At 43.5% G+C, this 135,000-nt stretch overlaps 3 protein-coding genes across 3 annotated transcripts in view; 1 reads left to right on the forward strand and 2 right to left on the reverse strand.

Annotated features, from left to right (window-relative positions):
- Positions 1–41,780: 41,780 nt before the first annotated feature.
- LOC115155378 (neurexophilin-2-like) lies at positions 41,781–94,947 on the reverse strand. The gene is made up of 3 exons (XM_029701941.1): positions 94,729–94,947; positions 94,322–94,461; positions 41,781–42,798 (listed from the first exon to the last, which is right to left on the reverse strand). The coding sequence occupies exons 2-3, from the start codon at positions 94,364–94,366 to the stop codon at positions 42,007–42,009; spliced, it is 837 nt and encodes a 278-aa protein (XP_029557801.1). The 5' UTR covers positions 94,367–94,461; positions 94,729–94,947; the 3' UTR covers positions 41,781–42,006.
- Positions 94,948–109,522: 14,575 nt separating this feature from the next.
- On the forward strand, positions 109,523–111,691 carry LOC115155379 (uncharacterized). The gene is made up of 11 exons (XM_029701942.1): positions 109,523–109,720; positions 110,041–110,121; positions 110,526–110,690; positions 110,729–110,809; positions 110,849–110,929; positions 110,969–111,010; positions 111,050–111,091; positions 111,248–111,289; positions 111,326–111,409; positions 111,448–111,489; positions 111,572–111,691. The coding sequence occupies exons 1-11, from the start codon at positions 109,558–109,560 to the stop codon at positions 111,685–111,687; spliced, it is 939 nt and encodes a 312-aa protein (XP_029557802.1). The 5' UTR covers positions 109,523–109,557; the 3' UTR covers positions 111,688–111,691.
- A 2,223-nt stretch (positions 111,692–113,914) lies between these two features.
- Positions 113,915–135,000, reverse strand: part of dip2a (disco-interacting protein 2 homolog A) — a 289,945-nt gene continuing 268,859 nt past the window's right edge. The window contains exons 33-37 of the mRNA XM_029701943.1: positions 123,776–123,833; positions 122,719–122,793; positions 120,772–120,946; positions 116,114–116,237; positions 113,915–114,249 (exon numbers count right to left, since the gene is read on the reverse strand). Of these exons, the coding sequence (XP_029557803.1) occupies positions 113,997–114,249; positions 116,114–116,237; positions 120,772–120,946; positions 122,719–122,793; positions 123,776–123,833 (685 nt within the window). The 3' untranslated portion in view covers positions 113,915–113,996. The remainder of the gene's footprint in view (positions 114,250–116,113; positions 116,238–120,771; positions 120,947–122,718; positions 122,794–123,775; positions 123,834–135,000) is intronic.

Here is a 135,000-nt window from a genome sequence, read left to right on the forward strand (position 1 = left end):
GACTGAGCTGTGGTTCCAGTATGTTAGAGGACAGCGCTGTGGTCCAGTAGTTTATAGAGGACAGAGCTGTGGTCCAGTATGTTTATAGGACAGAGCTGTGGTCCAGTACTGTTTTAGAGCTACAGAGCTGTGGTCCATATGTTATAGAGCAGAGCTGTGGTCCAGTATGATTATAGAGGACAGAGCTGTGTTCAGTGTGATTAGAGGACAGAGCTGTGGTCCAGTATGTTTATAGAGGACAGAGCTGTGGTCCAGTATGTTTATAGAGACAGAGCGTGGTCCAGTATTTTATAGAGGACAGAGCTGTGGTCCAGTATGATTATAGAGGCAGAGCTGTGGTCCTATGATTATAGGACAGCGCTGTGGTCCAGTATGATTATAGAGGACAGAGCTGTGGTCCAGTATGTTAAGAGGACAGCGCTGTGGTCCAGTATGTTTATAGAGGACAGAGCTGTGGTCCAGTATGTTTATAGAGACAGAGCTGTGGTCCGTATGTTTATAGAGGACGAGCTGTGGTCCAGTATGTTTATAAGGACACAGCTTTGGTCCAGTATGTTTAGAGACAGAGCTGTGGTCCATTGTGTTTATGAGGACAGCGCTGTTGTCCGTATGTTTATAGAGGACGAGCTGTGGTCCAGTATGTTTAGAGAGACAGAGCATGGTCCAGTAGTTTATAGAGGACAGAGCTGTGGTCCAGTATGTTTGTAGAGGACAGAGCTGTGGTCCAATATGTTTTATCGAGGACAGAGCTGTGGTCCAGTATGTTTATAGAGGACAGAGCTGTGGTCCAGTATGATTATAAAGACAGCGCTGTGGTCCAGTAGTTTATAGAGGACAAGCTGTGGTCCTTTATGTTATAGAGGACAGAGCTGTGGTCCGTATGATTATAAGGACAGCGCTGTGGTCCAGCATGTTTATAGGGACAGAGCTGTGGTCCAGTTGTTAGAGGACAGCGCTGTGGTCCAGTATGTTTATAGAGGACAGAGCTGGGTCCAGTATGTTTGTGAGAGACAGAGCTGTGGTCATATGTTTGTAGAGGACAGCGCTGTGGTCCATCTGTTTAGAGGACGAGCTGTGGTCCAGTATGATTATAAGGACAGCGCTGTGGTCCAGTATGTTTATAGAGGACAGAGCTGTGGTCCGTATGTTATAGAGACAGAGCTGTGGTCCAGTATTATTATGGAGGACAGCGCTGTGGTACAGACATGATATAGAGGACAGAGCTGTGGTCCAGTAGTTATAGAGGACAGAGCTGTAGTCCAGTATGTTAATAGAGGACAACGCTGTGGTCCAGTATGTTTATAGAGGACAGAGCTGTGGTCCAGTATGTTTTAGAGGACAGAGCTGTGGTCCAGTCTGTTTATAGAGGCAGCGCTCTGGTCCAGTATGTTTATAGAGGACAGAGCTGTGGTCCAGATGATTATAGAGGACAGCCTGTGGTCCATATGATTATAGAGGACTGAGCTTTGGTCCAGTATGTTAATATAGGACAGCGCTGTGGTCCAGTATGTTTATAGAGGACAGAAGCTGTGGTCCGTATGTTTATAGAGGACAGAGCTGTGGTCTAGTATGTTTATAGAGGACAGAGCTGTGGTCCCAGTATGTTTATAGAGGACAGAGCTGTGGTCCAGTATGATTATAGATGACAGAGCTGTGTTCCAGTTGTGATTATAGAGGACAGAGCTGTGGTCCAGTATGTTTATAGAGGACAGAGCTGTGGTCCAGTATGTTTAAGAGAAGAGCTGGTCAGTATGTTTATAGAGGACAAGCTGTGGTCCAGTATGATTATAGAGGTCAGAGCTGTGGTCCAGTATATTATAGAGGACAGCGCTGTGGTCAGTATGATTTATAGAGGACAGAGCTGTGGTCCAGTATGTTAAGAGGACAGCGCTTGTGGTCCAGTATTTTATAGAGCAGAGCTGTGGTCCAGTATGTTTATAGAGGACAGAGCTGTGGTCCAGTATGTTTATAGAGGACAGAGCTGGTCCGTATGTTTATAAAGGACACAGCTTTGGTCCAGTATGTTTAGAGGACAGAGCTGTGGTCCATTGTGTTTATAGAGGACAGCGCTGTGTCCAGTATGTTTATAGAGGACAGAGCTTGGTCCAGTATGTTTTATAGAGGACAGAGCAGTGGTCCAGTATGTTTATAGAGGACAGAGCTGTGGTCCAGTAGTTGTAGAGGACAGAGCTGTGGTCCAATATGTTTATAGAGGACAGAGCTGTGGTCCAGTATGTTTATAGAGGACAGAGCTCTGTCCAGTATGATTATAAAGGACAGCGCTGTGGTCCAGTATGTTTTATAGAGGACAGAGCTGGTCCTTTATGTTAATAGAGGACAGAGCTGTGGTCCAGTATGAATTATAAAAGGACAGCGCTGTGGTCCAGCATGTTTATAGAGGACAGAGCTGTGGTCCGTATGTTTATAGAGGACAGCGCTGTGGTCCAGTATGTTTTAGAGGACAGAGCTGTGGTCCAGTATGTTTAGAGGACAGAGCTGTGGTCCATATGTTTGTATAGGACAGCGCTGTGGTCCAGTTGTTTATAGAGGACAGAGCTGTGTCCAGTATATATAAGGACAGCGCTGTGGTCCAGTATGTTTATAGAGACACACTGTGGTCCAGTATGTTAATAGAGGACAGAGCTGTGGTCCAGTATTATTATGGAGGACAGCGCTGTGGTCCAGAATGATTATAGAGGACAGAGCTGTGGTCCAGTATGTTTATAGAGGACAGAGCTGTAGTCCAGTATGTTAATAGAGGACACGCTGTGGTCCGTATGTTATAGAGGACAGAGCTGTGGTCCAGTATGTTTATAGAGGACGAGCTGTGGTCCAGTATGTTTAGAGGACAGAGCTGTGGTCCAGATGTTTATAGAGGACAGAGCTGTGTCCAGTATTTTATAGAGGACAGAGCTGTGGTCCAGTATGTTTATAGAGGACAGAGCTGTGGTCCATATGATTATAGAGGACAGAGCTGTGGTCCGTATGGTTATAGGGACAGAGCTGTGTCCAGTATGTTTATGAGGACAGAGCTGTGGTCCAGTATGTTATAGAGGACAGAGCTGTGGTCCAGTATGTTTATAGAGGACAGAGCTGTGGTCCAGTATGTTTATAGAGGACAGAGCTGTGGTCCAGTATGTTTATAGAGGACAGAGCTGTGGTCCAGTATGTTTATAGAGGACAGAGCTGTGGTCCAGTATGTTTTATAGAGGACAGAGCTGTGGTCCAGTATGTTTTAGAGGACAGAGCTGTGGTCCAGTATGTTATAGAGGAAGCGCTTGGTTCCCGTATGTTTAAGAGGACAGAGCTGTGGTCCAGTATGTTTAAGAGGACGAGCTGTGGACCAGTATGTTATAGAGGACAGAGCTGTGGTCAGTATGTTTATAGAGGACAGCGCTGTGGTCCAGTATGTTATCGAGGACAGAGCTGTGGTCCAGTATGTTTGTAGAGGACAGAGCTGTGGTCCAGTATGTTTATAGAGGACAGAGCTGTGGTCCAGTATGTTTATAGAGGACAGAGCTGTGGTCCAGTATGTTTGTAGAGGACAGAGCTGTGGTCCAGTATGTTTATAGAGGACAGAGCTGTGGTCCAGTATGTTTATAGAGGACAGAGCTGGGTCCAGTATGGTTTATAGAGGACAGAGCTGTGGTCCAGTATGTTTATAGAGGACAGCGCTCTGGTCCAGTATGTTTATAGAGGACAGAGCTGTGGTCCAGTATGATTATAGAGGACAGCGCTGTGGTCCAGTATGATTATAGAGGACTGAGCTGTGGTCCAGTATGTTAATAGAGGACAGCGCTGTGGTCCAGTATGTTTATAGAGGACAGAGCTGTGGTCCAGTATGTTTATAGAGGACAGAGCTGTGGTCTAGTATGTTTATAGAGGACAGAGCTGTGGTCCAGTATGTTTATAGAGGACAGAGCTGTGGTCCAGTATGATTATAGAGGACAGAGCTGTGTTCCAGTGTGATTATAGAGGACAGAGCTGTGGTCCAGTATGTTTATAGAGGACAGAGCTGTGGTCCAGTATGTTTATAGAGAACAGAGCTGTGGTCCAGTATGTTTATAGAGGACAGAGCTGTGGTCCAGTATGATTATAGAGGTCAGAGCTGTGGTCCAGTATGATTATAGAGGACAGCGCTGTGGTCCAGTATGATTATAGAGGACAGAGCTGTGGTCCAGTATGTTAAGAGGACAGCGCTGTGGTCCAGTATGTTTATAGAGGACAGAGCTGTGGTCCAGTATGTTTATAGAGGACAGAGCTGTGGTCCAGTATGTTTATAGAGGACAGAGCTGTGGTCCAGTATGTTTATAAAGGACACAGCTTTGGTCCAGTATGTTTATAGAGGACAGAGCTGTGGTCCATTGTGTTTATAGAGGACAGCGCTGTGGTCCAGTATGTTTATAGAGGACAGAGCTGTGGTCCAGTATGTTTGTAGAGGACAGAGCTGTGGTCCAGTATGTTTATAGAGGACAGAGCTGTGGTCCAGTATGTTTATAGAGGACAGAGCAGTGGTCCAGTATGTTTGTAGAGGACAGAGCTGTGGTCCAGTATGTTTGTAGAGGACAGAGCTGTGGTCCAGTATGTTTGTAGAGGACAGCGCTGTGGTCCAGTATGTTTATAGAGGACAGAGCTGTGGTCCAGTATGTTTATAGAGGACAGAGCTGTGGTCCAGTATGTTTATAGAGGACAGAGCTGTGGTCCAGCATGTTTATAGAGGACAGAGCTGTGGTCTAGTATGTTTATAGAGGACAGAGCTGTGGTCCAGTATGTTTATAGAGGACAGAGCTGTGGTCCAGTATGATTATAGAGGACAGAGCTGTGGTCCAGTATGTTTATAGAGGACAGAGCTGTGGTCCAGTATGATTATAGAGGACAGCGCTGTGGTCCAGTATGTTTATAGAGGACAGAGCTGTGGCCCAGTATGTTTATAGAGGACAGAGCTGTGGTCCAGTATGATTATAGAGGACAGAGCTGTGGTCCAGTATGATTATAGAGGACAGAGCTGTGGTCCAGTATGTTATAGAGGACAGAGCTGTGGTCCATTGTGTTTATAGAGGACAGCGCTGTGGTCCAGTATGTTTATAGAGGACAGAGCTGTGGTCCAGTATGTTTGTAGAGGACAGAGCTGTGGTCCAGTTTGTTTATAGAGGACAGAGCTGTGGTCCCGTATGTTTATAGAGGACAGAGCTGTGGTCCAGTATGTTTGTAGAGGACAGAGCTGCGGTCCAGTATGTTTGTAGAGGACAGAGCTGTGGTCCAGTATGTTTGTAGAGGACAGCGCTGTGGTCCAGTATGTTTATAGAGGACAGAGCTGTGGTCCAGAATGATTATAGAGGACAGCGCTGTGGTCCAGTATTTTTATAGAGGACAGAGCTGTGGTCCAGTATGTTTATAGAGGACAGAGCTGTGGTCCAGTATGTTTGTAGAGGACAGAGCTGTGGTCCAGTATGTTTGTAGAGGACAGAGCTGTGGTCCAGTATGTTTGTAGAGGACAGAGCTGTGGTCCAGTATGTTTGTAGAGGACAGAGCTGTGGTCCAGTACGTTTGTAGAGGACAGCGCTGTGGTCCAGTATGTTTATAGAGGACAGAGCTGTGGTCCAGTATGATTATAGAGGACAGCGCTGTGGTCCAGTATGTTTATAGAGGACAGAGCTGTGGTCCAGTATGTTTATAGAGGACAGAGCTGTGGTCCAGTATGTTTATAGAGGACAGAGCTGTGGTCCAGTATGTTTATAGAGGACAGAGCTGTGGTCCAGTATGTTTATAGAGGACAGCGCTGTGGTCCAGTATGATTATAGAGGACTGAGCTGTGGTCCAGTATGTGTATAGAGGACAGAGCTGTGGTCCAGTATGTTTATAGAGGACAGAGCTGTGGTCCAGTATGATTATAGAGGACAGAGCTGTTGTCCAGTATGTTTATAGAGGACAGTGCTGTGGTCCAGTATGATTATAGAGGACAGAGCTGTGGTCCAGTATGTTTTTAGAGGACAGAGCTGTGGTCCAGTATGTTTGTAGAGGACAGAGCTGTGGTCCAGTATGTTTATAGAGGACAGAGCTGTGGTCCAGTATGTTTGTAGAGGACAACGCTGTGGTCCAGTATGTTTATAGAGGACAGAGCTGTGGTCCAGTATGTTTATAGAGGACAGAGCTGTGGTCCAGTATGTTTATAAAGGACACAGCTTTGGTCCAGTATGTTTATAGAGGACAGAGCTGTGGTCCAGTATGATTATAGAGGACAGAGCTGTGGTCCAGTATGATTATAGAGGACAGAGCTGTGGTCCAGTATGTTTATAGAGGACAGAGCTGTGGTCCATTATGTTTATAGAGGACAGCGCTGTGGTCCAGTATGTTTGTAGAGGACAGAGCTGTGGTCCAGTATGTTTATAGAGGACAGAGCTGTGGTCCAGTATGTTTGTAGAGGACAGCGCTGTGGTCCAGTATGTTAATAGAGGACAGAGCTGTGGTCCAGTATGTTTATAGAGGACAGAGCTGTGGTCCAGTATGTTTATAGAGGACAGAGCTGTGGTCCAGTATGTTTATAGAGGACAGAGCTGTGGTCCAGTATGATTATAGAGGACAGAGCTGTGGTCCAGTATGTTTATAGAGGACAGAGCTGTGGCCCAGTATGTTTATAGAGGACAGAGCTGTGGTCCAGTATGTTTATAGAGGACAGCGCTGTGGTCCAGTATGTTTATAGAGGACAGAGCTGTGGTCCAGTATGTTTGTAGAGGACAGAGCTGTGGTCCAATATGTTTATAGAGGACAGAGCTGTGGTCCAGTATGTTTATAGAGGACAGAGCTGTGGTCCAGTATGATTATAAAGGACAGCGCTGTGGTCCAGTATGTTTATAGAGGACAGAGCTGTGGTCCAGTATGTTAATAGAGGACAGAGCTGTGGTCCAGTATGATTATAAAGGACAGCGCTGTGGTCCAGCATGTTTATAGAGGACAGAGCTGTGGTCCAGTACGTTTATAGAGGACAGAGCTGTGGTCCAGTATGTTTATAGAGGACAGAGCTGTGGTCCAGTATGATTATAGAGGACAGAGCTGTGGTCCAGTATGTTTATAGAGGACAGCGCTGTGGTCCAGTATGTTTATCGAGGACAGAGCTGTGGTCCAGTATGTTTATAGAGGACAGAGCTGTGGTCCAGTATGTTTATAGAGGACAGCGCTCTGGTCCAGTATGTTTATAGAGGACAGAGCTGTGGTCCAGTATGATTATAGAGGACAGCGCTGTGGTCCAGTATGATTATAGAGGACTGAGCTGTGGTCCAGTATGTTAATAGAGGACAGCGCTGTGGTCCAGTATGTTTATAGAGGACAGAGCTGTGGTCCAGTATGTTTATAGAGGACAGAGCTGTGGTCTAGTATGTTTATAGAGGACAGAGCTGTGGTCCAGTATGTTTATAGAGGACAGAGCTGTGGTCCAGTATGATTATAGAGGTCAGAGCTGTGGTCCAGTATGATTATAGAGGACAGCGCTGTGGTCCAGTATGATTATAGAGGACAGAGCTGTGGTCCAGTATGTTAAGAGGACAGCGCTGTGGTCCAGTATGTTTATAGAGGACAGAGCTGTGGTCCAGTATGTTTATAGAGGACAGAGCAGTGGTCCAGTATGTTTATAAAGGACACAGCTTTGGTCCAGTATGTTTATAGAGGACAGAGCTGTGGTCCATTGTGTTTATAGAGGACAGTGCTGTGGTCCAGTATGTTTATAGAGGACAGAGCTGTGGTCCAGTATGTTTATAGAGGACAGAGCTGTGGTCCAGCATGTTTATAGAGGACAGAGCTGTGGTCCAGTATGATTATAGAGGACAGCGCTGTGGTCCAGTATGTTTATAGAGGACAGAGCTGTGGCCCAGTATGTTTATAGAGGACAGAGCTGTGGTCCAGTATGATTATAGAGGACAGAGCTGTGGTCCAGTATGATTATAGAGGACAGAGCTGTGGTCCAGTATGTTTATAGAGGACAGAGCTGTGGTCCATTGTGTTTATAGAGGACAGCACTGTGGTCCAGTATGTTTATAGAGGACAGAGCTGTGGTCCAGTATGTTTGTAGAGGACAGAGCTGTGGTCCAGTATGTTTATAGAGGACAGAGCTGTGGTCCAGTATGTTTATAGAGGACAGAGCTGTGGTCCAGTATGTTTGTAGAGGACAGAGCTGTGGTCCAGTATGTTTGTAGAGGACAGAGCTGTGGTCCAGTATGTTTGTAGAGGACAGCGCTGTGGTCCAGTATGTTTATAGAGGACAGAGCTGTGGTCCAGTATGATTATAGAGGACAGCGCTGTGGTCCAGTATGATTATAGAGGACAGAGCTGTGGTCCAGTATGTTTATAGAGGACAGAGCTGTGGTCCAGTATGTTTATAGAGGACAGAGCTGTGGTCCAGTATGTTTATAGAGGACAGAGCTGTGGTCCAGTATGTTTATAGAGGACAGCGCTGTGGTCCAGTATGATTATAGAGGACTGAGCTGTGGTCCAGTATGTGTATAGAGGACAGAGCTGTGGTCCAGTATGTTTATAGAGGACAGAGCTGTGGTCCAGTATGTTTATAGAGGACAGAGCTGTTGTCCAGTATGTTTATAGAGGACAGCGCTGTGGTCCAGTATGATTATAGAGGACAGAGCTGTGGTCCAGTATGTTTGTAGAGGACAGAGCTGTGGTCCAGTATGTTTGTAGAGGACAGAGCTGTGGTCCAGTATGTTTATAGAGGACAGAGCTGTGGTCCAGTATGTTTGTAGAGGACAACGCTGTGGTCCAGTATGTTTATAGAGGACAGAGCTGTGGTCCAGTATGTTTATAGAGGACAGAGCTGTGGTCCAGTATGTTTATAAAGGACACAGCTTTGGTCCAGTATGTTTATAGAGGACAGAGCTGTGGTCCAGTATGATTATAGAGGACAGAGCTGTGGTCCAGTATGATTATAGAGGACAGAGCTGTGGTCCAGTATGTTTATAGAGGACAGAGCTGTGGTCCATTATATTTATAGAGGACAGGGCTGTGGTCCAGTATGTTTGTAGAGGACAGAGCTGTGGTCCAGTATGTTTATAGAGGACAGAGCTGTGGTCCAGTATGTTTGTAGAGGACAGCGCTGTGGTCCAGTATGTTAATAGAGGACAGAGCTGTGGTCCAGTATGTTTATAGAGGACAGAGCTGTGGTCCAGTATGTTTATAGAGGACAGAGCTGTGGTCCAGTATGTTTATAGAGGACAGAGCTGTGGTCCAGTATGATTATAGAGGACAGAGCTGTGGTCCAGTATGTTAATAGAGGACAGAGCTGTGGTCCAGTATGATTATAGAGGACAGCGCTGTGGTCCAGTATGTTTATAGAGGACAGAGCTGTGGCCCAGTATGTTTATAGAGGACAGAGCTGTGGTCCAGTATGTTTATAGAGGACAGCGCTGTGGTCCAGTATGTTTATAGAGGACAGAGCTGTGGTCCAGTATGTTTGTAGAGGACAGAGCTGTGGTCCAATATGTTTATAGAGGACAGAGCTGTGGTCCAGTATGTTTATAGAGGACAGAGCTGTGGTCCAGTATGATTATAAAGGACAGCGCTGTGGTCCAGTATGTTTATAGAGGACAGAGCTGTGGTCCAGTATGTTAATAGAGGACAGAGCTGTGGTCCAGTATGATTATAAAGGACAGCGCTGTGGTCCAGCATGTTTATAGAGGACAGAGCTGTGGTCCAGTATGTTTATAGAGGACAGAGCTGTGGTCCAGTATGTTTATAGAGGACAGAGCTGTGGTCCAGTATGATTATAGAGGACAGAGCTGTGGTCCAGTATGTTTATAGAGGACAGAGCTGTGGTCCAGTATGATTATAGAGGACAGAGCTGTGGACCAGTATGTTTATAGAGGACAGAGCTGTGGTCCAGTATGTTTATAGAGGACAGAGCTGTGGACCAGTATGTTTATAGAGGACAGAGTTGTGGTCCAGTATGTTTATAGAGGACAGAGCTGTGGTCCAGTATGTTTATAGAGGACAGCGCTGTGGTCCAGTATGTTTATCGAGGACAGAGCTGTGGTCCAGTATGTTTGTAGAGGACAGAGCTGTGGTCCAGTATGTTTATAGAGGACAGAGCTGTGGTCCAGTATGTTTATAGAGGACAGAGCTGTGGTCCAGTATGTTTGTAGAGGACAGAGCTGTGGTCCAGTATGTTTATAGAGGACAGAGCTGTGGTCCAGTATGTTTATAGAGGACAGAGCTGTGGTCCAGTATGATTATAGAGGACAGAGCTGTGGTCCAGTATGTTTATAGAGGACAGCGCTCTGGTCCAGTATGTTTATAGAGGACAGAGCTGTGGTCCATTATGATTATAGAGGACAGAGCTGTGGTCCAGTATGATTATAGAGGACTGAGCTGTGGTCCAGTATGTTTATAGAGGACAGAGCTGTGGTCCAGTATGATTATAGAGGACAGAGCTGTGGTCCAGTATGTTATAGAGGACAGAGCTGTGGTCCAGTATGATTATAGAGGACAGCGCTGTGGTCCAGTATGTTTATAGAGGACAGAGCTGTGGCCCAGTATGTTTATAGAGGACAGAGCTGTGGTCCAGTATGTTTATTGAGGACAGCGCTGTGGTCCAGTATGTTTATAGAGGACAGAGCTTTGGTCCAGTATGTTTGTAGAGGACAGAGCTGTGGTCCAATATGTTTATAGAGGACAGCGCTGTGGTCCAGTATGTTTATAGAGGACAGAGCTGTGGTCCAGTATGTTTGTAGAGGACAGAGCTGTGGTACAGTATGTTTATAGAGGACAGAGCTGTGGTCCAGTATGATTATAAAGGACAGCGCTGTGGTCCAGTATGTTTATAGAGGACAGAGCTGTGGTCCAGTATGTTAATAGAGGACAGAGCTGTGGTCCAGTATTATTATGGAGGACAGCGCTGTGGTCCAGAATGATTATAGAGGACAGAGCTGTGGTCCAGTATGATTATAAAGGACAGCGCTGTGGTCCAGTATGTTTATAGAGGACAGAGCTGTGGTCCAGTATGTTAATAGAGGACAGAGCTGTGGTCCAGTATTATTATGGAGGACAGCGCTGTGGTCCAGAATGATTATAGAGGACAGAGCTGTGGTCCAGTATGTTTATAGAGGACAGAGCTGTGGTCCAGTATGTTAATAGAGGACAACGCTGTGGTCCAGTATGTTTATAGAGGACAGAGCTGTGGTCCAGTATGTTTATAGAGGACAGAGCTGTGGTCCAGTATGTTTATAGAGGACAGAGCTGTGGTCCAGTATGTTAATAGAGGACAGAGCTGTGGTCCAGTATGTTTATAGAGGACAGAGCTGTGGTCCAGTATGATTATAGAGGACAGAGCTGTGGTCCAGTATGTTTATAGAGGACAGAGCTGTGGTCCAGTATGTTTATAGAGGACAGAGCTGTGGTCCAGTATGTTTATAGAGGCCAGAGCTGTGGTCCAGTATGTTTATAGAGGACAGAGCTGTGGTCCAGTATGTTTATAGAGGACAGAGCTGTGGTCCAGTATGTTTATAGAGGACAGAGCTGTGGTCCAGTATGTTTGTAGAGGACAGAGCTGTGGTCCAGTATGTTTATAGAGGACAGAGCTGTGGTCCAGTATGTTTATAGAGGACAGAGCTGTGGTCCAGTATGTTTATAGAGGACAGAGCTGTGGACCAGTATGTTTATAGAGGACAGAGCTGTGGTCCAGTATGTTTATAGAGGACAGAGCTGTGGTCCAGTATGTTTATAGAGGACAGCGCTGTGGTCCAGTATGTTTATCGAGGACAGAGCTGTGGTCCAGTATGTTTGTAGAGGACAGAGCTGTGGTCCAGTATGTTTATAGAGGACAGAGCTGTGGTCCAGTATGTTTATAGAGGACAGAGCTGTGGTCCAGTATGTTTGTAGAGGACAGAGCTGTGGTCCAGTATGTTTATAGAGGACAGAGCTGTGGTCCAGTATGTTTATAGAGGACAGAGCTGTGGTCCAGTATGATTATAGAGGACAGAGCTGTGGTCCAGTATGTTTATAGAGGACAGCGCTCTGGTCCAGTATGTTTATAGAGGACAGAGCTGTGGTCCAGTATGATTATAGAGGACAGCGCTGTGGTCCAGTATGATTATAGAGGACTGAGCTGTGGTCCAGTATGTTTATAGAGGACAGAGCTGTGGTCCAGTATGATTATAGAGGACAGAGCTGTGGTCCAGTATGTTTATAGAGGACAGAGCTGTGGTCCAGTATGATTATAGAGGACAGCGCTGTGGTCCAGTATGTTTATAGAGGACAGAGCTGTGGCCCAGTATGTTTATAGAGGACAGAGCTGTGGTCCAGTATGTTTATTGAGGACAGCGCTGTGGTCCAGTATGTTTATAGAGGACAGAGCTGTGGTCCAGTATGTTTGTAGAGGACAGAGCTGTGGTCCAATATGTTTATAGAGGACAGCGCTGTGGTCCAGTATGTTTATAGAGGACAGAGCTGTGGTCCAGTATGATTATAAAGGACAGCGCTGTGGTCCAGTATGTTTATAGAGGACAGAGCTGTGGTCCAGTATGTTAATAGAGGACAGAGCTGTGTTCCAGTATTATTATGGAGGACAGCGCTGTGGTCCAGAATGATTATAGAGGACAGAGCTGTGGTCCAGTATGTTTATAGAGGACAGCGCTGTGGTCCAGAATGATTATAGAGGACAGAGCTGTGGTCCAGTATGTTTATAGAGGACAGAGCTGTGGTCCAGTATGTTAATAGAGGACAACGCTGTGGTCCAGTATGTTTATAGAGGACAGAGCTGTGGTCCAGTATGTTTATAGAGGACAGAGCTGTGGTCCAGTATGTTTATAGAGGACAGAGCTGTGGTCCAGTATGTTTATAGAGGACAGAGCTGTGGTCCAGTATGTTAATAGAGGACAGAGCTGTGGTCCAGTATGTTTATAGAGGACAGAGCTGTGGTCCAGTATGATTATAGAGGACAGAGCTGTGGTCCAGTATGTTTATAGAGGACAGAGCTGTGGTCCAGTATGTTTATAGAGGACAGAGCTGTGGTCTAGTATGTTTATAGAGGACAGAGCTGTGGTCCAGTATGTTTATAGAGGACAGAGCTGTGGTCCAGTATGATTATAGAGGACAGAGCTGTGTTCCAGTGTGATTATAGAGGACAGAGCTGTGGTCCAGTATGTTTATAGAGGACAGAGCTGTGGTCCAGTATGTTTATAGAGGACAGAGCTGTGGTCCAGTATGTTTATAGAGGACAGAGCTGTGGTCCAGTATGATTATAGAGGACAGAGCTGTGGTCCAGTATGATTATAGAGGACAGCGCTGTGGTCCAGTATGATTATAGAGGACAGAGCTGTGGTCCAGTATGTTAAGAGGACAGCGCTGTGGTCCAGTATGTTTATAGAGGACAGAGCTGTGGTCCAGTATGTTTATAGAGGACAGAGCTGTGGTCCAGTATGTTTATAAAGGACACAGCTTTGGTCCAGTATGTTTATAGAGGACAGAGCTGTGGTCCATTGTGTTTATAGAGGACAGCGCTGTGGTCCAGTATGTTTATAGAGGACAGAGCTGTGGTCCAGTATGTTTATAGAGGACAGAGCTGTGGTCCAGTATGTTTATAGAGGACAGAGCTGTGGTCCAGTATGTTTATAGAGGACAGAGCAGTGGTCCAGTATGTTTGTAGAGGACAGAGCTGTGGTCCAGTATGTTTGTAGAGGACAGAGCTGTGGTCCAGTATGTTTGTAGAGGACAGCGCTGTGGTCCAGTATGTTTATAGAGGACAGAGCTGTGGTCCAGTATGTTTATAGAGGACAGAGCTGTGGTCCAGTATGTTTATAGAGGACAGAGCTGTGATCCAGCATGTTTAAAGAGGACAGAGCTGTGGTCTAGTATGTTTATAGAGGACAGAGCTGTGGTCCAGTATGTTTATAGAGGACAGAGCTGTGGTCCAGTATGATTATAGAGGACAGAGCTGTGGTCCAGTATGTTTATAGAGGACAGAGCTGTGGTCCAGCATGATTATAGAGGACAGCGCTGTGGTCCAGTATGTTTATAGAGGACAGAGCTGTGGCCCAGTATGTTTATAGAGGACAGAGCTGTGGTCCAGTATGATTATAGAGGACACAGCTGTGGTCCAGTATGATTATAGAGGACAGAGCTGTGGTCCAGTATGTTTATAGAGGACAGAGCTGTGGTCCATTGTGTTTATAGAGGACAGCGCTGTGGTCCAGTATGTTTATAGAGGACAGAGCTGTGGTCCAGTATGTTTGTAGAGGACAGAGCTGTGGTCCAGTATGTTTATAGAGGACAGAGCTGTGGTCCAGTATGTTTATAGAGGACAGAGCTGTGGTCCAGTATGTTTGTAGAGGACAGAGCTGTGGTCCAGTATGTTTGTAGAGGACAGAGCTGTGGTCCAGTATGTTTGTAGAGGACAGCGCTGTGGTCCAGTATGTTTATAGAGGACAGAGCTGTGGTCCAGTATGTTTATAGAGGACAGAGCTGTGGTCCAGAATGTTTATAGAGGACAGAGCTGTGGTCCAGCATGTTTATAGAGGACAGAGCTGTGGTCCAGTATGTTTATAGAGGACAGAGCTGTGGTCCAGTATGTTTATAGAGGACAGAGCTGTGGTCCAGTATGATTATAGAGGACAGAGCTGTTGTCCAGTATGTTTATAGAGGACAGAGCTGTGGTCCAGTATGATTATAGAGGACAGCGCTGTGTTCCAGTATGTTTATAGAGGACAGAGCTGTGGCCCAGTATGATTATAGAGGACAGAGCTGTGGTCCAGTATGATTATAGAGGACAGAGCTGTGGTCCAGTATGTTTATAGAGGACAGAGCTGTGGTCCATTGTGTTTATAGAGGACAGCGCTGTGGTCCAGTATGTTTATAGAGGACAGAGCTGTGGTCCAGTATGTTTGTAGAGGACAGAGCTGTGGTCCAGTATGTTTATAGAGGACAGAGCTGTGGTCCAGTATGTTTGTAGAGGACAGAGCTGTGGTCCAGTATGTTTGTAGAGGACAGAGCTGTGGTCCAGTATGTTTGTAGAGGACAGCGCTGTGGTCCAGTATGTTTATAGAGGACAGAGCTGTGGTCCAGTATGTTTATAGAGGACAGAGCTGTGGTCCAGTATGTTTATAGAGGACAGAGCTGTGGTCCAGCATGTTTATAGAGGACAGAGCTGTGGTCCAGTATGTTTATAGAGGACAGAGCTGTGGTCCAGTATGTTTATAGAGGACAGAGCTGTGGTCCAGTATGATTATAGAGGACAGAGCTGTTGTCCAGTATGTTTATAGAGGACAGAGCTGTGGTCCAGTATGATTATAGAGGACAGCGCTGTGTTCCAGTATGTTTATAGAGGACAGAGCTGTGGCCCAGTATGTTTATAGAGGACAGAGCTGTGGTCCAGTATGTTTATAGAGGACAGCGCTGTGGTCCAGTATGTTTATAGAGGGCAGAGCTGTGGTCCAGTATGTTTGTAGAGGACAGAGCTGTGGTCCAGTATGTTTATAGAGGACAGAGCTGTGGTCCAGTATGTTTATAGAGGACAGAGCTGTGGTCCAGTATGATTATAGAGGACAGAGCTGTGGTCCAGTATGTTTATAGAGGACAGCGCTGTGGTCCAGTATGTTTATAGAGGACAGAGCTGTGGTCCAGTATGATTATAGAGGACAGCGCTGTGGTCCAGTATGATTATAGAGGACAGAGCTGTGGTCCAGTATGTTAATAGAGGACAGCGCTGTGGTCCAGTATGTTTATAGAGGACAGAGCTGTGGTCCAGTATGTTTATAGAGGACAGAGCTGTGGTCCAGTATGTTTATAGAGGACAACGCTGTGGTCCAGTATATTTATAGAGGACAGAGCTGTGGTCCAGTATGTTTATAGAGGACAGAGCTGTGGTCCAGTATGTTTATAGAGGACAGAGCTGTGGTCCAGTATGTTTATAGAGGACAGAGCTGTGGTCCAGTATGTTTATAGAGGACAGCGCTGTGGTCCAGTATGATTATAGAGGACTGAGCTGTGGTCCAGTATGTGTATAGAGGACAGAGCTGTGGTCCAGTATGTTTATAGAGGACAGAGCTGTGGTCCAGTATGTTTATAGAGGACAGAGACGTTGTCCAGTATGTTTATAGAGGACAGCGCTGTGGTCCAGTATGATTATAGAGGACAGAGCTGTGGTCCAGTATGTTTGTAGAGGACAGAGCTGTGGTCCAGTATGTTTGTAGAGGACAGAGCTGTGGTCCAGTATGTTTGTAGAGGACAGAGCTGTGGTCCAGTATGTTTGTAGAGGACAGAGCTATGGTCCAGTATGTTTATAGAGGACAGAGCTTTGGTCCAGTATGTTTGTTATGTCCTCCCGGCCTCCTCCTCTGTGTTTGTGTTTTTATTTGCAGATTGGGGACAGGTGGAGCTGATTGGGTCGTTAAGGTAACAAGTTGCACCTGGGTTTGGGATCAACTAGGTGATAAAAGGTCCTAATGCCCAGTCGTCCGTCCGTCCGTCTCAAGCACCATTTTGTTTTTTGTTCTGGTTGGTGTTCTGTTTGATTAGGTGGTTGGTGTTCTGGTTGTGTTCTGGTTGGTGTTCTGGTTGGTGTTCTGGTTGTGTTCTGGTTGTGTTCTGGTTGGTGTTCTGTTTGTTGTTCTGGTTATGTTCTGGTTGTGTTCTGGTTGTGTTCTGGTTGATGTTCTGGTTGGTGTTCTGGTTGATTAGGTGGTTGGTGTTCTGGTTGTGTTCTGGTTGATGTTCTGGTTGGTGTTCTGGTTGATTAGGTGCACCTTCAACACTTACACACATTTTACCTTCATCCATACATCTCCATTACACCCCTCACATGCCTACTGTCGCACTTCACAGGTTAGTTTTATACTTAGTTATTTCAGAAATATGTTTGTTACTCCTTAACTGCCGATGTGTGGACTCCCCTGTTTGTCCCCATCTAGAGCCAGGTTGTGACAAGGGGGCTCGTCTGGGATTCTTGCCTTGGCTATTTTGACGTTATCCTTAGTATACATGGTATATGGTCATTTGTTAGCGCGGTTTGCTTAGTTCTGCTATTGTCCCAGAAGCCTGTATGGCCATTTGTATGCGCTATTGTATATTGGGAGTTACATGTTGACTTTTTGTAGTTGTGTGTTTAATCACACTTCAATTGGTTTAGAGAAATCACCTTCTAAGGTATCGGTTTGATGACTTGTTTATTTATTACCTGTTTTGATTTGGTGCATCAGTGGAGAGAAGATTAAGTTTATTTTCCTGTACTGTCTAGAGACACTCTGTTCTGTTCCCTGTTGGGTCATCGGATTATGAAGGTGACATGTCTTTGCCATGTATGACAGTGAGAAGTTTTGAGTCAGACATGACTCGTTGCCCAGAGCTATGGTCTTTCCCCCTGTTAGGTATAGCGGTGTGTTCCTGCTGGGAGCACGTTGTGCGTTGTTTGTTATTTTTGTGTGGTGATAGCGGTCAGAGCCGTTGTCTCGGGAGCACAGCCGTGGTTTGGCGTTGGTTACCAGCGAGCTGGTTCCTCCTTCGTGCCAGCGTGCTCTAGTGCATCAATACTCGCCGTAAAGGCATCGAAGACTAGGGTTAAGTTTAACAATAGGATTTGGGGAAACTCAAGTAATACTCATCTGTTTTTGCACTGTTAAGTCAGCTATGTACTTTTTGTTATGTAGTCGATTTGCTCATTAGGGCAGTTCAAAGTTTGGGCTACTAATCTGTTCATTTGGTTGTAGCATTATGGCGTCAATTGAGGATTTTGTCCTATGCTCCTTCTGAAGAGTTGCTTATGCAGTTTACAGAGGAACAGCTGTTGGAGTTGAGTGAGTATTATCATGTTAGGATTAGTGACACGTCTCAAGGATACAGTGCGGTGTATTCTGTCAGTTAATTTGCTTTCAGTTGGTATTTTGAAGGCAGAATTGAGTGAACCTAGTCCAGCTGTATTGGATGTACCAATTGTGTCTAGCGCTGGTTTGACATTCAAGCAGAAAAAGGAGTTAATTTTATTGCAGCTAAATCGTGACAAAGATCTGGAAAGGTTGAAACAGTAAAAATAACTTCATTTGGAAAGGTTGAAGCAGGATATGGCACAAGCTAAACTGCGGTTGCAACATCAGCAGTTAGAACTTGTCAGTGAAGGCAAGCTTTCAGGTGAATGTCATTTTGAGAATGACTACTCAAGCTCCCCAATGGGACGCTCTTCCCTTGGTTGTTCTCCGCCTCTTGATGTTGCTGGTAATCTCTGGTTGTTGCCTAAATTTACTGAAAAGGTTCCTGATCTATTTTCTTTGTTATTTGAACGTGTAGCAGACTCTCGGGCTTGGCCTGATGCAGACGGACTTTGACGCTACTGTGTGTTTTGACCGGTAGGACTCAGGAGACTTACTCATCTCTTAGCGCTACAGATAGTGACGTTTGCGTAAAGGTTAAAACTGCTGCCCTGCATGCTTACGAGTGCATCTCTGAAGTGTATCGACGGTGTTTCAGAACATTGAAGAAAGGTGAAACAGTCCCATGTTGAGTTAAGGGATTTGTTAACTCAGTTCAATCGTTGGTGTACTGCGTCAGCAGTCGCAAGTTTTCAAATCAAATCAAAAATCAAATCAAATGTATTTATATAGCCCTTCTTACATCAGCTGATATCTCAAAGTGCTGTACAGAAACCCAGCCTAAAACCCCAAACAGCAAGCAATGCAGGTGTAGAAGCATGGTGGCTAGGAAAAACTCCCTAGAAAGTCCAAAACCTTAGGAAGAAACCTAGAGAGGAACCAGGCTATGAGGGGTGTCCAGTCCTCTTCTGGCTGTGCCGGGTGGAGATTATAACAGCACATGGCCTAGATGTTCAAATGTTCATAAATGACCAGCATGGTCAAATAATAATAATCATAGTAGTTGTCGAGGGTGCAACAAGTCAGCAACACAAGAGTAAGTGTCAGTTGGCTTTTTCATAGCCGATCTTTGAGAGTATCTCTACCGCTCCTGCTGTCTCTAGAGAGTTGAAAACAGCAGGTCTTGGACAGGTAGCACGTCCGGTGAACAGGTCAGGGTTCCATAGCCGCAGGCAGAACATTTGGAACTGGAGCAGCAGCACGGCCAGGTGGACTGGGGACAGCAAGGAGTCATCATGCCAGGTAGTCCTGAGGCATGGTCCTAGGGCTCAGGTCCTCTGAGAGAGAGAGAGAAAGAGAGAATTAGAGAGCATATTTAAGTTCACACAGGACACCGGATAAGACAAGAGAAATACTCCAGATGTGACAGACTGACCCTAGCCCCCCGACACATAAACTACTGCAGCATAAATACTGGAGGCTGAGACAGGAGGGGTCAGGAGACACTGGTTGTCCTCGAACAATTTAAAGAATCTGTCCCTGATTGTCTTGCTACCTATATAAAGGAACATAAAGTCCTTACTGCATCTGAAGCTGCTGTTTTGGCAAATAAGTACGTACTGACCCACAAAGGCAGTTTTGGAGGGTCCTGTATGCGAGATCGGGGGCAGAGGAACAGTTCAAGTGGATTTCGGTCAGCATATTCCTTTGGTGCTGGTAATGACGCATTTACATCTCGATCCGAACGTGGTTCATGTGGACAGAATGATGTAAGTGAAATCTGTAATTATTGTCAAGGTAAGGCCACTTGAAGAAAGAATGTCCTGTCCTTGGTAAAAAAAAGGTCAGCAGATTGGCCAGCACAAATGTAAAACCTGTTGCGTTAGCTGGGCCTGTTCCACATGTTAATCCTGTTGCGCAAGCTCAAGAATTGTCCAATCCTTTTAGTATTGATTATTGGTGGGGGAGTCAGTTAGCCTAGTGGTTAGAGTGTTGAACTAGTAACCGAAAGGTTGCAAGATCAAATCCCCGAGCCGACAAGGTTAAAATCTGTCATTCTGACCTGAACAAGGCAGTTAACTCACTGTTCCTAGGCCATCATTGTAAATAAGAATTTGTTCTTAACTGACTTGCCCAGTTCAATAGGTTGGTCAACAAGCTTACTAGTTAAATAAAGGTTAAATAAAAAAATGTGCCCTTTGTCACAGAGGGTTATGTTTCACTATTGGGAAGTGATGTGCCAGTAAAGATTCTGCGAGACACTGGTGCCTCTGAATCGTTTGTTTTGGAGTCTTTTCTGCCTGTTCTGGAGACAGATACAGGAACCAGTGTCCTGATTCAAGGGATGGGTTTGAATACATTGTCTGTGACCTTGCATAAAATTGAATTTATATCTGACTTAGGGCAAGGTGAGGTTTCTTTTGGGGTGAGTCCCTTTCTGCCCGTTGACGGTGTTCATGTGATTTTGGGTAACATCTTAGCTGGTAGTCGTGTCTGGCATAATGTACCTCCTCTGGTGGTTTCTCATACCCCATCCCATGTAGGGATTATCGATGAAAACGTACAGAGATTCCCCAGAGGTATTCTCTGCATGCGCTGTGACTCGTGCTATGAGCCGTGCTGACACTACAGTCAAAACGGAACTTACACAACACATAACCGAACAGTTTGATAATCCATTAAATAATTTATCTATGTCTATATCCTGTATATCTCGTGATGGAGCAGTCCACTGATCCTAAGTACTTCCGGTTGAGGAGGTAAGGAGTGCTGCCCAGGGTTACTACATTCAAGATCAGTTGTTGATGAGAAAATGGATGCCTCACAGCAAAAGTTTTGTGGGTGATGCTATTGTGGGTGATGCTATTGTTCATGACGTTTCTGGTCACTTAGGGGTTAGTAAAAACTAGGCTTGAATTGTGCTTAAATTTTATTGGCCTCGTTTAAAGAAAGACATTTCCGTTTACATTCAAACATGCCATGTATGTCAGCTGACTGGGAAGGCTAATCAGCTGTTGAGGCCAGTCCCGCTGCAACCTACTACTGTTACAGGCCAGCCATTTGATTATTGATTGTGTTGGACCCTTACCCCGTTCTAAAGCTGGTAGCACCTACATGTTAACTGTCAGGCTATGAGATATCTTGCAGCCTATCCACTTCGCAACATTACCACTAAATCTGTTGTGAAGGCTTTGTCTCAGTTCTTCTACATTTTTGGAATACCTAAGGTGATACAGAGCCATCAAGGTTCCAACTTCGCACAGATTTGCACAAGTCTTGCAACAATTGCGTATAAGATTATGTGGCTGTTTATAGTGACACTTGGGAGCGACATCTGGTGCGGATACGGACTCTGTTTGAGTGTTTGGCTGAGGCCTGTCTCACTGAGGCCTGTCTCAAAACTTAACCAAATATGAGTTAGCCCAGGCAACAGTGACCTACCTCGGCAGAGTGGTCGGGTCGTGTTCTCCCGGTGCGGGCTAAAGTGGCCGCTATCAATCTGTTTCCACCGCCCGCCACCAAGAAGGAGCGGCAAAGCTTCCTAGGTATGGTTGGGTATTATCGGGCGTTTTGCTGCAACTTCTCCATGGTTGTAGCACCTCTGACTGATCTGTTGAAGAAGAGGGCTGATTTTAATCTGGTCTTCCTGCTGTCCGAGTGCTTTTGAAAATGTAAAACTGCTTCTTAGCTCTGACCCTGTGTCGGCTGCCCCACGATTGGAACAGCCTTTCAGCCTATATGTGGATGCCAGTAATGTGAGGGCAGGTGCTGTGTTGCTTCAAGCAGATGAAGGAGATGGGAAACATCCTGTTAGCTATTTCTCCTGAAAGTTTAACAGCTATCAGTTCAATTATTCAGTGGGGGGAGAAGGAGGCCCTTAATCTGGGCGTTGCAGCATTTTGAGGTATGTGGGGTTGTGTGTGGTCCCTATTGTGGTTTACACTGACCACAACCCCCTTACTTTCCTGCACACCATGCGTTTGCCCAAATTGCAGGATTATGTGCTGGTGTTTGTTCCTGCAGGCATTCAATTTGGATGTACGACATGTGAAAGGGGTGGATAATGTGCTTTCCCATGTACCGACGTAGTCGATCTTCAGATTCCCTTTGTTGCGTTTTTCCTTTCTGGTTGGTGGTCTGTACAGGGTTTATTTTGTCCTTGCTCTGGCTTCAGCTCTCCTGTCGCTCGGTCTATTTCTTCCTCTTAAATTGCTGCTTCCAGGTACCATGGTTGCTGAGGTTGTATGGGGTCAGGTGATTTGGTTGGGTTGGTACCATGGGCATCCGGTGGGCCTCTTAGTTTATGGTTTATATAGTATTTTGTGACTGAACCTTTAATAGTTAGGGTTTTTGACTAGTTGTATTTGTGTGGTTGTGGGTTTTGTTTTCAGGTCCCTGATTTTTATGGGAGGGAGTGTTACACCCCCTCTCGCTCTCCCAGCCTCCTGTTTGTTTTTATTTGCAGATTGGAGACAGGTGGAGCTGATTGGTTCGTTAAGGTGACAAGGTAGAAGCCACCGGAGAGGGAGACAGAACCGAGGACCAAAACGCAGGTCCTTCCAGATCCGATCTTGATTGGGAAGCTACTAAGGAAGAAGGTGCCAGAACCTCTGGATCCATGGCGGCAAAGCTGTTTCTGGTCTGTGTCAGTTCAGGGCTCAACATCTCCAGCCATGGAGACCCCCGTTACCAGAGGACGCCTTCTTCGACTTCCACGGCGAGTGACGTACCTCAATGGCTGGTTGGGTCGAGAACAGCTCCGTTCTTCAGGGAAGGAGGAGACCCCTTCGGGGATGGAACACTGCCGAGCACCGGCCAGTCGGCTGTGGAGAGCTGACACGGCGGCAAAACTTCCACCTGACCAGAGCGGCGTCCGGCTACTGGGGTGGAAAATAAGTAAAAAGTAGGTGGGCTTGGGTTCCCAAGCAGCTTATGTAGGTTTGCTACTTGCTTGTGAAGAGTAGCTACTTCGCTCCTGTAGTCCTCCGCAAGCAAGCAGTTGCTACATTGAAAGTCAGCGTGGTCCACATTGTCCCGGAACAAAGCAAAGTGTAAACAGCTCCTGCAACGCTGGAAACGGTCAATAGCGGCCTCCATTTGAGACAGCCTAGCTGGCTCGGCAATCTGGGCTTTCGCGTCTCTCCCCCTAAACGGAATCTGGCAGGATCCCGGGACAGATAGCAGCGCTCACAGCATTTAGCCCAACAGAGCCGCAGGATTTCAAAATAAAATAAAAGTATATAAAAACACTGTCAACTTTTAAACTGAGGTCTTTAGTTCAGGTTTCATCGTTCGACAACGTTCAACAACAAACATGCTTGATAATGTATGTGATATAAACAGAGGTATATTTTCTGTGTGATTTAAATATTGACTGAAGCCTTTTCTTGAGTGGGCAGCTTGATGAAAGCCAAACTGTAACCAGTGCCTGCAACCTGGTTCAGGTTATCAGTCAACCTACCAGGGTAGTTACAAACAACACAGGAATGAAATCATCATCAACATGTATAGATCACATCTTTACTAATGCAGCAGAAATTTGCTTGAAAGCAGTATCCAGATCACAATATAGTATAGTATAGTGATCACAATATAGTAGCCCTATCGACGAAAACCAAAGTTCCAAAGGCTGGGCCTAATATAGTGTATAAGAGGTCATACATGAAGTTTTGTAGTGATTCCTATGTTGTTGATGTAAAGAATATCTGTTGGTCCGTGGTGTGTAAGTAGGCGCAAACAGACACTGCAATTGACACTTATGAAATTGCTTATTCCAGTTGCTAATAAGCACGAATTCATTAAGAAAATGAGGAATTGTATGGTTGAGAAAAGAATGGCAAGTAAGTCTGGCTGCACAACCGATTGGCAAACTAAGTGCCAATGAGAATACTACCTCAACTGGTCGGGCCAATTGAGCCAATCATTTATTGCCTACCTCCCTACTCTTGCACACACTGTACATAGATTTTTCTATTTTTCTTTTGTGTTATTGACTGTACGTTTGTTTATGTGTAACTTGTAAATGAGAACTTGTTCTCAACTGGCCTACCTGGTTAAATAAAAGTGAAATAAATAAATGGTCAAAACATATTGATACAACAGTAGCTAAGATTGGGAGAAGTCTGTCTATAATAAAGCACTGCTCTACCTTCTTAACAGCACTATCAACAAGGCAGGTCCTACAGGCCCTAGTTTCTACCTTCTTAACAACACTGTCAACAAGGCAGGTCCTACAGGCCCTAGTTTCTACCTTCTTAACAACACTATCAACAAGGCAGGTCCTACAGGCCCTAGTTTCTACCGTCTTAACAACACTATCAACAAGGCAGGTCCTACAGGCCCTAGTTTCTACCTTCTTAACAACACTATCAACAAGGCAGGTCCTACAGGCCCTAGTTTCTACCTTCTTAACAACACTATCAACAAGGCAGGTCCTACAGGCCCTAGTTTCTACCTTCTTAACAACACTATCAACAAGGCAGGTCCTACAGGCCCTAGTTTCTACCTTCTTCACAACACTATCAACAAGGCAGGTCCTACAGGCCCTAGTTTCTACCTTCTTAACAACACTATCAACAAGGCAGGTCCTACAGGCCCTAGTTTTGTCGCACCTGGACTACTGTTCAGTCATGTGGTCAGGTGCCACAAAAAAGGACTTAGGAAAATTGCAATTGGTTCAGAACAGGGCAGCACGGCTGGCCCTTGGATGTACACAGAGAGCTAATATTAATAATATGCATGTCAATCTCTCCTGGCTCAAAGTGGAGAAGAGATTGACTTCATCACTACTTGTATTTATGAGAGGTATTGACATGTTGAATGCACTGAGCTGTCTGAACTACTGGCACACAGCTCAGACACCCATACATACCCCACAAGACATGCCACCAGAGGTCTCTTCACAGTCCCCCAAGTCCAGAACAGACTATGGGAGGAGCACAGTACTACATAGATCCATGACTACATGGAACTCTATTCCACATCAGGTAACTGACGCAAGCAGTAAAATTAGATTAAATAAACATCTTATGGAACAGTGGGGACTGTGAAGCAACACAAACACACACGATAGCATACGCACTATACACACACTTTCACGTGGATTTTCTAATGTATATAAACTCAGAAAAAGAGAAATGTCCCTTTTTCAGGACCCTGTCTTTCAAAGATAATTAGTAAAAATCTAAATAACTTCATAGATCTCCATTGTAAAGGGTTTAAATACTGTTTCCCATGCTTGTTCAATGAACCATAAACAATTAATGAACATGCACCTGTGGAACAGTTGTTAAGACACTAACAGGTTACAGACGGTAGGCAATTAAGGTCACAGTTATGAAAACTTAGGACACTAAAGAGGCCTTTCTACTGACTCTACTGAAATACACCAAAAGAAAGATGCCCAGGGTCCCTGCTCATCTGTGTGAACGTGCCTTAGGCATGCTGCAAGGAGGCATGAGGACTGCAGATGTGGTCAGGGCAATAAATTGCAATGTCCGTACTGTGAGACGCCTAAGACAGCGCTACAGGGAGACAGGGCGGACAGCTGATTGTCCTTCCAGTGGCAGACCACGTGTAACAACATCTGCACAGGATCGGTACATCCGAACATCACACCTGCGGGATAGGTACATAACAATACTTATGTTCATACAAATATTTACACATGTTAAGTTTGCTGAAAATAAACACTGTTGACAGTGAGAGGACGTTTCTTTGTTTGCTGAGTTTATGTGATAGTGGTGGAGTACGGGCCTGAGGGCACACAGTCAATGTACTGTAATGTCTTTAAAATTGTATAAACTGCCTTAATTTTTCTGGACCCCAGGAAGAGTAGTTGCTGCCTTGGCCGCAGCTTATGGGGATCCGTAATAAATACAAATACACAATGCCATGCCATAGATGTCTCAAATTTTGAGGGAGGGTGCAATTGGCATGCTGACTACAGGAATGTCCAACAGCTGTTGCCAGATAATTGTATGTTAATTTCTCTACCATAAGCCGCCTACAAAGTTGTTTTAGAGAATTTGGCAGTACATCTAACCAGCCCCACGGGTCTAACCGTGCCAGATCAGGACCTCCACATCCGGCTTCTACACCAACGGGATCGTCTGAGGAAGGGGGGTGCTGAAGAGTATTTCTGTCCGTAATAAAGCCATTTTGTGTAGAAATACGAATTCTGATTGGCTGGGCCTGGCTCCCCAGTGGGTGGACCTACGCCCTCCCAGGTTCCTGCCCAGTCATGTGAAATCCTGCCCAGTCCTTCACGGCGTAGTGTGTTACCAATTGTTTTCTTGGTGACTATGGTCCCAGCTGCCTTGAGATCATTGACAAGATCCTCCCGTGTAGTTCTGGGCTGATTCCTCACCGTTCTCATGATCATTGCAACTCCACGAGGTGAGATCTTGCATGGAGCCCCAGGCCGAGGGATATTGACAGTTCTTTTGTGTTTCTTCCATTTGCGAATAATCGCACCAAATGTTGTCACCTTCTCACCAAGCTGCTTGGCGATGGTCTTTGTTACGAATCCCTTTTGGCCCTGCAGTCTAGGGGGGATGGATACGAGACCCGTAACATAAATCATGCAAATTATAATCGTGACAAGTAACAGTGAGAACAAAAACCACAGACAACTTAAATTTACCGTCAAACTCTAAAGGTTTATTGCTAAACACACGGTAATGGGGTGTGAGAAAAGGGGCTGAGCTGGACCCAAGCAAAGAAACAATAATCCAAAACACCCCTAAACTAGACTAGCCTACCTCAATAACAGCTAGCTAACTAACCAAAAATACAGTGGGTGGTCCGCCCAGTTCTAACTAGGGTACTTAGACAAAGTATTCCTACGGGTAATGTATGCCCATGGGCGACTTGTCTTGGTACCCCCTTTTCCCACCAAACAAACAAACAGTCAAACAACAAAACAATACTCACAGGATAACCGGACAAATTTTTACATTTACATTTTAGTCATTTAGCAGACACTCTTATCCAAAGCAACTTACAGTAGTGAATGCATACATTTCATACATTTTTTTTCTCTGTACTGGCCCCCTGTGGGAATCGAATCAAACCCACAACCCTGGCGTTGCAAACACCATGCTCTACCAACTGAGCTACATGCCACAAATGTGACATGTAGTTGCAAAAACAAAAGAGATCAATACAGAGAGAGAGAGAGAGAGAGAGAGAGAGAGAGAGAGAGAGAGAGAGAGAGAGAGAGAGAGAGAGAGAGAGAGAGAGAGAGAGAGAGAGAGAGAGAGAGAGAGAGAGAGAGAGAGAGAGAGAGAGAGAGAGAGAGAGAGAGAGAGAGAGAGAGAGATAGATAGATAGATAGATAGATAGATAGATAGATAGATAGATAGATAGATAGATAGATAGATAGAGCTGGGGACACAGAGAGAGAATGAGTTACAGAATGAGTTACAGAGAGATTGATCTGGGGAGAAAACAACTGACTGGGTTTTTAAACCAAGGAAAAGGGGATGTGATTGGTTGAGGGAAAAGAAGCAGGTGTCTGCTGTTTGGAGACTGATTGGTGAGTGATGATTGTCACCTGTGAGGAGGAGAAGGAGAGAAAAGAAATACACATACAGGATACCTGTATCCGTAACAGTCTTGTAGCCCATTCCAGCCAGGTCTACAATCTTGTCCCTGACATCCTTGGAGAGCTCTTTGGTCTTGGCCATGGTGAAGAGTTTGGAATCTGATTGATTGATTGCTTCTGTGGTCAGGTAACAAACTGAGATTAGGAGCACTCCCTTTAAGAGTGTGCTCCTAATCTCAGCTCGTTACCTGTATAAAAGACACCTGGGAGCCAGAAATCTTTCTGATTGAGAGGGGGTCAAATACTTATTTCCCTCATTAAAATGCAAATCAATTTATAACATTTTTGACATGCGTTTTTCTCTATATTTTTGTTGTTATTCTGTTTCTCACTGTTCAAATTAACCTAACATTAAAATGATAGACTGATCATTTCTTTGTCAGTGGGCAAACATACAAAATCAGCAGGGGATCAAATACTTTTTCCCCCCACTGTACATATGGACAATACCAAAATAAATTATCTAATGACTCTGCCGCCTCACAGCAAAATCTGCAGAGCTGGGAAGATTGTATCCCCCATATATATAACATTATATTGGTTGCAAGAATGTTGTATAGTAATTTACATTGAAAAATGTGAAGTTTTGAATCTGGCTTTGTTTTGCGTATCAATTCATAAACCATGTGCCATGGAATGGGTACATCGAAAATCTCTTCCCGACTATTTTGCAATTTCTATGGCACAGCTGTCAGTTTTTTGGTCCTTAAATGAAATTGGTATATGTTTTTATTTATCACACTTTTCTTTAACCATTTATGTTCTTTAATGCAGGGCTGACACAAGTTCCTTACTTTTCTCCCCTTCTACTTGCCACTTCCATTTTTGTGGTAATGCTGCAATTAGTTGGCTGTAATTTTGGGTAGAGCAGACATTTCCATATGTCTGTTAGCTGCATGTGTGACTTAACTCCACCAGTCCTATTTATGATATCATTCACAAAAATTATACCTTTTTTAAAAATTTCTTCGAAAAATAAGTTTTTTTTATCGATTAGTATATTTGAGTTTAACCACAATATTTGTTGTATTATTTGTTCTGTCTTTTCAGGTGGATTAAACTGAAATTGCAACCAACTTTCTAAGGCTTGTTTAAAAAATAACGATATTTTGGAGATTATTTCCTTTTCAAACAACCGAAAGTGAGCGGTGTAATCTGAATAAAGGGAAAAAGGACATTCTTGAACATAGGATGAGACATTCCTACCAATTTAACTAGAGAAGCAGTTTGGATTTAAGTATAACTTTTGTATGACTGATGCCTTTCGTGAGAGGTCTAACGCTTTAATATTTAATCATTTCGGCCCTCCGAATTCATATTCAGTATATAAATAAGCCCTTTTAATTTTGTTTGGCTTGCCATTCCAAATAAAATTGAATATTTTTTGTTCATATAATTTAAAAAGCAGGTCACTAGGTGTAGGCAAAACCATAAGCAAATAGATAAACTGTGATATGATTAAAGAGTTAATCAGAGTGATTTTTCCACAAATAGACAGGTATTTTCCTTTCCATGGTAGCAAGATCTTATCTATTTTTGCTAACTTTCTATAAAACTGTATTGGAGTGAGATCATTTCTTTCTTTCAGAATCTGTATACTGAGTATGTCCACATCCCCGTCAGACCGTTTAATTGGTAAACTACACGGAAATGTGAAATTTTACAATACGTAATATCATAACCACTTATCATAATTTGGTTTCAATCCAGAGAGGAGAGCAAAAGTATCTAGATCCTCTATGAGGCTGTGGAGAGATTCTAATTGTGGTTTTAAAAGAAAACATGAATCATCAGCGTACAATGATACCTTTGTTTTTAAGTCATTAATATTATTGTTGGATCTGATTTTAATTGCTAACATTTCGATGGCAATAATAAATAGATATGCCGATAGTGGACAACCTTGTTTTACCCCTCTAGATTGTTTAAACATTTCTGAGATGTAGCCATTATTTACTATTTTACACCTAGGGTTACTATACATCATTTTAACCCATTTTAAAAGAGATTCCCCAAAATTGAAATATTCTAGGCATTTATATATAAACTCCAGTCGTACTTTATCAAAAGCCTTTTCAAACTCAGCTAGGAAAACCAGGCCTGGTGTCCCCGATATTTCATAGTGTTCTATTGTTTCCAGTACTTGTCTTATATTATCTCCAATGTATCGTCCATGTAAAAAACATGTCTGATTAGGATGAATAATATCTGACAATACTTTTTTAATTCTATCCGCCAAGCATTTAGCTAGGATTTTTGCATCACAACACTGAAGTGTAAGAGGCCTGCATTTTTTTAATGGACTGGATCTTTATATATACCACTTAGGTCCTGTTTCAGTAGTAATGATATCAGACCTTCTTGTTGCGTGTCCGATAATCTACCATTTATTTATGAGTGGTTAAAACATGCTAATAATGGTCCTCTAAGTGAATCAAAAAAGGTTTGGTATACTTCCACTGGTATGCCATCCAGCCGTGGAGTTTTCCCAGCCTTAAAGGGTTTAATTGCATCAAGAAGTTCCTCCTCTGTAATTTGTCCATCACATGAGTCTTTCTGTACAGATGTTAATTTTACATTATTAATAGAAAAAAATCCATACACTTAACTTCGGTTAGTGGAGGAGACTGAAAGAAAAACATATTCTTAAAGTACTTTACTTCCTCTTTCAAAATATCATTAGGTGAATCATGCGTGACCCCATCATTTGTAACAAGTTTCAATAAAAAAAAATTGGTAGCATTTCTATATTGAAGATTGAAAAATAATTTGGTGCATTTTTCCCCCATATTCCACCCAGTGCGCTTTATTTTTATAATATATTACACTGGATCTTTCTTGAATAAGTTCCTCCATTTCTTTTTGTTTTTCCTCTAACTTATTCTGTGCCTCTACGGTACCGTTTTTTATTGCTATCTAACTGTACTGTTAGTCCTTCCATTTCCTTTGTTAATATGGACTCTTTTGATCTAAATTGCTTTTGTTTTATAGATGAGAATGAGTACTGAATAGCATGGCCTCTAAAGGCACATTTAAAAGTGTCCCATACAATAAGGGGATCTGCTGTACCTATGTTATGTCTGAAAAAGTTAGTTATAAATTCTTCTGTCCTAGTTCTAAACAATTTATCATCTAGTAGGCTTTGATTACATTTCCAATATCCTCGCCCACGTGGAAATTCTGTAAGAGTAATATATATGCCAATTACAGTTGAAGTCGGAAGTTTACATACACTTAGGTTGGAGTCATTAAAACTCATTTTTTATCCACTCCACAAATTTCTTGTTAAACTATAGTTTTGGCAAGTCAGTTAGGACATCTACTTTGTGCATGACACAAGTAATTTTTCCAACAATTGTTTACAGACAGATTATTTCACTTATAATTCACTGTATCACAATTCCAGTGGGTCAGAAGTTTACATAAACTAAATTGACTGTGCCTTTAAACAGTTTGGAAAATTCCAGAAAATGATGTCATGGCTTTAGAAGCTTCTGATAGGCTAATTGACGTCATTTGAGTCAATTGGAGGTGTACCTGTGGATGTATTTCAAGGCCTACCTTCAAACGCACTGCCTCTTTGCCTAACATCATGGGAAAATGAAAAGAAATCAGCCAAGACCTCAGAAAAAAAATTGTAGACCTCCACAAGTCTGGTTCAACCTTGGGAGCAATTTCCAAATGCCTGAAGGTATCACGTTCATCTGTACAAACAATAGTACGCAAGTATAAACACCATGGGACCATGCAGCCGTCATACCGCTCAGGAAGGAGACGCGTTCTGTCTTCTAGAGATTAACGTACTTTGGTGCGAAAATTGCAAATCAATCCCAGAACAACAGCAAAGGACCTTGTGAAGATGCTGGAGGGAACAGGTACAAAAGTATCTATATCCACAGTAAAACGAGTCCTATATCGACATAACTTGAAAGGCTGCTCAGCCAGGAAGAAGCCACTGCTCCAAAACTGACATAAAAAAGCCAGACTACGGTTTGCAACTGCACATAGGGACAAAGATCGTACTTTTTGGAGAAATGTCCTCTAGTTTGATGAAACAAAAATAGAACTGTTTAGCCATAATGACCATTATGTTTGGAGGAAAAAGGGGGCGGCTTGCAAGCCGAAGAACACCATCCCAACCGTGAAGCACGGGGGTGGCAGCATCATGTTGTGGGGATGCTTTGCTGCAGGAGGGACTGGTGCACTTCACAAAATAGATGGCATCACGAGGATGGAAAATTATATGGATATATTGAAGCAACATCCCAAGACATCAGTCAGGAAGTTAAAGCTTGGTCGCAAATGGGTCTTCCAAATGGACAATGACACCAAGCAAACTTCCAAAGTTGTGGCAAAATGGCTTAAGGACAACAAAGTCAAGGTACTGGAGTGGCCATGACAAAGCCCTGACCTCAATCCCATAGACAAATTATGGGCAGACCTGAAAACGTGTGTGTGAGCAAGGAGGCCTACAAATCTGACTCAGTTACACCAGCTCTGTCAGAAGTATTGAGACACAATTCTATTTATCAAAATATATCTTTGTAAATGTACCATTAAAAAGTAACATGATGATTGAGTGTCTATAGAGCTGTACCATATTTGCATTGCTACTAAGTAAACCTCCAATTGGTCCCCACTATTCCACCCGCTAAAAGCCTTCCTCATCCCTAGTTGGGTTGTCATCCCAATGCCCGGCAGACCACCCCCGACCCCCCGTATCCCAGGGCCCTGAACAGACTGGGATCCATCCTGGGAAAAGAGCCATTTACAGAACAGAAGTAGATCAACCACCAAATGCATTTCCATCGCCCTCACCTCCATTTGTATTATATATAGCAATCCAAATATATATATATATATATATATTCTAAAAATCCTGTTTCTTGTTTTCCATAATTAGCTATTATTATTTGTAGTAATGTAGGCAATTTATGCAAAGGATTTTACCTCTCACCAGTCTCGCCATTACCAAAATTACATTATTGCAAGCAATTATTATATTAGCAAACAATTATTGTGAATCATCCTATATTGTCCCTATCATCTTTTACTCCTGTGGGATACGAACATTCACCCATACACTCATACACACTCAACCCTTCCCCCCACACACTCATACACACTCAACCCTTCCCCCCACACACTCATACACACTCAACCCTTCCCCCCACACACTCATACACACTCAAACCTTCCCCCCACACACTCATACACACTCAACCCTTCCCCCCACACACTCATACACACTCAACCCTTCCCCCCACACACTCATACACACTCAACCCTTCCCCCCCACACACTCATACACACTCAACCCTTCCCCCCACACACTCATACACACTCTACCCTTCCCCCCACACTCATACACACTCAAGCCTTCCCCCCACACACTCATACACACTCAAACCTTCCCCCCACACACTCATACACACACAAACCTTCCCCCCACACACTCAACCCTTCCCCCCACACATTCATACACACTCAACCCTTCCCCCACACACACTCACACACACTCAACCCTTCCCCCCCACACACTCATACACACTCAACCCTTCCCCCCCACACACTCATACACACTCAAACCTCTTTCCCCCCACACAACCAAAGGCCCACATTCTCAACAGTTGCACCATCCCAGAGCCCAACTCAAGAAAGGTCTTGATTTACAAATGCATATACTGTTGCAGCTGTATAAGAAGGCCTGAAAGACCGTGCAGAAAAAATGGGCAGAAATTGAGAGATTTTATTAACCATTGTCACATCCTAGATGATGGAGGTCAGATGTACCCCTTTCCCCTGAAACACCCACAACACGGTCCCCCCTATTGACCATATTCCCAAGCATCTCCATGCAGTCAGACCTTTGATTTTGTGCCACCAGGGCTACAATAATATACCCCCTCTCTGAATGTCTGAGTGTGACCCCCTCCCCATGGGTTACTGCAGCTAATGTTGCCAGCACTGCCACTGCCTGGGTGGGGGGGCACCCCACCGGAATCCCCACCGGCTAGGTACAAGGTCGTCAAGGTTCTCATTAGCAGCTTTGAGAATTTCCTTGTGTAGTACGCTCTCCATTTAGGGGGCTTTGGCTTTGCAGGACCAACCCTGCCAAGCAGGCTCAGAATCTAGAGGGGGCAGTGCTGCTCTAGGTCTCTGACCGCATTTTGGCTGCATACAGACAGACCGCTTACAGCAGGTCCATAAAACAGATAGGGACTTCTCCTTAGTATCTGGGTCATTCAGGTGGGTGTCTAGGGTATAGGGTTGTGGACCGTTCCATCAATATAGGATCATAAATAAATAAATTAGATATATCATTTATTTAAAAAATGTAGTTCCCCATGATAGAACAATAAATACATTTAATGTATAATTTATTTTGAAACTGTTCCACCATGATAGGACAATAAATAATAAATAAGACGTATAATTCATTATAAAGTATATCCATCATCTGAACAACATTGAAAGCTCTCTCACCCCCCCCCCCCCCCCCCCCCCCTGCTCACAGCAATACATTGGATCTGGGATATGCAACCATTTCCTTTCTCACTCAATGCCACAAAACAACCACACACACCACACCATCCACACATACTGTGCCTTCTGTTTACTGAGTTTATCTCCACCATGTCGAATTACTGCTTTTGAGTTCCAATTAGTTATATTTGAACATGAATAGAAAAGCTATATTTTTTATTGTATTGCTACAATCCATAACCGGGCTAGAATTGTGTTCATTATTTTCCTCGTCTATGAGAACTTTGTAATTGTTTTAATAGCCATGGAGTCTTTATGTCTCTGAACTGGTTATCAATATATAGTTTATCAACGACGAGAGCTACTCCTTTCCCTTTTCATCTATTTTCCTTGAAAATTGGATTCAGAACTTTACGCCGTTCTGCAATTTCCTTTGGGAACTGGTCATTCATGCCAATTTGGGTCACAGCAAGGCTTTTAACCATTATTTTATCTTTAAAGGAAGGAAATTTGGCAACGATTGGGCATTCATACCTCTGCCCTCTCTGTCCAAAGCGGTGTACACGATCGAGTTGGATTTTGTCGATAGCTTGGCGTGGAATCTGAAGCGCTGTGAGGAGGAACTCTCTAACTACAGATTCAGGAACTTCTCCTTCTTTCTCTTGGATACCTGTAAGGACCAGATTCTCTCTCATGGATCTAGTCTGTATGTCCAGTAAGGCTTCTCACAGAATGATGTTCTCCTTTTTAAGTTCATTAACTTCGGTTTCTATCTTATTGACTGTCCCTTATAGCTTGTTTGTATCTTTCTCCAATGTAGCAGCTTTTTCATCACTCATCTCGAGGCCTTCAGCTCTTTTATATCCTTACTGACTAATTCAAGTATACCCAGTTGGTCATTTATTGATTTGAACAGATTTGTGTTGTTATCCAGATTGAAGGTTACCACCAACCAGATTATGTAGTGCTAATATTTAGTCTAACCTATCAATATTGAATATTACGTTTTTATAACTACTGGCTCCAGTGTGTTGGCTGCGCAGTGTGTTGGCTACAGTGTGTTGGCTGCGCAGTGTGTTGGCTGCGCAGTGTGGTGGCTGCGCAGTGTGTTGGCTGCGCAGTGTGTTGGCTGCGCAGTGTGGTGGCTGCGCAGTGTGTTGGCTGCGCAGTGTGGTGGCTGCGCAGTGTGGTGGCTGCGCAGTGTGGTGGCTGTGTGGTGTGGTGGCTGCGCAGTGTGGTGGCAGTGTGGTGGCTGCGCAGTGTGGTGGCTGCGCAGTGTGGTGGCTGTGTGGTGTGGTGGCTGCGCAGTGTGGTGGCAGTGTGGTGGCTGCGCAGTGTGGTGGCTGCGCAGTGTGGTGGCTGCGCAGTGTGGTGGCTGTGCTGTCTGAGTGGAATCAGATGGGAGAGAGGGTTCCTGAAAGGGAGCTACAATGTATGGAGTTCATCACACCTTTCTTCTGGACACCTATTTATAGCAAATAAAATAAAACATACAAATGCATATTGTAGAAACATATACCATTGCTAGAAATCGTCATAGTTTACAGTAAGCAGAAAATAACCAATTCCACGTGCCAAGTTCATGTTTAATGTCATAAAAACCTAAATAGATTTTAACGTATGTAATTTTAATAAAATAATCCCTTAAAGTAAATATTTAACATTTGACTTACACTATGCACATAAAATATACCCTATTTTCTATCTTACATAACAATAACTAGAAACAAGATGAAGCAAGCAAAAAATAAATAATAGCTTAATAATGTCATCTCCGCAATAAATAACAATGAACATGTGACTATGTCTACTTGATATTGCTGCCAACCACAAACTAAGGAACAATTCATATCTATATTTAAGGAAAATAAAAAGAAATGGACATAATTTATTTTTAGGCCATATGTAAACACATATATGTTGTATCTTTACTGAGACAGACAAATATAGAGCACACTTTGCATTGCACAAAGGATTAGAACTAAAATATTAACATAGATTAAGTTACATTTAGTTTGCTCATTATAATACAGTTCTTGTAAAGGACAGCACTATGTTCCTACAGGGTGGACAGAACTATGGCCCAGTATGTTTATAAAGGACAGAACTATGTTCCTATAGGGAGGACAGAACAATGGCACAGTATGTTTATAAAGGACAGAACTATGGCCCAGTATGTTTATAAAGGACAGAACTATGGCCCAGTATGTTTATAAAGGACAGAACTATGTTCCTATAGGGAGGACAAAACAATGAGAACATGAGAATCCTAATGCTCTGATTCTTCCCATTCTAAACATTTGTTATAAAACAAAACACTATGTTGTAGAGTTGCCTTTAGTTTTGGACATTTGGGAACATAGAATCCCAGAGCCTTTATCCTTCTGCCTAGGAGGAGGCAGTCTAGTGTGTGAAGAGGAAAAGCAACATTAATGCAGCAGACAGAGTACCGTCTGTCTTTATTATTGTCAGTGTTTTGAGAGTTTGGGGAAATAACTCCCAAGGGCATGTGTGTCCTTAAGAGCAGAAATGTAACATCAGGACTACCCCACACACCTCCTGTCATATCTCACAATATCTCCAGTTTATCTCCATGATCACTGGCATGTTATCATTCCAGAAAATAAGTATTTTAACTTGGAGTGTTTAGTTTCCTCCGTCACAGAGTAAATGATCATTCCCCTCTCTAACAAATGTTAATGGAGTACATTAGCGTGTCTAGTTTGAGAAACAGATGCCTCACAAGTCCTCAACTGGCAGCTTCATTAAATAGTACCCGCAAAACACCAGTCTCAACGTCAACAGTGAAGAGGCGACTCCGGGATGCTGGCCTTCTAGGCAGAGTTCCTCTGTCCAGTGTCTGTGTTCTTTTGCCCATGTTAATATTTTATTTACCAGTCTGAGATACGGCTTTTTCTTTGCAACTCTGCCGAGAAGGCCAGGATCCCGGAGTCGCCTCTTCACTGTTGACACTGGTGTCTTGTGGGTACTATTTAATGAAGCTGCCAGTTGAGGACTTATTAGGCGTCTGTTTCTCAAACTAGACACTCTGGTGTACTTGTCCTCTTGCTCAGTTGTGCACCGGGGCCTCCCACTCCTCTTTCTTTTCTGGTTAGAGACAGTTTGTGCTGTTCTGTGAAGGGAGTAGGAAACAGCGTTGTACGAGATCTTCAGTTTCTTGGCAATTTCTTACATGGAATAGCCTTCATTTCTCAGAACAAGAATAGACTGACGAGTTTCAGAAGAAAGTGCTTTGTTTCAAGCCATATTGAGCCTCTAATCGAACCCACAAATGCTGATGCTCCAGATACTCAACTAGTCTAAAGATGGCCAGTTTTATTGCTTCTTTAATCAGCAGGACAGTTTTCAGCTGTGCTAACATAATTGCAAACGGGTTTTCTAATGATCAATTAGCCTTTTAAAATTATAAACTTGGATTAGCTAACACAACGTGCCATTGGAACACAGGAGTGATGGTTGCTGATAATGGGCCTCTGTTCCATTAACAATCTGCCGTTTCCAGCTACAATAGTCATTTACAACATTAACAATGTCTACACTGTATTTCTGATCAATTTGATGTTATTTTAATGGACAAAAAAATTGCTTTTCTTTCATAAACAAGGACATTTCTACGTGACCCAAACTTTGAACTGTAGTGTATATAACAGGAGTTATATAATAACTGCTGTTGTTATACCTCTCCTTTAACTCCTGTTGTTATATATCTGTCCTGTATCTTCTATTGTTATCAGACACCTCTCCTTTAACTCCTGTTGTTATACATCTGTCCTGTATCTTCTATTGTTATCAGACACCTCTCCTTTAACTCCCGTTGTTATATATCTGTCCTGTATCTTCTATTATTATCAGACACCTCTCCTATAACTCCTGTTGTTATACATCTGTCCTGTATCTTCTATTGTTATCAGACACCTCTCCTTTAACTCCCGTTGTTATATATCTGTCCTGTATCTTCTATTGTTAGACACCTCTCCTTTAACTCCTGTTGTTATATATCTGTCCTATATCTTCTATTGTTATCAGACACCTCTCCTTTAATTCCTGTTGTTATACATCTGTCCTGTATCTTCTATTGTTATCAGACACCTCTCCTTTAACTCCTGTTGTTATACATCGTCCTGTATCTTCTATTGTTATCAGACACCTCTCCTTTAACTCCTGTTGTTATATATCTGTCCTGTATCTTCTATTGTTATCAGACACCTCTCCTTTAACTCCTGTTGTTATACATCTGTCCTGTATCTTCTATTGTTATCAGACACCTCTCCTATAACTCCTGTTGTTATACATCTGTCCTGTATCTTCTATTGTTATCAGACACCTCTCCTTTAACTCCTGTTGTTATATACAGTTGAAGTCGGAAGTTTACATACACTTAGGTTGGAGTCATTATAGCTTGTTTTTCAACCACTCCACAAATTTCTTGTTAACAAACTATACATTTTACATTTTAGTCATTTAGCAGACGCTCTTATCCAGAGCGACTTACAGTAGTGAATGCATACATTTCATACATTTTTTTTGTACTGGTCCACCGTGGGAATTGAACCCACAACCCTGGCGTTACAAACACCATGCTCTACCAACTGAGCCACACGGGACATGTGGCAAGTCGGTAAGGACATCTACTTTGTGCATGACAAGTAATTTTTCCAACAATTGTTTACAGACAGATTATTTCACTTATCATTCACTGTATCACAATTCCAGTGGGTCAGAAGTTTACATACACTAAGTTGACTGTGCCTTTAAACAGCTTGGAAAATTCCAGAAAATGATGTCATGGCTTTAGAAGCTTCTGATAGGCTAATTGACATAATTTGAGTAAATTGGATGTGTACCTGTGGATGTATTTCAAGGCCCACCTTCAAACTCAGTGCCTCTTTGCTTAACATCATGGGGAAAAAAAATAAAAATCAGCCAAGACCTCCCCCCCCAAAATTGTAGACCTCCACAAGTCTGGTTCATCCTTGTGAACAATCTCCAAACGCCTGAAGGTACCACGTTCATCTGTACAAACAATAGTATGCAAGTATAAACACCATGGGACCACGCAGCCGTCATACCGCTCAGGAAGGAGACGTGTTCTGTCTCCTAGAGATGAACGTACTTTGGTGCGAAAATTGCAAATCAATCCCAGAACAACAGCAAAGGACCTTGTGAAGATGCTGGAGGAAACAGGTACAAAAGTATCTATATCCACAGTAAAACGAGTCCTATATCGACATAACCTGAAAGGCCGCTCGGCCAAGGAAGAAGCCACTGCTCCAAAACCGCCATAAAAAAGCCAGACTACGGTTTGCAACTGCATATGGGGACAAAGATCATACATTTTGGAGAAATGTCCTCTGGTCTGATGAAACAAAAATAGAACTGTTTGGCCATAATGACCATTGTTATGTTAGGAGGAAAAAGGGGGAGATTTGCAAGCCGAAGAACACCATCCCAACCGTGAAGCACGGGGGTGGCAGCATCATGTTGTGGGGGTGCTTTGCTGCAGGAGGGACTGGTGCTCTTCACAAAATAGATGGCATCATGAGGGTGACAATTATGTGGATATATTGAAGCAACATCTCAAGACATCAGTCAGGAAGTTAAAGCTTGGTCGCAAATGGGTCTTCCAAATGGACAATGACCCCAAGCATACTTCCAAAGTTGTGGCAAAATGGCTTTAGGACAACAAAGTCAAGGTATTGGAGTGGCCGTCAATCCTATAGAAAATGTGTGGGCAGAACTGAAAAAGTGTGTGCGAGCAAGGAGGCCTACAAACCTGACTCAGTTACACCAGCTCTGTCAGGAGGAATGGGCCAATATTCACCCAACTTATTGTGGGAAGCTTGTGGAAGGCTACCCGAAACGTTTGACCCAAGTTAAACAATTTAAAGGCAAAGCTACCAAATACTAATTGAGTGTATGTAAACTTCTGACCCACTGGGAATGTGATGAAAGAAATGAAAGCTGAAATAAATCATTTTCTCTACTATTATTCTGACATTTCACATTCTTAAAATAAAGTGGTGACCTAACTGACCTAAGACAGGGAATTTTTACTTGGAGTAAATGTCAGGAATTGTGAAAAACTGAGTTGAAATGTATTTGGCTAAGGTGTATGTAAACTTCTGACTTTAACTGTATATGTGACCAATACAATGTGTTTTGAGAAGTGATTTGATGTTAACATTGTTGTACAGGTCTGCAGGGTGTCATGTAGTAGTGAGAGTCTATGGTCTACCCCAATACCACACATCTGGACTGTTCTAATGGACTGGGATTTACTGAGAACACATTGTGGTGATGATGAGGAGGAACAGAAGGATTGGTTAGGCCAATCGAACCAGAATTGGTCATATTGTAGTCAAACTAAGGGAATGGTCGCCCAGGGTAGGCCATATTGTGGTCAAACGAACAGAACGGTCGGCCAGGGTTGGTCATATTGTATTCAAACTAAGAGAATGGTCGACCAGGGTAGGCCATATTGTGGTCAAACTAACAGACTGGTTGGCCATATTGTGGTCAAACAAACAGAACGGTCGGCCAGGGTTGGTCACATTGTGGTCAAACTAACAGACCAGTCGGCCCCAACGGTCAGCGGTCAACCGGAACAGAACCAGGGTTGGTTATAAACTTTTTTTTAATTAAAAGAACAGTCGAACAGGGTTGGTCATACTTTGGTCAAACTAACTCTAAGGGAGATCCAGGTACATGCTACAGACGGGATCAGCCAGTGGAGGAGTAGGGAGTGGCATTATGGTAGTTGTAGTCCGGGCAGACCTTCAGCCAGTAGAGGAGTAGGGAGTGGCATTATGGTAGTTGTAGTCCGGGCAGACCTTCAGCCAGTAGAGGAGTAGGGAGTGGCATTATGGTAGTTGTAGTCCGGGCAGACCTTCAGCCAGTAGAGGAGTAGGGAGTGTCACTATGGTAGTTGTAGTCCAGCAGAACTTCAGCCAGTGGAGGAGTAGGGAGTGTCACTATGCTAGTTGTAGTCCGGCAGACCTTCAGCCAGTAGAGGAGTAGGGAGTGTCATTATGGTAGTTGTAATCCGGCAGACCTTCAGCCAGTGGAGGAGTAGGGAGTGTCATTATGGTAGTTGTAGTCCGGCAGACCTTCAGCCAGTAGAGGAGTAGGGAGTGTCATTATGGTAGTTGTAGTCCGGCAGACCTTCAGCCAGTAGAGGAGTAGGGAGTGTCACTATGCTAGTTGTAGTCCGGGCAGACCTTCAGCCAGTGGAGGAGTAGGGAGTGTCATTATGGTAGTTGTAGTCCGGCAGACCTTCAGCCAGTAGAGGAGTAGGGAGTGTCATTATGGTAGTTGTAGTCCGGCAGACCTTCAGCCAGTAGAGGAGTAGGGAGTGTCACTATGCTAGTTGTAGTCCGGGCAGACCTTCAGCCAGTGGAGGAGTAGGGAGTGTCATTATGGTAGTTGTAGTCCGGCAGACCTTCAGCCAGTAGAGGAGTAGGGAGTGTCACTATGCTAGTTGTAGTCCGGCAGACCTTCAGCCAGTAGAGGAGTAGGGAGTGTCATTATGGTAGTTGTAGTCCGGCAGACCTTCAGCCAGTAGAGGAGTAGGGAGTGTCATTATGGTAGTTGTAGTCCGGCAGACCTTCAGCCAGTAGAGGAGTAGGGAGTGTCATTATGGTAGTTGTAGTCCGGCAGACCTTCAGCCAGTAGAGGAGTAGGGAGTGTCACTATGCTAGTTGTAGTCCGGGCAGACCTTCAGCCAGTGGAGGAGTAGGGAGTGTCATTATGGTAGTTGTAGTCCGGCAGACCTTCAGCCAGTAGAGGAGTAGGGAGTGTCACTATGCTAGTTGTAGTCCGGCAGACCTTCAGCCAGTGGAGGAGTAGGGAGTATCACTATGGTAGTTGTAGTCCGGGCAGACCTTCAGCCAGTGGAGGAGTAGGGAGTATCACTATGGTAGTTGTAGTCCGGCAGACCTTCAGCCAGTAGAGGAGTAGGGAGTGTCATTATGGTAGTTGTAGTCCGGCAGACCTTCAGCCAGTAGAGGAGTAGGGAGTGTCACTATGGTAGTTGTAGTCCGGCAGACCTTCAGCCAGTAGAGGAGTAGGGAGTGTCATTATGGTAGTTGTAGTCCGGGCAGACCTTCAGCCAGTGGAGGAGTAGGGAGTATCACTATGGTAGTTGTAGTCCGGGCAGACCTTCTGCACCAGTTTGTAGTCCACGCTGTAGAAGGCGATGTAGATGCAGATGACTTTAAAGGGCTTAGAGCAGAGCCAGGAGACGTGACTCTGTGTCTGTTCCTGGTAACACACCTTGGAGGAGTCGAAGCTGCACAGAGCCGTCTTCTTGTTGCGGTCCGTCTTCTCATACTCGATACGACAGTTGAACGCATTAGAGTCTTTGGTCTCCAGTGTGGAATGCTGAGTCATCTCAAACTCCACCACTTTAGACGGCGGAACCAGACTCACCGACACGTTCCCCAGGCCAGTGGAGTTATGGCGGAAGTAGACACTGAACGTTCCGTTACCGTGGTCCACGATCTTCCCGGTGATCAGCAGGTTGAGTTTGACAGTCTTAATGTTGGAATGGAAGTCTCCCCAGCCAAACATCTTCTTAAACTTGCCTGTCTTGATGATGGGTCGTCGCTTGGTTCTGGCCTGGCTGGCCTGAACATCTGTCTGGTTGGATAACCAATCCCAGAAGTCTTCCATGTTCTCTAGGTATGTCATGTCCCTGATGTGGTTGTGTTTAAGGCTGGGGGTCCCGACGGTCCCGGGGGCTCCAGGGACCCCCCTAGCGAACAGCCTCAGGGGCTTGAGGACTCTGGGATTGGCCCCGGCTCCACTGGGGGAGAACGCCTCCTCATGGTCCCCCTCCCCCCACTCTATCAGCACTGTCTCTGCTGCTGTTTGCTGTTTGGCTTTCCTGCACCACACCTACAGAGAAACCAAGAAAAAGACACATGGAGGGAAAGGTTAGAGGACATGAACTGTACCATATTATTCCAAACAGCATAGTAACTGGATTCAAACAGATGTAGGATCTTAATTTGATCACTCTTTTGTTGCTGAGAATTTTCCTGAAGAGCAGGAAATGCAAACATTTTGTGTATTTGAGTTTTAAAAAGGATTCAAAAGTTTGTAATTTCCACTTTGAAATTTCAGACTTGATTTGCCCTAATGAAAAATGTATCAACCCTTACAAAAATGTCCCTTAATTATAATGCACATAATAATTCACATTCTGTGGCTGCATAATTATGTTCCTGCTGTAGCAAACTGGCTCAAATTAAGATCTTATATCTGTATGTGCAAAATAATATTCAATTTCAAATAATGAAAATAGAGACCTACTATAAGTGACAACAACGTGGTTTGGAGGTGTGGCTATGCGAAGCTACGTTATGAGTAATCTCTCGTGAAACAATAGAATCTGTCAGGCTGAATGGGGCGTGTAGGATACAAGGAGCAGTAGTTCCTGTGTTATTTAGACAAATCAAGATTTAGCAGGTGTTAACATCTTTACATATTTAGGAAGAGAAGGGGACATTCGGCCCATAACTTGAAAAGAGGGAGGGTGGACTCCTCATTCCGGTTTTGCTCTTCATTCTAGCATTTTTTGACCTCTTAACATGTCCTGTATGTATGGACCCAGAACATAAAGCCCCGTGAAATCTTTTTAAATATATGTTTAAATCATCACTAATATATCTGTGTGTTTATATATATGTTTATATATATTCTTATTATTTATTTCCCTGAGCCTTTGGTCATTGAAATGTTGATCATGTGGTCGTTAGGAAACACTTACACAAAAAGGGCATTATCATGATCACAATTTCAGAGAGTTATTTTGACCTCAGTGTGGAAATATCCTTTAAAAAAATACAGCAAATCACGTTTTTAACTCCACTGCCCCTTTAATCGAGCAGCTGACCAATTACGTGAAACTTTAGTTCTGAGCGTCAGTATCATCAAGATGGCGCCGACAGAGAGGGCTGCCTTGCTTCTAATCCTTAGGAAACTTTGCAGTATTTCGTTTTTTAGGTATTATTTCTTACATTGTTAGACCAGAAAATCTTAAGTGTTATTACATACAGCCGGGAAGAACTATTGGATATCAGAGCAACGTCAACTTACCAGCAGTACAACCAGGAATAAGACTTTCCCGAAGCGTATCCTTTGTCCGAACCACCCAGGGCATTTGAACTGATTCCAGAGGCTGACCCAAAACAACGCTGCCGGAGAAGAGGAAGACGGACCGGTCTTCTGGTCAGACTTCAGAGGCTCGCACACCACCCACCGCTTCCGAGTATATTACTCACTAATGTCCAGTCTCTAGATAACAAGGTCGATGTAATCAGGGCAAGGGTTACTTTCCAGAGAGACATCAGGGATTGTAACATACTCTGTTTCACGGAAACATGGCTCTCTCGGTATGTATATGCTGTCGGAGTTGGTACAGCCACCTATATTCTTTGTGCATCGCGCCGACAGGAATAAACATCTCTCCGGGAAGAAGAAGGGCGGGGTGTATGTTTCATGATTAACGACTCATGGTGTAATTGTAACAACATACAGGAACTCAAGTCCTTCTGTTCACCTGACCAAGAATTCCTCACAATCAAAATCCGACCGTATTATCGTCCAAGATAATTCTCTTCGGTTATTGTCACAGCCGTGTATATCCCCCCTCAAGCTGATACCACGACGGCCCTCAAGGAACTTCACTGGACTTTATGCAAACTGGAAACCATATATCCTGAGGCTGCATTTATTGTAGCTGGGGATTTTAACAAGGCAAATTTGAGAACAAGGCTACCTAAATTCTATCAGCATATCAACTGTAGCACTTGCGCTGGAAAAACACTGGATCACTGCTACTCTAACTTCCGCGATGCATACAAGGTCCTCCCCCACCCTCCTTTCGGCATATCTGACCACGACTCCATTTTGCTCCTCCCTTCCTATAAGCAGAACATCAAACAGAAAGTAGCCGTGCTAAGGACTATTCAACTTTTGCTGATCAATCGGAATCCACGCTTCAAGATTGCTTTGATCACTCAGACTGAGACATGTTCCGGGTAGCCTCAGAGAATAATATTGATGTATATGCTGATTCGATGAGTGAGTTTATGGGGAAGTGTATAGGAGATGTTGTGACTACTGTGACCATTAAAACCTACCCTAACTAGAAACCGTGGATTGATGGCGGCATTTGCACAAAACTGAAAGCGTGAACCACCTCATTTAACCATGGAAAGGTGACTGGGAATATGGTTGAATACAAACAGTGTAGTTATTCGCTTCGCAAGGCAATCAAAGAAGCAAAATGTCAGTATAGAGACAAAGTGGAGTCACAATTCAACGGCTCACACACGAGAAATATGTGGCAGGGTCTACAGACAATCACGGACTACAAAAGGAAAACCAGCCACATCACGGACACGGACATCTTGCTTCCAAACAAACTAAACACCTTCTTTGCCCGCTTTGAGGATAATACAGTGCCACCGATGCGGCCCACTACCAATGACTGTGGGCTCTCCTTCTCCGTGGCCAACGTGAGTAAGACATTTAAACATGTTAACCCCCACAAGGCTGCTGGCCCAGATGGCATCCCTAGCCACGTCCTCAGAGCATGCGCAGAACAGCTGGCTGAAGTGTTTACGGACATATTCAATCTCTCCCTATCCAAGTCTACTGTCTCCACATGCTTCAAGATGGCCACCATTGTTCCTGTACCCAAGAATGCAAAGGTAACTGAACTAAATGACTATCGCCCCGTAGCACTCACTTCTGTCATCATGAAGTGCTTTGAGAGACTAGTCAAGGATCATATCACCTCCACCTTACCTGTCAGTTTTAAGTTCCTCTGCGTACACATCACATCCACCCACACAAACAGCCATCACTAACACAGAGAGGCTGCTGCCTACATACAGACTTGAAATCATTGGCCACTTTAATAAATTGATCACTAGTCACTTTAATAATGTTTACATATTTTGCATTACTCATCTCATATGTATTGTGGCAAAGAAGGGGGTCGAGTGATAAATGGCAGATATGTGAGGGCAGAACTAATAAACGGGCTCTGCCCGATCACTAAAATGGCCACCCCGATCAGAACTACAGATCACAAAATGGCCGACTGCCAAAACTACAATTCCCAGAAGCAAGGGGAACCCTCAGAAGGTGGAGCCGACCCACAGATAAAAGGTCAAGAAAAAACAGGAAGAGGGAGAGAGAGCGGGAAGGATCTATGAACCATAGAGAGAGAGACATTCTACATTGGCTGGATTTACCGTGTACGAGCTGGACTGTTTTGGACTTACCTGTTGGCGTTTAGACCTGGACCTACCGAGAACCAGATTTGTGTACCGAACCCTGCTATCCTTGACCTTACCTGCGGCCTGGGTGGACCAGGACAGAGAAACAAACATACAGGTACTGTCATGTTCGAAAGAACTTTAATTCTGGGCTGACTTTGGTGACAGTTTCTCACTTAATTTGTGACAAACGCTCCTAGCTTTGAAGAGGTTTGCCACACGTGGTGGAGAATGTGGGCACTGGATTAACCATACCGCTGGTTAGGTAGAAAAAAAAAAAAAAGTTAGCACTCCAAAGGGGAGTCAGGTTTTTTTTTTTTTTTTTTGGTTTTTTTGTGGCTTTGTTTGGTTAGGACCGTTTTTTCAGGAAAATGAGTATGGAGGGAGCCATACAGGCCCTGTTACAAGCGGTGGCCGCCCAACAAGAGGCAACTAGAGCTCAACAAATAGCTCATCAGGATGCAATGCGAATGTATCAGGACACGTTACAGGTCCAGCACCACACCAACCAGCTGCTCAGAGAAGAGCAAGAGAGAAACACCCGGGAGTTAAGAGAAGGCCTAAAGGGGCTAGCGGACCAAATTGGGACTCAGTTACCAGCTGCAAATACCCAAAGGTGGGCCAATCATTTTCTTCAAAAAATGACAGCGCAGGATGATGTGGAAGCATATCTTACCACCTTCGAAAGGACGGCAGAGAGGGAGAAGTGGCCGAAAGAAGAATGGGCAGGGCTTCTGGCACCATACCTGGCAGGGGATGCTCAAAAAGCATATTTTGACCTGGAGTTGAAGGATGCACAGGATTACGATAAACTCAAGGGAGAGATTCTGACTAGACTGGGAGTGACCGATACCGTGAGGGCACACCGCTTCCACCAGTGGTACTACAGACCGGGACAAACCCCCCGAACACAGATGTTCGACTTGATTCACCTGGCACGGAAATGGTTGCGACCGGAGACCCGTTCGTCCGCCGAGGTCGTCGAGACCATCGTACTCAACCAGTTTCAGCGAGGTCTACCCCAAGAAGTGCGACGATGGGTTGGCCAGAACGAGGTACTTTCCGCCGACCATCTCGTGGGCCTGGTTGAACGGTATTGTACGGCAGGAACAGCTGAGCAGGCGCAGGAGGAAAGATTCCCATTCCCCAGGCCTGGGCGAACCAGCGGACAGGTTAAGACTGTGCCAACAGGGGGAGGGGGAGGAGAGCAGCGTGGGGCCATGAGGAAAGAATCATAATCGGGCCGAGACACTAAGGGAAAAACCGGAAACCGGGACTGGGGGTCGAGGAGGTCTCCCCCCCGGAACCCTATTATCTGTTACAATTGTAATCGACCGGGACATATTGCAGCCTACTGCCCTATTAAAGAAGAGCCAATGCAATGTAACCTCGGTGAAAAAGAAGATGAGATATGGTATGCATGTCCTGTGGTAACCACTGTACTTGAAAGATCAAGAAACAAACATATGTGCAGGGTGAAGGTTGAAGGGAAGGAGGTTGAAGCACTACTGGATTCCGGCAGTATGCTAACCCTGGTCGTTGCAAACCTAGTGCCGACGCATAAACTGGATACAAGTCAGGATATCAGTGTTACGTGCATTCATGGGGATACCCGTCTGTACCCCACAGCATTAGTGAGCATACAAACAGAGGACGGTCTGCTGGATTATGAGGTCGGCGTGGTCCCAAAGATGCCATATGATGTAATATTGGGTAGAGACTTTCCTAACTTTGCGAAGTTAGGTCAAAAGAACGGCATATTTGAGAAACCAACAACCCTGACCAAGCAGGAAGAAGCATGGGGCCTTCAACCAAGGCCAAGAAAAGAGGTCTCCCAGGGGCCAAGCCCACAGGTACTAGTAGGGGAGGATGAGGATGAAGTGGCAAACCTCGTTGATAATGAACAGCCCAGTACTAGTGGGGCTGGGGTCGATCTGAATCCAGAAGACGACTATCTAGAACCAGCAGACCTGGCAGGGTCCATGACTAATTTCGGGACGGCCCAACACCAGGATCCAACCCTGCAGCAAGCCAGAGCAGACGTGCAGGTCATAGATGGTACTCCCCTAAATGATAGGATGATGCCTAATAGTTTTCCCCACTTCATCATGAAAAATGGTTTGGTGTACAGAGTCTCAAAAATAGGGGTTGATGTGGTGGAACAGTTGTTGGTCCCCACCCGGTACAGAAAGACAGTACTGGATCTAGCTCATGGGCACATTCTGGGTGGACACCTTGGTATAGATAAAACCCGAGACCGGATTGTAAGGAGGTTTTACTGGCCAGGAATTCAGGCTGAAGTGGCTCGGCATTGTGGAGAGTGCCCGGAGTGCCAGGTAACAGCTCCCCGACCAGCGTTTAGAAGCCCGTTAGTGCCACTCCCCATAATCGAAACGCCATTTGAGAGGATAGCGATGGACATAGTGGGCCCACTACCCAAATCTGCCAGAGGGCACCAATACATTCTGGTTATTCTAGATTATGCCACTCGCTACCCAGAAGCCATTCCCCTTCGGACAATGGCTTCCAAAAATATCGCCAAGGAACTAGTGCTATTGTTCACCAGGGTTGGGGTCCCAAAGGAGATCCTTACTGACCAGGGGACCCCCTTTATGTCCCGCCTTATGGCAGACCTTTGTAAATTGTGGCAGGTGAAACAGTTGAGGACATCAGTTTACCATCCACAGACGGACGGGCTGGTTGAGAGATTCAACCGGACCCTGAAGTCAATGCTCAGGAAGGTAATCGACAAGGATGGGAAAAACTGGGATTGCATGTTGCCATATCTGATGTTTGCCATTAGAGAGGTTCCTCAAGCCTCGCTGGGGTTTTCTCCCTTCGAGCTGGTATATGGGAGGCACCCCCGGGGAATCTTAGACATTGCCCGGGAAACCTGGGAACACCAATCCACCCCGTATACTAGTGTCATAGAGCACGTCACGGCAATGCAAAACAGGATAGCCACAGTCATGCCCATCGTCAGAGAGCACATGAGACAAGCACAAGAGCACCAGCGGCACACTTATAACCGGCAGGCTACCCTGAGGGAATTTCAACCGGGAGATAAGGTGTTAGTGCTGATCCCCACGGTAGAGTGCAAACTACTAGCCACATGGAAAGGACCATATGAAGTACTGGAGAGAATAGGAGAAGTTAATTATCGGATCCGACAGCCAGGTCGACGGCCCCAGGAACAGATCTATCACATAAACCTGTTAAAAGCATGGAGAGAGAGAGAAACACTAATGGTCACGTACCCCACACACACTCAGGAGACAGCTGAAGTAAATATTTCACCTACTTTGTCCCCAGCACAAGTACAGGAAGTAAAGACCCTGATCCAGAAAAACAGAGATGTGTTTTCAGAAGTACCCGGCCGAACTGAGGTTACAGCTCATGATATCGTTTCCCTACCAGGGAGAAAAGTGAGCATGAGGCCATATCGGGTACCCGAGGCTCGACAGGCAGCGATTAGAGCAGAGACGGAGAAAATGTTGACAGCTGGAGTGATCGAAGAGTCACATAGTGAGTGGTCTAGCCCAATTGTGATGGTCTCCAAGCCCGATGGGTCTTTGCGGTTCTGTAACGACTTTCGGAAGGTAAATGAAATCTCCAAGTTTGATGCCTACCCCATGCCCAGAGTAGACGAACTACTGGAGAAAATTGGTAAAGCTCGGTACATTACGACCCTGGACCTGACAAAAGGGTACTGGCAAATTCCTCTGACCCCCAGGGCCAAAGAAAAGACAGCATTTGCAACCCCTGACGGTTTGTTTCAATACACCGTCATGCCATTCGGCCTACACGGGGCCCCAGCCACCTTTCAACGGCTCATGGACAAGGTCCTAAAACCGCACCAAGCATACGCCGCAGCTTATTTAGATGACGTGGGGATCTACAGCCCAGATTGGGAATCCCACTTACCCCGGGTACAGGCGGTGTTAGACGCCCTTAGAAAGGCAGGGCTCACGGCGAACCCTGCCAAGTGTTATGTGGGGTTAGAGGAAACGGAGTATCTGGGATACACCGTGGGAAGAGGATTAATCAAACCCCAACGTAAGAAGGTGGAGGCAATTAGAGAATGGCCGAAACCAGTAAATAAGAAGCAGGTTCGAGCCTTCCTAGGGCTGACCGGGTACTACCGGAAGTTCATCCCAAGTTATGCCACAGTGGCCGCCCCACTCACCGACATGACTAGAGCCAGAGGGCCAAACATGGTCAAGTGGGATGAAAGGGCCACCAAAGCATTTAGGACATTACAGGAGGCCCTCTGCTGTAATCCAGTGCTGGTGGTACCAGACTTTGAGAGAGAGTTTGTGGTTCAGACGGATGCTTCAGAGGTCGGCTTGGGAGCAGTGCTGTCCCAAGAGGTAGAAGGGGTGGAACACCCCATCCTGTTTTTAAGCAGGAAGCTGGAACCACGGGAAACCAACTACTCAGTTGTTGAGAAAGAGGCGCTGGCAGTAAAGTGGGCTCTGGAAAGCCTGAAATACTACCTGCTGGGGCGCCACTTCACCCTCATCAGTGACCATGCACCACTCACCTGGATGCATAGGGCTAAAGAGAAGAACGCTCGGGTGATGCGGTGGTTTTTGAGTCTCCAACCGTTTCACTTTGACTTGAAACACAGAGCAGGAAAGGAAATGGGAAATGTGGATGGGTTATCCCGCATGCACGCATATTTTGCTGCGGTAGCCCGACCTAGGGGGTCGGATCTAGGGGGGGAGATGTGTGGCAAAGAAGGGGGTCGAGTGATAAATGGCAGATATGTGAGGGCAGAACTAATAAACGGGCTCTGCCCGATCACTAAAATGGCCACCCCGATCAGAACTACAGATCACAAAATGGCCGACTGCCAAAACTACAATTCCCAGAAGCAAGGGGAACCCTCAGAAGGTGGAGCCGACCCACAGATAAAAGGTCAAGAAAAACCAGGAAGAGGGAGAGAGAGCGGGAAGGATCTATGAACCATAGAGAGAGAGACATTCTACATTGGCTGGATTTACCGTGTACGAGCTGGACTGTTTTGGACTTACCTGTTGGCGTTTAGACCTGGACCTACCGAGAACCAGATTTGTGTACCGAACCCTGCTATCCTTGACCTTACCTGCGGCCTGGGTGGACCAGGACAGAGAAACAAACATACAGGTACTGTCATGTTCGAAAGAACTTTAATTCTGGGCTGACTTTGGTGACAGTTTCTCACTTAATTTGTGACAAACGCTCCTAGCTTTGAAGAGGTTTGCCACAGTATATACTGTATTTTATACCATCTTGCCTATGCCGCTCTGTCATTGCTCATCCATATATTTATATATTCTTATTCCATTCCTTTACTTAGATTTGTGTGTATTAGGTAGTTGTTGTGGAATTGTTAGATTACTTGTTAGATATTGCTGCACTGTCGGAACTAGATGCACAAGCATTTCACTACACTTGCAATAACATCTGCTAACCATGTGTATGTGACCAATACATTTTATTTCAATTTGAATTGAGAGCGCTCAGGACCTCAGACTGGGACGAAGATTCACCTTCCAACAGGAAAACAACCCTAAGCACACAGCCAAGACAACGCAGGAGTGGCTTCGGGACAAATCTTTGAATGTCTTTGAGTGGCCTAGCCAGATCCCGATCGAACATCTCTGGAGAGGCCTGAAAACTGAAAATAGCTGTGCAGCAATGCTCCCCATCCAACCTGACAGAACTTGAGAGGATCTGCAGAGAAGAATGAGAGAAGCTCTCCAAATACAGTTGTGCCATGCTTGTAGCATCATACCGAAGTCTCAAGGCTTAAATCGCTGCCAAAGGTGCTTTAACAAAGTACTGAGTAAAGGGTCTGAATTCTTAAGAAAATGTGATTTCAGTTTTTTTTATATGCATTTGCAAAAATGTCTAAAAATCTGTTCTTGCTTTGTCATTATGGGTATTGTGTGTAGATTGATGAGGGAAATGTTTTTTTAAATCAATTTTAGAATAAGGCTGTAACGTAATAAAATGTGGAAAAAGTCAAGGGGTCTGAATACTTTCCGAATGCACTGTATATATGTATATTGAGAAGAGTGTGGGGCCTAGGATTGAGCCTTGGTGTACTCCCTTGGTGACAGGCAGTAGGTGAGCTAGCAGATGTTCTGACTTTAAACATTGCACTCTTTGAGAGAGGTAGTTAGCAAACCAGGCCAAAGACCCCTCAGAGACACCAATACTCCTTAGCCGGCCCACAAGAATGGAATGGTCTACCGTATCAAAAGCTCTGGCCAAGTCAATAAAAATAGCAGCACAACATTGCTTCGAATCAACGGCAATGGTGACATCATTGAGGACCTTTAAGGTTGCAGTGACACATCCATAACCTGAGCAGAAACCAGATTGCATACCAGAGAGAATACTATAGACATCAAGAAAGCCAGTCAGCTGATTATTGACAAGTTTTTCCAACACTTTTGATAAACAGGGCAAAATAGAAATAGGCCTATAACAATTAGGATCAGCTTGATCTCCCCCTATAAATAAAGGACAAACCGTGGCTGCCTTCCAAGCAATGGGAACCTCCCCAGAGAGAGGTTAAATGTTTGAGAGAGAGGTTAAAACATTTGGAGATAGGCTTGGCGATGACATGGGCAGCAACCTTAAAGAAGAAAGGGTCTAAACCATCTGACCCAGATGGTTTTTGGGGGGTCAAGTTTCAGGAGCTCCTCAATCACCTTGGACTCAGTGACTGCCTGCAGGGAGAATCTTTATAGCAGGGCACAGGAAAGAGAGAGAGAAGCATCAGGGATAGTCGCATTAGAATGGGTGCGAGATTATGAACTGTTGGACGGGCAAGGAGGCATGGCTGAGCCAAATAGGAATCCTGACTTAATGAAGTGGTGATTAAAGAGCTCAGCCATGTGCTTCTTGTCAGTAACAACCACATCATCAACTTTAACCTGTTGAGGATCTTATCCCGATCTTATCCCGGTATTGGGATTCATTGTCATGTGACCATGGCGGGGAATTCAAAACTGCAAGAGTAATCATTTCAAAAAATCAAATAATCAACTATTTTCCTCCATTTGAAAGATATATCTCCTAAATCTAACCACGCTGTCCGATTTTCAGAGGCATTACGGAGAATGCATAAAGTTAGGTTATGTGAGGAGAGTACATTGACAATAGCTGCGTGTAATGTTTAGCCAATTCAAAGAAGGGCATCAACAGACAGAAAACTAGCTAGAATTATGCACTTACCTTTGACAATCTGCATCAGATGACACTCATAGGACATTATGTTATACAATACATGCATTTTTAGTTCCATCAAGTTCATATTTATATCCAAAAACAGCATTTACAGTCGCGGTGAAATTCAGAATTTTTTTCGGCTCGAATGCACCCAGTGAATCCAGCATTACAAATCACGGAATTACTATTCGAAAACATTGGTAAATTATAATATTGTCATTCAAAGAATAATATATTATCATCTCGTAATTGCTACCGAATGGCCAGATCTCAAAATAACTTTACTGGGAAATCACATTTTGCATAAACTGGGTACTATGCTAACAACAATAAGCTATATGCTAAGCTAAGCTAAGCTATACCGTTAGCATTAGCATCATCTAATATCGATAATAACATTCTAAATATCCCCTTACCTTTGATTATCTCCATCAGAAGGCGCTGCCAGAGATCCCAGGTCCAGAACAAATGTGGTTTCTTTTGACAAAGTTCATAATTTATGTCCAAATAGTTAGCGTTCAGTAGGCTCCCACAAAATGAGGTGGGCAGTGTAAAGTCACGTCAAAAAGCTAAAGAAAACCTAGTAAATAATCTATTTACGTTTGTTTAAACATGTCAAACGTTGTTCATCATTAATCTTTTGGTCCATTTTTAACGTGAAACATCAGTAAACATCAGTAATATTTTCACACAACCTATCAAGTGTCTAGAATAAACGATAATGACAAAGGCACTCTTCTCAGATTCATGCGCAGGCGCAAAAAATGAAGTGATGACGTGTCAACTTGTAAGCTTTCTTATTCGGTCTGTATTCATCACAGATGCTTCCAACAACTTTCTAAAGATCGTTGACATCTAGTGGAAGCAGTAGGAGTTGCGAACTGAATCCTTTCTCACTGTGGTATCTTTAAAACAATGACACTAAATAGTACAGTCACAAAATTCTCATTTTTTTAAATATATTTTTCACAGGTTTTTGCCTGCAATATGAGTTTTGTTATACTTACAGACACCATTCAAACTGTTTTAGAAAATTCAGAGTGTTTTCTATCCGAATGTGTTAATAATATGCATATCCTAGCTTCTGAGTTGGTGTAGGAGGCAGTTAAAAATTGCCACATATTTTTTTCAAAATTCTCAATACTGCCCCCGTGGCCCGTAGAGGTTAAGGGACGTGGGCAACTGTGAGGAGGAGGGTTTATTCTCCAGGTCTTTAACCGTTTTCCAGAACTTCTTGGGGTTAGACCCACAGAGAGAGAACTGCTCCTTAAAGTAACTAACTTTGGCCTTCTGGATAGCCTGAGTGCACGAATTTCTCATTTGCCTGAACGAGAGCCAGTCAACCTGAATATGCGTCTGCTGAGTCTTTCGCCAACTGCAATTCTTGAGGTGGAGTAACTCTGCAAGATCATGGACAAACCAGGGGCTGAACCTGTTTTTAATTCTCATTTTCTTTATGTGGGTGTGTTTGTTAACAATACCACTGAAAATATAAAAAAAGAAGGTCCACGTGTCTTTGACAATCAAGCTGATTCTATACCATTTTATAGATGCCAGTTCATGAAGGAAGGCTTGCTCAGTAAAGTTTTTTAGCAAGTGTCTATGACAAATCAGGACAGGTCGTTTCACTGAGCAGCCATTACGAATACAGGCTGTAAAACAGTGATCACTAAGGTCATTACAGAAAACACCAGACTGATACCTATCAGGATTATTTGTGAGGATAACATCGAGGAGAGTAGCCATTTCTGGGTGTTTGGAGTCATATCTTCTGGGATTGTAGTATGGCTAACTCTCTCTCCTCTGCTCTCATCCTTCTAGACCTATCTGCTGCCTTTGATTCTGTGAACCATCAGATCCTCCTCTCCACCCTCTCCGAGTTGGGCGCGGCCCACGCTTGGATTGCGTCCTACCTGACAGGTCGCTCCTACCAGGTGACGTGGCGAGAATCTGTCTCCGCACCACGTGCTCTCACCACTGGTGTCCCCCAGGGCTCTGTTCTAGGCCCTCTCCTATTCTCGCTATACACCAAGTCACTTGGCTCTGTCATATCCTCACATGGTCTCTCCTATCATTGCTATGCAGACGACACACAATTAATCTTCTCCTTTCCCCCTTCTGATAACCAGGCGGCGAATCGCATCTCTGCATGTCTGGCAGACATATCAGTTTGGATGACGGATCACCACCTCAAGCTGAACCTCGGCAAGACGGAGCTGCTCTTCCTCCCGGGAAAGGACTGCCCGTTCCATGATCTCGCCATCACGGTTGACAACTCCCTTGTGTCCTCCTGTCGTTCTCCACTAACATCAAGGCGGTGACCCGATCCTGTAGGTTCATGCTCTACAACATTCGCAGAGTACGACCCTGCCTCACACAGGAAGCGACGCAGGTCCTAATCCAGGCACTTGTCATCTCCCGTCTGGATTACTGCAACTCGCTGTTGGCTGGGCTCCCTGCCTGTGCCATTAAATCCCTACAACTCATCCAGAACGCCGCAGCCCGTCTGGTGTTCAACCTTCCCAAGTTCTCTCACGTCACCCCGCTCCTCCGCTCTCTCCACTGGCTTCCAGTTGAAGCTCGCATCTGCTACAAGACCATGGTGCTTGCCTACGGAGCTGTGAGGGGAACGGCACCTCCATACCTTCAGGCTCTGATCAGGCCCTACACCCAAACAAGGGCACTGCATTCATCCACCTCTGGCCTGCTGGCCCCCCTACCTCTGAGGAAGCACGGTTCCCGCTCAGCCCAGTCCAAACTGTTCGCTGCTCTGGCACCCCAATGGTGGAACAAGCTCCCTCACGACGCCAGGACAGCGGAGTCAATCAACACCTTCCGGAGACACCTGAAACCCCACCTCTTTAAGGAATACCTGGGATAGGATAAAGTAATCCTTCTAACCCCCCCCCCCTTTAAAAGATTTAGATGCACTATTGTAAAGTGGTTGTTCCACTGGATATCATAAGGTGAATGCACCAATTTGTAAGTCGCTCTGGATAAGAGCGTCTGCTAAATGACTTAAATGTAAATGTAAATGGATTGGTAATAATCTGAGAACGATTTATGGAGTCCCATTGCTTTAGGATTTGGTTCAGGTGGTTTAAGCATGTCCCAGTTTAGGTCACCTAGCAGGACACATTCAGATTTAGTGTAAGGGGCCAGGAGAGAGCGTAGGGCAGGTAGGGTACAGGCCAGGGTGCTGATGGAGGACGATAGCACCCAGCAACAGTCAACAAAGAACTATTTGAAAGTTTAATACTTAAAACCAGCAAATCAAATTGTTTGGGGACAGACTTGGTAGAGACAACCGAGCATTGAAGTTGATCCTTGGTAAAGATTGCCACTCCACCACCTCTGGAAGATCTGTCTTGCCGAAAAAGGTTATAACCAGAAAGGTTAACATCAGTATTCAAAACACTCTTCCTTAACCACGTCTCAGTAATGACGAACACATCTGGATTGGAGCTGTGAACCCACACTTTCAATTGATCCATTTTAGGTAATAAGCTTCTAGTGTTAACGTGCAGAAAGCCCAAGCTTTTACGAAAGCATAAATCAGTGAAGAAGATATCAGAGCACAAGTCAGAATTGGGGCTAGCAACTGTACATGCATATTTCCAGATATCATCAGCAGTAATCCAATCAGGGCACGGCAGAGGACAGGGAGAGCTCTGCAGTGCTGATTTATGACATCTGAATGTGCATCAGATGGCAACAAGATCATATTGTACAGCAATTTCATCAGGTAACATGAACACAAAGCTGGCGAGAGGTGGTTAGAATAGGATGGAGGCCAAAAGTCTGTGTAACCAATAGAGTCAGAGTCCCGAGTGTGGGAACACTCGAGTCTGTCCCACGGTTGGGTAAAGAACGTTCATAGTCAACAGAGTATGCAGGAGTCATGAGGCAAGAAGCAAAAGAGCAAAATGCACAAGAATAAAATAAAATATATAACGACTTGGGGCTAGCTATTGTAAGTTCAGAGTCACTCGCCCCAACAGTGCCTGTGTGCTGGAGGGGAGCGAAAGCTCGTTCTGCCCCTGAACAAGGCAGTTAACCCACTGTTCCTAGGCAGTCATTGAAAATAAGAATTTGTTCTTAACTGACTTGCCTAGTTAAATAAAGGTCAAATAAATAAATAAAAAAAGATCGCCAGGTGGAATCCAAGCAGCAGTGCAGCAGACAAAGGGAGTAAACAACATCTGTGAGTTCATTAAGATTAGAGCTACTGTCCTCAAATACCTCTCACATTGTACAGTCAAAACACCCTTGGAGACGCGTGATACCATTCTGGACCGTTTTAACTGTAGGTTTCTCACTCTACTGCTGTTGCTACTGCTACCTTTACTGCTACTGCTATAACTATTACTGCTACTGTTGCTACTACTGCTATAACTACTACTACTACTGCTGCTGCTACTACTACTGCTATAACTACTACTACTACTGCTGATGCTGCTGTTGCTACTGCTACTGCTACTGCTTTAACTACTACTACTACTACTACTGCTGATGCTGCTACTGTTGCTACTACTACTACTACGGCTTTAACTACTACTACTACTACTACTGCTATTGCTACTGCTACCTTTACTACTATTGCTTTAACTACTACTGCTGTTGCTACTGCTACCTTTACTGCTACTGCTATAACTACTACTGCTACTACTGCTGCTACTGTTGCTACTACTGCTATAACTACTACTACTGCTGATGCTGCTACTGTTGCTACTACTGCTACCTCTACTACTACCTCTACTGCTACAACTACTACTACTACTGCTGATGCTGCTACTGTTGCTACTACTACTACCTCTACTACTACCTCTACAACTACTACTACTACTGCTGATGCTGCTACTGTTACTGCTACCTCTACTACTACCTCTACAACTACTACTACTACTGCTGATGCTGCTACTGTTGCTACTACTACTACAACTACTACTACTACTGCTAATGCTGCTACTGTTACTGCTACTGTTGCTACTACGGCTTTAACTACTACTACTACTACTGCTGTTGCTACTGCTACCTTTACTACTATTGCTTTAACTACTACTACTACTGCTTTAACTACTACTGCTGTTGCTACTGCTACCTTTACTGCTACTGCTATAACTACTACTGCTACTACTGCTGCTACTGTTGCTACTACTGCTATAACTACTACTACTGCTGATGCTGCTACTGTTGCTACTACTGCTACCTCTACTACTACCTCTACTGCTACAACTACTACTACTACTGCTGATGCTGCTACTGTTGCTACTACTACTACCTCTACTACTACCTTTACTACTATTGCTTTAACTACTACTACTACTGCTTTAACTACTACTGCTGTTGCTACTGCTACCTTTACTGCTACTGCTATAACTACTACTGCTACTACTGCTGCTACTGTTGCTACTACTGCTATAACTACTACTACTGCTGATGCTGCTACTGTTGCTACTACTGCTACCTCTACTACTACCTCTACTGCTACAACTACTACTACTACTGCTGATGCTGCTACTGTTGCTACTACTACTACCTCTACTACTACCTCTACAACTACTACTACTACTGCTGATGCTGCTACTGTTACTGCTACCTCTACTACTACCTCTACTGCTACAACTACTACTACTACTACTGCTGCTACTACAACTACTACTACTACTGCTAATGCTGCTACTGTTACTGCTACTGCTACCTCTACTACTACCTCTACTGCTACTGATACAACTACTACTACTACTACTGCTGATGCTGCCACTGTTACTACTAATGCTGCTAATGCTGCCACTACCTCTGCTACTGTTACTACTGCGACTACTACTAGTACCACTGCTGAGACTACTACTGCTACTACTACTGCTAATGCTGCTAGTGCTACTACTGCTACCACTGATACTACTACTACTACTACTACTACTACTACTACTAGTACCACTGCTTAGACTACTACTGCTAATGCTGCTAGTGCTACTACTGCTACCACTGATACTACTACTACTACTACCTCTACTACCACCACTACTGCTACTACTGCCACTGCTGGGATGGCAGGTAGCCTAGTGGTTAGAGCACTGGGCCAGTAACCGGAAGTTTGCTGGATCGAATCCCCGAGCTGACAAGGTAAAAAATCTGTTGTTCTGCCCCTGAGCAAGGCAGTTTACCCACTGTTCCCCGGGCCCTGAGCAAGGCAGTTTACCCACTGTTCCCCGGGCGCCAAAGACGTGGATGTCGAGTAAGGAAGCCCCCCGCACCTCTCTGATTCAGAGGGGTTGGGTTAAATGTGGAAGACACATTTCAGTTGAATACATTCAACTGCCACGACTAGGTATCCTCCTACTACTGCTGATAATACTAATATTACCACTATGCTAATTCTACTACTTGTACTATACTACTATTGCAACTGCTGCTACTGCTTCTGCTACTTCTGCTACTACTACCACGAATACTACTGCTACTACTACCTCTTATTACTTTTACTGCTACTGATAACACTACTATGATATTGCTCCTCCTCCACTATTAGTACTACTAATTTTTAATGTTACTACCACTACTGCTGATGCTGCTACTACTTTTGCAATTGCAACTGCTTCTGCTGTTAGTTCTACTGCTACCTCTACTACTACTGCTGCTACTTCTACTGTTACTACTGCTACTACTACTGTTACTACTGCTACTACTACTGCTGCTACTTCTACTGTCACTACTGCTACTGTTAGTACTACTACTGCTGCTACTTCTACTGTCACTACTGCTACTGTTAGTACTACTACTGCTGCTACTACTGTCACTACTGCTACTGTTAGTACTACTACTGCTGCTACTACTGTTACTACTGCTACTGTTAGTACTACTACTGCTGCTACTACTGTTACTACTGCTACTTCTACTGCCACTACTGCTACTGTTAGTACTACTACTGCTGCTACTACTGTTACTACTGCTACTGTTACTACTACTGCTACTGCCACTACTGCTACTGTTAGTACTACTACTGCTGCTACTACTGCTACTGTTAGTACTACTACTGCTAGTACTACTACTGCTACTACTTATACTGCCACTATGGCTACTGTTAGTACTACTACTGCTGCTACTACTGTTACTACTGCTACTGTTAGTACTACTACTGCTGCTACTACTGTTACTACTGCTACTGTTAGTACTACTACTGCTGCTACTTCTACTGTCACTACTGCTACTGTTAGTACTACTGCTGCTACTACTTCTACTGTCACTACTACTACTGCTACTACTTCTACTGTCACTACTGCTACTGTTAGTACTGCTACTGCTACTACTTCTACTGTCACTACTGCTACTGTTAGTACTACTACTGCTACTACTTCTACTGTCACTACTGCTGCTACTACTGTTACTACTGCTACTGTTAGTACTACTACTGCTGCTACTACTGTTACTACTGCTACTGTTAGTACTACTACTTCTACTGTCACTACTGCTACTGTTAGTACTACTACTGCTGCTACTACTGTTACTACTGCTGCTAATGTTAGTACTACTACTGCTACTACTACTGTTACTACTGCTACTGTTAGTACTACTACTGCTGCTACTACTGTTACTACTGCTACTGTTAGTACTACTACTACTGCTGCTACTACTGTTACTACTGCTACTGTTAGTACTACTACTGCTGCTACTACTGTTACTACTGCTACTGTTAGTACTACTACTGCTGCTACTTCTACTGTCACTACTGCTACTGTTAGTGCTACTACTGCTGCTACTACTGTTACTACTGCTACTGTTAGTACTACTACTGCTACTACTTCTACTGTTACTACTGCTACTGTTAGTACTACTACTGCTGCTACTACTGTTACTACTGCTGCTACTGTTAGTACTACTACTGCTACTACTACTGTTACTACTGCTACTGTTAGTACTACTACTGCTGCTACTTCTACTGTCACTACTGCTACTACTGTTAGTACTACTACTGCTGCTACTACTGCCACTACTGCTACTGTTAGTACTACTACTGCTGCTACTACTGTTCTACTGTGTCGCGTCTTTGGCATCATTAAACTGAAGACATGTTTATCAAATAACTCTCTGTAATTATTATTACGCGATTAAACTGATTAATCGTGTAACTGTAATTAACTAGAAGGTCGGGGCACCAAGGAAAATATTCAGATTACAAAGTTATAATTTTCCTAATATAACTTTCAGATATTATAATATCTGATCGATTTGTCTCCTCATTAATGATGTGTTATTTACCTCACGTCAATCTCATTCCAAACGTCGTAAATTGTTGGTTATCTGCACGAACCCAGTCTTCACTATGAGTCATCCATATATCAATTGTCTTAAAATCATTTATTTACTAACTAAATAATTCACAGAAATGCATAACAGATATGGTTACAAGGAAATGATAGGAGAATGTGCCCTAGTGGGCTAAACCGGCATGGCGGCTTGTTAGACAAAGAGGGAAGTGTGGGTCAGCTGAGAAGGCACTACAGAGTTGATAAATATTAATAATTGAAATGCTAATCCTTTGCACATGAACGCTCACTCATTCGGGAACAATTGCAATCAATATATATATTTACGCTCAGTGTGTCGTCGGGATCTTTGTTGAAAAGTTCTGTTCTGTTGGAGAGTTTTGTCCTCGCGTTCTCTCTCTCTCTCGGTTAGAATGGATATTTCAAAGTGACATTCATTAATGTCGTTATAGGACGGATGTTTCGTCGGTCTTCGCGTTCAATGATACCAAATTCCTAGCTGCAGACTAGTAATTAATATCAAAGACTTGTTATTATTCTGTCGGTATCAATATCTAAGAGTTTAACCACGTGGTATGGTTAAAGTTCAGAACGAGGAATGCATGGTCAAACCTTGGCCATCTCTTCTCGAGGTAAGCTGGTCTGGTGATAGAAAATCTGGGTGGGGTTTATATTCGGAACATAGAAAAGGCTGTGTCATGACGCCAGGTCCTGTCTGTGTCCCTGGGGGCGTGCCAAGGACTTAGTTAAGACTCCAAAGGGAATTTGAGTTTCCTTCATTAAACAGTCCAAAATCACATTTACACAATTTCACAAACAGTTCCATCCTTATTCAATCATTTTATACAACCATTAGAAATAAGTTTCACAACTGAGACTATTATATAAACAGAGCCATGGTAATGGCCGTATTGGCCGTATTGTCTCTCATGAGTTTCACAAAATTGTACCAAACGGACCAGTTCGTAGCTGGATTCTTCACCAATCTTTTATACCTTCTCCAGAACATAAATGTAGTTTGGTTCCCCAGTCCTGTAAGGTGGAAGAATTCCTTTGTCTCTCTATGAAAACACTCCGTCTTTATGCTGTGGCCATGAGGCGAGACATTTTCTTAGGAATTTACGACCTCTCAAACAGGGCCTGAGTAGGGGGAGGTAGGGGGATGGTACATAGAAAACCCAAAGAGGGCAACGTCATGACATATGCTTCTAATACTACTGTTACCACTGCTGCTACTACTGTTGCTACTGCTACTACTGTTGCTACTGCTACCTCTACTACAACTACTACTGCTGCTGCTACTTTTACTGCTACTTTTCTACTGCTTCTGATTTTAATTGCTACACTGCTACTTCTACTTCTGCTACCACTATGTCTGCTACTGCTTCTGCTACTACTACTACTGACTCTACTACTACTAACTGTACTACTGCTGCTTCTGCTACAACTACTACTTGTACTATACTACTATTGCTGATACTACTACTTGTACTACTACTACTTCTGCTACTGCTACCTGTATTACTATTACTGCTACTACAATTACTGCTGTTGCTGCACCTAATACTGTTACTATTACTGTTACCTCTACTTTTACTGCTGCTAATGTTACTACTTTCAAAAGTGCAACCAGAAAGAAAAAAACTCGAGACCACCTTTACTCCACACAAAGAAACTCATACAAAGGTCTCCATTTGGCAAATCTGACGATAATTCTATCCTCCTGATTCCTGCTTACAAGAAAAAACTAAAGCAGGAAGCACCAGTGACTCGGTCAATAAAAAAGTAGTAAAATGAAGCAAATGCTAAGCTGCAGGACTGTTTTGCTATCACAGACTGGGATATGTTCCGGGATTCTTCCGATGGCATTGAGGAGTACACCACATCAGTCACTAGCTTCATCAATAAGTGCATTGATGACGTCGGCCCCACAGTGACTGTACGCACATACCCCAACCAGAAGCCATGGATTACAGGCAACATCTGCACTGGGCTAAAGGGTAGAGCTGACACTTTCAAGGAGTGGGACTCTAACCCGGTAGCTTACAAGAAATTCCGCTATGCCCTCTGACGAACCATCAAACAGGCAAAGCATCAGTATAGGACTAAGATCGAATCATACTACACCGGCTCAGACGCTCGACGGATGTGGCAGGGCTTGCAAACTATTACAGACTACAAAGGGAAGCATAGCCGGGAGCTGCCCATTGACACGAGCCTACCAGACGAGCTAAATAACGTCTATGCTAGCTTCGAGGCAAGTAACAATGAAACACGCATGAGAGCACCAGCTGTTCTGGACGACTGTGTGATCACGTTCTCCGTAGCCGATGTGAGTAAGACCGTTAAACGGTCAACATTCACAAGGCCGCAGGGCCAGACAAATTACCAGGACGTGTACTCCGAGCATGCGTTGACCAACTGGCAAGTGTCTTCACTGATATTTTCAACCTCTCCCTGTCTGAGTCTGTAACTCCAACATGTTTCAAGCAGACTACCATAGTCCCTGTGCCAAAAAACACTAAGGTAACCTGCCTAAATGACTACTGACCAGTAGCACTCACATCTGTGATCCACAGATGATGCAATCTCTATTGCACACTGCCCTTTCACACATGGACAAAAGCGTTCAACACCATAGTGCCCTTAAAGTTCATCACTAAGATAAGGACCCTGGGACTAAACACCTCCCTCTGCAACTGGATCCTGGCCTTCCTGACGGGCCGCCCCCAGGTGGTGAGGGTAGGTAACAACACATCTGCCACGCTGATCCTCAACACAGGGGCCCCTCAAGGGTGCGTGCTCAGTCCCCTCCTGTACTCCCTGTTCACTCATGACCGCATGGCCAGGCACGACTCAAACACCATCATTAAGTTTGCCGATGACACATCAGGGGTAGGCAACAACGATTAGACCTGGCCGTGTGGTGCCAGGACAACAACCTCTCCCTCAATGTGATCAAGACAAAGGAGATGAATGTGGACTACAGGAGGACAGAGCACGCCCCCGTTCTCCTTGACGAGACTGTAGCGGAGCAGGTTGAGAGTTTCAAGTTCCTTGGCATCCACATCACCAACAAACTATCATGGTCCAAGCACACCAAGACAGTCGTGAAGAGGGGACAACAAAACCTATTCTCCCTCAGGAGACTGAAAAGATTTGGCATGGGTCAACAGATCCTCAAAAGGTTCTACAGCTGCAACATCGAGAGCATCCTGACTGGTTGCATCACTGCCTGGTATGGCAACTGCTCGGCCTCCGACCACAAGGCACTACAGAGGGTAGTGCGTACGGCCCAGTACATCTTCGGGGCCAAGCTTCCTGCCGTCCAGGACCTCTATACCAGGCGGTGTCAGAGGAAGGCACTAAAAATTGTCAGACTCCAGCCACTCTAGTCATAGACCATAGACTGCTCTCTCTGCTACTAGGTCCAAGAGGGTTCTAAACAGCTTCTACCCCCAAGCCATAAGACTCCTGAACATCTAATCCAATGGCTACCCAGACTATTTGCATTGCCCCTCCCCCCTCTTTTACGCTGCTGCTACTCTCTGTTATTATCTATGCATAGTCTCTCTAATAACTCTACCTACATGTACATATTACCTCAATTACCTCGACTAACCATTTCCCCCGCACATTGACTCTATACCGGTACCTCCTGTATATAGCCTCACTATTGTTATTTTATTGCTGCTCTTTAATTATTTGTTACTTTTATTTATTTATTGGTATTTTTCTTAAAACTGCATTGTTGGTTAAGGGCTTGTAAGTAAGCATTTCACTGTTGTATTCGGCGCATGTGACAAATAAAATTTGATTTGATACTGCTACTGTTGCTACTGTTTCTGCTGTTACTGGTACTTCTATTGATGTTACTGCTTCTGGTACTGCAACTTCTACTACTACCACTGCTAGCTCCACAGTGAGATAGGGTGGAGGCCAGGCAGCTAGGCAGCCTGCCAGCTTAGTGGAGTCTGCCACTACCACAGTCAGTGTAGTCAGCTCAGCTATCCCCATTGAGACCGTGTCTGTGCCTCGACCTAGGTTGGGCAAAACTAAACATGGTGGTATTCACTAGAATAAAGACCTCCTCCCTTCCTGTCATTATTGAAAGAGATTGTGATATCTCGCATCTCAAAATAGGGCTACTTAATGTTAGATCCCTCACTTCCAAGGCAGTTATAGTCAATTAACTAATCACTGATCATACCCTTGATGTGATTGGCCTGACTGAAACATGACTTAAGCCTGATGAATTTACTGTGTTAAATGAGGCCTCACCTCCTGGTTACACTAGTGACCATATCCCCTGCGCATCCCGCAAAGGCGTTGCTAACATTTACGATAGCAAATTTCAATTTACAATTTTCAATTTTCGTCTTTTGAGCTTCTAGTCATGTAATGTATGCAGCCTACTCAATCACTTTTTATAGCTAGTGTTTACACGCCTCCTGGGCCATATACAGCGTTCCCCACTGAGTTCCCTGAATTCCTATCGAACGTTGTAGTCATGGCAGATAATATTCAAATTTTGGGGGACTTTAATATTCACATGGAAAATTCCACAGACCCACTCCAAAAGGCTTTTGGAGCCATCGTCGTTTTGTCCAACATGTCTCCGGACCTACTCACTGAGCCAGTCATACTCTGGACCTAGTTTTGTCCCATGGAATAAATGTTGGGGATCTTAATGTTAATGTAATCCTGGACTATCGGACAACCATTTTATTACGTTTGCAATCACAACAAATAATCTGCTCAGACCCCAACCAAGGATCATCAAAAGCCGTGCTATAAATTCTCGAACAACCCAAAGATTCCTTGATGCCCTTCCAGACTCCCTCCACCTACCCAAGGACGTCAGAGTACAAAAATCAGTTAACCACCTAACTGAGGAACTCAATTTAACCTTGCGTAATACCTTAGATGCAGTCGCACCCTTAAAAACAAAAAAACATTAGCTCCCTGGTATACAGAAAATACCCGAGCTCTAAAGCAAGCTTCCAGAAAATTGGAACGGAAATGGCGCCACACCAAACTGGAAGTCTTCCGACTAGCTTGGAAAGACAGTACCGTGCAGTATCGAAAAGCCCTCACTGCTGCTCGATCATCCTATTTTTCCAACTTAATTGAGGAAAATAAGAACAATCCAAAATGTCTTTTTAATACGGTACCGGAGGGCCAGTAACAGCGGTACCGGAGTGCCAGTAACAGCGGTACCGGAGGGCCAGTAACAGCGGTACCGGAGTGCCAGTAACAGCGGTACCGGAGTGCCAGTAACAGCGGTACCGGAGGGCCAGTAACAGCGGTACCGGAGGGCCAGTAACAGCGGTACCGGAGGGCCAGTAACAGCGGTACCGGAGTGCCAGTAACAGCGGTACCGGAGTGCCAGTAACAGCGGTACCGGAGGGCCAGTAACAGCGGTACCGGAGGGCCAGTAACAGCGGTACCGGAGGGCCAGTAACAGCGGTACCGGAGGCCCAGTAACAGCGGTACCGGAGGCCCAGTAACAGCGGTACCGGAGTGCCAGTAACAGCGGACAAAAAGGCTTCTCAACAGTTTTTACCCCCAAGCCATAAGACTCCTGAACAGGTAATCAAATGGCTATCCGGACTATCTGCATTGTGTCCCACCACCCACTAACTCCTCTTTTACGCTACTGCTACTCTCTGTTCATCATATATGCATAGTCACTTTAACCATATCTACATGAACATACTACCTCAGCCTGACTAACCGGTGTCTGCATATAGCCTCGCTACTGTATATAGCCTCTCTACTGCATATAGCCTGTCTTTTTACTGTTGTTTAATTTTTTTACCTACCTATTGTTCACCTAACACCTTTTTTGCACTATTGGTTAGAGCCTGTAAGTAAGCATTTCACTGTTAGGTCTACACCTGTTGTATTCGACACACGTGACAAATAAACTTTGATTTGATTTGATACTGTCACAAAGCTAACTAAAAAGCAGCATTCCACAAGAGAGGATGGCTTTCACTTCAGCAGTGACAAATTCATGAACTTCTTTGAGGAAAAGATCATGATCATTAGAAAGCAAATTACGGACTCCTCTTTAAATCTGCGTATTCCTCCAAAGCTCCGTTGTCCTGAGTCTGCACAACACTGCCAGGACCTAGGATCAAGGGAGACACTCAAGTTTTTTAATACTATATCTCTTGACACATTGATGAAAATAATCACGGCCTCTAAATCTTCAAGCTGCATACTGAACCCTATTCCAACTAAACTACTGAAAGAGCTGCTTCCTGTGCTTGGCCCTCCTATGTTGAACATAATAAACGGCTCTCTATGCACCAGATGTGTACCAAACTCACTAAAAGTGGCAGTAATAAAGCCTCTCTTGAAAAAGCCAAACCTTGATCCATAAAATATAAAAAACTATCGGCCTATATCGAATATACCATTCCTCTCAAAAATGTTTGATAAAGCTGTTGCGCAGCAACTCACTGCCTTCCTGAAGACAAACAATGTATACAAAACGCTTAAGTCTGGTTTTAGACCCCATCATAGCACTGAGACTGCACTTGTGAAGGTGGTAAATGACCTTTTACTGGCGTCAGACCAAGGCTCTGCATCTGTCCTCGTGCTCCTAGACCTTAGTGCTTCTTTTGATACCATCGATCACCACATTCTTTTGGAGAGATTGGAAACCCAAATTGGTCTACACGGACAAGTTCTGGCCTGGTTTAGATCTTATCTGTCAGAAAGATATCAGTTTGTCTCTGTGGATGGTTTGTCCTCTGACAAATCAATTGTACATTTCGGTGTTCCTCAAGGCTCCGTTTTAGGACCACTATTGTTTTCACTATATATTTTACCTCTTGGTGATGTCATTCGGAAACATAATGTTAACTTTCACTACCATGCGGACAACACACAGCTGTACATTTCAATGACACGTCCACTGGGATTCTCTGCCTCAAACCCTATTACAGGGGCTGAGTCACTGGCTTACTGGTACTCTTCCATGGCGTCCCTAGGAGGGGTGCGTCACTTGAGTGGGTTGAGCCACTGACGTGATCTTCCTGTCCGGATTGGCGCCCTCCCTTGAGTTCGTGCCGTTGGGGAGATCTTCGTGGGCTACGCTCGGCCTTGTCTCAGGATGGTAAGAACTGTTGAAGATATCCCTCTAGTGGTGTGGGGGCTGTGCTTTGGCAAAGTGGGTGGGGTTATATCCTGCCTGTTTGGCCCTGTCCGGGGGTATCATCAGATGGGGCCACAGTGTCTTCTGATCCCTCCTGTCTCAGCCTCCAGTATTTATGCTGCAGTAGTTTATGTGTCAGGGGGCTAGGGTCAGTCTGTTACATCTGGAGTATTCTCTTGTCTTATCCGGTGTCCTGTGTGAATTTAAATATGCTCTCTCTAATTCTCTCTCTGTTTCTCTCTTTCTTTCTTTCTTTCTCTCGGAGGACCTGAGCCCTAGGACCATGCCTCGGGACTACCTGGCATGATGACTCCTTGCTGTCCCCAGTCCACCTGGCCATGCTGCTGCTCCAGTTTCAACTGTTCTGCCTGCGGCTACGGAACCCTGACCTGTTCACCGGACGTGCTTGTTGCACCCTCGACAACTTCTATGATTATTATTATTTGGCCAGGCTGGTCATTTATGAACATTTTAACATCTTGACCATGTTCTGTTATAATATCCACCCGGCACAGCCAGAAGAGGACTGGCCACCCCTCATAGCCTGGTTCCTCTCTAGGTTTCTTCCTAGGTTTTTGGCCTTCCTAGGGAGTTTTTCCTAGGGAGTTTTTCCTAGCCACCGTGCTTCTTTCACATGCATTGCTTGCTGTTTGGGGTTTTAGGCTGGGTTTCTGTACAGCACTTTGAGATTTCAGCTGATATACGAAGGGCTATATAAATAAATTTGATTTGAAATTTGATTTGATATCCCGCCTGTTTGGCCCTGTCCGGGGGTATCGTCGGACAGTGTCTCCCGACCCCTGTCTCAGCCCCGTCTCAGCCTACTGCTACTAATACTATGACTACTGCTACTACTACTGCTACCTCTACTATCACTGCTGCTGCTACTGCTGTTACTTTTAGTACTATTATTACTGCTGCTGCTACTACTACTGCTACTATTACTGTTACTACTACTATTACTGCTACTGCTACTATTACTGTTACTACTACTATTACTGCTACTACTGCTACTACTACTACTACAGCTGCTACAACTACTATTACTGCTACTACTGCTGCTGCTACTACTACTACTACTGCTACTATTTCTGTTACTACTACTATTACTACTACTGCTACTATTACTGTTACTACTACTGCTACTACTGCTACTTCTACTACTACAGCTGCTACTACTACTATTACTGCTACTACTGCTGCTGCTACCTCTACTACTACTAATAATAACAATAATACCGCTACTACTACTACCTCTGCTACTACTACTACTACTTCTACTGCTACTACTGCTACTACCTCTGCTACTATTATTGCTACTACTAATCAAATCAAATCAAATTTATTTATATAGCCCTTCGTACATCAGCTGAAATCTCAAAGTGCTGTACAGAAACCCAGCCTAAAACCCCAAACAGCAAGCAATGCATGTGAAAGAAGCACGGTGGCTGGGAAAAACTCCCTAGGAAAAACTCCTGAGAAAGGCCAAAACCTAGGAAGAAACCTAGAGAGGAACCAGGCTATGAGGGGTGGCCAGTCCTCTTCTGGCTGTGCCGGGTGGATATTATAACAGAACATGGTCAAGATGTTAAAATGTTCGTAAATGACCAGCATGGTCAAATAATAATAATCATAGTAGTTGTCGAGGGTGCAACAAGCACGTCCGGTGAACAGGTCAGGGTTCCGTAGCCGCAGGCAGAACAGTTGAAACTGGAGCAGCAGCATGGCCAGGTGGACTGGGGACAGCAAGGAGTCATCATGCCAGGTAGTCCTGAGGCATGGTCCTAGGGCTCAGGTCCTCCGAGAGAAAGAAAGAAAGAAAGAGAGAATTAGAGAGAGCATATTTACATTCACACAGGACACCGAATAAGACAAGAGAGTACTCCAGATGTAACAGACTGACCCTAGCCCCCCGACACATAAACTACTGCAGCATAAATACTGGAGGCTGAGACAGGAGGGATCAGAAGACACTGTGGCCCCATCCGATGATACCCCCGGACAGGGCCAAACAGGCAGGATATAACCCCACCCACTTTGCCAAAGCACAGCCCCCACACCACTAGAGGGATATCTACAACCATCAACTTACCGTCCGAAGACAAGGCCGAGTATATCCCACAAAGATCTCCGCCACGGCACAACCCAAGGGGGGGGCGCCAACCCAGACAGGAAGACCACGTCAGTGGCTCAACCTACTCAAGTGACGCACCCCTCCCATGGACGGCATGGAAGAACACCAGTAAGTCAGTGACTCAGCCCCTGTAAAAGGGTTAGAGGCAGAGAATCCCAGTGGGAAGAGGGGAACCGACAAGGCAGAGACAGCAAGGGCGGTTCGTTGCTCCAGCCTTTCCGTTCACCTTCACACTCCTGGGCCAGACTATACTTAATCATAGGACCTACTGAAGAGATAAGTCTTCAGTAAAGACTTAAAGGTTGAGACTGAGTCTGCGTCTCTCACATGGGTAGGCAGACCATTCCATAAAAATGGAGCTCTATAGGAGAAAGCCCTACCTCCAGCCGTTTGCTTAGAAATTCTAAGCACTGCTGCTACTACTACTGCTGCTATTGCTTCTGCCACTACTACTGACACTACTGCTACAATTGCTACTACTGTTGCTTCTGCTACTTATGCTACTGCTTCTACCACTACCATATTTTATTATATTTTGTATGTTATTTAACCTTTATTTAACTAGACAAGTCAGATAAGAACAAATTCTTATTTACAATGACGGCCTACCAAAAGGCAAAACACCTCCTGCGGGGTTGGGGGCTGGGATTTTAAAAAATTAAAAAAGAACATAAAAATATAGGACAAAACACACATCACAACAAGAGAGACAACACAACACTACATAAAGAGAGACCTAAGACAACAATATAGCAAGGCAGCAACACATGACAACACAGCATGGTAACAACACAACATGACAACATGGTAGCAACACAACATGGTAGCAGGACAAAACATGGCACAAACATTATTGGGCACAGACAACAGCACAATTAGCAAGAAGGCAGAGACAACAATACATCACGCAAAGCAGCCACAAGTGTCAGTAAGAGTGTCCATGATTGAGTCTTTGAATGAAGAGATTGAGATAAAACTGTCCAGTTTGAGTGTTTGTTACAGCTCGTTCCAGTCGCTAGCTGCAGCGAACTGAAAAGAGGAGCGACCCAGGGATGTGTGTGCTTTGGGGATCTTCAACAGAATGTGACTGGCAGAACGGGTGCTGTATGTGGAGGATGAGGGCTGCAGTAGATATCTCAGATAGGAGGGAGTGAACGGGTGTTGTATGGGGAGGATGAGGGCTGCAGTAGATATCTCAGATAAGGGGGGAGTGAACGGGTGTTGTATGTGGAGGATGAGGGCTGCAGTAGATATCTCAGATAGGGGGGAGTGAACGGGTGCTGTATGTGGAGGATGAGGGCTGCAGTAGATATCTCAGATAGGGGGGAGTGAACGGGTGTTGTATGTGGAGGGTGAGGGCTGCAGTAGATATCTCAGATAGGGGGGAGTGAACGGGTGTTGTATGTGGAGGATGAGGGCTACAGTAGATATCTCAGATAGGGGGGAGTGAACGGGTGCTGTATGTGGAGGATGAGGGCTGCAGTAGATATCTCAGATAGGGGGGAGTGAACGGGTGCTGTATGTGGAGGATGAGGGCTGCAGTAGATATCTCAGATAGGAGGGAGTGAACGGGTGTTGTATGTGGAGGATGAGGGCTGCAGTAGATATCTCAGATAGGGGGGAGTGAACGGGTGTTGTATGTGGAGGATGAGGGCTGCAGTAGATCTCTCAGATAGGGGGGAGTGAACGGGTGTTGTATGTGGAGGATGAGGGCTGCAGTAGATCTCTCAGATAAGGGGGAGTGAACGGGTGTTGTATGGGGAGGATGAGGGCTGCAGTAGATATCTCAGATAGGGGGGAGTGAACGGGTGTTGTATGTGGAGGATGAGGGCTGCAGTAGATCTCTCAGATAAGGGGGAGTGAACGGGTGTTGTATGGGGAGGATGAGGGCTGCAGTAGATATCTCAGATAGGGGGGAGTGAGGCCTAAGGGGGTTTTATAAATAAGCATCAACAGAGGGTCTTGTGACGGGTATACAGAGATGACCAGTTTACAGAGGAGTATAGAGTGCCGCTCTAGCCGCTCGACAGCACCCTTTCCTGCTGATCTATAAATGATGTCTTCGTAATCTAGCATGGGTAGGATGGTCATCTGAATCAGGGTTAGTTTGGCAGTTGGGGTGAAAGAGGAGCGATTACGATTGAGGAAACCAAGTCTAGATTAAACTTTTGCCTGCAGCTTTGATATCTGCTGAGAGAAGGACAGTGTACTGTCTAGCCATACTCCCAAGTACTCATATGAGGTGACTATCTCAAGCTCTAAACCCTCAGTTTACTATTTCTGCTGCTACTACTATTACTGCTACTACTACTACTACTGCTACCTCTACTACTACTATTACTGCTACTACTACTACTACTACTGCTACCTCTACTACTACTATTACTGCTACTACTACTACTACTGCTGCTACTACTACTACTACTGCTACCTCTACTACTACTATTACTGCTACTACTACTATTACTGCTACTACTACTACTACTGCTACCTCTACTACTACTATTACTGCTACTACTACTGCTACCTCTACTACTACTATTTCTGCTACTACTACTACTGCTTATACTGCCACTACCTCTGCTACTACTACTATTACTGCTGCTGCTGCTGTTACTACTGCTACCTCTACTACTATTGCTACTACTACTACTGCATCTACTACCTCTGCTACTACTACTATTACTGCTGCTACTACATCTACTGATACTACTACTACTGCTACCTCTACTACTATTGCTACTACTACTACTGCATCTACTACCTCTGCTACTACTACTATTACTGCTGCTACTACATCTACTGATACTACTACTACTGCTACCTCTGCTACTTCCACTACTGCTTCTACTATTACTTATAGTACTGCTACCTCTACTACTACTTCTGCTGCTACTTCTACCTCTACTGCTGCTACTGATACAACTACTACTACTGCTACTAATGTTACTACCTCTACTGTTGCTACTGCTACCTCTACTACTTCTACTACGACTCCTGCTACTACTGATACTACTGCTACTACTGCTGCTACTACTGCTGCTACTGTTGCTGCTGCTACTACTACTGCTACTACTGCTGCTACTACTGTTGCTGCTACTACTACTACTACTACTACTACTACTACTACTACTGCTATTACTGCTGCTGCTACTATTACTGCTAAATGTTACTACTGCTACCTCTACTACTTCTACTACGACTCCTGCTACTACTGATACTACTGTTACTACTGCTACTACTGCTGCTACTACTGTTGCTGCTACTACTACTACTGCTACTGCTACTACTACTACTACTACTACTACTACTACTGCTATTACTGCTGCTGCTACTATTACTGCTAAATGTTACTACTGCTACCTCTACTACTGATACATCGACTACTACTACTACTGCTGCTGCTGCTAATATTATTACTGCTACTACTACTAGTACTGATACTACTACTACTACATCTACTACCTCTGCTACTACTACTATTACTGCTGCTACTACATCTACTGATACTACTACTACTGCTACCTCTGCTACTTCCACTACTGCTTCTACTATTACTTATAGTACTGCTACCTCTACTACTACTTCTGCTGCTACTTCTACCTCTACTGCTGCTACTGATACAACTACTACTACTGCTACTAATGTTACTACCTCTACTGTTACTATTGCTACTAATACTGCTGCTACTACTGCTGTTACTTTTAGTACTGCTACTTCCACTGCTAGTACTGTTGCTACTGCTACCTCTACTACTTCTACTACTGCAGCTTCTACTACTGATACTACTGTTACTACTGCTTCTACTGCTGCTACTACTGTTGCTGCTGCTAGAACTACTACTACTGCTTCTACTACCTCTGCTGCTACTGCTATTACTGCTGCTGCTACTGCTACTATTACTGCTACTGTTACTACTGCTACCTCTACTACTACTGATACCTCGACTACTACTGCTGCTGCTAATGTTACTACTGATACTACTACTAGTACTGATACTACTACTGCTGCTGTTACTACTACCTCTACTACTGCTTCCACAAAAACAAATAATACTACTACTACTGCTTCTACTACCTCTGCAACTGCTACTATTACTGCTACTGTTACTACTGCTACCTCTACTACTACTGATACCTCCACTACTACTGCTGCTGCTAATGTTACTACTGATACTACTACTAGTACTGATACTACTACTGCTGCTGTTACTACTACCTCTACTACTGCTTCCACAAAAACAAATAATACTACTACTACTGCTTCTACTACCTCTGCTACTATTACTATTACTGCTGCTGTTACTACTGCTACCTCTACTACTACTGATACCTCCACTACTACTGCTGCTGCTAATGTTACTACTGATACTACTACTAGTACTGATACTACTACTACTACTGCTGCTGTTACTACTACCTCTACTACTGCTTCCACAAAAACAAATAATACTACTACTTCTACTACCTCTGCTACTACTACTACTGCTGCTGTTACTACTGCTACCTCTACTAATACTGATACCTCTACTACAGTCTTGGCCAAAAGTTTTGAGAATGACACAAATATTCATTTTCACAAAGTCGAATTACAGACTGGAAGCTTCAAAAGGAGGGTGGTGCTTGGAATCATTGTTCTTCCTCTGTCAAACATGGTTACCTGCAAGGAAACACGTGCTGTCATCATTGCTTTGCACAAAAAGGGCTTCACAGGCAAGGATATTGCTGCCAGTAAGATTGCACCTAAATCAACCATTTATCGGATCATCAAGAACTTCAAGAAGAGAGGTTCAATTGTTGTGAAGAAGGCTTCAGGGCGCCCAAGAAAGTCCAGCAAGCGCCAGGACCGTCTCCTAAAGTTGATTCAGCTGAGGGATCGGGGCACAACCAGTACAGAGCTTGCTCAGGAATGGCAGCAGGCAGGTGTGAGTGCATCTGCACACACAGTGAGGCAAAGACCTTTGGAGGATGGCCTGGTGTCAAGAAGGGCAGCAAAGAAGCCACTTCTCTCCACGAAAAACATCAGGGACAGACTGATATTCTGCAAAAGGTACAGGGATTGGACTGCTGAGGACTGGGGTAAAGTCATTTTCTTTAATGAATCCCCTTTCTGATTGTTTGGGGCATCCGGAAAAAAGCTTGTCCGGAGAAGTCAAGGTGAGCGCTACCATCAGTCCTGTGTCATGCCAACAGTAAAGCATCCTGAGACCATTCATGTGTGGGGTTGCTTCTCAGCCAAGGGAGTGGGCTCACTCACAATTTTGCCGAAGAACACAGCCATGAATAAAGAATGGTACCAACACATCCTCCGAGAGCAACTTCTCCCAACCATCCAGGGACAGTTTGGTGACGAACAATGCCTTTTCCAGCATGATGGAGCACCTTGCCATAAGGCAAAGTGATAACTAAGTGGCTCGGGGAACAAAACATTGATATTTTGGGTCCATGGCCAGGAAACTCCCCAGACCTTAATCCCATTGAGAACTTGTGGTCAATCCTCAAGAGGCAGGTGGACAAACAAAAACCCACAAATTCTGACAAACTCCAAGCATTTATTATGCAAGAATGGGCTGCCATCAGTCAGGATGTGGCCCAGAAGTTAATTGACAGCATGCCAGGGCGGATTGCAAAGGTCTTGAAAAAGAAGGGTCAACACTGCAAATATTGACTCTTTGCATCAACTTCATGTAATTGTCAATAAAAGCCTTTGACACTTATGAAATGCTTGTAATTATACTTCAGTATTCCATAGTAACATCTGACAAAAATATCTAAAGACACTGAAGCAGCAAACTTTGTGAAAATTTATATTTGTGTCATTCTCAATACTTTTGGCCACGACTGTACTACTACTGCTACTACTCCTAATGTTAATACTGCTACTGCTGATACTGCTGCTGCTACTGCTACCTCTACTGTTACTACTGCTGCTAATACTTTGACTACTGCTACTTCTACTGCTATTGCTACTTCTACTACTGCTACTACTGTTACGGCTACTACTACTTCTACTACCTCTACTATTACTGCTGCTACTACTGCTGCTGCTACTACCTCTACTACTTTTACTGCTTCTACTACTGCTGCTACTAAACTCAGCAAAAAAAGAAACGTCCCTTTTTGAGGACCCTGTCTTTCAAAGATAATTAGTATAAAATTCAAATAAATTCACATATCTTCATTGTAAAGGGTTTAAACACTGTTTCCCATGCTTGTTCAATGAACCATAAACAATTAATGAACACACACCTGTGGAACGGTCGTTAAGACACTAACAGTTTACAGACAGTAGGCAATTGAGGTCACAGGTATGAAAACTTAGGGACACCAAAGAGGCCTTTCTACTGACTCTGAAAAACACCAAAATGAAAGATGCCCAGGGTCCCTGCTCATCTGTGTGAACGTGCCTTAGGCTTGCTGCAAGGAGGCATGAGGACTGCAGATGTGGGCAGGGCAATAATTTGCAATGTCCGTACTGTGAGACGCCTAAGACTGCGCTACAGGCTGACAGGACGGACAGCTGATTGTCCTCGCAGTGGCAGTCCATGTGTAACACCACCTGCACAGGATCGGTACATCCGAACATCACACCTGCGGGACAGGTACAGGATAGCAACAACAACTGCCTGAGTTACACCAGGAATGCACAATCCCTCCATCAGTGCTCAGACTGTCCGCAATAGGCTGAGAGAGGCTGGACTGAGGGCTTGTAGGCCTGTTGTAAGGCAGGTTCTCACCAGACATCACCGACAACAACGTTGCCTATGGGCACAAACTCACCGTCGCTTGACCAGACAGGACTGACAAAAAGTGCTCTTCACTGATGAGTCGTGGTTTTGTCTCACCAGGGGTGATGGAGGGATTCGTGTTTATCGTCGAAGGAATGAGCGTTACACCGAGGCCTGTACTCTGGAGCGGGATCGATTTGGAGGTGGAGGGTCCGTCATGGTCTGGGGCGGTGTGTCACAGCATCATCGGACTGAGCTTGTTGTCATTGCAGGCAATCTCAACGCTGTGCGTTACAGGGAAGACATCCTCCTCCCTCATGTGGTACCCTTCCTGCAGGCTCATCATGACATGACCCTCCAGCATGACAATGCTACCAGCCATACTGCTTGCTCTGTGCGTGATTTCCTGCAAGACAGGAATGTCAGTGCTTTACCATGGCCAGCGAAGAGCCCGGATCTCAATCCCATTGAGCACGTCTGGGACCTGTTGGATCAGAGGGTGAGGGCTAGGGCCATTCCCCCCAGAAATGTCCGGGAACTTGCAGGTGCCTTGGTGGAAGAGTGGGGTAACATCTCACAGTAAGAACTGGCAAATCTGGTGCAGTCCATGAGGAGGAGATGCACTGCAGTACTTAATGCACCTGGTCGCCACACCAGATACTGACTGTTACTTTTGATTTTGACCCCCCCCTTTGTTCAGGGACACATTATTCCATTTCTGTTAGTCACATGTCTGTGGAACTTGTTCAGTTTATGTCTCAGTTGTTGAATCTTATGTTCATACAAGTATTTACACATGTTAAGTTTGCTGAAAATAAACGCAGTTGACAGTGAGAGGACGTTTATTTTTTTGCTGAGTTTATTATAACTGCTGCTGCTACTACTGCTGCTGTTACTGTGACCTCTACTGCTACTGCTGTTACTGTGACCTCTACTGCTACTGCTGTTACTGTGACCTCTACTGCTACTGCTGTTACTGTGACCTCTACTGCTGTTACTGTTACTGTGACCTCTACTGCTACTGCTGTTACTGTGACCTCTACTGCTACTGCTGTTACTGTGACCTCTACTGCTGTTACTGTTACTGTGACCTCTACTGCTACTGCTGTTACTGTGACCTCTACTGCTACTGCTGTTACTGTGACCTCTACTGCTACTGCTGTTACTGCTGCTACCTTTTCTACTACTGTTTTAAAAAGAAAAAAATGTAACCCTTATTTTACCAGGTAAGTTGACTGAGAACACATTCTCATTTACAGCAACGACCTGGGGAATAGTTTGAGCCAATTGTAAACTGGGGATGATTAGGTGGCCATGATGGTATGAGGGACAGATTGGGAATTTAGCCAGGACACCGGGGTTAACACCCCTACTCTTACGATAAGTGTCATGGGATCTTTAATGATCTCAGAGAGTCAGGACACCCATTTAACGTCCCATCCGAAAGATTGCACCCTATATAGGGCAATGTCTCCAATCACTACCCTGGGGCATTGGGATATTTTAAATTATTATTTTTTTAGACTAGAGGAAATGGTGCCTCCTACTGGCCTTCCAACACCACTGCTGCTACTACTACTGCTACTATTGATACTGATACTACTGTTACTATTGCTACTACTGATACTACTGTTGCTACTGCTACCTCTACTACTACTGATGCTACTGTTACGGCTGCTATGTCCTCTACTACTGCTACTACTCCTACTAATACTGCTACTACTGCTATTACTTCTGCTACTTCTGCTGCTTCTGCTACTGTTACTACTGCCACTACTGCTGCTACTACTTCTGCTACTGCTAGTACTGCTACTGTTACTACTGCTACTACTGCTACTGTTACTACTGCTACTACTTCTGCTAGTACTGCTACTGTTACTACTGCTACTACTACTGCTACTACTTCTGCTACTGCTAGTACTGCTACTGTTACTACTGCTACCTCTACTACTACTTATTCTGTTACTGCTGCTACCTCTGTTACTAATTATTCTGCTACTGCTACCTCCACTACTACTGCTACTACTACTACTGTTACGACTACTACTGCTACCTCCACTACTACTGCTACTGTTATGACTACTACTACTTCTGCTACCTCTACTACTACTATTGCTGCTACCTCTACTACAACTGCTGCTACCTCTTCAACTAATGCTACTATTGATACGACTGCTACTACTACTATTACTGCTGATACTACTATTACTACAACTACTACTACTACTACTACTACTACTACTACTACTACTACTACTACTACTACTACTACTACTACTACTACTACTACTACTACTACTACTACTACTACTACTTCTATTACTACTATGCTATTGCTACTACTACTACTACTACTACTACTATCACTACTTCTACTGCTAAGCAACATTTATACAGTTGAAGTCGAAAGTTTACATACACCTTAGCCAAATATATTTAAACTCAGTTTTTCACAATTCCTGACATTTCATCTCGGTAAAAATTCCCTGTCTTAGGTCAGTTAGGATCACCATTTTATTTTAAGAATGTGAAATGTCAGAATAATAGTAGAGATAATTCTTTATTTCAGCTTTTATTTCTTTCGTCACATTCCCAGTGGGTCAGAAGTTTACATACACTCAATTAGTATTTGGTAGCATTGCCTTGAAATTCTTTAACTTGGGTCAAACGTTTCGGTTAGCCTTCCACAAGCTTCAAACAATAAGTTGGGTGAATTTTGGCCCATTCTTCCTGACAGAGCTGGTGTAACTGAGTCAGGTTTGTAGGCCTCCTTGCTCACACACGCTTTTTCAGTTCTGCCCACACATTCTCTATAGGATTCAGGTCAGGGCTTTGTGATGGCCACTCCAATACTTTGACTTTGTTGTCCTTAAACGATTGTGCCACAACTAACGAGTCTGGAAGTATGCTTGGGGTCATTGTCCATTTGGAAGACCCATTTGCTACCAAGCTTTAACTTCCTGACTGATGTCTTGAGAAGTTGCTTCAATATATCCACATAATTTTACTTCCTCATGATGCCATCTATTTTGTGAAGTGCGCCAGACCCTCCAGCAGCAAAGCACCGCCACAACATGATGCTGCCACTCCCGTGCTTCATGGTTGGGATGGTGTTCTTTGGCTTGCAAACCTCCCCTTTTTTCTCCAAACATAATGATGGTCATAATGGCCAAACAGTTCTATTTTTGTTTCATCAGACCAGAGGACATTTCTCCAAAAAGTATGATCTTTGTCCCCATGTGCAGTTGCAAACCGTAGTCTGGCTTTTTATGGCGGTTTTGGAGCAGTGGCTTCTTCCTTGCTCAGCGGCCTTTCAGGTTATGTCGATATAGGACTCGTTTTACTGTGGATATAGATACTTTTGTACCTGTTTCCTCCAGCATCTTCACAAGGTCCTTTGCTGTTGTTCTGGGATTGATTTGCATTTTTCGCACCAAAGTACGTTCATCTCTAGGAGACAGAACGCGTCTCCTTCCTGAGCGGTATGACGGCTGCGTGGTCCCATGGTGTTTATACTTGCGTACTATTGTTTGTACAGATGAACGTGGTACCTTCAGGTGTTTGGAAATTGCTCCCAAGGTTGAACCAGACTTGTGGAGGTCTACAATTTTCTTTTTGAGGTCTTGGCTGATTTATTTTTGATTTTATCGTGATGTCAAGCAAAGAGGCACTGAGTTTGAAGGTAGGCCTTGAAATACATCCACATGTACACCTCCTGACTCATGATGTCAATTAGCCTATCAGAGGTTTCTAAAGCCATGACATCATTTTCTGGAGTTTTCCAAGCTGTTTAAAGGCACAGTCAACTTAGTGTATGTAAATTTCTGACCCACTGGAAATGTGATACAGTGAATTATAAGTGAAATAATCTGTCTGTAAACAATTGTTGGAAAAATGACTTGTATAAATTACTTGTAATTACTCATGCACAAAGTAGATGTCCTAACTGACTTGCCAAAACTATAGTTTAACAAGAAATTTGTGGAGTGGTTGAAAAAAGAGTTTTAATGACTCCAACCTAAGTGGATGTAAACTTCCGGCTTCAACTGTATACTAATAGTGAATAATGTGAAGTTTTATTCCCTTAAATATTCTGATCTATCTTTAGAGAGCGTAATATTCTGATCTATCTTTAGAGAGCTTAATATTCTGATCTATCCTGGAGAGATAAATATTCTGATCTATCCTGGAGAGATAAATATTCTGATCTATCCTGGAGAGATAAATATTCTGATCTATCCTGGAGAGATAAATATTCTGATCTATCTTTGGAGAGATAAATATTCTGATCTATCTTTGGAGAGATAAATACTCTGATCTATCCTGGAGAGAAAAATATTCTGATCTATCTTTAGAGAGCTTAATATTCTGATCTATCTTTAGAGAGCTTAATATTCTGATCTATCTTTGGAGAGATAAATATTCTGATCTATCTTTGGAGAGATAAATATTCTGATCTATCCTGGAGAGATAAATATTCTGATCTATCCTGGAGAGATAAATATTCTGATCTATCCTGGAGAGATAAATATTCAGATTTATCCTGGAGAGATAAATATTCTGATCTATGCTGGAGAAATAAATACTCTGATCTATCTTTAGAGAGATAAATACTCTGATCTATCTTTAGAGAGATAAATATTCTGATCTATCTTGGAGAGATAAATATTCTGATCTATCCTGGAGAGATAAATATTCTGATCTATCTTTGGAGAGATACATATTCTGATCTATCTTTAGAGAGATAAATACTCTGATCTATCTTTGGAGAGATAAATACTCTGATCTATCTTTAGAGAGCTTAATATTCTGATCTATCTTTAGAGAGATAAATATTCTGATCTATCTTGGAGAGATAAATATTCTGATCTATCCTGGAGAGATAAATATTCTGATCTATCTTTGGAGAGATACATATTCTGATCTATCTTTAGAGAGATAAATACTCTGATCTATCTTTGGAGAGATAAATACTCTGATCTATCTTTAGAGAGCTTAATATTCTGATCTATCTTTGGAGAGATAAATACTCTGATCTATCTTTAGAGAGATAAATACTCTGATCTATCTTTGGAGAGATAATTATTCTGATCTATCCTGGAGAGATAAATACTCTGATCTATTCTGGAGAGATAAATATTCTGATCTATCCTGGAGAGATAAATATTCTGATCTATCCTGGAGAGATAAATATTCTGATCTATCTTTGGAGAGCTTAATATTCTGATCTATCCTGGAGAGATAAATATTCTGATCTATCCTGGAGAGATAAATATTCTGATCTATCCTGGAGAGATAAATATTCTGATCTATCCTGGAGAGATAAATATTCTGATCTATCTTTGGAGAGATAAATATTCTGATCTATCTTTGGAGAGATAAATACTCTGATCTATCCTGGAGAGATAAATATTCTGATCTATCTTTAGAGAGCTTAATATTCTGATCTATCTTTGGAGAGATAAATATTCTGATCTATCTTTGGAGAGATAAATATTCTGATCTATCCTGGAGAGATAAATATTCTGATCTATCCTGGAGAGATAAATATTCTGATCTATCCTGGAGAGATAAATATTCTGATTTATCCTGGAGAGATAAATATTCTGATCTATGCTGGAGAAATAAATACTCTGATCTATCTTTAGAGAGATAAATACTCTGATCTATCTTTAGAGAGATAAATATTCTGATCTATCTTGGAGAGATAAATATTCTGATCTATCCTGGAGAGATAAATATTCTGATCTATCCTGGAGAGATAAATATTCTGATCTATCTTTGGAGAGATACATATTCTGATCTATCTTTAGAGAGATAAATACTCTGATCTATCTTTGGAGAGATAAATACTCTGATCTATCTTTAGAGAGCTTAATATTCTGATCTATCTTTGGAGAGATAAATACTCTGATCTATCTTTAGAGAGATAAATACTCTGATCTATCTTTGGAGAGATAATTATTCTGATCTATCCTGGAGAGATAAATACTCTGATCTATTCTGGAGAGATAAATATTCTGATCTATCCTGGAGAGATAAATATTCTGATCTATCCTGGAGAGATAAATATTCTGATCTATCCTGGAGAGATAAATATTCTGATCTATCTTTGGAGAGATAAATATTCTGATCTATCTTTAGAGAGATAAATACTCGGATCTATCTTTGGAGAGATAAATACTCTGATCTATCTTTGGAGAGATAAATATTCTGATCTATCCTGGAGAGATAAATACTCTGATCTATCCTGGAGAGATAAATACTCTGATCTATCCTGGAGAGATTAATACTCTGATCTATCCTGGAGAGATTAAAGCGTCCTGTAGGGAAAACAGCATCAGGTCCAATTCACACACTACAGATTATGATGAATAATCTATGGTAAAGACAGAACAATTTAACCTGGAGTTACACAGATTTATCTTAAATTCATATATTCCAGATCAGAGGATGAGGTTTAGGAAATTCTTTAGGTCAGTGATTATTATCATGACCAGGCTTTATTTGTGTGTTAGCAGGCTGCTCTGACACAGAGCTCACTAACATAACACCAGCACTTGACCGTCATCTATAATGGCCTATCATTAAGGATTACATCGGAGGGTTAAATCTTGTTCAAATCCATTAAATGGAAATAATTTAATGAATTGCTATTTATGTAGTCCATGCATGTCTTTAGAAGAGGGTTAACAGGCACACCCCATGCCGGTTACCCATGCCCCCCATTTATCTTCAGCGTTTGTACTGTTAGGGACCTAAACTGGGATATGCTTAACACCCTGACTGTCCTACAATCTAAGATAGATGCTCTCAACCTCACACAAATTATCAGGGAACCTACCAGGTACAACCCTAAATCCGTAAACTCGGGCACCCTCATAGATATCATCCTGACCAACCTGCCCTCTAAATACACCTCTGCTGTCTTCAACCAGGATCTCAACGATCACTGCCTCATTGCCTGCGTCCGTAATGGGTCCGTGGTCAAACGACCAACCCTCATCACTGTCAAACGCTCCCTAAAACACTTCAGCGAGCAGGCCTTTCTAATCGACCTGGCCCTGGTACCCTGGAAGGATATTGACCTCATTACGTCAGTAGAGGATACCTGGTTATTCTTTAAAAGTGCTTTCCACACCATCTTAAATAAGCATGCCCCATTCAAAAAATGTAGAACCAGGAACAGATATAGCCCTTGGTTCACTCCAGACCCGACTGCCCTTGACCAGCACAAGAACATCCTGTGGCGTACTGCATTAGCATCGAATAGCCCCCGCGATATGCAACTTTTCAGGGAAGTTAGGAACCAATATACACAGGCAGTTAGGAAAGCAAAGGCTAGCTTTTTCAAACAGAAATTTGCATCCTGTAGCACAATCTCCAAAACGTTCTGGGACTGTTAAATCCATGGAGAATAAGAGCACCTCCTCCCAGCTGCCCACTGCACTGAGGCTAGGAAACACCGTCACCACCCATAATCGAGAATTTCAATAAGCATTTTTCTACGGCTGGCCATGCTTTCCACCTTCCACAGAATTTCTCTAAAATTATTCCCGCAATTGTTGCAACCCCTATTACTAGCCTGTTCAACCTCGCTTTCGTATCGTCTGAGATCCCCAAAGATTGGAAAGCTGCTGCGGTCATCTCCCTCTTCAAAGGGGGAGACACTCTAGACCCAAACTGTTACAGACCTATATCTATCCGACCCTGCCTTTCTAAGGTCTTCAAAAGCCAAGTTAACAAACAGATCCCCGACCATTTTGAATCCCACTGTACCTTCTCCGCTATGCAATCTGGTTTCCAAGCTGGTCATGGGTGCACCGCAGCCACGCTCAAGGTCCTAAACGATATCATAACCGCCATCGACAAAAGACAATACTGTGCAGCCGTCTTCATTGACCTGATGTAACAGTGTAGGTTCCGTCCCTCTCATCGGTTACACTGGCCAAGGCTTTCGACTCTGTCAATCACAGCATTCTTATCGGCAGACTCAACAGCCTTGGTTTCTCAAATGACTGCCTCGCCTGGTTCACCAACTACTTCTCAGACAGAGTTCAGTGTGTCAAATCGGAGGGCCTGTTGTCCGGACCTCTGGCAGTCTCTATGGGGGTGCCACAGGGTTCAATTCTTGGGCCGACTCTTTTCTCTGTATACATCAATGATGTCGCTCCTGCTGTGGGTGATTCTCTGATCCACCTCTACGCAGATGACACCATTCTGTATACTTCTAGCCCCTCTTTGGACACTGTGTTAACTAACCTCCAGACGAGCTTCAATGCCATACAACTCTCCTTCCGTGGCCTCCAACTGCTCTTAAATGCAAGTAAAACTAAATGTATGATCTTCAATCGATCGCTGCCCGCACCTGCCCGCCCACCCAGCATCACTACCCTGGACGGTTCTGACTTAGAATATGTGGACAACTACAAATACCTAGGTGTCTGGTTAGACTGTAAACTCTCCTTCCAGACATTTACATTACATTTACGTCATTTAGCAGACTCACATTAAACATATCCAATCCAAAATTAAATCTAGAAATGGCTTCCTATTTCGCAACAAAGCATCCTTCACTCATGCTTCTAAACATACCCTCGTAAAACTGACCATCCTACCGATCCTCGACTTCGGTGATGTCATTTATAAAATAGCCTCCAACACTCTACTCAGCAAACTGGATGCAGTCTATCACAGTGCCATCCGTTTTGTCACCAAAGCCCCATATATACTACCCACCACTGTGACCTGTATGCTCTCGTTGGCTGGCCCTCGCTTCATATTCGTCGCCAAACCCACTGGCTCCAGGTCATCTATAAGTCTTTGCTAGGTAAAGCCCTGCCTTATCTCAGCTCACTGGTCACCATAGCAGCAGCCACCCGTAGCACACACTTCAGCAGGTATATCTCACTGGTCACCCCCAAAGCCAATTCCTCTTTGGCCGCCTTTCCTTCCAGTTCTCTGCTGCCAATGACTGGAACGAATTGCAAAAATCACTGAAGCTGGAGACTCATATCTCGCTCACCAACTTTAAGCATCAGCTACCAGAGCAGTTTACAGATCATTGCACTTATACATAGCCCATCTGTAATTAGCCCATCCAACTACCTCATCCCCATATTGTTATTTATTTTATTTTTTAAGTTATTCTTTGCTCCTTTGCACCCCAGTATCATTCACATTCATCTTCTGCACATCTATCACTCCAGTGTTTAATTGCTATATTGTAATTATTTTGCCACTATGGCCTATTTATTGCCTTACCTCCCTAATCTTACTTCATTTGAACACACTGTATATATACTTTTCTATTATGTTATTGACTATACGTTTGTTTATTCCATGTGTAACTCTGTGTTGTTTGTGTCACACTGCTTTGCTTTATCTTGGCCAGGTCTCAGTTGTAAATGAGAACTTGTTCTCAACTGGCCTACCTGGTTAAATAAAGGTGAAATATATATATTTTTAAATGCTTATCTCATTTATGGTGCTGGGAGTTACTGCCCCCAAAATCCACATTGTAAGTCCCACATCCATACATACGCAGTGTAACCCATGAAGAGTAATGGATGGTGTTAAATATAAACACAACATGTTCAGGCATCTAGAACCATTTACACTGAAACGGACTAAATAACGTTTCATGTTACTAGTTTACACTTTTTACGCTATCATTAATTCAGCGATAAAAACATAACCAAATCATTTCTTTAAAGAAATACTACAAATATAGAAATACTGTATATAAACATTCTAATTTCAGTGAAACATAATAATGTCCAAAAGCAAAATCATACTCTGCTAAATATAATCCCTGAAGAAAAATTAGGAATGGATTGCATATTCTACAGGTTATTTCCCTGTAATCCCTTGATTATCCTTCGATATTCCTTTGATTATCCCTCGATATTCCCTTGATTAACCCTCGATATTCCCTTGATTATCCCTCGATATTCCCCTTAGAATATGGAATCCATTCCCAGGGTACATTTTATAAACTCATGTATTACTCATGTATTACTTCCGGTTTGGAGCGAGCAGTCGCACTTCGCTTCGCTCCACAGGTAATATTACACTTCATTACATTACAACGGTTTGATTTGTTTGATCTGAGCAATTTTTCTTAGCTAGCTACATAGCCGTCTTTGTATCAAAGATAATTGTGTAGTTTAGAGTAATTAGAGTAATTATCGAGGTTAGCTATTTTCGTCCTCCTAACGTAGTCAACACTGCTAGCTAGCTAGTCAACACTGCTAGCTAGCCAACTAGCCAACTTCTACCGACTAGCAGCACTGTAGAAACTATTACATTACAACGGAACGACTTGATTAGTCTAGTGTTAGTGTTAGTTAGCTAGCTACATAGTTGTCTTTGCATCTAAGATAATTGTGTAGTTTAGAGTAATTATCGAGGTTAGCTAGCCAGCAGCGAAGCCGTTGTCCAGACTCCAGACTTAGTCAACACACCTAGTCATCATCAAACCCACTGCTAGCTAGCCAACCGTTACCGACTAGCAGCGCTGTAGATACTAATACATTACAACGGAACGATTTGACTAGTGCAGTGTTAGCTAGCTAGCTACATAGTTGTCCTTGTCATAGCTTGATAATTGTGTAGTTTAGTAATTATCGAGGTTAGCTAGCCAGCTATTTCCGTCCCCCGCGACGCCATTTTTCCAAACCTAGCCAACTATTACCGACGAGCAGCATTGTAGAAACTAAATACATTACAAAGGAACGTCTTGATTAGTGTTATGTTAGCTAGCTACAAAGTTGCTTTTGTATCATGACAAGGTGTAGTACTGAAACTATCGAGGTTACCTAGCCAGCTACACGTTCAAACAAAGTCAACAGCGCAGCCACTGCTAGCTAGCCTACTCCACCAGCCAGCAGTACTGTATCATTTTCGTCATTTTAGTCAATAAGCTTAACTTTCTGAACATTCAAACGCTTCACACCGCGTGGCCGCTGCCACTCTAACCTGGTGGTCCCAGCGCGCACGACCCACGTGGAGTTCCAGGTCTCCGGCAGCCTCTGGAACTGCCGGTCTGCGGCCAACAAGGCTGAGTTCATCTCAGCCTATGCAACCCTCCAGTCCCTAGACTTCCTGGCACTGACGGAAACATGGATTACCACAGATAACACTGCTACTCCTACTGCTCTCTCCTCGTCTGCCCACGTGTTCTCGCATACCCCTAGAGCATCGAGCCAGCGGGGTGGTGGCACTGGAATCCTCATCTCTCCCAAGTGGACATTCTCTCTTTCTCCCCTGACCCATCTGTCTATCTCCTCATTTGAATTCCATGCTGTCACAGTTACCAGCCCTTTCAAGCTTAACATCCTTATCATTTATCACCCTCCAGGTTCCCTTGGAGAGTTCATCAATGAGCTTGACGCCTTGATAAGTTCCTTCCCTGAGGATGGCTCACCTCTCACAGTTCTGGGTGACTTCAACCTCCCCACGTCTACCTTTGACTCATTCCTCTCTGCCTCCTTCTTTCCACTCCTCTCCTCTTTTGACCTCACCCTCTCACCTTCCCCCACCTTCTCACAAGACAGGCAATACGCTTGACCTCATCTTTACTAGATGCTGTTCTTCCACTAATCTCATTGCAACTCCCCTCCAAGTCTCCGACCACTACCTTGTATCCTTTTCCCTCTCGCTCTCATCCAACACTTCTCACTCTGCCCCTACTCGGATGGTATTGCGCCGTCCCAACCTTCGCTCTCTCTCTCCCGCTACTCTCTCCTCTTCCATCCTATCATCTCTTCCCTCTGCTCAAACCTTCTCCAACCTATCTCCTGATTCTCCTCTCTACATTTTCCTCTTCTGTCTCTGCTGCTAAAGCCACTTTCTACCACTCTAAATTCCAAGCATTAGCCTCTAACCCTAGGAAGCTCTTTGCTACCTTCTCCTCCCTCCTGAATCCTCCTCCCCCTCCCCCCCTCCTCCCTCTCTGCGGATGACTTCGTCAACCATTTTGAAAAGGAGGTTGACGACATCCAATCCTCGTTTGCTAAGTCAAACGACACCGCTGGTCCTGCTCACACTGCCCTACCCTGTGCTTTGACCTCTTTCTCCCCTCTCTCTCCAAATGAAATCTCGCGTCTTGTGACGGCCGGCCGCCCAACAACCTGCCCACTTGACCCTATCCCCTCCTCTCTTCTCCAGACCATTTCCGGAGACCTTCTCCCCTACTACACCTCGCTCATCAACTCATCCTTGACCGCTGGCTACGTCCCTTCCATCTTCAAGAGAGCGAGAGTTGCACCCCTTCTGAAAAAACCTACACTCGATCCCTCCAATGTCAACAACTACAGACCAGTATCCCTTCTCTCTTTTCTCTCCAAAACTCTTGAATGTGCCGTCCTTGGCCAGCTCTCCTGCTATCTCTTTCAGAATGACATTCTTGATCCTAATCAGTCAGGTTTCAAGACTGGGCATTCAACTGAGACTGCTCTTCTCTGTGTCACGGAGGCTCTCCGCACTGCTAAAGCTAACTCTCTCTCCTCTGCTCTCATCCTTCTAGACCTATCTGCTGCCTTTGATACTGTGAACCATCAGATCCTCCTCTCCACCCTCTCCGAGCTGGGCATCTCCGGCGCGGCGCACGCTTGGATTGCGTCCTACCTGACAGGTCGCTCCTACCAGGTGGCGTGGCGAGAATCTGTCTCCGCACCACGTGCTCTCACCACTGGTGTCCCCCAGGGCTCTGTTCTAGGCCCTCTCCTATTCTCACTATACACCAAGTCACTTGGCTCTGTCATATCCTCACATGGTCTCTCCTATCATTGCTATGCAGACGACACACAATTAATCTTCTCCTTTCCCCCTTCTGATAACCAGGTGGCGAATCGCATCTCTGCATGTCTGGCAGACATATCAGTGTGGATGACGGATCACCACCTCAAGCTGAACCTCGGCAAGACGGAGCTGCTCTTCCTCCCGGGGAAGGACTGCCCGTTCCATGATCTCGCCATCACGGTTGACAACTCCCTTGTGTCCTCCTCCCAGAATGCTAAGAACCTTGGCGTGACCCTGGACAACACCCTGTCGTTCTCCACTAACATCAAGGCGGTGACCCGATCCTGTAGGTTCATGCTCTACAACATTCGCAGAGTACGACCCTGCCTCACACAGGAAGCGGCGCAGGTCCTAATCCAGGCACTTGTCATCTCCCGTCTGGATTACTGCAACTCGCTGTTGGCTGGGCTCCCTGCCTGTGCCATTAAACCCCTACAACTCATCCAGAACGCCGCAGCCCATCTGGTGTTCAACCTTCCCAAGTTCTCTCACGTCACCCCGCTCCTCCGCTCTCTCCACTGGCTTCCAGTTGAAGCTCGCATCCGCTACAAGACCATGGTGCTTGCCTACGGAGCTGTGAGGGGAACGGCACCTCCGTACCTTCAGGCTCTGATCAGGCCCTACACCCAAACAAGGGCACTGCGTTCATCCACCTCTGGCCTGCTCGCCTCCCTACCTCTGAGGAAGCACAGTTCCCGCTCAGCCCAGTCAAAACTGTTCGCTGCTCTGGCACCCCAATGGTGGAACAAGCTCCCTCACGACGCCAGGACAGCGGAGTCAATCACCACCTTCCGGAGACACCTGAAACCCCACCTCTTTAAGGAATACCTGGGATAGGATAAAGTAATCCTTCTAACCCCCCCCCCTAAAAGATTTAGATGCACTATTGTAAAGTGGTTGTTCCACTGGATATCATAAGGTGAATGCACCAATTTGTAAGTCGCTCTGGATAAGAGCGTCTGCTAAATGACTTAAATGTAAATGTAATGTTATACTAACAAGGATCGGTATAATGTGATATTTCCTCTGTAAACCAAATGGATGAGAGGCTTTATGAAGAGTAGCAATACAGAACAACTCTACCTGAATGAATGGCATGTAGCATGTTATATAGCATGTTGTAGCATGTTAATGTAGACCATGCCTGTCCCCATAGGTCTACTATATATGTTAATGTAGACCATGCCTGTCCCCATAGGTCTACTATATATGTTAATGTAGACCATGCCTGTCCCCATAAGTCTACTATATATGTTAATGTAGACCATGCCTGTCCCCATAGGTCTACTATATATGTTAATGTTCCATGCCTGTCCCCATAGGTCTACTATATATGTTAATGTAGACCATGCCTGTCCCCATAGGTCTACTATATATGTTAATGTAGACCATGCCTGTCCCCATAGGTCTACTATATATGTTAATGTACCATGCCTGTCCCCATAGGTCTACTATATATGTTAATGTAGACCATGCCTGTCCCCATAGGTCTACTATATGAAATTCAACTTTATCAACACTGACACAGATTAATTCCAACAATTTATAAATAATGACATAGCTGTTATAATTTCTAATTGTATTAAATATACTTCTACTGTATAGCCTATACTCATCCTGATTGTGTTGTTTCTCTATAGCACAGTCACAGTGGCGCCAGTCTATATTTCTCTATAGCACAGTCACAGTGGGGCCAGTCTATATTTCTCTATAGCACAGTCACAGTGGCGCCAGTCTATATTTCTCTATAGCACAGTCACAGTGGGGCCAGTCTATGTTTCTCTATAGCACAGTCACAGTGGGGCCAGTCTATATTTCTCTATAGCACAGTCACAGTGGCGCCAGTCTATATTTCTCTATAGCGCAGTCACAGTGGGGCCAGTCTATATTTCTCTATAGCACAGTCACAGTGGCACCAGTCTATATTTCTCTATAGCACAGTCACAGTGGGGCCAGTCTATGTTTCTCTATAGCAGTCACAGTGGGGCCAGTCTATATTTCTCTATAGCACAGTCACAGTGGGACCAGTCTATATTTCTCTATAGCACAGTCACAGTGGGGCCAGTCTATATTTCTCTATAGCACAGTCACAGTGGCGCCAGTCTATATTTCTCTATAGCACAGTCACAGTGGGACCAGTCTATATTTTTCTATAGCACAGTCACAGTGGCGCCAGTCTATATTTCTCTATAGCACAGTCACAGTGGGACCAGTCTATATTTCTCTATAGCACAGTCACAGTGGGACCAGTCTATATTTCTCTATAGCACAGTCACAGTGGCGCCAGTCTATATTTCTCTATAGCACAGTCACAGTGGGACCAGTCTATATTTCTCTATAGCACAGTCACAGTGGCGCCAGTCTATATTTTTCTATAGCACAGTAACAGTGGGGCCAGTCTATATTTCTCTATAGCACAGTCACAGTGGGGCCAGTCTATATTTCTCTATAGCACAGTCACAGTGAGAGCAGTCTATATTTCTCTATAACACAGTCACAGTGGCACCAGTCTATATTTCTCTATAGCACAGTCACAGTGGCGCCAGTCTATATTTCTCTATAGCACAGTCAGAGTGGGGCCAGTCTATATTTCTCTATAGCACAGTCACAGTGGGACCAGTCTATATTTCTCTATAGCACAGTCACAGTGGCGCCAGTCTATATTTCTCTATAGCACAGTCACAGTGGGACCAGTCTATATCTCTCTATAGCACAGTCACAGTGGGGCCAGTCTATATTTCTCTATAGCACAGTCACAGTGAGAGCAGTCTTTATTTCTCTATAGCACTGTCACAGTGGGGCCAGTCTATTTCTCTCTATAGCACAGTCACAGTGAGAGCAGTCTATATTTCTCTATAGCACAGTCACAGTGGGACCAGTCTATATTTCTCTATAGCACAGTCACAGTGGCGCCAGTCTATATTTCTCTATAGCACATTCACAGTGGGACCGACCAGTCTATATTTCTCTATAGCACAGTCACAGTGGGACCAGTCTATATTTCTCTATAGCACAGTCACAGTGGCGCCAGTCTATATTTCTCTATAGCACAGTCACAGTGGGGCCAGTCTATATTTCTCTATAGCACAGTCACAGTGGGGCCAGTCTATATTTCTCTATAGCACAGTCACAGTGGGGCCAGTCTATATTTCTCTATAGCACAGTCACAGTGGGACCAGTCTATATTTCTCTATAGCACAGTCACAGTGGGACCAGTCTATATTTCTCTATAGCACAGTCACAGTGGGACCAGTCTATATTTCTCTATAGCACAGTCACAGTGGCGCCAGTCTATATTTCTCTATAGCACAGTCACAGTGGGGCCAGTCTATATTTCTCTATATTACAGTCACAGTGGGGCCAGTCTATATTTCTCTATAGCACAGTCACAGTGAGAGCTGTCTATATTTCTCTATAGCACAGTCACAGTGGGGCCAGTCTATATTTCTCTATAGCACAGTCACAGTGGCGCTAGTCTTTGTTTCTCTATATGAATACATTAAATAGAGACTTTTTTATTTTGTTTTGGAGGTGGTGTGTAAATTTAAACATTGTCAAGTATGCTTTAAAATACTGAACTGATTTAAAACCTACCTCCTATTTAATGTCACCTGCATGAAAATATTATTTTAGGTATTTGCCATGTCTTTGATTTATTTAGCAAATAAATCAAACTAATCACATCCTAAACTATCTTTGATATGAATAGACTGCATTAAATTAACAAAATAATGTAATTTGTGACTGTAGGCTATTCCTCATACCTGAGAAAAAAAATTGTTTAGTTTATATGAAATAACTCACATGATGTAGGAGGACAATGAACAGGAATGATCTTGGCGTTTTCATGGTTGCTATCTGCTCTCAGACTTTATTTAGGATGAATGGCGATGAAATTCCCTTCGGAATGTTTTGGGAAAAGAGGATGCCATTACTGCCATCAGCTGCGGAGGACACACAGACAAACACTTTGTAGATATATAATCATAATATCATTAAAAATGATAACCACATGGCATTTCATATGTATCCCGACATTACTGTCAATCATAACATTCATGGTATAATAAGCACAAAAACTAAAGTAGTCTGAGTTTGAATGCTTATGCTTATAAATACATTTTCAGTAAAAATATCCTTGCAATATTTGCTGTAAACTGTGTTTGAATAAGCTACATGCATTACTATAAAGACATTAAAATGCACCTTACCTTTTTCTCAATGCAATATGCTAGGCTCTCTCGGTTAGATCGGAACAGACGGTGAATACATCCTCTCCATGCACTTCGGGAAAGCAGTCTCCCCAGTTTCCACAGTGCTCTGACTTAACTGGGTTTATTGTTCTGAAGCAGAGACCTATTTTCTATCCGGGGAAAAAAACAGAGAATTCTGCCCAAATACATTTTCCAGTGACTGCATTCAGTGTCTTGATTGAGACAATAAGTCCAGCCTTAAAGCCGCTTTGCATCTGCTTTAAAATAAATAAATAAATATATATATATATTTACCCAAGCAGCAATGTCATAATGCCATTACACATTGTCTTGGTGAAATTATGTTTTACAGCAGAGAACAACCCGGTGTTGCGCTGTAGAACCTAGAACCTAGTTACTACTTACTTCTGGAGTACGCGGTTTGGAGGTATGCTCTGGAGTGCGCGGTTTGGAGGTATGCTCTGGAGTGCGTGGTTTGGGGGTATGCTCTGGAGTGCGCGGTTTGGGGGTATGCTCTGGAGTGCGCGGTTTAGGGGTATGCTCTGGAGTGCGTGGTTTGGGGGTATGCTCTGGAGTGTGCGGTTTGGGGGTATGCTCTGGAGTGTGCGGTTTGGGGGTATGCTCTGGAGTGCGCGGTTTGGGGGTATGCTCTGGAGTGCGCGGTATGCTCTGGAGTGCGCGGTTTGGGGGTATGCTCTGGAGTGCGTGGTTTGGGGGTATGCTCTGGAGTGCGCGGTATGCTCTGGAGTGCGCGGTTTGGGGGTATGCTCTGGAGTGCGTGGTTTGGGGGTATGCTCTGGAGTGCGCGGTATGCTCTGGAGTGCGCGGTTTGGGGGTATGCTCTGGAGTGCGCGGTTTGGGGGTATGCTCTGGAGTGCGCGGTTTGGGGGTATGCTCTGGAGTGCGTGGTTTGGGGGTATGCTCTGGAGTTTGCGGTTTGGGGGTATGCTCTGGAGTGCGTGGTTTGGGGGTATGCTCTGGAGTGCGTGGTTTGGGGGTATGCTCTGGAGTGCGCGGTTTGGGGGTATGCTCTGGAGTGCGCGGTTTGGGGGTATGCTCTGGAGTGCGCGGTTTGGGGGTATGCTCTGGAGTGCGTGGTTTGGGGGTATGCTCTGGAGTGCGCGGTTTGGGGGTATGCTCTGGAGTGCGTGGTTTGGGGGTATGCTCTGGAGTGCGTGGTTTGGGGGTATGCTCTGGAGTGCGTGGTTTGGGGGTAGTTGTCACAATGCGTACTGTATGCCCCATGTTCCGAGGTTCGCTCTGCTTTCTGAGTGCATGGAGAGACAGAGATCTCCCTTTGAAGTCTACCTAGGAAGAATTTGGAGCTTGTAAGGAGCTGGATGTCATGGTTCTCAACTTCTGTTTAGGATCAAATTAATTTCTTTAACCCATTACGTGCTTGGTCTTTTCTCACTGACTTCTTTCAGTTGCTGCATGTATGGCTATTTACTTCTGTTTTCATATATTTTTTTAAAATATGTTTTTATTTATTTAACTTTATTTAACTAGGCTACCCCGGCCAAACCCGGACGACGTTGGGTCAATTGTGCGCCGCCCTATGGGACTCCCAATCACAGCCTGGATTTGAACCAGGGACTTTAGCAACGCCTCTTTCACTGAGATGCAGTGCCTTAGACCACTGCACCACACGGGAGCCCAAATTTCATATGAAGTGTTCCATCTAACTAAAGACTTGATACTGTTAATAAGGCCAATTCTGTAAACATTTAAATGTGTTATTTCTCATAATGACAAAAAGAATACTTCAGGCCTTATTAAAACCTTTTAAGGGATCGGCCCCTTTTTTTCAATTTTCACCTAAAATGACGTACCCAAATCTAACTGCCTGTAGCTCAGGACCTGAAGCAAGGATATGCATATTATTGATACCATTTGAAAGGAAACACTTTGAAGTTTGTTTGGAAATGTGAATGGAATGTAGGAGAATATAACACATGAGATCTGGTAAAATATGTACCATCATGATGACACATTAGATTCAGATCACTAATAAAACTCTTGCCATATTTCAGAATAAAACCCAGAAGTGGCATATATAAGAACATTATCTCAACCACTTAAAGGGACGGTAGTAATACACACCTACTGTTGAAACAGTGTGATAGTTAGCCTGTCTGCCCATTACATTACATTGTCGGTCCAGGCTATTTCAGATGACATCAACACATTACTGTGGCCAGTATGTTTTACATATTTACCTGATGTCTTTCGGAAGTCTGTTTCATGTCAGACACAATGACCTAAATAATAGTTAGGTTTTCATTCATACACACTCTGATCTATGAGCCACTGAGATATACTGTGGTTATGAATATACTGCATGATCAAACTAAACTGCATGATCAAACCAGATATTGGTGTGTCTTCTGCACCATCATGTGGTTTAATAAAGCAGTTGATATTGTAGTATATCAGTATACCATCCCCCCAATAGATGGAGCAGTAGGCTTGGCAGTGTCTGGTTTGGACTGCTGGTAAGGAAACATGGGAGAAGAAGGGGATATTATGTAGATCCTACATGTACCATCATGGAAGGAAAGCGATAGAAAACTATAGTCAGATCTCCTGTGGATCTGTTAGGATGGAGTCTGTCAAGTCTGGGTGTTTTCAGGTCAAGGCTCAAATTAACCTAAAAAAAAAATTCATAATATTCTCAGAGAATTTGTCTCTCCCGAGCCAACCCTACCTTCCAACTACAGGGGAACAAGGACCATCCAGACTATCCAGACTACACAGACCATCCAGACTACCCAGACTACCCAGACTACCCAGACCATCCAGACTATTCAAACAAAGTGTGATAGAAAGTCAACTGTAGAGAATATATCTGGACAACCCAGACCATCCAGACTACCCAGACCATCCACACTACCCAGACCATCCAGACTACCCAGAATACCAAGACCATCCAGACTACCCAGACTACAAAGACCATCCAGACGATCCAGACTACCCAAACCATCCAGACTACCCAAACCATCCAGACCATCCAGACTACCCAAACCATCCAGACTACCCAAACCATCCAGACTACCCAAACCATCCAGACCATCCAGAAAACCCAGACCAACCAAACCATCCAGACTACACAGACCATCCAGACTACCCAAACCACCCAGACTACCCAGACCAACCAGACTACCCAAACCATCCAGACTACCCAAACTATCCAGACTACCCAAACCATCCAGACTACCCAAACCATCCAGACTACCCAGAATACCTGAACTATCCAGGCTACCCAAAGAATCCAGACTACCCAGACCATCCAGACTACCCAGACCATCCAGACTACCCAGACTACCCAGACCATCCAGACTACCCAGACTATCCAGACTACCCAAACCATCCAGACTACCCAGACTATCCAGACTACCCAAACCATCCAGACTATCCAGACTACCCAAACCATCCAAACTATCCAGACCATTCAGAATACCCAGACTACCCAAACCATACAGACTATCCAGACAACCCAAACCATCCAGACTACCCAAACCATACAGACTATCCAGACTACCCAAACCATCCAGACTACCCAAACCATCCAAACCTTCCAGACGACCCAAAACATCCAGACGACCCAAACCATCCAGACTACCCAGACCATCCAGACTACCCAGACCATCCAGACTACCCAAACTATCCAGACTACCCAAACAATCCAGACTACCCACACCATCCAGACTATCCAGACTAACCTAACCTTCCAGACCATCCAGACTACCCAAACCATCCAGACTACCCAAACCATTCAGACCACCCAGACAATCCAGACTATCCATACGATCCAGACTACAAAATCCATCCAGACTACACAGACTAACCAAATCATCCAGACCATCCAGCCTATCCAGACTAACAAAACCATCCAGAATACCCAAAACATCCAAACAATCCAGACCATCCAGACAATCCAGACTACCCAAACCATAGACTATTGAGACTATCCGGACTGCCAAAACCATCCAGACCATTCAGACTATCCAAACCATCCAGACCATTCAGACTACCCAAACCACCCAGACCATCCAGACTATCCAAACCATCCAGACCATCCAGACCATCTAGACGACCCAAACGATCCAGAACATCCAGACAACCCAAACCATCCAGACCATCCAGACCATCTAGACGACCCAAACGATCCAGAACATCCAGACAACCCAAACCATCCAGAAAACCCAGACCAACCAGACTACTCAGACCATAAGGACTACCCAGACTACCCAGACTATCCAGCCTACCCAAACAACCCAGAATACCAAGACCATCCAGACTACCCAGACCACAGACTATCCAGACTACCAAACCATCCAGACTACCCAAACAAACCCAGACTATCCAGACTACCCAAACCACCCAAACCATGTAGACTATCCAGACCATCCGGACAATCCAGACCACCCAAACCATCAAGACAATCCAGACCATCCAGAAAATCCAGACCATCCAGACTACCCAGACCATCCAGACTACCCAGACTACACAGACCATCCAGACTACCCAGACTACACAGACCATCCAGACTATTCAGACTATCCAGACTATCCAGACCACCCAAACCATCCAGACTACCCAGACTACACAGACCATCCAGACTATTCAGACTATCCGGACTGCCAAAACCATACAGACTATCCAGACCACCCAAACCATCCAGACCACCCAAACCATCCAGACCATCGATACTAACGAGACCATCCAGACTACCCAAACAATACAAACTATCCAGAACATCCAGACAATCCAGACCATGCAGACTATCCAGACTGTCCAGACTACCCAAACTATCCAGACCATCCAGACTATCCAGACCATCCAGACTGTCCAGACCATCCAGACGACCCAAACCACCGAGACGACCCAAACCATCCAGACTACCCAAACCATCCAGAACATCCACACAACCCAAACCATCCAGAAAACCCAGACCAACCAGCCTACTCAGACCATACAGACTACCCAAACAATCCAGAATACCAAGACCAACCAGCCTACTCAGACCATACAGACTACCCAAACAATCCAGAATACCAAGACCATCCAGACCACCCAGACTACACAGACCATCCAGACTACCCAAACCGTCCAGACTATCCAGACTACCCAAACCATCCAGACTACCCAAACCACCCAAACCATCAAGACAATCCATACTACTCAGACCATACAGACTTCCCAGACCATCCAGACATCCAGACTACCCAGACCATCCAGACTACCCAGACCATCCAGACTACCCAAACCATCCAGACCATCCAGACTACCAAAACCATCCAGACTACCCAGACCATCCAGACTACCCAGACCACCCAGACTACTCAGACCACCCAGACTACTCAGACCATCCAGACTACTCAGACCATCCAGGCTACCTAAACAATTCAGACTACCCAGACTATCCAGACTACCCAAACAATACAGACCATCCAGACCACCCACATAGCCCAAGACCCTTTGACTTTTTCCACATTTTGTTACGTTACAGCCTTCTTCTAAAATGTGTTAAATAATTGTTTTCCCTCATCAATCTACACACAATACCCCATAATAAGAAAGCAAAAACAGTTTTTTTATAAAAACTTTTCAAATGTATAAAATAATATGTAAAAAAAATACCTTATTTACATAAGCATTCAGACCTTTTGCTATGGGACTCGAAATTGAGCTCAGGTGCATCCTATTTCCATTGATCATCCTTGAGATGTTTCTATCATTTGATTGAAGTCCACCTGTGGTAAATTCAATTGATTGAACATGATTTGGAAAGGCACACGCCCCTCTATATTAGGTCCCACAGTTGTCAGAGCAAAAACGAAGCCATGAGGTCGAAGGAATTGTCTGTACAGCGCCGAGACAGGATTGTGTCGAGGCACAGATCTGGGGAAGGGTACCAACAAATGTCTGCAGCATTGAAGGTCCCAAAGAACACAGTGGCCTCCATCATTCTTAAATGTAAGAAGTTTGGAACCACCAAGAATCTTCCTCGAGCTGCTCGGCCGTCTAAACTGAGCAATCGGGGGAGAAGGGCCTTGATCAGGGAGGTGACCAAGAACCTGATGGTCACTCTGACAGAGCTCCAGAGTTCCTCTGTGGAGATGGGAGAACCTTCCAGAAGGAAAACCATCTCTGTAGCACTCCACCAATCAGGACTTTATGGTAGAGTGGCCAGATGAAAGCCACTCCTCATGACAGCCTGCTTGGAGTTTGCCAACAGGCACCTAAAGGACTCTGACCATGAGAAACACGATTCTCTGGTCTGATGAACCAAGATTGAACTCTTTGGCCTGAATGGCAAGCATCACGTCTGGAGGAAACCTGGCACCATCCCTACGGTGAAGCATGGTGGTGGCAGCATCATGCTGTGGGGATGTTTTTCAGCGGCAGGGACTGGGAGACTAGTCAGGATCGAGGGAAGATGAATGGAGAAAAGTACAGAGAAGTCCCTAAGCACAGCCAAGACAACACAGGAGTGGCTTCGGGACAAGTCTTTGAATGTCCTTGAGTGGCCCAGCCAGAGCCCGGACCTGAACCCTATCAAACATCTCTGAAGAGACCCGAAAATAGCCATGCAGTGACGCTCCCCATTCAACCTGACAGACCTTGAGAGGATTTGCAGAGAAGAATGGGAGAAACTCCCCAAATACAGGTGTGCCAAGCTTGTAGCGTCATACCCAAGAAGACTCGAGGCTGTAATCGCTGCCAAAGGTGCTTCAACAAAGTACTGAGTAAACGGTCTGAATACATATTATTATAGTTTTTTTTATACATTTGCAGAAATTTCTAAAAATCTCTTTTGCTTTGTCATTATGGGATATTGTGTGTAGGTTCATGAGGAAAAAAAATATTTAATACATTTTAGAATAAGGCTGTAACATAACAAATGTGGAAAAAGTCAAGAGGTCTGAATACTTTCCAAATGCACTGTATATAGCCAAGCTATCATTGACTAGGTACTGGTACTCCATGTACATAGCCAAGCTATCATTGACTAGGTACTGGTACTCCATGTATATTGATAGCCAAGGTTTTTCTTTATTTTGTAGAATAATAGTGAAGACATCAAAACTATGAAATAACACATATGGAATCATGTAGTAATCAAAAAAGTGTTAAACAAATCAAAATACATTTTAGATTCTTCAAAGTAGCCACCCTTTGCCTTGAAGACAGCTTGGCACACTCTTGGCATTTTCTCAACCAGCTTCACCTGGAACGCTTTTCCAACAGTCTTGAAGGAGTTCCCACATTTGCTGAGCACTTGTTGGCTGCTTTTCCTTCACTCTGCGGTCCAACTCATCCCAAACCATCTCAACTGGGTTGAGGTCCGGTGATTGTGGAGGCCTGGTCATCTGATGCAGCACTCCATCACTCTCCTTTTTGGTCAAAAAGCCCTTACACAGCCTGGAGGTGTGTTGGGTCATTCTCCTGTTGAAAAACAAATTATTGTCCCACTAAGCGCAAACTAGATGGGATGGCGTATCGCTGTAGTATGCTGTGTGCCTTGAATTCTAAATAAATCACAGTGTCAACAGCAAAGCACCCCCACACCACCTCCTCCATGCTTCATGGTGGAAACCACACATGCAAAGATCATCCGTTCACCTACTCTGCGTCTCACAAAGACACAGCGGTTGCAACCAAAAATCAAACATTTGGACTCATCAGACCAAATGACAGATTTCCACTGGTCTAATGTCTATTGCTCGTGTTTCTTGGCTAAAGCAAGTCTCTTCTTATTGGTCCTTTAGTAGTGGTTTCTTTGCAGTAATTCGACCATGAAGGCATGATTCACGCAGTCTCCTCTGAACAGTTGATGTTGAAATGTGTCTGTTACTTGAACTCTGTGAAGCATTTATTTTGGCTGGTAACTCTAATGAACGTATCCTCTGCAGCAGAGGTAACTCTGGGTCTTCCTTTCCTGTGCCGGTCCTCATGAGAGACAGTTCCATCATAGCGCTTTATGGTTTTTGCGACTGCACTTGAAGAAATTTTCAAAGTTCCTGAAATTTTCCGGATTGACTGACCTTCATGTCTTAAAGTAATGATGGACTGTCGTTTCTCTTCGCTTATTTGATCTGTTCTTGCCATAATATGGACTTTGTCTTTTACCAAATAGGGCTATCTTCTGTATACCACACCTACCTTGTCACAACTGATTGTCTCAAACGCATTAAGAAGGAAAGAAATTCCACAAATTAACTTTTAACAAGCCACACCTGTTAATTGAAATACATTCCAGACTACCTCATGAAGCTGGTTGAGAGAATGCCAAGAGTGTGCAAAGCTGTCATCAAGGCAAAGGGTGGCTACTTTTTGAAGAATCTCAAATATCAAATATATTCTCATTTGTTTAACACTTTCTTGGTTACTACATGATTCCATATGTGTTATTTCTTGTTTTGATTTCTTCGCTATTATTCTACAATGTAGAAAATAGTACAAATAAAGAAAAACCCTTGAATGAGTAGGTGTGTCTAAACTTTTGACTGGTACTTTATATAGCCAAGCTATCATTGACTAGGTACTGGTACTCCATGTATATAGCCAAGCTGTCATTGACTTGGTACTGGTACCCCATGTATATAGCCAAGCTTTCATTGACTTGGTACTGGTACCGCATGTATATAGCCAAGCTATCATTGACTAGGTACTTATACTGCTGCAAGGAAAGACCTAATTAAGCTGCAGCTGGCCCAGAACAGAGCGGCACGTCTTTCTCTTCATTGTAATCAGAGGGCTGATATTAATACTATGCATGCCAGTCTCTCTTGGGTCAGAGTTGAGGAGAGACTGACTGCATCACTTCTTTTTGTAAGAAACATTAATGTGTTGAAAATCCCAAATTGTTTGCATAGTCAACTTACACACAGCTCTGACACACACACACACTTACCCCACAGACATGCCACCAGGGGTCTTTTCACAGCCCCAAATGCAGAACAAATTCAAGAAAACATACAGTATTATATAGAGACATTATTGCACGGAACTCCGTTCCATTCCATTTCACTGTGAGCAAAACATTTAAACGTGTTAACCCTCGCAAGGCTGCTGGCCCAGACGGTATCCCTAGCCGCGTCCTCAGAGCATGCGCAGACCAGCTGGCTGGTGTGTTTACAGACATATTCAATCAGTCTATCATAATCAATCACTTTATCTCAGTCTGCTGTCCCCACATGCTTCAAGATGGCCACCATTGTTCCTGTTCCCAAGAAAGCTAAGGTAACTGAGCTAAATGACTATCGCCCTGTAGCGCTCACTTCCGTCATCATGAAGTGCTTTGAGAGGCTAGTTAAGGACCATATCACCTCCACCCTACCTGACACCCTAGACCCACTCCAATTTGCTTACCGCCCCAATAGGTCCACAGACGACACAATCGCCATCACACTGCACACTGCCCTAACCCATCTGGACAAGAGGAATACCTATGTAAGAATGCTGTTCATCGACAACAGCTCAGCATTTAACACCATAGTACCCTCCAAACTTGTCATTAAGACCCTGGATCTCGACCCCGCCCTGTGCAACTGGGTCCTGGACTTTCTGACGAGCCGCCCCCAGGTGGTGAGGCTAGGAAACAACACCTCCACCCCGCTGATCCTCAACACTGGGGCCCCACAAGGGTGCGTTCTCAGCCCTCTCCTGTACTCCCTGTTCACCCATGACTGCGTGGACAAGCACGCCTCCAACTCAATCATCAAGTTTGCAGACGACACTAAGGTGGTAGGCTTGATTACCAACAAAGACGAGACGGCCTACAGAGAGGAGGTGAGGGCCCTGGTGGAGAGACGGCCTACAGGGAGGAGGTGAGGGCCCTGGTGGAGAGACGGCCTACAGGGAGGAGGTGAGGGCCCTGGTGGAGAGACGGCCTACAGGGAGGAGGTGAGGGCCCTGGTGGAGAGACGGCCTACAGGGAGGAGGTGAGGGCCCTGGTGGAGAGACGGCCTACAGGGAGGAGGTGAGGGCCCTGGTGGAGAGACGGCCTACAGGGAGGAGGTGAGGGCCCTGGTGGAGAGACGGCCTACAGGGAGGAGGTGAGGGCCCTGGTGGAGAGACGGCCTACAGGGAGGAGGTGAGGGCCCTGGTGGAGAGACGGCCTACAGAGAGGAGGTGAGGGCCCTGGTGGAGAGACGGCCTACAGGGAGGAGGTGAGGGCCCTGGTGGAGAGACGGCCTACAGGGAGGAGGTGAGGGCCCTGGTGGAGAGACGGCCTACAGGGAGGAGGTGAGGGCCCTGGCGGAGAGACGGCCTACAGGGAGGAGGTGAGGGCCCTGGCGGAGTGGTGTCAGGAAAATAACCTCACTCAATGTCAGCAAAACAAAAGAGATGATCGTGGACTTCAGGAAACATCAGAGGGAGCACCCTACCGCAGTGGAGAAGGTGGAAAGCTTCAAGTTCCTCAGTGTACATATGACAGACAAACTGAAATGGTCCACCCACACAGACAGCGTGGTGAAGAAGGCGCAACAGCACCTCTTCAACCTCAGGAGGCTGAAGAAATTTGGCTTGTCACCAAAAACACTCACAAACGTTTACAGATGCACAATCGAGAGCATCCTGTAGGGCTGTATCACCGCCTGGTACGGCAGCTGCTCCGCCCATAACCGGAAGGGTCTCCAGAGGGTAGTGAGGTCTGCACAACGCATCACCAGGGGCAAACTACCTGCCCTCCAGGACACCTACACCACCCGATGTCACAGGAAGGCCAAAAAGATCATCAAGGACAACAACCACCCGAGCCACTGCCTGTTCACCCTGCTATCATCCAGAAGGCGAGGTCAGTACAGGTGCATCAAAGCTGGGAACGAGAGACTGAAAAACAGCTTCTATCTCAAGGCCATCAGACTGTTAAACAGCCATCACTAACATTGAGTGGCTGCTGCCAACATACTGACTCATCTCTGGCCACTTTAAAAAATTGGATGTAATAAATGTATCACTAGCCACTTTAAACAATGCCACTTTATATAATGTTTACATACCCTACATTACTCATCTCATATGTATATACTGTACTCTATACCATCTACTGCATCTTGCCGATGCCGTTCGGCCATCACTCATCCATATATTTATATGTACATATTCTTATTCATTCCTTTACACTTGTGTGTATAAGGTAGTTATTGTGAACTTGTTAGATTACTTGTTAGATATTGCTGCACTGTTGGAACTAGAAGCACAAGCATTTCACTACACTCGCGTTAACATCTGCTAACCATGTGTATGTGACAATTTTTTTTAAATTTTATTTTATTGCTCAAATAAACAGCAAACCTGGTTACAAAAAAAACAACAGATAAAGCAACACCTCTCCCCTATTTGACCTGGATAGTTTGTGTGTATGTATTGATATGTAGGCTACCTGTGCCTTTAAAACATTTTTTATGTAGTTCTGTCCTTGTCTATTAATGTTCTGTATTATGTCATGTTTCATGCTTTGTGTGGAACCCCAGGAAGAGTAGCTGCTGCTTTTGCTACAGCTAATGAGGATCCTAATAAAATACCTAATTTATAATGCCAAGCTGTCATTGACTAGGTACTGGTACTCCATGTATATAGCCAAGCTATCATTGACTAGATACTGGTACTCCATGTATATAGCCAAGCTATCATTGACTAGATACTGGTACTCCATGTATATAGCCAAGCTATCATTGACTAGATACTGATACTCCATGTATATAGCCAAGCTATCATTGACTCGATACTGGTACTCCATGTATATAGCCAAGCTATCATTGACTAGATACTGGTACTCCATGTATATAGCCAAGCTGTCATTGACTAGATACTGGTACTCCATGTATATAGCCAAGCTATCATTGACTCGATACTGGTACTCCATGTATATAGCCAAGCTATCATTGACTAGATACTGGTACTCCATGTATATAGCCAAGCTATCATTGACTAGATACTGGTACTCCATGTATATAGCCAAGCTATCATTGACTCGATACTGGTACTCCATGTATATAGCCAAGCTATCATTGACTAGATACTGGTACTCCATGTATATAGCCAAGCTATCATTGACTAGGTACTGGTACTCCATGTATATAGCCAAGCTATCATTGACTAGGTACTGCTACTCCATGTATATAGCCAAGCTATCATTGACTAGGTACTGCTACTCCATGTATATAGCCAAGCTATCATTGACTAGATACTGGTACTCCATGTATATAGCCAAGCTATCATTGACTAGATACTGGTACTCCATGTATATAGCCAAGCTATCATTGACTAGATACTGATACTCCATGTATATAGCCAAGCTATCATTGACTCGATACTGGTACTCCATGTATATAGCCAAGCTATCATTGACTAGATACTGGTACTCCATGTATATAGCCAAGCTGTCATTGACTAGATACTGGTACTCCATGTATATAGCCAAGCTATCATTGACTCGATACTGGTACTCCATGTATATAGCCAAGCTATCATTGACTAGATACTGGTACTCCATGTATATAGCCAAGCTATCATTGACTAGATACTGGTACTCCATGTATATAGCCAAGCTATCATTGACTCGATACTGGTACTCCATGTATATAGCCAAGCTATCATTGACTAGATACTGGTACTCCATGTATATAGCCAAGCTATCATTGACTAGGTACTGGTACTCCATGTATATAGCCAAGCTATCATTGACTAGGTACTGCTACTCCATGTATATAGCCAAGCTATCATTGACTAGGTACTGCTACTCCATGTATATAGCCAAGCTATCATTGACTCGATACTGGTACTCCATGTATATAGCCAAGCTATCATCGACTAGATACTGGTACTCCATGTATATAGCCAAGCTGTCATTGACTAGGTACTGCTACTCCATGTACATAGCCAAGCTACCATTGCTCATTATTTATTCCTTGTGTTTCTATTTGTTTCTATTATTATTCTGCATTGCTGGGAAGGGCCGTCAGTAAGCATTTCACCGTTAGTCTACACTTGATTAATCAAGTGTTCAGTCAGGTGCTTCTACACTTGCATTGCTTGCTGTTTGGGGTTTTAGGCTGGGTTTCTGTACAGCACTTTGAGACATCAGCTGATGTAAGAAGGGCTATATAAATACATTTGATATGATTTGATTGTCTCCAAGTACAAACATTATCATGTGATAAAAGCATTGTATTTATTAAGAAAAGCATCTTGTGAAAATAATGACAACAAACCATAGACATGAATCTTTACACAAACAGAATGTCCTCAAAATATCTCCAGGATGACAGATGTCACCAGTCATCAGAACAGTCTGTCAAAAAGTTGCTTGGTTGTCTCTCTGCAGTAGCCAGTCCCCAGGGTGTTGCTTGGTTGTCTCTCTGCAGTAGCCAGTCCCCAGGGTGTTGCTTGGTTGTCTCTCTGCAGTAGCCAGTCCCCAGGGTGTTGCTTGGTTGTCTCTCTGCAGTAGCCAGTCCTCAGGGTGTTGCTTGGTTGTCTCTCTGCAGTAGCCAGTCCCCAGGGTGTTGCTTGGTTGTCTCTCTGCAGTAGCCAGTCCCCAGGGTGTTGCTTGGTTGTCTCTCTGCAGTAGCCAGTCCCCAGGGTGTTGCTTGGTTGTCTCTCTGCAGTAGCCAGTCCCCAGGGTGTTGCTTGGTTGTCTCTCTGCAGTAGCCAGTCCCCAGGGTGTTGCTTGGTTGTCTCTCTGCAGTAGCCAGTCCCCAGGGTGTTGCTTGGTTGTCTCTCTGCAGTAGCCAGTCCCCAGGGTGTTGCTTGGTTGTCTCTCTGCAGTAGCCAGTCCCCAGGGTGTTGCTTGGTTGTCTCTCTGCAGTAGCCAGTCCCCAGGGTGTTGCTTGGTTGTCTCTCTGCAGTAGCCAGTCCTCAGGGTGTTGCTTGGTTGTCTCTCTGCAGTAGCCAGTCCCCAGGGTGTTGCTTGGTTGTCTCTCTGCAGTAGCCAGTCCCCAGGGTGTTGCTTGGTTGTCTCTCTGCAGTAGCCAGTCCTCAGGGTGTTGCTTGGTTGTCTCTCTGCAGTAGCCAGCCCTCAGTGTTCATACAATACATATTACAAGGCTTATTTCCTTTTGTTCTGTTGTCTTCAGACAGTAACATGTTAATCTGTGGTTGGTCTGGAGGTTCATCAGAAACATCTTCAGTCTCTTCCCACACATGAACCATGTACCCAGAGCAAGAGGCTCTCTCTGGGCCCCAATCATAATAACTTACCTAACTCTGTACATACTTACAACAGGCTGTTGCCTGGGCCAACAGGATGCACTATGGATACAGAGGAGTGGTCTTTACATAGCAGGTATGATGGATGACGGAGGATCAACATGTTACATAGCAGGTATGATGGATGACAGTAGAGGAACAAAATGTTACATAGCAGGTATGATGGATGACAGTAGAGGAACATGTTACATAGCAGGTATGATGGATGACGGTAGAGTAACAACATGTTACACAGCAGGTATGATGGATGACAGTAGAGGAACAACATGTTACATAGCAGGTATGATGGATGACAGTAGAGGAACAACATGTTACATAGCAGGTATGATGGATGACAGTAGAGGAACATGTTACATAGCAGGTATGATGGATGACGGTAGAGGAACAACATGTTACATAGCAGGTATGATGGATGACGGAGGAACAACATGTTACATAGCAGGTATGATGGATGACAGTAGAGGAACAACATGTTACATAGCAGCTATGATGGATGATGGTAGAGGAACATGTTACATAGCAGGTATGATGGATGACAGTAGAGTAACAACATGTTACATAGCAGGTATGATGGATGACAGTAGAGGAACATGTTACATAGCAGGTATGATGGATGACGGTAGAGGAACAACATGTTACATAGCAGGTATGATGGATGACAGTAGAGGAACAACATGTTACATAGCAGGTATGATGGATGACAGTAGAGGAACATGTTACATAGCAGGTATGATGGATGACAGTAGAGGAACAACATGTTACATAGCAGGTATGATGGATGACGGAGGAACATGTTACATAGCAGGTATGATGGATGACAGAGGATCAACATGTTACATAGCAGGTATGATGGATGACGGTAGAGGAACAACCTGTTACATAGCAGGTATGATGGATGACAGTAGAGGAACAACATGTTACATAGCAGGTATGATGGATGACGGAGGATCAACATGTTACATAGCAGGTATGATGGATGACAGTAGAGGAACAACATGTTACATAGCAGGTATGATGGATGACAGTAGAGGAACAACATGTTACATAGCAGGTATGATGATGACGGTAGAGGAACATGTTACATAGCAGGTATGATGGATGACAGTAGAGGAACAACATGTTACATAGCAGGTATGATGGATGACAGTAGAGGAACATGTTACATAGCAGGTATGATGGATGACAGTAGAGGAACATGTTACATAGCAGGTATGATGGATGACGGTAGAGGAACAACCTGTTACATAGCAGGTATGATGGATGACAGTAGAGGAACAACATGTTACATAGCAGGTATGATGGATGACGGAGGATCAACATGTTACATAGCAGGTATGATGGATGACAGTAGAGGAACATGTTACATAGCAGGTATGATGGATGACAGTAGAGGTACAACATGTTACATAGCAGGTATGATGATGACGGTAGAGGAACAACATGTTACATAGCAGGTATGATGGATGACAGTAGAGGAACAACATGTTACATAGCAGGTATGATGGATGACGGTAGAGGAACATGTTACATAGCAGGTATGATGGATGACGGAGGATCAACATGTTACATAGCAGGTATGATGGATGACAGTAGAGGAACAACATGTTACATAGCAGGTATGATGGATGACAGTAGAGGAACATGTTACATAGCAGGTATGATGGATGACAGTAGAGGAACAACATGTTACATAGCAGGTATGATGGATGACAGTAGAGGAACAACATGTTACATAGCAGGTATGATGATGACGGAGGAACAACATGTTACATAGCAGGTATGATGGATGACAGTAGAGGAACATGTTACATAGCAGGTATGATGGATGACAGTAGAGGAACAACATGTTACATAGCAGGTATGATGGATGACGGTAGAGGAACATGTTACATAGCAGGTATGATGGATGACGGAGGATCAACATGTTACATAGCAGGTATGATGGATGACAGTAGAGGAACAACATGTTACATAGCAGGTATGATGGATGACGGTAGAGGCACATGTTACATAGCAGGTATGATGGATGACAGTAGAGGAACAACATGTTACATAGCAGGTATGATGGATGACGGTAGAGGAACATGTTACATAGCAGGTATGATGGATGACAGTAGAGGAACAACATGTTACATAGCAGGTATGATGGATGACGGTAGAGGAACATGTTACATAGCAGGTATGATGGATGACGGAGGAACATGTTACATAGCAGGTATGATGGTATGACAGTAGAGGAACAACATGTTACATAGCAGGTATGATGATGACGGTAGAGGAACATGTTACATAGCAGGTATGATGGATGACAGTAGAGGAACAACATGTTACATAGCAGGTATGATGGATGACGGAGGAACATGTTACATAGCAGGTATGATGGATGACAGTAGAGGAACAACATGTTACATAGCAGGTATGATGGATGACAGTAGAGGAACAACATGTTACATAGCAGGTATGATGATGACGGAGGAACAACATGTTACATAGCAGGTATGATGGATGACAGTAGAGGAACAACATGTTACATAGCAGGTATGATGATGACGGTAGAGGAACAACATGTTACATAGCAGGTATGATGATGACGGTAGAGGAACAACATGTTACATAGCAGGTATGATGGATGACAGTAGAGGAACAACATGTTACATAGCAGGTATGATGGATGACGGAGGAACATGTTACATAGCAGGTATGATGATGACGGTAGAGGAACAACATGTTACATAGCAGGTATGATGATGACGGTAGAGGAACAACATGTTACATAGCAGGTAGGATGGATGATGATGGAGGATCAACATGTACTTAACTTAGTCTCATAAATGCAACACATGACTGCAACCTCACTCATTAGAGTCTTCTGAGGGAATCGTGTACTATGTCATCACCTCATCAGACCCCATGTCTCGATCTGTGAGCTTTTTATTCATAATATCTTCAGCAAAAATATCTCCAGCTTCCACTAGATACAAACAATTAAAGAGTATTCATGTTGCAGCCACACAGAGAGAAGGGCTATGCTCCAAATGTTTAACATTGTTCACATCCCTTCACTGGTTAGAAAGGAAATGACTGATATAACAAATATGGTGGAAACTCCCAGTAGACCTCCACCAATACAATGCTTTTAGATTTGTGGGAAGTAGTGAACGAGCGCACACAACAGGAGATATTGGGACGTGCACAAGGGCTGATCGTTCAACCTGACCTCCTCCTCAGCCAACCAGCTGCTTCACATCAACACAAGTAAAATCAGACAGAAACAGGCATCTGGGAATACTTAAGGCCTCATTTAAAACATGTGGCAAGTTGATCATGTTAAATCACAATGATGTTCTTTGCCAGAGTATCAACTGATTACATGAAGTCTGAAACAACTAGTGTTGGAATAATATATTACATATTTTATACATTAAAGTTTTCTGTTTCAGACTGTTTCAACAGTTATTTTTGAAATGGACTGCTGAGACCAAGGAGGCCATGAAATGTGTCTTCAACTCTTCATGCCATAAAGTACTAATAAATGTACTGTATGATATAAAATGGGAACATAACATTGTTAAAGGAACCCAGATGGAAAGAACAATCAGTCCCTCCCATCTCCTCCACAGTGCTGGCATTAGCCTGCTCCTCCAGTCCCCTACCTGCTCCTCCAGTCCCCTACCTGCTCCTCCAGTCCCGTGCCTGCTCCTCTAGTCCCCTGCCTGCTCCTCTAGTCCCCTCTAGTCCCCTGCCTGCTCCTCTAGTCCCCTGCCTGCTCCTCTAGTCCCCTCTAGTCCCCTGCCTGCTCCTCTAGTCCCCTCCCTGCCCCTCTAGTCCCCTGCCTGCTCCTCTAGTCCCCTGCCTGCTCCTCTAGTCCCCTGCCTGCTCCTCTAGTCCCCTGCCTGCTCCTCTAGTCCCCTGCCTGCTCCTCTAGTCCCCTGCCTTCCTGGTCCTCTAGTCCCCTGCCTTCATGGTCCTCTAGTCCCCTGCCTTCCTGGTCCTCTGGTCCCCTGCCTTCCTGGTCCTCTAGTCCCCTGCCTGCCTGGTCCTCTAGTCCCCTGCCTTCCTGGTCCTCTAGTCCCCTGCCTTCCTGGTCCTCTGGTCCCCTGCCTTCCTGGTCCTCTAGTCCCCTGCCTGCCTGGTCCTCTAGTCCCCTGCCTTCCTGGTCCTCTAGTCCCCTGCCTTCCTGGTCCTCTAGTCCCCTGCCTTCCTGGTCCTCTAGTCCCCTCCCCTGCCTGCCTGGTCCTCTAGTCCCCTGCCTTCCTGGTCCTCTAATCCCCTGCCTTCCTGGTCCTCTAGTCCCCTGCCTGCCTGGTCCTCGAGTCCCCTGCCTTCCTGGTCCTCTAATCCCCTGCCTTCCTGGTCCTCTAGTCCCCTGCCTTCCTGGTCCTCTAGTCCCCTGCCTTCCTGGTCCTCTAGTCCCCTTTCTTCCTGGTCCTCTAGTCCCCTGCCTTCCTGGTCCCCTTGTCCCCTGCCTTCCTGGTCCCCTTGTCCTCTGCCTTCCTGGTCCTCTAGTCCCCTGCCTTCCTGGTCCTCTAGTCCCCTGCCTTCCTGGTCCTCTAATCCCCTGCCTTCCTGGTCCTCTAGTCCCCTGCCTTCCTGGTCCTCTAATCCCCTGCCTTCCTGGTCCTCTAGTCCCCTGCCTTCCTGGTCCTCTAGTCCCCTGCCTGCCTGGTCCTCTAGTCCCCTGCCTTCCTGGTCCTCTAGTCCCCTGCCTTCCTGGTCCTCTAGTCCCCTGCCTGCCTGGTCCTCTAGTCCCCTGCCTTCCTGGTCCTCTAGTCCCCTGCCTGCCTGGTCCTCTAGTCCCCTGCCTTCCTGGTCCTCTTGTCCCCTGCCTGCCTGGTCCTCTGGTCCCCTCTACAGCCCCACCAAGACCCATCACTATTCTGCTGGGACTCAAACTGAGAAACAAACAGGGAGAAAGAGACACCAAGAGGTTTCTGCTGTGTGGTCCATAGTCAATTTCTCATTCTCTGAGCAGCTCTCCCTCCTCCTCTCTCTACATGTTACATAGACGGGGTCCAGGTGTTTACATCTTGTTGACATGTTGTTGTTTACATATTGTAGGCCACATAAATGGGGTCCAGCTGGTCAGCCAGGAAGCCGTCCCGTAGATGCATCCTCTGTTTCTGTCCTCTTGAGTTGATAGGTATAACCCCTGGATCCACCACCACCACCACACCCACGATCAGGTAGTGATCCTCCAAAACTACGTTAGTCACCAGGGGAACTAGGTCCAGAGCCTCCTGCTCCGACCCAGACAGCTCCACTACTACCACCAGGAGGTTGGTCCACGTGAACACAGCACTGAGACGGGGAGGAGAGGGAGAGAGACAGGGGAGACAGGGGAGAGACAGGGGAGGAGAGGGAAAGAGACAGGGGAGAGACAGGGGAGAGACAGGGAAGGCAGGGGAGACGGGGGAGAGACAGGGGAGACGGGGGAGAGACAGGGGAGGAGAGGGAGAGAGACAGGTAGTTAAAATCAGATTATACCGTCAGCATTAACAGTGTGAGCTCCACTAAGAGCAAGTAAAAACAGAAGAGAGAGGGGGAGAGACAGGGAAGACGGGGGAGAGACAGGGGAGACGGGGGAGAGACGGCGGAGAGACAGGGAAGGCAGGGGAGACGGGGGAGAGGCGGGGAAAGAGATGTGGGATTATAGAGTCTCCTGTGTGTAGATGTGGAACTATAGAGTCTCCTGTGTGTAGATGTGGAACTATAGAGTCTCCTGTGTGTAGATGTGGAACTATAGAGTCTCCTGTGTGTAGATGTGAGACTATAGAGTCTCCTGTGTGTAGATGTGGGATTATAGAGTCTCCTGTGTGTAGATGTGGGAATATAGAGTCTCCTGTGTGTAGATGTGAGACTATAGAGTCTCCTGTGTGTAGATGTGGGACTATAGAGTCTCCTGTGTGTAGATGTGAGACTATAGAGTCTCCTGTGTGTAGATGTGGGATTATAGAGTATCCTGTGTGTAGATGTGGGACTATCGAGTCTCCTGTGTGTAGATGTGAGACTATAGAGTCTCCTGTGTGTAGATGTGGGATTATAGTCTCCTGTGTGTGTAGATGTGGGATTATAGAGTCTCCTGTGTGTAAATGTGGAACTATAGAGTCTCCAATTTGTAAATCGCTCTGGATAAGAGCGTCTGCTAAATGACTTAAATGTAAATGTAGATGTGGGATTATAGAGTCTCCTGTGTGTAGATGTGGGATTATAGAATCTCCTGTGTGTAGATGTGGGACAATTTAAAAAATTGTATTTAACAAGGCAAGTCAGTTAAGAACAAATTCTTATTTACAATGACGGTCTACCGGGGAACAGTGGGTTAACTGCCTTGTTCAGGGGCAGAACGACAGATTTTTACCTTGTCAGCTCGAGGATTCGATCTCACAATCTTTCGGTTACTGGTCCAACGCTCAAACCACTAGGCTACCTGCTGGTTACTGGCCCAACGCTCTAACCACTAGGCTACCTGCTGGTTACTGGCCCAACGCTCTAACCACTAGCCTACCTGCTGGTTACTGGCCCAACGCTCTAACCACTAGGCTACCTGCTGGTTACTGGCCCAACGCTCTAACCACTAGGCTACCTGCTGGTTACTGGCCCAACGCTCTAACCACTAGGCTACCTGCTGGTTACTGGTCCAACACTCTAACCACTAGGCTACCTGCTGGTTACTGGTCCAACACTCTAACCACTAGGCTACCTGCTGGTTACTGGCCCAACGCTCTAACCACTAGGTTACCTGCTGGTTACTGGCCCAACGCTCTAACCACTAGGCTACCTGCTGGTTACTGGTCCAACACTCTAACCACTAGGCTACCTGCTGGTTACTGGCCCAACGCTCTAACCACTAGGCTACCTGCTGGTTACTGGCCCAACGCTCTAACCACTAGGCTACCTGCTGGTTACTGGTCCAACACTCTAACCACTAGGCTACCTGCTGGTTACTGTCCCAACGCTCTAACCACTAGGCTACCTGCTGGTTACTGGTCCAACACTCTAACCACTAGGCTACCTGCTGGTTACTGGCCCAATGCTCTAACCACTAGGCTACCTGCTGGTTACTGGCCCAACACTCTAACCACTAGGCTACCTGCTGCCCCCATAGTGTCCTTTGTGTAGATGTGGGACTATAGATACGTGGGTATAGATTAATGTGCCTCACCATTCAGCGATGCTCTTGTGTGAGCGGATAACGGACGTCTCGATGTCGATGGGATGGTACCTCATCCCTCTTAGCTCCAAAGTCTCATCCAGAGACCCCACCACGTAGAGAGCATCATGACGTTCTGCAACACACACAGTTTAGCAACGTCCAATAAGAACTAAATATTACACAGCATTTTAAAAACCACTTCCTGACTCGGTGCCAGCGCCCCCTGTATATAGCCTCGTTATTCTTATTGTGTTACTTCATATTATTACTTTATATTTTAGTCCACCTGGTAAATATTTTCTTAACTCTTCTTGAACTGCACTGTTAGTTATTAAGGGCTTGTAAGTAAGCATTTCACTGTAAGGTCTATACTTGTTGTATTCGGCGCAGGTGACAAATAAAGTTTGATTTGATTTGAATGGTGTCTGAGTACAGTAGGTGTTGATATAGGAGTCTCTCTCCTCAGTAATCTAGAATAGTTTTGGAGCAGGTTAACGTCAGTAGGGGTTACTGTTAACGTCTCTCCTCTAGGTTAACGTCAGTAGGGGTTACTGTTAACGTCTCTCCTCCAGGTTAACGTCAGTAGGGGTCATTGTTAACGTCAGTAGGGGTCATTGTTAACGTCTCTCCTCCAGGTTAAAGTCAGTAGGGGTCATTGTTAACGTCTCTCCTCCAGGTTAACGTCAGTAGGGGTCATTGTTAACGTCTCTCCTCCAGGTTAACGTCAGTAGGGGTCATTGTTAACGTCTCTCCTCCAGGTTGACGTCAGTAGGGGTCATTGTTAACGTCTCTCCTCCAGGTTAACATCAGTAGGGGTCATTGTTAACGTCTCTCCTCCAGGTTAACGTCAGTAGGGGTCATTGTTAACGTCTCTCCTCCAGGTTGACGTCAGTAGGGGTCATTGTTAACGTCTCTCCATTAGGTTAACGTCAGTAGGGGTCATTGTTAACGTCTCTCCTCTAGGTTAACGTCAGTAGGGGTTACTGTTAACGTCTCTCCTCCAGGTTAACGTCAGTAGGGGTTACTGTTAACGTCAGTAGGGGTCATTGTTAACGTCTCTCCTCTAGGTTAACGTCAGTAGGGGTTACTGTTAACGTCTCTCCTCCAGGTTAACGTCAGTAGGGGTTACTGTTAACGTCAGTAGGGGTCATTGTTAACGTCTCTCCTGCAGGTTAACGTCAGTAGGGGTCATTGTTAACGTCTCTCCTGCAGGTTAACGTCAGTAGGGGTTACTGTTAACGTCTCTCCTCCAGGTTAACGTCAGTAGGGGTTACTGTTAACGTCAGTAGGGGTCATTGTTGCCCAACACACTGGACCCCATGCCCAACACACTGGACCCTATGCCCAACACACTGGACTCTATGCCCAACACACTGGACTCTATGCCCAACACACTGGACTCTATGCCCAACACACTGGACTCTATGCCCAACACACTGGACTCTATGCCCAACACACTGGACCCCATGCCCAACACACTGGACCCCATGCCCAACACACTGGACCCTATGCCCAACACACTGGACTCTATGCCCAACACACTGGACTCTATGCCCAACACACTGGACTCTATGCCCAACACACTGGACTCTATACACACTGGACCCTATGCCCAACACACTGGACCCCATGCCCAACACACTGGACCCCATGCCCAACACACTGGACCCCATGCCCAACACACTGGACCCCATGCCCAACACACTGGACCCCATGCCCAACACACTGGACTCTATGCCCAACACACTGGACTCTATGCCCAACACACTGGACTCTATGCCCAACACACTGGACCCCATGCCCAACACACTGGACCCCATGCCCAACACACTGGACCCCATGCCCAACACACTGGACCCTATGCCCAACACACTGGACTCTATGCCCAACACACTGGACTCTATGCCCAACACACTGGACTCTATGCCCAACACACTGGACTCTATGCCCAACACACTGGACTCTATGCCCAACACACTGGACTCTATGCCCAACACACTGGACTCTATGCCCAACACACTGGACTCTATGCCCAACACACTGGACTCTATGCCCAACACACTGGACCCCATGCTCAACACACTGGACCCCATGCCCAACACACTGGACTCTATGCCCAACACACTGGGCTCTATGCCCAACACACTGGACTCTGGACCCCATGCCCACACACTGGACTCCATGCCCACACACTGGACTCCATGCCCACACACTTTCAAACTCATCACATACAGTATACTGCTGATACTGTCTATTATCTATCCTTTACCGCTACCTACAGTATATTGCTGTTACTGTCTATTATCTATCCTTTACCCCTACCTACAGTATACTGCTGCTACTGTCTATTATCTATCCTTTACCCCTACCTACAGTATACTGCTGTTACTGTCTATTATCTATCCTTTACCCCTACCTACAGTATACTGCTGTTACTGTCTATTATCTATCCTTTACCCCTACCTACAGTATACTGCTGCTACTGTCTATTATCTATCCTTTACCCCTACCTACAGTATACTGCTGATACTGTCTATTATCTATCCTTTACCGCTACCTACAGTATATTGCCGTTACTGTCTATTATCTATCCTTTACCCCTACCTACAGTATACTGCTGCTACTGTCTATTATCTATCCTTTACCCCTACCAACAGTATACTGCTGATACTGTCTATTATCTATCCTTTACTCCTACCTACAGTATACTGCTGTTACTGTCTATTATCTATCCTTTACCCCTACCTACAGTATACTGCTGTTACTGTCTATTATCTATCCTTTACCCCTACCGACAGTATACTATTGTTACTGTCTATTATCTATCCTTTACCCATACCTACAGTATACTGCTGTTACTGTCTATTATCTATCCTTTACCCCTACCTACAGTATACTGCTGTTACTGTCTATTATCTATCCTTTACCCCTACCAACAGTATACTGCTGTTACTGTCTATTATCTATCATTTACCCCTACCTACAGTATACTGCTGTTACTGTCTATTATCGATCCTTGACCCCTACCTACAGTATACTGCTGTTACTCTCTATTATCTATCCTTTACCCCTACCTACAGTATACTGCTGTTACTGTCTATTATCTATCCTTTACCCCTACCTACAGTATACTGCTGTTACTGTCTATCCTTTACCCCTACCTACAGTATACTGCTGTTACTGTCTATTATCTATCCTTTACCCCTACCTACAGTATAGTGCTGTTACTGTCTATTATCTATCCTTTACCCCTACCTACAGTATACTGCTGTTACTGTCTATTATCTATCCTTTACCCCTACCTACAGTATACTGCTGTTACTGTCTATTATCTATCCTTTACCCCTACCTACAGTATACTGCTGTTACTGTCTATTATCTATCCTTTACCCCTACCTACAGTATACTGCTGTTACTGTCTATTATCTATCCTTTACCCCTACCTACAGTATACTGCTGTTACTGTCTATTATCTATCCTTTACCCCTACCTACAGTATACTGCTGTTACTGTCTATTATCTATCCTTTACCCCTACCTACAGTATACTGCTGTTACTGTCTATTATCTATCCTTTACCCCTACCTACAGTATACTGCTGATACTGTCTATTATCTATCATTTACCCCTACCTACAGTATACTGCTGTTACTGTCTATTATCTATCCTTCACCCCTACCTACAGTATACTGCTGTTACTGTCTATTATCTATCCTTTACTCCTACCTACAGTATACTGCTGCTACTGTCTATTATCTATCCTTTACCCCTACCTACAGTATACTGCTGTTACTGTCTATTATCTATCCTTTACCCCTACCTACAGTATACTGCTGTTACTGTCTATTATCTATCCTTTACCCCTACCTACAGTATACTGCTGTTACTGTCTATTATCTATCCTTTACCCCTACCTACAGTATACTGCTGTTACTGTCTATTATCTATCCTTTACCCCTACCTACAGTATACTGCTGTTACTGTCTATTATCTATCCTTTACCCCTACCTACAGTATACTGCTGTTACTGTCTATTATCTATCCTTTACCCCTACCTGCAGTATACTGCTGTTACTGTCTATTATCTATCCTTTACCCCTACCTACAGTATACTGCTGTTACTGTCTATTATCTATCATTTACCCCTACCTACAGTATACTGCTGTTACTGTCTATTATCTATCCTTTACCCCTACCTACAGTATACTGCTGTTACTGTCTATTATCTATCCTTTACCCCTACCTACAGTATACTGCTGTTACTGTCTATTATCTATCCTTTACCCCTACCTACAGTATACTGCTGTTACTGTCTATTATCTATCATTTACCCCTACCTACAGTATACTGCTGTTACTGTCTATTATCTATCCTTTACCCCTACCTACAGTATACTGCTGTTACTGTCTATTATCTATCCTTTACCCCTACCTACAGTATACTGCTGTTAATGTCTATTATCTATCCTTTACCCCTACCTACAGTATACTGCTGTTAATGTCTATCATCTCGTTGCCTAGTCACTATATTCCTCCTGTCACTAATTCTATTTTTTATTACATTTAGTATCTTTATTTTAATTTAAATAAGCATTTCACTGTTAGTCTACACTTGTTTATGAAGCATGTGACAAATATAATGTGATTTATCTGATGTCTGGACTCTAACCTCCGCTGGCGTCGGTCAGCTCAGTGCGTCGAAGGAAACCCAGGTATCCTGTTCTGGCCCAGACCGTCTGCGTGTCTCCAAAGCTCAGCTTGGTGTTGAAGTGGTCCGCATGCAAAGCATCCTCTCCATACACCGTGTAGTAACCTGTTGCATTGTGGGGGCTGCTCACCCACACCTGATACAATAATATGGAGAGGTGTTAGCAGAGAGACAGGGGAAGATATATTTATATATATACAAACTCAGCAAAAAAATAAACATCCTCTCACTGTTAACTGCGTTTATTTTCAGCAAACTTAACATGTGTAAATATTTGTATGAACATAACAAGATTCAACAACTGAGACATAAACTGAACAAGTTCCACAGACATGTGACTAACAGAAATGGAATAATGTGTCCCTGAACAAAGGGGGGGACAAAATCAAAAGTAACAGTCAGTATCTGGTGTGGCCACCAGCTGCATTAAGTACTGCAGTGCATCTCCTCCTCATGGACTGCACTAGATTTGCCAGTTCTTGCTGTGTGATGTTACCCCACTTTCCACCAAGGCACCTGCAAGTTCCCGGACATTTCTGGGGGGAATGGCCCTAGCCCTCACCCTCCGATCCAACAGGTCCCAGACGTGCTCAATGGATTGAGATCCGGGCTCTTCGCTGGCCATGGCAGAACACTGACATTCCTGTCTTGCAGGAAATCACACACAGAACGAGCAGTATGGTTGGTGGCATTGTCATGCTGGAGGGTCATGTCAGGATGAGCCTGCAGGAAGGGTACCACATGAGGGAGGGAGGATGTCTTCCCTGTAACGCACAGCGTTGAGATTGCCTGCAATGACAACAAGCTCAGTCTGATGATGCTGTGACACACCGCCCCAGACCATGACGGACCCTCCACCTCCAAATCGTTCCCACTCCAGAGTACAGGCCTCGGTGTAACGCTCATTCCTTCGGCGATAAACGCGAATCCGACCATCACCCCTGGTGAGACAAAACCACGACTCATCAGTGAAGAGCACTTTTTGCCAGTCTTGTCCGGTCCAGCGACGGTGGGTTTGTGCCCATAGGCGGCGTTGTTGCCGGTGACGTCTGGTGATGACCTGCCTTACAACAGGCCTACAAGCCCTCAGTCCAGCCTCTCTCAGCCTATTGCGGACAGTCTGAGCACTGATGGAGGGATTGTGCGTTACTGGTGTAACTCGGGCAGTTGCCATCATGTACCTGTCCCGCAGGTGTGATGTTCGGATGTACCGATCCTGTGCAGGTGTTGTTACAGGTGGTCTGCCACTGCGAGGACGATCAGCTGTCCGTCCTGTCTCCCTGTAGCGCTGGCAAATCTGGTGCCGGTCCATGAGGTGATGCACTGCAGTACTTAATGCACCTGGTCGCCACACCAGATACTGACTGTTACTTTTGATTTTGACCCCCCCTTTGTTCAGGGACACATTATTCCATTTCTGTTAGTCACATGTCTGTTGAACTTGTTCAGTTTATATCTCAGTTGTTGAATCTTGTTATGTTCATACAAATATTTACACATGTTAAATTTGCTGAAAATAACGCAGTTGACAGTGAGAGGATGTTCATTTTGTTTTGCTGAGTTTATATATACATACATTACCAGTCAAAAGTTGACACCTACTCATTCAAGGGTTTTTCTTTATTTGGACTATTTTCTACATTATAGAATAATAGTGAAGACATCAAAACTATGAAATAACACATATGGAATCATGTAGTAACCAAAAAAGTGTTGAACAAATCAAAATATATTTTATATTTGAGATTTTTCTCTGGAATGAGCAGATGTGTCCAAAATGTTGACTGGTCCTGTGTATACTATAGCACTCCTCCAGGGCCATACATAGTCATACAGTAATGGTCATCTGCATCATAGTAGGACCGATAGAGGACATACAGCCATGTAATATGATCTGGAGTGTCTCACCTCTCCCAGGTGGGAGTCTCCTACAGGTCCTTTGGTCTCTGTGTTGGCGATGACCACCTTCACCCCAGGCAGGATCTGGTTAACACAACACATTGTTACTACGGTAACCCTAACCTTTACCCCAGAAAGGATCTGGTTAACACAACACATTGTTACTACGGTAACCCTAACCTTTACCCCAGAAAGGATCTGGTTAACACAAAACATTGTTACTACGGTAACCCTAACCTTCACCCCAGGCTGGATCTGGTTAACACAACACACTGTTACTACGGTAACCCTAACCTTCACCCCAGAAAGGATCTGGTTAACACAACACACTGTTACTACGGTAACCCTAACCTTCACCCCAGGCAGGATCTGGTTAACATAACACATTGTTACTACGGTAACCCTAACCTTCACCCCAGGCAGGATCTGGTTAACACAACACACTGTTACTACGGTAACCCTAACTTTCACCCCAGGCAGGATCTGGTTAACACAACACACTGTTACTACGGTAACCCTAACCTTCACCCCAGGCAGGATCTGGTTAACACAACACATTGTTACTACGGTAACCTTAACCTTCACCCCAGGCAGGATCTGGTTAACACAACACATTGTTACTACGGTAACCCTAACCTTCACCCCAGGCAGGATCTGGTTAACACAACACATTGTTACTACAGTAACCCTTACCTTCACCCCAGGCAGGATCTGGTTAACACATCACATTGTTACTACGGTAACCCTAACCTTCACCCCAGAAAGGATCTGGTTAACACAACACATTGTTACTACGGTAACCCTAACCTTCACCCCAGGCAGGATCTGGTTAACACAACACATTGTTATTACGGTAACCCTCACCTTAATCCCAGAAAGGATCTGGTTAACACATCACATTGTTACTACGGTAACCCTAACCTTCACCCCAGGTAGGATCTGATAACACATCACATTGTTACTATGGTAACCCTCACCCCAGGTAGAATATGGTTAACACAGTGGAGACACTAAATATTTCAGTCCAGTATAATATAAGAATGTATCCATGAGGTAGGTGTCTTACCTTGCCAGACTCCATGAGAGAAAGACTGTGTGGAGAGCCTCTCTCTACCATACGAACCCTGGTGATATCACACACACAACTGTTACTAGTCAACCAATAACACAACACAACATTATAATATAATATAGTCCTGGACATAAAGACCTATATAATATAGTCCAGGACATAAAGACCTATATAATATAGTCCAGGACATAAAGACCTATATAATATAGTCCTGGACATAAAGACCTTTATAATATAGTCCAGGACATAAAGACCTATATAATATAGTCCAGGACATAAAGACCTATATAATATAGTCCAGGACATAAAGACCTATATAATATAGTCCTGCTGGACATAAAGACCTATATAATATAGTCCAGGACATAAAGACCTATATAATATAGTCCTGGACATAAAGACCTATATAATATAGTCCTGGACACAAAGACCTATATAATATAGTCCAGGACATAAAGACCTATATAATATAGTCCAGGACATAAAGACCTATATAATATAGTCCAGGACATAAAGACCTATATAATATAGTCCAGGACATAAAGACCTATATAATATAGTCCTGCTGGACATAAAGACCTATATAATATAGTCCTGGACATAAAGACCTATATAATATAGTCCTGGACATAAAGACCTATATAATATAGTCCAGGACATAAAGACCTATATAATATAGTCCTGGACATAAAGACCTATATAATATTGTCCTGGACATAAAGACCTATATAATATAGTCCTGGACATAAAGACCTATATAATATAGTCCTGCTGGACATAAAGACCTATATAATATAGTCCTGCTGGACATAAAGACCTATATAATATAGTCCTGCTGGACATAAAGACCTATATAATATAGTCCTGCTGGACATAAAGACCTATATAATATAGTCCTGCTGGACATAAAGACCTATATAATATAGTCCAGGACATAAAGACCTATATAATATAGTCCAGGACATAAAGACCTATATAATATAGTCCTGGACATAAAGACCTATATAATATAGTCCTGCTGGACATAAAGACCTATATAATATAGTCCTGGACATAAAGACCTATATAATATAGTCCTGCTGGACATAAAGACCTATATAATATAGTCCTGGACATAAAGACCTATATAATATAGTCCAGGACATAAAGACCTATATAATATAGTCCAGGACATAAAGACCTATATAATACAGTCCTGCTGGACATAAAGACATATATAATATAGCCCTGCTGGACATAAAGACCTATATATTATAGTCCTGCTGGACATAAAGAACTATATAATATAGTCCTGGACATAAAGACCTATATAATATAGTCCTGCTGGACATAAAGACCTATATAATATAGTCCTGGACATAAAGACCTATATAATACAGTCCAGGACATAAAGACCTATATAATATAGTCCTGGACATAAAGACCTATATAATATAGTCCAGGACATAAAGACCTATATAATATAGTCCAGGACATAAAGACCTATATAATATAGTCCAGGACATAAAGACCTATATAATATAGTCCAGGACATAAAGACCTATATAAAATAGTCCTGGACATAAAGACCTATATAATATAGTCCAGGACATAAAGACCTATATAATATAGTCCAGGACATAAAGACCTATATAATATAGTCCAGGACATAAAGACCTATATAATATAATCCAGGACATAAAGACCTATATAATATAGTCCAGGACATAAAGACCTATATAATATAGTCCAGGACATAAAGACCTATATAATATAGTCCAGGACAGAAAGACCTATATAATATAGTCCAGGACATAAAGACCTATATAATATAGTCCTGGACATAAAGACCTATATAATATAGTCCAGGACATAAAGACCTATATAATATAGTCCAGGACATAAAGACCTATATAATATAGTCCTGCTGGACATAAAGACCTATATAATATAGTCCTGCTGGACATAAAGACCTATATAATATAGTCCTGCTGGACATAAAGACCTATATAATATAGTCCTGGACATAAAGACCTATATAATATAGTCCTGCTGGACATAAAGACCTATATAATATAGTCCAGGACATAAAGACCTATATAATATAGTCCAGGACATAAAGACCTACATAATACAGTCCTGCTGGACATAAAGACCTATATAATATAGTCCTGCTGGACATAAAGACCTATATATTATAGTCCTGCTGGACATAAAGACCTATATAATATAGTCCAGGACATAAAGACCTATATAATATAGTCCTGCTGGACATAAAGACCTATATAATATAGTCCTGCTGGACATAAAGACCTATATAATATAGTCCTGCTGGACATAAAGACCTATATAATATAGTCCTGCTGGACATAAAGACCTATATAATATAGTCCAGGACATAAAGACCTATATAATATAGTCCAGGACATAAAGACCTATATAATATAGTCCTGGATATAAAGACCTATATAATATAGTCCTGCTGGACATAAAGACCTATATAATATAGTCCTGGACATAAAGACCTATATAATATAGTCCAGGACATAAAGACCTATATAATATAGTCCAGGACATAAAGACCTATATAATATAGTCCTGGACATAAAGACCTATATGATATAGTCCTGCAGGACATAAAGACCTATATAATATAGTCCTGCTGGACATAAAGACCTATATAATATAGTCCTGCTGGACATAAAGACCTATATAATATAGCCCAGGACATAAAGACCTATATAATATAGTCCTGGACATAAAGACCTATATAATATAGTCCTGGACATAAAGACCTATATAATATAGTCCAGGACATAAAGACCTATATAATATAGTCCTGCTGGACATAAAGACCTATATAATATAGTCCTGCTGGACATAAAGACCTATATAATATAGTCCTGCTGGACATAAAGACCTATATAATATAGTCCAGGACATAAAGACCTATATAATATAGTCCAGGACATAAAGACCTATATAATATCGTCCTGGACATAAAGACCTATATAATATAGTCCAGGACATAAAGACCTATATAATATAGTCCTGGACATAAAGACCTATATAATATAGTCCTGCTGGACATAAAGACCTATATAATATAGTCCTGGACATAAAGACCTATATAATATAGTCCAGGACATAAAGACCTATATAATATAGTCCAGGACATAAAGACCTATATAATATAGTCCAGGACAAAAATACCTATATAATATAGTCCAGGATATAAAGACCTATATAATATAGTCCAGGACATAAAGACCTATATAATATAGTCCTGGACATAAAGACCTATATGATATAGTCCTGCAGGACATAAAGACCTATATAATATAGTCCTGCTGGACATAAAGACCTATATAATATAGTCCAGGACATAAAGACCTATATAATATAGCCCAGGACATAAAGACCTATATAATATAGTCCTGGACATAAAGACCTATATAATATAGTCCTGGACATAAAGACCTATATAATATAGTCCAGGACATAAAGACCTATATAATATAGTCCTGCTGGACATAAAGACCTATATAATATAGTCCTGCTGGACATAAAGACCTATATAATATAGTCCTGCTGGACATAAAGACCTATATAATATAGTCCAGGACATAAAGACCTATTTAATATAGTCCAGGACATAAAGACCTATATAATATAGTCCAGGACATAAAGACCTATATAATATAGTCCTGCTGGACATAAAGACCTATATAATATAGTCCTGCTGGACATAAAGACCTATATAATATAGTCCTGCTGGACATAAAGACCTATATAATATAGTCCTGCTGGACATAAAGACCTATATAATATAGTCCTGCTGGACATAAAGACCAATATAATATAGTCCTGGACATAAAGACCTATATAATATAGTCCTGCTGGACATAAAGACCTATATAATATAGTCCTGCTGGACATAAAGACCTATATAATATAGTCCAGGACATAAAGACCTATATAATATAGTCCAGGACATAAAGACCTATATAATGTAGTCCAGGACATAAAGACCTATATAATATAGTCCTGCTGGACATAAAGACCTATATAATATAGTCCAGGACATAAAGACCTATATAATATAGTCCTGGACATAAAGACCTATATAATATAGTCCAGGACATAAAGACCTATATAATATAGTCCTGCTGGACATAAAGACCTATATAATATAGTCCTGGACATAAAGACCTATATAATATAGTCCAGGACATAAAGACCTATATAATATAGTCCTGGACATAAAGACCTATATAATATAGTCCAGGACATAAAGACCTATATAATATAGTCCTGCTGGACATAAAGACCTATATAATATAGTCCTGGACATAAAGACCTATATAATATAGTCCTGGACATAAAGACCTATATAATATAGTCCTGCTGGACATAAAGACCTATATAATACAGTCCTGGACATAAAGACCTATATAATATAGTCCTGCTGGAAATAAAGACCTATATAATATAGTCCAGGACATAAAGACCTATATAATATAGTCCTGCTGGACATAAAGACCTATATAATATAGTCCTGCTGGACATAAAGACCTATATATTATAGTCCTGCTGGACATAAAGACCTATATAATATAGTCCAGGACATAAATACCTATATAATATAGTCCAGGACATAAAGACCTATATAATATAGTCCAGGACATAAAGACCTATATAATATAGTCCAGGACATAAAGACCTATATAATATAGTCCTGGACATAAAGACCTATATAATATAGTCCTGCTGGACATAAAGACCTATATAATATAGGCCAGGACATAAAGACCTATATAATATAGTCCAGCTAACATAAAGACCTATATATTATAGTCCTGCTGGACATAAAGACCTATATAATATAGTCCAGGACATAAAGACCTATATAATATAGTCCAGGACATAAAGACCTATATAATATAGTCCAGGACATAAAGACCTTTATAATATAGTCCTGCTGGACATAAAGACCTATATAATATAGTCCTGGACATAAAGACCTATATAATATAGTCCAGGACATAAAGACCTATATAATATAGTCCAGGACATAAAGACCTATATAATATAGTCCAGGACATAAAGACCTATATAATATAGTCCAGGACATAAAGACCTATATAATATAGTCCTGGACATAAAGACCTATATAATATAGTCCAGGACATAAAGACCTATATAATATAGTCCTGGACATAAAGACCTATATAATATAGTCCAGGACATAAAGACCTATATAATATAGTCCAGGACATAAAGACCTATATAATATAGTCCAGGACATAAAGACCTATATAATATAGTCCTGGACATAAAGACCTATATAATATAGTCCTGGACATAAAGACCTATATAATATAGTCCAGGACATAAAGACCTATATAATATAGTCCTGGACATAAAGACCTATATAATATAGTCCAGGACATAAAGACCTATATAATATAGTCCTGGAAATAAAGACCTATATAATATAGTCCAGGACATAAAGACCTATATAATATAGTCCAGGACATAAAGACCTATATAATATAGTCCTGGACATAAAGACCTATATGATATAGTCCTGCAGGACATAAAGACCTATATAATATAGTCCTGCTGGACATAAAGACCTATATAATATAGTCCTGCTGGACATAAAGACCTATATAATATAGCCCAGGACATAAAGACCTATATAATATAGTCCTGGACATAAAGACCTATATAATATAGTCCTGGACATAAAGACCTATATAATATAGTCCAGGACATAAAGACCTATATAATATAGTCCTGCTGGACATAAAGACCTACATAATATAGTCCTGCTGGACATAAAGACCTATATAATATAGTCCTGCTGGACATAAAGACCTATATAATATAGTCCAGGACATAAAGACCTATTTAATATAGTCCAGGACATAAAGACCTATATAATATAGTCCTGCTGGACATAAAGACCTATATAATATAGTCCTGCTGGACATAAAGACCTATATAATATAGTCCTGCTGGACATAAAGACCTATATAATATAGTACTGCTGGACATAAAGACCTATATAATATAGTCCTGCTGGACATAAAGACCTATATAATATAGTCCAGGACATAAAGACCTATATAATATAGTCCAGGACATAAAGACCTATATAATATAGTCCTGCTGGACATAAAGACCTATATAATATAGTCCAGGACATAAAGACCTATATAATATAGTCCAGGACATAAAGACCTATATAATATAGTCCTGGACATAAAGACCTATATAATATAGTCCAGGACATAAAGACCTATATAATATAGTCCTGGACATAAAGACCTATATAATATAGTCCAGGACATAAAGACCTATATAATATAGTCCTGGACATAAAGACCTATATAATATAGTCCAGGACATAAAGACCTATATAATATAGTCCAGGACATAAAGACCTATATAATATAGTCCAGGACAAAAATACCTATATAATATAGTCCAGGACATAAAGACCTATATAATATAGTCCAGGACATAAAGACCTATATAATATAGTCCTGGACATAAAGACCTATATGATATAGTCCTGCAGGACATAAAGACCTATATAATATAGTCCTGCTGGACATAAAGACCTATATAATATAGTCCAGGACATAAAGACCTATATAATATAGCCCAGGACATAAAGACCTATATAATATAGTCCTGGACATAAAGACCTATATAATATAGTCCTGGACATAAAGACCTATATAATATAGTCCAGGACATAAAGACCTATATAATATAGTCCTGCTGGACATAAAGACCTATATAATATAGTCCTGCTGGACATAAAGACCTATATAATATAGTCCTGCTGGACATAAAGACCTATATAATATAGTCCAGGACATAAAGACCTATTTAATATAGTCCAGGACATAAAGACCTATATAATATAGTCCAGGACATAAAGACCTATATAATATAGTCCTGCTGGACATAAAGACCTATATAATATAGTCCTGCTGGACATAAAGACCTATATAATATAGTCCTGCTGGACATAAAGACCTATATAATATAGTCCTGATGGACATAAAGACCTATATAATATAGTCCAGGACATAAAGACCTATATAATATAGTCCAGGACATAAAGACCTATATAATATAGTCCTGCTGGACATAAAGACCTATATAATATAGTCCAGGACATAAAGACCTATATAATATAGTCCAGGACATAAAGACCTATATAATATAGTCCTGGACATAAAGACCTATATAATATAGTCCAGGACAAACAGACCTATATAATATAGTCCTGGACATAAAGACCTATATAATATAGTCCAGGACATAAAGACCTATATAATATAGTCCAGGACATAAAGACCTATATAATATAGTCCTGCTGGACATAAAGACCTATATAATATAGTCCAGGACATAAAGACCTATATAATATAGTCCAGGACATAAAGACCTATATAATATAGTCCAGGACATAAAGACCTATATAATATAGTCCTGGACATAAAGACCTATATAATATAGTCCTGCTGGACATAAAGACCTATATAATATAGTCCTGCTGGACATAAAGACCTATATAATATAGTCCTGCTGGACATAAAGACCTATATAATATAGTCCAGGACATAAAGACCTATTTAATATAGTCCAGGACATAAAGACCTATATAATATAGTCCAGGACATAAAGACCTATATAATATAGTCCTGCTGGACATAAAGACCTATATAATATAGTCCTGCTGGACATAAAGACCTATATAATATAGTCCTGCTGGACATAAAGACCTATATAATATAGTCCTGCTGGACATAAAGACCTATATAATATAGTCCAGGACATAAAGACCTATATAATATAGTCCAGGACATAAAGACCTATATAATATAGTCCTGCTGGACATAAAGACCTATATAATATAGTCCAGGACATAAAGACCTATATAATATAGTCCAGGACATAAAGACCTATATAATATAGTCCTGGACATAAAGACCTATATAATATAGTCCAGGACATAAAGACCTATATAATATAGTCCTGGACATAAAGACCTATATAATATAGTCCAGGACATAAAGACCTATATAATATAGTCCTGGACATAAAGACCTATATAATATAGTCCAGGACATAAAGACCTATATAATATAGTCCAGGACATAAAGACCTATATAATATAGTCCTGCTGGACATAAAGACCTATATAATATAGTCCAGGACATAAAGACCTATATAATATAGTCCAGGACATAAAGACCTATATAATATAGTCCTGGACATAAAGACCTATATAATATAGTCCAGGACATAAAGACCTATATAATATAGTCCAGGACATAAAGACCTATATAATATAGTCCAGGACAAAAATACCTATATAATATAGTCCAGGACATAAAGACCTATATAATATAGTCCAGGACATAAAGACCTATATAATATAGTCCTGGACATAAAGACCTATATGATATAGTCCTGCAGGACATAAAGACCTATATAATATAGTCCTGCTGGACATAAAGACCTATATAATATAGTCCAGGACATAAAGACCTATATAATATAGCCCAGGACATAAAGACCTATATAATATAGTCCTGGACATAAAGACCTATATAATATAGTCCTGGACATAAAGACCTATATAATATAGTCCAGGACATAAAGACCTATATAATATAGTCCTGCTGGACATAAAGACCTATATAATATAGTCCTGCTGGACATAAAGACCTATATAATATAGTCCTGCTGGACATAAAGACCTATATAATATAGTCCAGGACATAAAGACCTATTTAATATAGTCCAGGACATAAAGACCTATATAATATAGTCCAGGACATAAAGACCTATATAATATAGTCCTGCTGGACATAAAGACCTATATAATATAGTCCTGCTGGACATAAAGACCTATATAATATAGTCCTGCTGGACATAAAGACCTATATAATATAGTCCTGCTGGACATAAAGACCTATATAATATAGTCCAGGACATAAAGACCTATATAATATAGTCCAGGACATAAAGACCTATATAATATAGTCCTGCTGGACATAAAGACCTATATAATATAGTCCAGGACATAAAGACCTATATAATATAGTCCAGGACATAAAGACCTATATAATATAGTCCTGGACATAAAGACCTATATAATATAGTCCAGGATATAAAGACCTATATAATATAGTCCTGGACATAAAGACCTATATAATATAGTCCAGGACATAAAGACCTATATAATATAGTCCTGGACATAAAGACCTATATAATATAGTCCAGGACATAAAGACCTATATAATATAGTCCAGGACATAAAGACCTATATAATATAGTCCTGCTGGACATAAAGACCTATATAATATAGTCCAGGACATAAAGACCTATATAATATAGTCCAGGACATAAAGACCTATATAATATAGTCCTGGACATAAAGACCTATATAATATAGTCCAGGACATAAAGACCTATATAATATAGTCCAGGACATAAAGACCTATATAATATAGTCCTGCTGGACATAAAGACCTATATAATATAGTCCAGGACATAAAGACCTATATAATATAGTCCTGCTGGACATAAAGACCTATATAATATAGTCCAGGACATAAAGACCTATATAATATAGTCCAGGACATAAAGACCTATATAATATAGTCCTGGACATAAAGACCTATATAATATAGTCCTGCTGGACATAAAGACCTATATAATATAGTCCTGCTGGACATAAAGACCTATATAATATAGTCCTGCTGGACATAAAGACCTATATAATATAGTCCAGGACATAAAGACCTATTTAATATAGTCCAGGACATAAAGACCTATATAATATAGTCCAGGACATAAAGACCTATATAATATAGTCCTGCTGGACATAAAGACCTATATAATATAGTCCTGCTGGACATAAAGACCTATATAATATAGTCCTGCTGGACATAAAGACCTATATAATATAGTCCTGCTGGACATAAAGACCTATATAATATAGTCCAGGACATAAAGACCTATATAATATAGTCCAGGACATAAAGACCTATATAATATAGTCCTGTTGGACATAAAGACCTATATAATATAGTCCAGGACATAAAGACCTATATAATATAGTCCAGGACATAAAGACCTATATAATATAGTCCTGGACATAAAGACCTATATAATATAGTCCAGGACATAAAGACCTATATAATATAGTCCAGGACATAAAGACCTATATAATATAGTCCTGGACATAAAGACCTATATAATATAGTCCAGGACATAAAGACCTATATAATATAGTCCAGGACATAAAGACCTATATAATATAGTCCTGCTGGACATAAAGACCTATATAATATAGTCCAGGACATAAAGACCTATATAATATAGTCCAGGACATAAAGACCTATATAATATAGTCCTGCTGGACATAAAGACCTATATAATATAGTCCAGGACATAAAGACCTATATAATATAGTCCAGGACATTAAGACCTATATAATATAGTCCTGGACATAAAGACCTATATAATATAGTCCTGCTGGACATAAAGACCTATATAATATAGTCCTGGACATAAAGACCTATATAATATAGTCCTGCTGGACATAAAGACCTTTTTAATATAGTCCAGGACATAAAGACCTATATAATATAGTCCTGCTGGACATAAAGACCTATATAATATAGTCCAGGACATAAAGACCTATATAATATAGTCCTGCTGGACATAAAGACCTATATAATATAGTCCAGGACATAAAGACCTATATAATATAGTCCTGCTGGACATAAAGACCTATATGATACAGTCCTGGACATAAAGACCTATATAATATAGTCCTGGACATAAAGACCTATATAATATAGTCCAGGACATAAAGACCTATATAATATAGTCCTGCTGGACATAAAGACCTATATAATATAGTCCAGGACATAAAGACCTATATAATATAGTCCTGGACATAAAGACCTATATAATATAGTCCAGGACATAAAGACCTATATAATATAGTCCTGCTGGACATAAAGACCTATATAATATAGTCCAGGACATAAAGACCTATATAATATAGTCCAGGACATAAAGACCTATATAATATAGTCCAGGACATAAAGACCTATATAATATAGTCCTGCTGGACTTAAAGATCTATATAATATAGTCCAGGACATAAAGACCTATATAATATAGTCCAGGACATA

The sequence above is a fragment of the Salmo trutta genome, chromosome 20, assembly GCF_901001165.1.
Source record: "Salmo trutta chromosome 20, fSalTru1.1, whole genome shotgun sequence".
NCBI classification, from domain to species: Eukaryota; Metazoa; Chordata; class Actinopteri; order Salmoniformes; family Salmonidae; genus Salmo; species Salmo trutta.

Excerpts from the sequence above, each read along its gene's own strand:
- LOC115155378 (XM_029701941.1), bottom strand. The coding sequence starts at position 94,366 with ATGAAAACGCCAAGATCATTCCTGTTCATTGTCCTCCTACATCAT. Across the intron at positions 42,799-94,321 it reads TCATTGTCCTCCTACATCAT|GTGTGGTGCAGGAAAGCCAA; the intron begins GTGAGTTATTTC and ends GTTTCTCTGTAG.
- LOC115155379 (XM_029701942.1), top strand. The coding sequence starts at position 109,558 with ATGATGGATGACGGTAGAGGAACAACATGTTACATAGCAGGTATGATG. Across the intron at positions 110,930-110,968 it reads AACAACATGTTACATAGCAG|GTATGATGGATGACAGTAGA; the intron begins GTATGATGGATG and ends GTTACATAGCAG. Across the intron at positions 111,290-111,325 it reads AACAACATGTTACATAGCAG|GTATGATGGATGACAGTAGA; the intron begins GTATGATGGATG and ends GTTACATAGCAG.